General features: G+C 55.6%; 2 protein-coding genes across 6 annotated transcripts; both read right to left on the reverse strand.

Moving 5' to 3' along the window:
* Positions 1 to 905: 905 nt before the first annotated feature.
* Positions 906 to 17,899, reverse strand: TEX22 (testis expressed 22). The gene is made up of 3 exons (XM_004434325.3): positions 17,568 to 17,899; positions 2,105 to 2,233; positions 906 to 1,963 (listed from the first exon to the last, which is right to left on the reverse strand). Exons 1-3 carry the CDS (start codon positions 17,730 to 17,732, stop codon positions 1,784 to 1,786), a joined length of 474 nt encoding a protein of 157 aa, XP_004434382.1. The 5' UTR covers positions 17,733 to 17,899; the 3' UTR covers positions 906 to 1,783.
* A 1,358-nt stretch (positions 17,900 to 19,257) lies between these two features.
* PACS2 (phosphofurin acidic cluster sorting protein 2) lies at positions 19,258 to 89,322 on the reverse strand. 5 transcript variants are annotated; one of them, XM_087447796.1, is made up of 24 exons: positions 89,104 to 89,320; positions 53,217 to 53,304; positions 49,945 to 50,034; positions 48,773 to 48,898; positions 45,243 to 45,405; positions 44,552 to 44,625; positions 44,043 to 44,099; positions 42,527 to 42,586; positions 39,179 to 39,336; positions 37,209 to 37,299; positions 36,800 to 36,874; positions 36,105 to 36,247; positions 34,322 to 34,454; positions 33,907 to 34,011; positions 33,629 to 33,735; positions 32,985 to 33,139; positions 32,307 to 32,417; positions 31,731 to 31,839; positions 26,812 to 26,854; positions 25,260 to 25,302; positions 24,808 to 24,943; positions 23,678 to 23,904; positions 23,326 to 23,439; positions 19,258 to 22,593 (listed from the first exon to the last, which is right to left on the reverse strand). In XM_087447796.1, exons 1-24 carry the CDS (start codon positions 89,220 to 89,222, stop codon positions 22,475 to 22,477), a joined length of 2,646 nt encoding a protein of 881 aa, XP_087303922.1. In that variant the 5' UTR covers positions 89,223 to 89,320; the 3' UTR covers positions 19,258 to 22,474. The 5 variants fall into 5 exon arrangements, with proteins under 5 accessions (XP_087303922.1, XP_004434381.1, XP_087303923.1 ...); XM_004434324.3 differs by having other exon boundaries at positions 44,019 to 44,099; positions 89,104 to 89,319; XM_087447797.1 differs by lacking the exon at positions 49,945 to 50,034 and having other exon boundaries at positions 44,019 to 44,099.
* Positions 89,323 to 108,275: the final 18,953 nt, after the last annotated feature.

The following is a 108,275-nucleotide window of genomic DNA, read 5'->3' on the forward strand; positions in this document are numbered from 1 at the left end:
GTGCATCCCTGGATTTCCAGTGACAACATGGAATCCTTCAAGCCGCTCAGCAACAGAGAGCCCCACAGCACTGTCACCTCCATCCAAACTGTTGACACTGTAGCTCCCACTCTGGACTGCCCAGCATGGAGGGTGGCCCTTGACACCCCCCCCCCACTTCATCATCAGGGGTCTCTGGTGGGGCTTCGGGAAGGGGTCATGATGTCCCCCAGGGCCCTGCCTAAACCTCACCCTCCCTTTTCCCCCCGTTAGGACGCCTTCCCCAGTCCCTCCCACCACCCTACTGTCCCTGTGGCCCTCCACCCACGCTAGGGATCCTGAGAAATGCACAGGCCTGGAACAAAATTACATTCAGGGGACTCCAGAGAACTGAAGGGGGCTGCCCAGCTGTGTGATCTTAGGAGGCTTCCTGGAGGAAGAGGGACCTGCACTGAGTCTTACGGTAAGGCAGGGTGGGAGGCAGGAGTAGGGAATGCACTCTCGCTCCAGCTCCGTGTCGGGAGCAGGTTGGGAGCACAGTATCTCAGCAGTGGGCTCTGGGAGGGAGCAAGGGTGGGGGTGGCCTAGCCGGCTTGCTGGGGCATACAAGAGCCCAGGCGCTGCACAGGCCTGGCTCCTGCCCTCCCTAAGACCTGGGGTTGATCACCTCATCTTGCCCAAAGCCCCCTCCACCCAGCTCCCCCACACGGAAGCCCAGTCAGCCCCTAGCAGTCAGTCACTGAGTCCAGGGGATGGCACCCAGCCCCCCTGCTGACCTTCCACTGCCCTTGAGGGCTGGGAGCCTGTGATCACCTCCCTCCTTCCCCGCCTCCCAATTCCAGCCCCCCTCCAGCTTGGTCTCCCCAAAATGCAGCCCCTGCCTCGTCACCCCCAGCTCAGGCCCCTCCCACCCACCCACCCCTCAACCTCGAGACAAAAGCAAACACCACAGCAGGCCCAGGGCCCACTCCTGACAGCTACCGCAGGCCCTCTGCCCACACTGCCTACTCAGCCCCTGTCCACTAACAAGCTCACTGTGCAGAGGGGGAAGGCACCACCTTCTCCAGGAAGCCTCCCTCTGTGTTCAGCACCTCCCTGGCTCCCACAATCCCTGGGCTGCTCCCCATCACGGCATCTCCCCTGGGTTATATGTGCCCCTGTGGGCATCCCAAAGGCAGGGCCCAATGTGTGACCCAGCACCCCCGTCCCCCCAGGGCAGGCACCAGAACCTGGCAGTTCATAACATCAAACTCGCACCCTCCAGGGCTACCCCTGGTCCCACCCAATCCCACCGCCCACGCAGGCAGACGCCCAACTCCCCAAGGAGGCCAGGCTCCCCAGCCCAGACCCAGTGCACCCAGGCCAGCAAAGGAGCTGGTCATGAACCAGACCCGAAGGTGGGGCCTGTGAGGGCATCACGCCCCTTCCAGCCCACCCACAGCTGCTTGGCCCCAGAATGCTGGCCCATGGCAGATGTGGACAGCCTCTCCTGGCAGCCCAGAGGGCTCTCCTGGAAGTCCCCACTCTGCCCTGTCCACCAGGCCCCTCCAAGCGGCCTCTTGGAGGCTGGGCTGGGGTAAAGCACCCCTCCCAGAGTTGGTCTCCAAGGCCTGAGGCGCGTGTCCTGACAAGGAAGCAGCCAAACGGTCCTCCTGGGCCTGTTTTCTCATCCCTGGGCTGGTCATGATCCCCTGGTGGGATGTAAAGAGGGCGAAGAAGCCATGCGCCCCAGACCCGGCCGGCTACCTCCCCCAGGACCCCCGAGGAAAGGCGCTGGAAGACAGATACTGGGCTGAGTCAGCTCTTAGGAGGGCGGTGACCTCGAGCCCAAGGCCTCCAAAGTCACGTTCTGCCAGAAAGGCGCGCTCCGGGCCAGGAAGGCGTGGAAGGCGTTGGTGGACTCGGCAGACCTCGGCGGGTGGGGGAGGAGCACGTCCTTGTCCACGTCCTCGGACACCAGCTGGGCCACGATCCGCGTGATGTCCTGCGGGCGACGGCGGGGTCAGAGGGCGGGGCGGGGCCGGGAAGGGATGGGGGCGGAACCGGGGAGGGGGTGGGGCGAGCCGGGGCGAGGTGAGGCTGGGAAGGGGCCGGCCCCGCGCTCCCCTCCCGCCCCGCCGCGCACCCTGCAGCTGGGGGCGCCTCCCGCGACGCCCGGCCTCTCCCAGCCGCCCAGCACGGCCAGCCGCCGGCGCTCGTCGATGCTGACGCTCCAACGGCGGCTCGGGCGCTTGCTCTCCGGCGGCTCGCACACCTGCGGGGACAGGGCAGCGGTCTGCGCCGGCTCCCATGGCCGCCGGTCCCTGCACCCGCCGACCCTCTGCACCCTCCAAGTTAGCGGGGAGGGCTCTCTAAAGTGTAGCCTGCCGAGCCTCCCCAGGATGCAGCTCAGGCCCGCAGTGCGGCGGGCGGGGCCTCGAAGCCTCTAGTCCTGGACATCCCGGTCCCAGCACTGCCCCGCTTTACTGTACAAGGGTCGGCCCTCGACGCTGAAGTCCTTACAGCGGAGGCCAGGGCTCACCCGGGTGGTGGCAGGACCTGGTGGGGCAGAAGCGGCCCTCCAGAGGAGGCCGGCACTCCAGGGAGCACGGCGAAAGCAGGCCGCCAGACTGCTGCGGGCCTCAAGAAAGGCCGGACCCAAAGGTCAGCGGCTCCTCCCCAAGCCCCTCCAAAATGACCATAAAGAGAGGCAGGGACGGAACGCTCAGGAATCCATAAGGACAGAGGAACAGCGGTGAGGCGCCGGTAGAGGCGGCAGCCAGCACAAGGTAGAAGGCTGGAAAGGGGTTTCCGACTGGGAAAGGCCAGAAGCAGGCCGCACCCCTGCAGGCCACCCCCCCCAGGTAGAACTTCTCAGGTGGACTGTCTGTGAAAGACCCCCAGAGCCCCTCACTGACTCTGCCCAGCCATGGTGCCATCTTGCTATCGCCCTGGGGGAAGACAGGAGGTTACTCTCTGGAGTGCCATTGGGGAGGGGAGCATACTAAAAATAGAGGATTAAGACAAACTCAAAGTGAAGTCCCACTCCTCAAAAAATTAAAAACAGAACTATACTATATGATCCAGCAATCCTGCTTCTGGGTACATATCCAAAGGAATTGAAAGCGGGATATTTCAAAGATTTCTACACCCACATTCACGTTCACAATAGCCAAAAGTGTCCATCAACCGATGAATGGATGAGCCTAGTGTGGTAAATCCACATAATGGAATATTACCCAATCTTAAAAAGGAAGGAAATCCTGACACCTGCTACAACATGGGTGAACCTTGAGGACATCATGCTCAGTGAAATAAGCCAGTCACAAAAAGACAAATTCTGTGTGATTCCACTCATATGAGGTTCCTAGAGGAGTCAGATTCAAAGAGACAGAAAGCAGAATGGGGGGTGCCAGGGGCTGGAGGAGGGGGAATTAGTGTTTAATGGGGACAGAGTTTCAGATCTGCAAAAGCCAAGGAGAAAGGCCTGGAACAGATCCTTCCCCCCCTAGCCCTCAGAAGGAACCAACCCACGGGCCGGCCCCGTGGCTTGGCGGTTAAGTGCGTGCACTCCGCTGCCGGCGACCCGGGTTCGGATCCCGGGTGCGCACCGAGGCACCACTCCTCCAGCCATGCTGAGGCCGCGTCCCACATACAGCAACTAGAAGGATGTGTAGCTATGACAGACAACTATGTACTGGGGCTTTGGGGGAAAGATAAATAAATAAAATCTTTAAAAAAAAAAAAAAAAAAAAGAAGGAACCAACCCTGCTGACAATTTGGTTTTGAACTTCTAGTCTGGGAGAATAAATTTCTGTTGTTTAAGCCAAAAAAAAAGTGAAGTCCCCAGCTCCACTTTTCACTCTGCACCAAGAACCGAGGTAGCCTGGCTATTTCCCCCTCCCCCCAGGACAGGGTAGGGCTCTTTTCTGCAGACAATGACCAGCCCCAGAGAAGAGGCCACACCTCAGCACGCAGAGCCTAAAGCCAGCCCTGCACACCCCACTCTGCAGTACAGACCAAGAGCAGGCACCAACAACGTCTGAGAAAGCCTCTGCCATGAAAACAGAACCCCAAACAACCCAGCAGGGATGAAAGAAACTCAGAGGACAGAGAGCTACTGCTGGGAGACGAAAGCATGCCACCTCCCCCACTGTCATTGTTCTTCTGCCAGATATGGTGTATCCATGAAACAAGAAGAGGATGATGCAAAAAAGGGCAATTCAGAGAACAAAAATAAGCTCTTTAAACTGAAAATGTGATGTCGGAATTAAAAACTCCACAGAAGGTGTGGCAGATTGTTGCTCCTAATTCTTCACTCCCTTCCTGTAACAGAAGTCTACCCTCCCCTTTAATAAGTGCTGCCCACTGGAGTATATTTTCCTGCCCATTGATGTTGGGCAAGTCTGCATAATGTTAACAGAGCGCATGCTTTAAATATGCCTGTGTGGTATGAGTTGGCCTCCGGTGTTTCTGCCATCCGCCATGAGCACAGCATTCCTGGCAAGACCTCTGAGAGAAGATGCACAAACCCCACTGACCTCAGACCCGTGGGCAGAAAAACAAAAGTTTATTGCTGTGTATCATGGAAATTTTGGAGTGGCTTGTTACAGAGCATTATCACAGCAAATGCTGACTAATAGAGAAGACTTGGAAACAAAGCACAGAGAGCTGAGACAGAGAAAACAGGTGACAAACACGAGAGAATTGAGAATCAATCGTGTAAGACCAACGTCCAACCAATAAAGTTTTCAGAAAGAGAGAGCAGAGAAAACGAACACACATATTTCCCAGAGATGAAGGGCCCACGTGGGTAATGAAAGGAAACAGACGGGCACCAGCAGGCAGTGTGGTGATGTTTCAGAACACTGGCAGGAGGAGAAAGACCTTAAAAACTTGCAGAGATTGAGAAGCAGGGCAGGGAGAGGCTCGGGACCGAACAGTCTAGCAGGTCAAGCAGGAGCACCGGAAGCCGGGAGGTAATGGAGCCACACCTTAAAAATTGTGACAGAAAATGCTTTCCCACTCAGAATTTTCACCCAACCAGAGTATCATTCAAGTGTGGAAGCACAATAAAGATATTTCCATAACTTTAAAGTCTCAAGAACTTGAACATCCTCTGGACCCTTTGAGAAAGCCACCAGGTGAGATGCTCCACCGAAACAAGGGAGTAAACCAAGAAGTGCCAAGACCCAGGGCCGGCATGGGGCAGGCGAGCAGAGTGGCGGGGAGGGGGTTCCCGGGCCAGAGGGACAGAATGGGACCGCACTGTGCGGCTCTGAGAGCAGCCAGGCCAGGCCGCTGCCATGGGAACACAGGGCTCCAGCAGGAAGAGGAGCTCCTGGACTCCCTGACATGCTGGGTCGTTGCTGAGAGGAGGGTCACAGCTTTGTTGGAAAGTTTGGAAAAGATTAATAATCAGTGCACAGAAAACAAAGAAGTGTGGGGGTGGGGGGTGGGCGTGGGCAATGACTCCCCCCAGGGAAAACCAGGATGCTGTGCGACTAGGAAAACTTTGTCATTTTGAAGGGAACTTCTCCACGCTCAGCTGTGGACGATGCTCACCTGGTCACTGGAGAGCCAACATCAGAGGCAGGTTTAAGTAAAGAGTATAAAACGAAGCTAGTGGGAGGATGGGGAGGGGCGCCAAATCCTCAGTCCCTGCGGGAGGAGTGACAGAATCTGAAATGGAGGGGTCACAAAGGAGCGGCAACAGCACGTTCTTTTAAATTAGTCGCAGGAGCTACAAGGGCCGGAAGAGGTGGGCTCTGGGCAGCCGGACTTCGGACACAAGAGCTGGGACAGGGCTGCGTTCTAAATTATGCGCCCCATGTGTTGATAAAAGTAACACCAAATGTGAAAATGAAGATTTAAGTAATTGAGAAGAGTGATCTAACAGACATGGAACAAGCCCAGGCCTCTCTAACCCATGGAGACCCCATGTTCTCGCCAGACTAGCAGTGCATTCGCACACACTGGCCGTGCTTTAGCCGCCAACAGAACAGATCCGCCAGTGCAGGACCCACGGGGTCACATTATGCGGCTGCAAAGCAATACAATTAGAAACTAATAATAAAGGATGACAAGACACTCCTATTGCCATGGATATTCCAGAACACCCTTCTAATCAGCTCCCAAGTGAAAAGGAAAATCAAGACTGAACGCCAGTTCATTCAGAAATGAGCGACCGGGGCAGGACACACCACGAGCCGCGAGGTGGCCAAAGCCGGCCTCCAAAGACAGTTGACAGCTTTCAAGCATCATGAGCAAAAAGCCCAGAACAGTGACAAAGCAGATAATTCAAGAAGCTAAGAAAAGAAGAAAGTCACTGAAAGTTTAAAGACAGAATTAGGAAAGATTAATGAATAAATTAAAACGAAAAAAATAGTGGCCAATTATCACAAACTGGTTCTTTGAAAAACCAACAAAATAATTACAAGTGCCCTTTTCCTTGTGTCCTCACCAACTCCACGTACATCCATCTTTATCATTTTTGCCAATCTTTTCATGTTTCATGTCCATTTAGTTTCTTCTTTTATGAACTGTAAGCCCATAGACTTGATACACTTTCAACTCGGTCTTAAAAAACGTTTTCTCATCGCTTTTCAGCATCTCTTCACGGATTCTGGTTGGTAAACACTGAAATATTAGAAACATTACCAGTGTTTTCTTACAGACCATCTTATAACATTTTTGTGTCTTGGATTGTACCAAACTTGAGAAACTGCAGTCAGGTCTGTCAGGATTTTCCTTCTTGGTTTCTTGGCCTAAGACAGGCATTTCCCACTCTGAGATTTTAAATCCCGCTCTTCTGCCTTCTCCCAGTGTTTCTGTGGTTTGGGTTTGACGTTTGGTGTGTGTGTGTGTGTTTGATGAGAGGTAAGGGATCTACTTTACAATCTTCTAAATGGATAGCCAGTCGCCCCAAGACCATTCATGGAAAAGTCTATTTCCCACTGCCCTGCAACGCCACGCAAAGCACACATGAAATCCCCAGATTGAAACGAGGGTCCATTTCTGGACTATTTGTGCTATATTGTAGATCTACTTGCCAACTTCTGTCCCTATACCACACAATTTAATTGCTGGAGCTTAAAGCAGGCAAGCAAGGCTTTGCTCTTATATTTCAAAATTCTTGCAGGGTTTCTTTTCCAAAAAATTCCAGTAAGTTTTTTAAAAAGATCTTTACTTTTTCAAATTATCTTTTTATTATACAGTAATACATTGTTTACTTTTGCACGTTTCTGAACTCTGAATAAAGGGAGCCACTCTGTACAGATAATTCTGTCACTTGCTTCTTTCCCTCATGAGCATGTCCACGGACCACCACTGCTGCCGGCACCCCTGGCTCTAACTCCAGAGTTTGGCAGCAAAGTGCGATGTGAACAGATTCTAGGCTGTTCCTGGTCTGTCTTCATCCCACTTGGCTGGAATATCCCCGTTTCACTCCCTACACATTCACGTACGTAGCGAGGGACTGGGTTCCTTTCTGTCCGCTCTTACGACGTCTGCTGTTTAACGGGGGGGGGTCCGTCTCCATTACTGAATGAACTGACAGGGGTAATGGCACCTGCTGCCGTATCTCCTGCTTGGCTGGTCCTGCCTGTTTTACGGGCCTTTCTCTGGCCTTTCTTCTTTCTTCTGGATCGTCGATCGAGTATTGTTTCTAACCCATTTTCCCCTCCACTTGTTTGGAAGTGGTTCTCTTTCTATTCTTTTGGTGTAATCACGGTGTGTGTGCAAACTCCTCAGAGTCTAAAGTTGACACGCACCATCTTCTCTAACAACATAAGGCATTTAGAACACTTAGCCCCGCTCACAGGCACCTCCCCCCATACCTGAGCCACCGTGGGTGTGCATATCCATCCGCCCTGGGTTTCCACGTGTGAGTGATGTCTGATGACTGTGGTGCCCCTCACGTGAGTTTCACTTTGCCCACAGACTTCCTTCTGTGTGCTCCTCATTCCTCATCCATTGCAGACCTTCCATCTGAGGTCACTTTCCTGCTCTCTGGGGTCTGCTCTCAGAATTGAGGTGAGGGTCTGCTGGGGGCAAATTCTGGTTTTCGCTTATTTTATTTATTTATCTGTCTTGCCCTCCTCTTAAAAGATACTTTTGCTGGGCATAAACTCCCTGGTTGACAGTTATTTTCTCTCAGCACATGCCCCTGTCATTTGACCACACCGAGCTCCCGCGTTGCTAATGTCAGTCTCACGGTCGCTCCTTCGAATGTTCTCCATCTTTCCTCTTTGATTGCCTTTGAGATCGTCCCTCTGTCTCTGGCGTCCTGCAGTCTCACTATGATGGTTCTACATATCGATTCCTTGTATTTCTCCTGCTCAGATTTGTTGGGCCCGTGACTCCAGTCTAACTCACTGCCTGTGTTGGCCAGCCTCCACGATGGCATCCAGTGACTCTCACCACCCACGTGCCCTCGTAGTCATGCCCTGTCTTCCCTCCCACATTAAACAGATGACCGGTGTAACCAATAGGCTGTGGTAGAAATGATGGAGTGTGACTTCCAAGGCTAAGTCATAAAACACTGCAGCTTCTGCCTTGCTGCCTCTCGAATCCCCTGCTCTGGGGGGAGCCAGCCTCCACGATGGGAGGACACTCAAGCAGCCCGTGGAGTGGTCCACATGGTGAGGAGCGGAAGCCTCCTGCCTGCAGCTGGCACTCACTTGCCAGCCCTGTGAATGAGCCACCATGGCAGTGGCTTCTCCAGTTTTATTCAAATTTTTGGATGACTGCAGCTCTGACTGACATCTTGACAACAACCTCATGAGAGACCCTGAGCCGAAGCCACCCGGCTTAGCAGCTCCCAGATTCCTGACCCAGAGAAACTGAGTCAAAAATATTGATTATTGTTTTAAGCAGCTGAGTTTTGGGGAAATTTGTTATACAGCAAAAGATAACTAAGACACTGCCAGAAACACTATGTACATTTAGGATAAAATTTTCAAGATTCATGAAAAGTTTATTTTAAAAATTGGGATTGCATTGAATTAGTTATTTTGGGGAAATCTGTCAGGTTTAAAACACTAAGTCTTCCCATCCAATACTACGGTACAGCTCTCCTTTAGGTGTCCTGTAATTCAGTGACATTTACAGGGTTCTCCACACAGGGATCGAACACGAACAGATTTATTTCTAAGGCCTTCATAGTTTCTGTTGCTAAAGTGAATGGATCCTTTTTTCCATTACACTTTCTGGTTGGTTATTTTTAGTGTGTTGAAAACTATTAAGTTGGGAATGGTGATCAGATCATCTCCAACCTTCCTCTTTTATTAGTGGTCTTTTTTTTTAATTGGTTTGCGTGGATTTTCCACGTGCACAATATTTTAGCTGCACATGGTGACCATTTCACCTTTTCTTTTCAGGTATTTATAGCTCCTTCCGTTTCCTGGCTTCTGCACAGGCGCCAGTTCCCTGCGTGCTGTTTCATTGTCATGGTGATGTCTGCGTCCCCGCCTGCTGCTTGAATCTGCAAGAAACATTTCTGGTGACGTCCACGTGGGCACTCTCGACAGCTCCCCTTTATCCAGTTACGGAAATGTCTATCTCTTTCCACCTTATTAAGAATCAATATGATTTTGTATTTGTTTTGTCTTTAAGGAAAGATACTGGAATTGTTCACATTAATTTTCAACATCTATTGAGATAATCCTGTGGTTTTCCTCCTTTGTTAATGTAGAGAATTTTATTAATGGATTTCCAAATTCATTCGTCCTTGGGATACAATTTTGTTGTATTTATATGCAACTTCATTTATTCGATGTAAATTCATTGAGCACTTACTGTGTGCCAGGCACCATCCTAGGCACTGGCGACAGAGCTGTGAAGAACACAGGTGAAATCCCTCCTCTCCAGGAGGGCGGAAGCACGGGGGTTGGGTACATCATCACAGTTGTGAGGTTTAGTCTTTTAGATGCTGCTTGATTTGATTTACTTACTGCGTCTGTGCCACACTGAGACTGGCACATTTCTTTCTTTTTCTCTTTTTCCCTCCCCCCATCTTCCCCGGCACTGGTGTCAAGTTGATAGTGGCTCCCTAAATACAAGAAGTGGCTCTGGGTAGCTTAAACCTCATCCATGGGATGACATTTCTTAATTGCTTGGGAGTGCCTTCCCATAAATTCTTCATTTAGGGAAGATCTGGGACCACTTTAGAATTTACTTTGTTATGATTGGTCTCTTCAGCATTTTGAAGAATCGATTTTGGTAACACAAATTCAGACAATCACCTTTCAGAGGCTCTGCTTTACTCCCAACGTTGTGAGACTCCGCGGTGAAACGCCCTTGCTCCCCCGCCGAAACGTTGGTCTTTACTCGCCTCTCTGATAATCCACTCCCGCTGTCGTTTGCTTCTCTTTAGCTGCATGTTGGTCTTTCTGGATGGTTCCTCAAGGTCTCCCATCTTTTCTCACACTTCCCATTTCTTTGTCCTTCTTTTCCATTTTCCAGGCAGTTTCCTCAATTTTATATTCCAATCCTTCCACCACACATCTCAATCCTGTTCTGTTCTGTTTATTAAGAGCTCTTTTAGTTTCTGAATGTTCCTTTTTAAAAAATAGCATCCTTTCCATGTTGTGTGCAGGGGATGTTTTCCTTCCCATCTGAAGATTTCTTTCTGAGATTCTGGAGGTTTCCTGCTCCCTGTGCTCCCCGTTTCCTCTGTCCCAGAGCCCCTGCTCCATGTTCACATTAACAGAGAACCTGCCATACTGCTCGGAGCTCCATGGAATGGGTGAGGGCTCTGAATGCGGTCTCATGGGAGGGGGAGCTGTGATACCAGTCACCACAGGGCCACTTGCTTCCCACTCTCATACTCGGTTGCTCCCGCCTCTTCAGGGCTCCGTCCTGGGGGCGTCTGGTTCTCAAACACCTTTCTTGCCACATCTCAGAGTTTTAGGAGGGACAATGAGTGTGTTACTCATTGACGCCCTCAAATCCAACAGAAAGAAGAGGCAATTTTCTCTTGTTCGACATCGAAGCCTCCAGGAAATCAAGCTTGTTAGTAACTGTGCTCCTCAAATCGATCACGTCTTTTTTTCTTTACTCACTTTGTCACTCTGTCTTTTCCATCTTAGAAAGCTGTTAAATCCACTGGGCTCGTGAGTTTGGTTATTTCTCATGGGATTGCTATAAACTTATGCCTGAGTCATTTCCACAATCGATAGGTTTGTCAGGTGCCCCCAGGCCTCTGCCCTGCTGCACCCAGGCCACCGGTCTTGGACCTTTTTGGGGTACACCTAGGTCACTGCAGGCGAGGGCAGGGCTGTGCCAGCCACCCAGGGAGGGTCCCTGAAGCCGACGACAGGCACCTGGCTCCCAGACCTGCACCCCGCAGCCTGCCAGTGGAGGGTCTGCCCCACTCCAGCATAGGCTTAGGCACGTGCTTGGTTTACAATTGAGAACAATAACTACATGGGAAAAATGCAAAGGAAAATATATTTAAAAACTCAGGAATGCACTATCCAGCGAACAACACCATTTTGCTTCAGATTTTTTTCCCCAAGAAATAAAACATGGTTGATGAGATCTCATTGTCCCCAGTTCTTTCCTCTGCCTGCACGCTGAACACGGATAGGACGGGTTTCAGTTCATGCTTTCGGACGTGGTCCTAGATGGTATAAGGCACGTGCTGGTCTTAAAATGTAGGTAAACGGTACCATCGGGTGTAGAATGTTTTTCCACGTGCTCTTCACTTAACCCACTTTTGAGACATCTCCATGTGGACTCTCAGGGGCTAATTCACTTATTGTCACTGCTGTACAGCCTTCACCTGAGTGAACATTCCCCGATTATTTAACACCCCCAACTGACGGGACAACGGGGCTGTCCTCAGTGTCCACGTGTGGGCTCTCCCTGAACAGTGGGCCTTTCACCTTCTCCAGGTCCTGCCTCTCGGCCAGACACGTCACACTCCCACCAGCAGGAGGCACTGGTGCTGCTCCCCACACCTTTGCCAACACTTGTATGTTCTGGCCTTTCACATGTTTGCCAAAAGATTTCATTTATTTCCCCGACACCGAACACCTTTTACTTTCTTTCTTGCCAGTTGGGGTTCCCTCCCCGTGAAAGGCTGAGCATTCTGGGGACCATCTCTTTCTTGCCGACATGTGTGCTGTATATCCCACATGCCGATCTCCATCCCTCTGGGCCTTGCTCCTGGTGCCTTTGTCAGGTGCTGGGTGTCAGGGGCAGGAGGGGGCCTGGGGTCTCCTGCAGGAACACGGCTCCTGGTCATCTCCATTTTCAGTACAACCTGTTGGCCCCACTTGCCCCAGGGTGTCCAGTCTAGACTGGCCCAAGCCCTGCAGGGTCAGTGGGCAGAGTACCAGGGGCCCGGGGTGGCCTCACTCAGCCTCCCTCCTTTCCTTCTGGAACTTCTATTAGGCACACGTTGCTCTCAAGTTCCCCTCCATGCCTCGTGCTTTGCTTTCACAATCACCCACTATTTATTTAAGTCTCTTGGTGCCGTGTCCTCACTTAATTCCTCAGGACCAGACCCCACTCACCAGCCCTTCCTGCTGGGCCAAACCCCACTCATCACTGAAAGATCCACTTCTGGGCCTTGGAGGAGTTCATCTTGCTTTACCCCGTTCCTCACAGGCAGCTGTACGTCATCAAATGACATCTTGTTCCTTCTTTTTCTTCTTCCCTTTTTACGTTTTTTTTATTGTGATAAAACACACGTAACGTAAAATTTACCATTTTAATCATTTTTAAGTATGCAGTTCAGTGGCATTAAGTACATTCACATTGTTGTGCAACCATCACCACCATCCATCTCCAGAACTCTTTCATCTTCCCAATCTGAAACTCTGTCCCCAATAAGCACTGACTCCCCATCCCCCTCCCCCAACCCCTGGCACCCTCCATTCTGCTTTCTGTCTCTATGAATTTGACTCTTCTAGGTCCCCGATGAGTGGATCAAACAGTTTTTGTCCATTTGTGTCTGGATTATTTCACTCAGCACAATGTCCTCAAGGTGCACCCATGTTGTAACATATGTCAGAATGTCATTTCTTTTTAAGGCTGAATAATATTGCATTGGATGTATATATCACATTCATCTGTTAATGGATACTTGGGTTGCTTCCATCTTTTGGATATTGTGAATAATGCTACTGTAAACACAGATGTAAATTGTCTGTTTGTGTCCCTGCTGTCAGTTCTTTCAGATATATACCGAGAAGTAGAACTGCTGGATCATATGGTAATTCTATGCTTGATTTTTTTGAGGAATCTCCATACAGCTTTCTATAGGAAGCTGGATCATATGGTAATTCTATGCTTGATTTTTTTGAGGAACCTCCATACAACTACACCATTTTACATTCCCACCAGCAGTATACACGGGTTCCCATTTCTCCACATCCTTGCCAATATTTGTTCTTTATATAATTATAGCCATCCTAATGGGCGTGAGGTGGTATCTTACTGTGGTTTTGAGTCGCATTTCCCTATAACTAATGACATTGAGCATCTTTCCATATACTTGTTAACCATTTGTATATCTTCTTTGGAAAAATGTCTATTCAAGTCCTTTGCCCTTTTTTTTTTTTTTGGTGAGGAAGACCAGCCCTGAGCTAACATCTGATGCCAATTCTCCTCTTTTTTGCTGAGGAAGACTGGCCCTGGGCTAACATCTGTGCCCATCTTCCTCTACTTTATATGGGACGCCGCCACAGCACGGCTGCACGAGCAGTGCGTCGGTGCTCGCCTGGGATCCGAACCTGCGAACCCCGGGCCGCTGAAGCAGAGTGCACACACTTAACCGCTGTGCCACTGGCCGGCCCCGCCCCTTTGTGAATTGAGTTTTTTGTTGCTGTTGAGTTTTAGGAGTTCTCTATATATTCTGGATATTAATCCCTTATCAGATATATGATTTGCAAATATTTTCTCCTATTTTGTTGGGTGCCTTTCACTCTGGTGATTGTGTCCTTTGCGGCACAGAAGGTTTTAAGGTTGATGTCATCCCATTTGCCTATTTTTGCTTTTGTTGCCTGTGCCATTGGTGTCATATCCAAGAAATCATTGCCACGTCCAATGTCACAAAGCTCTTCCCCTGTGTTTTCTTCTAGGAGCTTTGTAGTTTTAGCTCTTACATTTATGTCTTTGATCCACTTTCAGTTAAGTTTCGTACAGGTATGAGGCAAAAGTCCAACTTCATTCTTTCGCATGTGGATCGCCAGCATTCTCAGCAACATTTGTCGGCAGGACTGTCCTTTCCCCATTGAAGAGCCTCAGTGCCCTCGTCAGTCATCTTTGACTTTGCTCAGTGTGTCTATTTTGCCTCCCTAGAAGTTTCTGTTTGTTTTTCACATGTGGTTAAATGCATCCATCTTTTCTTTTATGGCTTCTAAACTTGAGGCTTGGGTTAGAAAGGTCTCCCCTACTCTGTGGTCATAAAGAAATCTGCCCAAGGTTCCTTCTAGCCCTGTTATGGTTCTATTTTTCCACACTGAAACCTTGGATGAATTTCGAGTTTCTCCTGGTATTTGATGAGAGGCAATGGCTACAACTTCCTTTCTTATAGATGACTACACAGTTGCCCAGCATAATTTATTGAAAAGCCCATCTTTCCCCCACTGATCTGAGATGCCATCTTCATCCTATACTAAGTGTCTGTAGGCATTTGGGTCAATTTCCAGATTTTCTATTCGGTTCTGCTATTCATGCATCATACACCAGGACCCTATTGCTTTGATAACTGAAGCTTTGCAACAGGAATTCCTATCTGCTAGGGCTGAATTTATTCTTGATTTTTTTCCATTTGACCACTTTGCTGTACTGAAAAAGAGAAGACGAGCTTTTGGCGTTTTCATCGTTGATGACACTGACTGTGAACTGCCTGGGGAGAACCCTCTGTGCTGGTGAGTCTTTTTCCAAGAACACAGTGTCTCTTTCGTTGTTCAGTCTCTTGGTAATGCTTTGGGGGGTTTTAAAGTTTCTCTCAAATAGACAGGTTTGCGTATTTCAGATTTTATTTATTTTATTTTTTCCCCCCAAAGCCCCAGTGGATAGTTGTATGTCGTAGCTGCACATCCTTCTAGTTGCTGTATGTGGGACTCGGCCTCAGGATGAACGGAGAAGCGGTGCCTCGATGCCAGCACCCGGGATCCGAACCCGGGCCACCAGCATCGCAGCGCGCGCACTTAACCACCAAGCCACAGGGCCGGCCCGGTTTGCGTATTTCTTGTTAAGTTTATTCCTGTTGTCAGATGTGCCTTTTCATTTGTTTATTTTCTAGAGTCTGCTGTTGATATCTAAAGGCTACTGATTTCCGTGCGGTTGTCTGGACGCTCTTCCCAGACCCTCTGCTGTGGATGGATTCCAGCCTACTCCCCTGCACTCAAGTCACACGTCTCACCTGGCGCCGGCAGCACCTCCTCCCCGTGTTCACGTTCCCCTCCCTCTCGTTGGGCGGCATGGGCCGATTCTCCCAAGACGGCACAGGTCACCACAGGAATAGTGACACTCCAGCTCTGCTCTACTCTGCCCACACTGCTGTGGTTCTTCCAATTCCTTTTTTTTCTAGGTGTTTTGCTCTCCTTCACAACACAGCTTTTCTTTCAATGTCTGCTGCCCTCGGCTGTTATTTCATACTTGAAAGGAGGACTAGAGTGCATCAGCGCTGTGGGCAGATTGGGGCTGGCGGCTAGGGCAGCACTCTGCTTCTGCCACCTCCCACCATGCAGGGTGGCTGAGAGCTGACCCTCCCGCTCTGTCCAACCTGTGGCCGCCCACTGGAATGTGGTCGCCACCTCCTGCTGGCCAGCCCTCCCTTGGGTTCCTGCCTTCTTCAAAACCCTCTGTGGTCATTTTGGTGGGATTGTTAGGAAACAGAGGTGCACACACTTGCCCAACCCTCTGTGCAAGGCTGTTATGTCTGCAGACCCTCCATCGGAGAAGGTCTCTTTGGACCTCAATCTCAGCCAGAGATCACTGCACTTCGGTGAGCGTGTGTCCTCGCCATTCAGGGGACTGCAGACGAGGGCAGCTCTTGTGCACTCGGGCTGGGAAAGGACAGAGACAAAGGGAACGGTGGGGCTGACTTATGTCAGCCAGGCTCCCTGGACATGATGCCTGACAAGGGACCAGCCATGGGAAGATCCGGAGTAATAGCATTCCACGCTGAGGGCATGCCAAAGAGGAAGAGCACCACGCAGGATGGTCAAAGAGAGGGTAGCCCGGTGCACCCCTCAAGGCCGCAGCAAGCAGCTGACATTCCTCAGGGGCTAGGAGCAGTGGAGGGAAGAGATGGGATGACGTGGGAGGGTGGCCAGGTTGTGGGGGACACAGCAGGGATCCATGTCCCCAAACCAGAAGCCTGCGGAGACGGGTCTGTATCCCTTCCTAGCCTCCGCCCAAATCCCTGTCCTCTGTGCCACCTCCCCTGGTGCCCTTCTTTCCTGCTGTCCTGCCTCGTCCCCCACCCTCCAGTAAACCACAGCCGCGAGCCCACCTCTCAGAACTGCAAACACAGCAGGTCGCCACTGTCCAAGAGCCGCCAGGCCCCCCCATCCCTGCAAGAGAATGTGGATCTGACACTGCCGCTTCCCCATCCCTACCACCTGTCTAGGATGGAAGCCCCGGTCCCATCCCTCCTCCCGAGGAGCCTGCACCCTAACAGGTGACACGCTTGTGTGTTTATGGCCTGGACTGTTGATATGTCCTGAGATATCAGCCTCACAGAAGCCGAGGGGTCCGCGAGTTTGGTCTCCTCCAGCCGCTGGCAGGCATTCCGGCCATAGGACACAGCAGGGAGGCACACGGTGGCCACAGCAGGCAGCTCGGGGAGCCCGCTTTCTTTTTCCCATCACCTTTTTATGTAAACTATTGACCATAGCAAACACACATGCAGACACATCTAAGCACATGGCTCGACGGGCTCCCACACACAGAACTGGTTGCGTGCCCAGCACCGTGTGTGGCCAGCCTGTCACAGCCTTAACCCATCTGGCCTGGCTTTGACCTACACACACAGGGAACCATACAGAACTCCTGTGGGTCTGGCTTCCTTTGTTCATGAAGCGTCCCCTGGGGCTGGAGCCACTCTTTCCTGTCCACTCTCACGGTTGTGTGGGAACCCAGGAGCTGCTCCTCTATCTGGTAGGCGGTGGCCACAGACGAGTGCCTCCAGTTTCGGGTTGTCACAGCAGAGCATCTAAGAACATCTTAGTCACGACTTTCAGTGACAAGTCCTGCTGACTGCCTGCCTACCTGGTCAGTAGGCCACCGTCCCTGCTGTGGGGCAGAGCTCCCCCACTGGGCTCCCTCCACTTGGTGCCGGCATCTTAGCCCACGGGTGATGGGGTGCTGGGGAGGACTGAGGTGGGCCTCTCTTCCTGGCCTCACGTGGCCCCTCCAAGGTGCCCAGCAGAGGTGGATGGCCCACAGTTATGGGAAGCAGGAGGGGTGCCACCCAGGGCTCAGGGAAGAGAGCTGACATCCGATGTGTCCCCCACCCAGCAGCTGCTTCTCGTCAGGCGCCACTCAGCCCTCCCCGAGGCTGGCGGGGCCCCTTCTCCACGCACACCATGGCCAGCCCACCTCCAAAGCCAGTTCCTGGGGTTCCCAGAGAGGAGTCTTCACCTTACCCAGTCCTGAGTCTGCAGCATCTGCTGACCACTGCTCTGGGCACTGGCCTGGCCCCAGGCCACCACCAGGCTGGGTAGGGGAGAGGGCTGCCTGCACTCCTGAGACAGCTGCAATTCTGGCTTCTTCCCCAGGGTGGCCTTAGCCAAATGCTTCCTGCTGTCCATCTCAGCCTCACAGGCTGCGTGTCGGTGCCTCTGGGGCTCTGGGGGAGGTCCCCAAGGCCGCCTGTGTCCCTCAGGCAGATGGAGGCAGTGTCAGGCTCCGCTAGGCTCGCCTTCCAGCCACTGGCCAGACAGCGCTGGGTGGGCCTCAGGCCAGTGAGACCGAACGGTCGACCTCCTTGAGTGACCTGGGTCTCCCAGCTCCTGCTGCCACTTTCCCCAAATGGTCATCCCAAGCTGGATCAGCTGCAGCACCCCGCCCTGCCCCAGGCTCCCCCAGGGGCACCCCCTCTCCCCACGCCCTGGCCTCCTACCCTGGCTCTAGCTCTGGGGGTCTGTGCCCCCCTCTAGCTCTGAGGGTCCCTCGCGGGACCCTGCTGCCGATACACAAAGGCGGGAACGTGGGGACAGGCAGAGAATGAAGAACGCCCCAGCTCTCCCGCCTGCCTCCCTCCTCCAGACCCTGTAACCTCACCTTAATGCTACCAGGCCGAGGCCAAGGACGGTGAGGAGACCTCAGTGGATGCAGCCCTACTCTCCTCACTCGAGGGGCACGGAGCACAGGACAAGAGCACACACGGGGGAGGGTCGGGAGAGGGCACCACTCCGGGTGCGCGGTCAGTGGGGAGGGCTGGAGTACACTAGGAGTGTGGTGGGGGAACACTGAGAGTATGGAGGTGGGGGAGGGGTGGGGTACACTGGGGTATGGAGGTGGGGGAGGGGCGGGGTAAACTGGGGGTGGAGGCGGGAGAGGGGCGGATATACTGGGTTGTGGAGGTGGGGAGGGGCAGGGTACACGGGGTACTGTGGAGAAGTGGGGTACAGTGGGGTGTGGAGGCGGGGAAAGGGTGGGGTACACTGGGGTACTGTGGGGGAGGGTCGGGGTACACTGGGGTATTATGGGGCAGCAGCGGCGTACACAAGGGTGCGGCGTTGGGGGAAGGGCGGGATACACTGGGGTGCGGAGGCGGGGGAGGGGTGGGAGGGGCGGGCCTCTGCGGTAGGAGGGTCAAAGAGTAGGGGTGGGGCCCGAGGGGGCGGAGCCGAGTTCGGAGAACTGCCGCTCCGGCAAGCCCCGCCTCGCCGCCTCCGCTTCCGGCAGCCCCGCGCCTGCGCCCTGGTCTCCGGATGTCAGGGGGGGCCGTGGGTTCCGCTTTTCCCGCCGTGGGGGAACAGTCACGCAGACCCAGTCCGTTCCTGCGGTCTGTCGCCCGAGAGCTCCTCTCGGGGTCTCCCGGAGTCCAGGCCCCACGCCGCTCAGAGTTGCTCGCCTCGCAGACGCCCCCACCCATCCACGGCGCAGACCGGAACTTCGGATTCCTCGACCGGAGCCCTCCTGGGCCGTGCGCCCGCGGCTCCTCGTCCCCACGGTGCCCCGATCCCCTTCCCCGCGGCGCCGACGCCGTTTCCCCGTGGGGACCTCGGAGCGCCGCCCGCAGCGCGGACACAGGGCGGAGCTGGCGCCCGGACGGACGGAGGGTCAGGGTGGGGGCTGTGGCCGCCGCGAGGAATCACATAGCAGGCAAGGGAGGGCCCGGGGGAGTGCTCCCCAGGTTTATTAGTGTCGCATCAGCACCTTAAAATAGTCCACGTGGTCACATACGTGACAGATTAGAATCTGTTCCCCAAAAAGGTTATTTACATTAATCTTGTTTTCCATTAAAAAAAAAAAAAAAAACCCAAACTAGCAACACGTACATCCTAGAAACCAAACAATGCACAATGAACTGGATAGCGGGCTTCAGAAACGCACAGTGGCACCCTTTGGCCTGCAGGGGCAGACCCCCGGGGTGCCACCAAGCCCAGCCCTAAGGCTCCTGCAGGCCCTTGCCAGGGACAGGTTCTCCCTCCCCACTCCACAGAGGACAGGGCCGGCCTGGGGAGGGAGTCAAGAAACAGGTGTAGGTCAGGCAGCTGGCCCTCGGAAGCAAGCAGCTCGGGTCTTGTCCCGAGGAATCTGTTCCTGGACAAAGGCCAGACCCCAGAGGCCAGTCAGGTCTTCCCACTGGGAGCGAGGACAGTGCAGCAAAGCTAGCCTTGGCCACTCTGATCCCTCCAGCCTCTGCACAGAGACACTTGGCTCTGCGCCCAGGGGCCCTCTCCTCCCTGAGCTGCGGTTGGTGGTGACACTGACTCAGGACACTGGCCTGCATGCCCTGAGGAGACGGTGACCCAGGGGACCTGAGATGGTTGAGGGAGAAAGTGGTGGGCCAGGCTTCACAGCGAGGGCAGAGCCTGCCCACACCACGCTGGACAGTGGCAGCCAGGCCTCAAGGAGCCTGGTGTGGCCTGACCATGACCAGGACCTTAACCTTTGAGTCCTAGGTACCTCTGGTCACCCAATGGGCTGAGAACCCTTGCTCTGGGGGTCAGCTCCTGTCCTGTGCCCCCCCCCACCCCCCGCTCATGGCGCATGGCTCAGTTGTGGACGGCTTCAGCTTCTGGGTCATCCTCCTTTGAGTGACAAAGTGCTTTTATGTGTACCCTCAGAACAGCTCCACGAGGTAGGCAGAGGAGATGTGACCATCCCTAGTTAGCCAATGGGCAGACCAAGGCACAGGTGTGTGCAGCCCAGATCTCCAAGTGAGTTGTGTGGCTGGGGCCAGCTACATGACCTCTGGACCCAGGGATGGTGTGGCGGGTGGGCCCTATGGCACTCAGCAAGGGACCCGGGGGCAGAGGGTGGAGGCACTGGGTGTCCTCCTCTCTAGTGTACACACAGCCATGGAGGGATGTTGGGGAGGACAGCTCCAGGAAAGGGGCAGCCCATAGCTGGGATGGACGGGACAGGCCCCTTGGCCCTTCCTCTAAAACCAGCTCTGCAGCTAGAAAGCTAAGCCAAGGGTGTTTTGCCTGCACCTCTTTCCTGTTGAGTGTGACCTTTGGAAAGGAAACTTGAGGAGCAATGACCACAGCCCTGGAGCCCAGTGGCAGGAACGAGGGTAGGTAGGGAGGCTCCGGTCCCAAGGCTTGCTTCTGGGTGCAGCCGCAGGTGGATGCTGCACTGGTTGCCTGAGGGCCGTCGGCTCAGGGGCATGCACCCTCGCCACAGGTCCTTCCTAGGGAGGGAAGGCTACAAGCCAGGGTGTAGCCTCAGGCCCCTGGTCCCAGGAGCCCTCAGAGGAGGCATATTTCAGGGAGGAGGAGCTCTTGTGGGGAGGGGTGCCCCTGCGCAGCATTCTGCCTGCAGGCACCCGAGGTGAGGGCTGCATTGAAGGTCATGCCCAAGTTCTGTCCACCAACTAGCCCCAAGGCCCTTGGCCATGGACACTCGGACCCTGTACAGCCGCCTGGGGGAGGAGGTAAGCAGGTAGGTCACAGGTAAGAAAAACGGGCCATCTTCCACCCCCTGAGGATGGAACCCCTCTGTGCCGCAGGCTGTTGGTGAGGCCTGTCCTCGGGAGGAATGGGGCGGCCTGCAGCCTGTCCTGCCCTTGGTACTGTTTTCTGAGCACAGCCTGTGTGGCTCTCGGCCTTAGCAAACCAGGCCCACAGTCCCCTGGGAGGGCCGCCAGGGCCACAGCTGCCAAGAGGCAGGAGTGGTGGGCTCTTCCTGTGAAGACAGGGGGTGCAGGGGTCGGGGGGGAGCAGCAGGACTGGGGAGGCCCCTGGCTGTGGTTAGGATGCTGCATGGGAAGGCAGAGGGCGAGGCTGCCACCCAGCATGGGACCCAAACCCAGAACCTTGCTCTGAGGAGCTTGGCCTAGAGAAGCCAGGGCCCCCAGCCTCTGCGAGGTGGCCCCCGCTGCACCCAAGGCTTCAACAGTGCCTAGCCCCTGTGATCAGGCCGCCTCACCTAAGCATTCACTGGCCATTTTAGTGCTACAGGTGACACACACACACCTGGTCGGCTGGCCCAGATGCCCCACAGCTAGCAGGTGAGGCTGGAGGGGGCAGCAGCAGGAGGCTGAGTGGGCCAGGGCCTGCTGCAGGGGCCACTGTGCTTGCTGAGTTTGGGGCAGGGACAACTCGCAGAAGCATAGCAGTGTCTCAGGAACAGCCCGTGGGGGCAGGCAGGCGTTGGGGCTGGGACGTGGGCAGTGCTGGCTGGCTCTGCCCCAGCCCTGAGGGCCGCTGGGACTTCAGAAGAGCAGTCTGTTCGGCAGCTACATTGTAACATGTATTTAAAAGCATTAAAAATATCCGCTACTATAAAACCTCTGCCGCCCCTTGAGGCTGGGGCTTATTGGGAACCACGAGTGGCCGGTGCTGGGGCCCAGGGCTGGGCTGACCTGCTTCTGTGTTCTGTTCAGGACGCCCCCACCAGGAGGCCAGCCTTCAGCCTCTGGCCACCCAGCTCTGGACCTGGGCACGTGGCCTGGGCACACAGGCAGCCTGGGGGTCTGTGCGGCCGCCCGCCTGACCCTGGCTCCCTGAGGAAGCAGAGTCCTGGCTTTCAAGGACAGGACGCAAAGGCGAGAACCCTTCTTGCTGGGGGACTCGGGGTGTCCTGAGGCCAAAAAACACCTTCCACGATTCTCAAGCTCAACACTGTCCGCCTGACCTCCCACCCCTGTCAGAACATTCTGGTTAATAAGCAGAGCAGTTACGGGCTCCCAGTGGGGAGCCGCCCCATTAGTTTCCAGGTTGTGAGCACATTCATACTTAAGACTGTTTTTCTTTGTGTTTTTAAGGGTCTGTCTCTGTAGTAAACTGAAATGTTAACAGAAAAGCAGTTGGGCCCTCCCGGCTCAGCCATCGCAGGGCTCCAGGGTGGGGAGCTGGCAGCCCCACGGTGGGCCAGGCTAGAAGGTGGACTTGGAGTGTCCGAAGATGCAGATGGGGAAGTGCTTGACGTGGGAGGACCACTGGGCCGCCAGCTGGAAGAACTTGACGTCGTTCCACTCCACGCCGTCGATGAGGACTGCGGGGACAAGAGCACGTGACCAGGTGCCCGCCAGGCCAGCGAGCGTGCCATCCCTCCTCCCAGCCAGCGCAGAGGACAAGAAGGCTGGAGGGCCTGACATCCCCAGGGACCCCCACGCCAACCTGCTGGCCAGTCCTTTCTGCCGCCTGCCCTCCCCTGGCTCCGAGCTACCCGCTGGGGCCAGCCTCTCCCTGACTGCGGGGAGCTGCTCATCCACATGCCCCTCTGCCCCAGCACGGGTCTGCAAAGCGGGCTTTGAGCACCCTCCACGCAAACCAGAAGATCAAGGGAGGGAGACCGGGAGGTTCTCGACCACCGTGGTCATCAGACTCAAGCTCACAAGAAGACAAAAACCTCGAGAGCTCCATATTCTGAATCAGTTGGTTGCAGAATACTGTATAACAAGTCTGATATACATAAATCAATCTTAAAAAAGCAGAAAGGATTAAGAAATTATTGGCTAGAATTTGAAAAGCTGTTACATGCACACGGGGCCTTATCCAGATGTATTCCAAGCTGGAATTATGTAATAAGTGTTTCATAGCAAAACAAAAGCATTTCCTGTAGGCAATTTAAAAAGGCGGCCCACTTCGCCTCTGGTTTACGTGCATATTTTACAGAAGAACCCACAGGACCTTGGGTCAAAGACCCACCTCCCCAAGGGTTCCCCACTGAGGGAAGGACATCTGACAAGTGACCTCCCGTGAGTGCCGGGAGGCCCGCGCTCACCCCGCAGCATGTTCTGCTGGTGCTTGGCCGTGCAGATCAGGCGGCTGATGCCCTCGATGCACTGGCTTTTGGACTCCACGTCCTTGTCCTTGGTTTTCTTGGGCAAAAACATCACTAGGAGGGAAAGGGGCTGTGCTGTCCTGAGGCTCCTCAGGGCCCGGGGAGGGGGCTGCCGGGCTCAGCCCTTGGACCCCTGCTCGCCCGGGATGCCCACTTTCTGCTGTGACTGAGGCCACCTGCCCTCCCACCCGCCCATGTGGCCTCTGCTCGGGGCTCTGGTCCAAAGCGGCCCCCACACCTGCATGGCCGCCCCTCGAATGTCCCAGCAGTCAGCCCGCCACCCCCACCTCACCCTTCTTGTTCTTCTCCTTGGTGACCACGGTCATGGACATGGTGGGCGTGGCTGCGGCCTCGCCACTGCTGGGCAGCCTGCTGACCTGGAGAGACCGGAAGGTGCACTTGAGCGTGTTTTTGGTGGCAGGCAGGTCCTTCTTCTCTGCATCTCTCTTCCTGTCTGCGGGCGGGGCTGCCGTCCAGTAATCCACCTGCAGCCCCATCAGCTCAGCGCCGATGCCCTGGCTGTGAAAGCAGAGGGAGGCTCACCCTCTGTCCTGGTCGGTGACGGGGGTGTCCCTGTGGCTGGCACAGGTGAGGAGGTGCCAGCTGGTGCCTGTGCTGCCCGACTTAGGGGAATGCTACAGTGGCTGGCCAGCCGAGGGGAGCCTGGAGCCGGGAGCCCACTGTGGGGCCGTCCCTGGTCTCCTGAGACAGCCCAGTCTGTGCCTGTGGCCCTGGCATAGTCGCGATGCTGGGGTCACCCAGGAGCACCCAGGCCTGCTGCCCTCCTGCTCTCCCAAGCTGCCCCTTTGAGCTTGGAGGGCCCAGGTCAACCAGCCTGTCAGAGGTGCAGCCCATGGGAGTTAGGGGAGCCCTGCAACATGGCCCACGAGGGTGCACTGACCCCCCAGACCCCACAGCAGTGTTGTTGGGGGAGTTCTGGTCACAGAAGCAGCCAAGAGGGGCTGCTGACCAGCCACCCGTTGTCTTCTACACCTTCTCTCCATGTCTCAGTTTCCAAACCCCCGTCTATGTGCAGGGCACACCCACCTGTTTACTCTCTGTGGTTTCCGTCCCCAGGGCACTGGGGAGATACCAGGCCAGGATCTGGCCATCCCCCAAGTCTGCTGCGCCCACCACTCCCACTGGGCGTCCTTGTCCGAGTGGCCCGTGTCCTCTTGGTGCTCTGGTCAACACCGTGCCCTCCCCAAGACCACTCTGAGCACAGCCTTCAGCACGTCCCTCAGCTTCCTGGTACCCCAGGGATGTGGCCAGTGACCACGAGTAACTACCAGTGTTCTCTAACTCGAGTCCCTGCTGCGTTGGGGCATGGACGACATGAGTCAGGTGGGCAGCACGTCCAGGGAGTGGGGGTGGGGCGCCTGGACCAGTAAAGCAGGAGTCTGCCCCTCGTGGCTGCATTACCTGGGGGAGGACAGGCCCCCGCTCACCGACGGGGAGGAGGGCGGGGTGGGCGAGGCCTCCTTGGCCGCAGGAGACGTGGACGGTGGGGTGGATGAGAGCACACTGGAGCCCGAGGGGGCCGCGTCATCCGAGTCGCCTTCGGGAAGGAGTCAGGGTCAGCACTGAGCTCGCCTGCTGCTCTGCCCCTGGAGCAGCCCTGGGCCCTCCAGACCAGGACGCGGCAAGGAGGCTGGGCAGCCCGCAGGCTGGGGAGGAGGGGCCAGGCCTCTTGTGGCAGGGCCGCCCCATCCGCGTGAGCAGAAGCACTGCAGCGAGGTATGGACTGTGGGGCAGGGGCGTCCCCCCACCACCGAGACGTGGCCCTGCTCTCAGACCCCACAGAGGCCGGCATGCTGGGGGCCGCCCCTGCCCTCCCTGCGCCCTGGCCCTGAGGATGGGGAAGACAGGGTTACCTGACGTGGCGGAGGACGGTTCCACTATTCCAACCTTTACCACCTGGAAAGCAACGGGAGGCTGGCTGGCAGTGGCATGGGGTTACGACCAGCCCCACCATGCATGCCGGGGCTCCAGATCCAGGCAGCGCCCTGTCTTCCTGCTGCCCCCCGGCCGCCATGCCCCCTCCCACAGGAACTCCTGGGGGGGAGCTGGGTCCCAGCCCCTCCTGTCCGTGGGGCAGAGCTGAGCTCAGGGTGGCCACTGCCCAGGTGGTCAGCCATGGCACGGCCACGGCGAGGGACCCTCCCCTGCAAGGGGCATATTTGGGAGACTCCCTCGAGTTGCACAGCTTTGTGGCTTCCTGCACTCCCGGGAGGGAGGCACAGGCCCCACGGGGTCCACAGCTGCCAGCTGGCCCCTGGCCTGGCCCCGAGCTACAGCCAATACTCAGGATGCACATGGCCTCCAGCAGGAGGGATGTGCCTCTCCCAATGGCCGAGCCTCTCGGCCCCCTCAGCAAACTGTGAGCCTGCGTGACTGGTGAGACCCGGGCGTGGACAAGATTGGGGCACTGGTGTGAGGGAGCCCTGCCCAGCGAGGGACAGAGGTGCCCAGGGGTCTGCACCAGGCACGTGGCTCAGGCAGGTGCTGCTCGAGACCCCCGTGTGGGCTGATGGGGGTCCAGACCTGTGCTGACTGGTAGGGGAGCTATGAAAAGTTAAAGTGAATTACAACAGCTACTCATGCCTCAGTCATGTGGTGGCATTTCAAGTGTCCACGGGGGGCTTGTTGCTGTGGATCCATCAGCACAGGCCCTCCTGTCACTACAGAAGGTTCCACAGGACAGGCTGCTCCGGACTAATTCCCTCCCAGGAAGGCTGGCAGCTGCCCCACACACCTGACTAGGATAAACCGAGGCCTAGAGGCCCTGCTCTGCCAGATGGCCCCATCGGCCAGGTTGCCTATGGCTCTCACAGCAGGCGCCCCGGCTGGAGGCCTCGCAGTGGGATAACAGGCTGTGAAAACGCGGGTGGAAGAGGGACAGCCACCCAGCTGGCACAGAGCAGCCCTTAATCCTGGTGTGGGAGATGGAAAACCTCCCAATTTACAGGCAAAATCCCAGCTGAGCAAGCTGGATAGGAAGTACCCCTTCCTATCCTGTAGGTCCTAAGGGACAGAGACACCTCTACCCCACTGGGTGGGACCTGCCCTGAGGCCCTGCACCCCAGCCACCTGCCTGCAGAGCCGAGTCTGACATAACGGAACTCACTCCCCAGCGGGCAGTCTGCTTCCACGTGTCAGTACCCAAGCAGGGCTGGGGACACTGATATCCCCTGGGCCACCCCCCACTCAACACGGGAAAAAACAATGAGCTTTAAGATGGGAGGGATTTAGAGGCAAGTCCTCAGCTCAGACTGGTAAAGAAAGTTCTGGAATATATCAAATTAATGCAAAAACAGACTGATTATAACAGACGTTTGGGCAGGTTAATAGTTTCCCAAGCAGGTAAAGCCAGCCAAATGCAGGAATGCTTTCAGCAAGTCAGCCGCCCCTCAAAGAGGTACTCACCCCAACGAAGGGAATGAACTTCTGAGAGGACTCCTCGTCAGGGCTGAGAACAAGGACACAGACAGTTAGCCATTCCTTCAGGGGAGAGCATCGGGGCCAAGGGCCAGCTCTCCCCTGGCCTCCCAGCCCTGCCTGCCCCAGGCCACACCCATGCCATGCCCACGTGCATCCCGGCCTGGACCACCGGACCCGGATCCCTTCCAGCGTGACCGGAAGGGCAAACATTTCTCTGCGCTGGAGGTCAAGAGGCCAGTAGGGAGCGAGAGGCTGGTGGGGGCAGCTCAGAGAGGAAGGGTGGGAGTCGCAGCCTCCTGGAAGAATTTGCTTTTCCATCCCAGGTTGCTGGTGCACGAGGCACGAGCCCAGCCCCGACAGCCTTTCCGCTAGCCCTGCAAGCCAGCTCGTTCCCTAGAGAGAGGCTTGCTGTGTGTGCCTCCAGGCCCCCCCGGGAACAGTCTGGGCCTCCTCCAGTAAGTGGTGGTGACTGCCCCAAAGCCAGGACGTGGAGGTTTTCTCCCAGTCTGGGTAAAGTCAGTGGCAACTAGAGAGGCGAGGCGGGGAGGGCCCTTGGTGATGGGGTACACATGCCACGTTCTAAGAGAGCGACGCCCCCAGAGCAGCCCGAGGCAAGACGGAGGCTCTCCGGGCCGTGCTGCTGCAGTCAGCTGACCGCTGCATGATGAACAGCGGACATTGCGTCCGGACCTTGCTCTGCACAACGTCTGGCAGAACCGCGGCCTCCCTGGGATCGCCAGTCACAACGCATCCTGGGTGAAGGCATCGAGTGTCCGAGGGCTCTCGGTGGGGGCTGAGGGGACGCAAACCCCTCCTTGTCTTCCTCCTCCGAGGCACGTGGCCCAGGTGGGGTGGTTCCTGCAGCCCATCTCTGCAGCAGGCTGCCCACTGCCTGGTCTCCACCTTGGCCTAGGTTGTGGCTCAAGGGCTCTCCCGCAGGACTCGAACACGAGGCTCCATCGGCCACTGGAAGAGATCTCCTTCCCGGCCTCTGGGAAGGTCCACAGGACAGGGCCAGTCCTGAGCCTTCTGTCCCTCCCATAGCCTCAGGGGACGGAGGTGCCTCCTCGCTCCTACTTCCTTGGTTGGTGGCGTCCACCTGGCTGAGGGCCTACCTCTCTGGGCCATTCTCCCAGCTCCGCGTCCTCTGTGTCATTTCCCCAGCCGCAGAGCCCGAGGCCAGAGAACGACTGTTCTGCAGATGGCTCTGCACATGCACACTGTGCAGGGGAGCAGCTGCTGAGCCCATGTGCTGGCCTGAGGGGTATCACCAGGCACAGGGTCATTTGGGGAGAAGCCCCTGCAGCAAGCAGACCTGGGGGAAGGCGCCACGGGCCCAGCTCAGCCGCCCTCCCTGAGCACCAGCTCCTGGCCAGCAGCCTCGTCTCCCCAGAGCCCTGCAGGCCCCGCCTCTTTGCCCCTGGTGACAGAGGCCTGCACCTGGCCAGCACTCCCGACAAAGTGTGCCCATCACCTGGACAAGTGGCCTTCGCCCAGGGGCCAGCACAGAATGCAGTGTGTAGCTGCCTAAGGCTGGTCCTGGCAGGAGGTTCTGCCCTGTGCCCTGCGCCACAGCACCCATGTAAGGAGACAGCGGCTGGCAGGACTGGCCCTCCCCAGGTGCCACCTGGACCTGGGGACCCGCGGTCTCCACCCCAGCACCGCCCATCCCACCCTTGCAGAAGACTCAGCAAGTGTCTTTGGATGAAAGAACCTACAGATTCAGTCTGTCCCACTGAAAACAACCAAACTCCCAGCCTTTCCCTCCTTTCCCTGGGAAATACTATTGAAAACTTTCTCCTTTTTTCCATTTCAAATAATAAAGCAACTGAATCCTGTGCCCACATCTGCTTCTGCATGCGAGGTGGCACAAGGCAGGCGGTCCTCGTGGGGTCCCCGGCCCAAAGGGCCACCCACCCTCAGCGAGCCACTGCCCCCCGTGACCCTCCCCACGACCAGGACGCAAGGGGGCAGACAAGGGTCGACATTCAGAGACGCCACAAGGGATGCTGCTGGGACTCGAAGCTAAGCTGTGCCTCTGGGCCATGCAGACAACGCCAGCACTGGATAGGTGCCCAGCGTGACAGGGGTGACACCAGCTTGCTCCTGAGATCCCTTTACCTGATCCCTGGAGGCAGAGGGGCACACACGTGTTCTTGGCGGGGGCAGCAGTCAGAACTAAGGCTCACCCCGCGGCTCCAGGGCGAGGACCCCGAGTCTGGCTCATGAGACCTGAATATGGGGGCAACAGAAACTGCAGGGGCGTGATCCACATGGCCCGGACCTAGGGGCACTGAGTGTCCCTGTCAGAGCTGCCTGGGGGAGCTGCCGGGGCCGCACCCAGCAGGTGGGCAGGGACCAACAGCAGGATCTGACCTCAGGATCTGACCTCAGGGGTCTGACCTCAGGCCGGGCGCTGGGTGCCATGTAGACAGGACCCTCCCTGTAGATGCTCTCACAGAGGGGGCTGGGCTGGAGAGGGCAGGGGCCAAGAGGGCCGTGCCCACTGCCCACACTCTCCTGGGTCTCCTGAGCCCTCTGGGTGGACAGAAAGGCATTCTCTATCAGAGCAGGCAGAGGCTGACATGCTGACCTCCCAGCCCTAGGCTCCCAGGGTAGCCAACACGCTGGGCCTTCACAGGGCTCCATCCAGGGCATCAGAGCCCCCAACCAGGGCACTGGTGTCACCACTGTCACGTAGGAGTGGGGGCAGGAGGCACAGAGTCTCCTAAAGCCCCGGGTGCTGCTCAGACAGGCCGACGGCGGGAGAGACGAGAAGCTGCGGCCAGGCAGTGAAGCCTGCTGCGGGCTCCTTGAGCCCCAGCGGATGCACGGGGAGCAGACGCCACACGCCTGGAGGACGGCTGAGGTCAGCGGGCACACACGGCTGGTCTTTCTCTAGCTCGCTAAGGCTTGTTTAGCAGGACAGTCATAGGGGCTCAGACTCCTCCTCCTGGTCTGTCCCAGGGCCCAGCAAGAAGGCGCCCTGGGACCCAACAACCCTGCCCTGGGGGCCTCTCTCAGGAGGCTAAATAACCCAACACCAGGGTGGAACAGCACCCCGAGGGAGAGATCAATGGGCAGGACATCGGGGCAGGAAGGGGGGACCCCACGTGAAAGGCCAGCTCTGGGGGCGCCCAGGTTTGGCTCTCAACACACAGATTTTCAGAGAGCAGAGCCATCTCGGGGGTGAAAAGCCTTCACCCGCACGTGGGGGTCTCAGCAACCTGGCCACTGTCCAGGTCAGCCACGAAACTCGGCTGGGAAAAACCCTCTGTGCCTCTCTGCCACCCCAGGTGCAGGGGTGGGAGCTGGGCTCCAGGTGTAGCGGGCTCCAGCTGGCCGCTGACCGCTGCATCACCCCAGGCAAGCTCCCCATCCTCTCTTGCCTTGATGCCCCATGTGTAGAGTCAGCATTAATGCCGTCCTCCGAGGGCTGTTAGCATGTGAGCCGGGTTACTAAACACACCATGCTGGGAACAAAACCCGCACGACACAAGTGTGGCGTCAGCGGTCAGTGGTCGGCGCTCGTGGTGCGATCCCAGGCACCTGCTTCTAATTTAAGAGGTAGCGCCACCCGTGGCTTCAGAAACACAGACACTCATGGAGGGGCTAAATCTGGCCACTTACACCAAAACTCTGAACTCACACAGACAAGAGAGAGCCTGCCCGGCCTGACCTCCAGGTGCAGGGCTCTGGGGTCATCAAACACGGGTCGGGGCTGAGAGCGCTGGCCTGGCTCGGCACCAGCCTGGCTGTTGCTCTCCTGACTCGGTGGGAGCCTGACGGAGCGCCACCTCCCCTGACTCCCAGCAGGAAGCAGGCAGGAGGGACAGTGAATCTGAGGGTGGTGGCCCTTTGGGGACGCACCCACACCTGCTGACACTGCTAAACAGCCCTAAAGACCAGCCCGGGGACAGAAGGGGCGCAGACCCAGAGACAGCGGTACCTGAGGGTAAAGTCAAAGTGAAAGTTCTTTCTCCTATCAGAAAGCAAGCCAGCGAAAGAGAAAACAGACACATCATCACACGCTCCGAGCCACGACGCGCCTCGTGCCTGGCACCTCTGGCAGAGGCTCCGGCCCAGGGACGGCATGCCCCGGCGCGAGGAAGAATCGGGCTGTGAGCTGGTCCGGCTGCACTTCGCAGACGCTCTGACTTAATCTTGATCTCCTGCTCGAGGTGAGACTCATACATCCCCGAGACGGGAGCAGAGATGCTTCACTTTGTCTGACTGGCTACTGTCCGCCTCTTCCGGCCCTTCCACCTCACTCCCCTGCGCTGGCTGGCCTTTACCTACCCAGGACTCCCCAGAGGGGCTGCCATGTCCAAGGCCTGGCCAAGAAGGGGCCACAGCTCCATCCCCCCTGGGCCAGGCAGCTGGACCTCCCCCGACCTTGGCCCCCAGTCCAGGGCTCCCGACTGCCATCCTGCTCTGGGCAGAGGAAGACTGTGTCTCCTGGCCGGGAAGCCCAGAAAGCTGAGGGAGTGTGAGCCTGGGTTCCAGTGAGCAGGTCACTGCTAGGGGCTGGGCACCCTGACAACTGTTCCTGTAACTTTGTTACAGGCAATTCCAAATGTACAAAAACACAGAGAAAACACGACAGTTTACTCTAACTCTGCTTTGCGGTCAGTGAAGGGTCCTTTGTTGAAGAGGACCAGGAGCTGCCTGGCTCACCCAGCTTGGGCTCCATCCAGTGACCCACCAGGCTTGCCCACACCATCCCATGGCGCCCCCAACGTGCCACCCGAGGAGCTGGGACACAGGCCACCTGGGCTAAGACCAGCCGTGGGCAGGGAGGCCCACAGAGGGATGGCAGCTATGGGTGGCCTGCGTCTGCAGCACAGGCTGGGTGCCTTCTTGCCCCCCAGCACCCCTCCCAGGCCCGGGGCCCAACGAGGTACCTCTTCTGCTTGTAGGTCAGCATGGCCTCTGCAATAGGCAGCTGGTGGGCACAGTTGGCCCCCGAGATGTACTGCGTGATTCTCGACACGATGTCTGGCGTGTCCTGCACTGCATGAGGAGGAGGCCGGCTGGGGTCCGTGGGGCGCTGTGCTTGGCCCCACTCCACCTCTGCTTCCCTGAGGCTGCTCAGCACCCTGAGTCCAGGAGCAGCGGCCATGCTGGGGGCAGCTGAGGGCCCCTGTGCCCTCCACCCTCATGGGGTCCTGGGTGAGGGCAGCAAGGCCTCTTCAAACCCTGAAGAGCCCTTCCTCAGGGCCCGGGGCCCCGCCCCTCCCAGCCTAGCCCCCTGGCCACCAACAAGCTCTGTGGCTCGCAGTGGGCAGAGGGAAGTATCTGGGCAGAGGTCCCGCTGGCCCTGTCTGCTGACCCCCCCAGGCACTCAGGCACAGCCAGGGCCTGAGAAAGAGGCTAGCACATGGGGGTCTCGTCTCAGGGGGAAACGATCCTTCCTCTAATGGAGGTGTGGTGGTATGGACACAAGGGCGGCCCCCCAAGCCGTGTGCACTGGGCCTCACCGGCGCTCTGGGCCTCCAGCTTGTTGAACAGGTCTCTCCAGGCCAGGTCCTGGAAGAAGTTGTTGTAGCGGTAGTCAACGGAGCCCAGGTATCTGGCTACGGGGTGGGAGCCTGCGAGCCAGGGGAGAGCGTCAGGGCATGCAGACCCCACACCCACAGCTCTGCCTCCCTGACAACTCCAGCTCCGGTCCTGATGACAGCAGCTTTGCCGCAGCCTCGGCAGACAGCGGCCACGCTGTCCTGCAGACCACAGAGGGCGCGGGGACGCCAGTGCGTCTCGCGCTGTAGGGAATCTGCTCTAGGACTTCACTTTCTAGGTTGAGGCTTACAGATTCGTTTTACGTAAAATGAACTGTGTAAACCAAAAAATGAACAGGGTTCAAGGACACAGGATTTTGATAATTTTAAAGGACTAATAGCTACCCCTGCTTTGCATTTCTGACAACAGAAATCACAACTGGCACCGAGTCATACTGACAACTGACTGCACCGAGAGGGGACGCCCGGCACAGGCACCTCAGAGGGCGGGCGGCTTTGTTCTCCCACCAGCATGGCAGCTTTGGGACCACCACGCTGCTGCTTCTACAGTTAGACTCAGCACCCCTGCATGCACAAGGCCGCGGTGTCTGGTGTCTAAGGCCCGTGGTGTCTGGTGTCAGGATGCCGCCCAGGCCTCACCCAGGGGGATGACGAGGAAGCGCATGTAGCCCAGCCAGTCTGGGGTCTTGTGGGACAGCTGCTCCACGAAGAGCCGCAGGATGGCGCTGAGGTAATGCTGCGCACCCGCCACGGCGATCTTCACAGGCGTCGGGGGCTGCGAGTTGCAGTTGCAGCTGCGTCCGTGGCAGGATGGAGGGGACAGACGCCTCAGGGAACCATCCCCGCCGCGAGGACACCCTCCCCAAGCCGTGTGAGGCCCCAGAGCCCAGGGCGCACAGCTCAGGACAGCAGTGAGCGCTGCACTCCTGCTCCCCCCAACTCAGGCCTCTCCGCCTGGACGGAGCTGCAGCTGCTCACGGGTGGATGGAGCCGCCGAAACCCAAGCCTCTGACAGCAGAGCCCTAAGCCTCACCCGGGCAGCCACCAGAGGCTGCTTCTCCGCCAGCGGCCCCCAGTGCCGCGGGAACTCCGCCTGGGCCGCTGCTCCCCCGCCCACCCGGATCCGGATCCGGAGAAAAGAAAGGAGAGTGGTGCCTCTGGGTCGAGGCCTGGAATCCGCCATAGCCCCCAAGACGGAACCACAGGCCAGGCTGGAGTGCAGGGACCCTGACAAATACCCAGGCAGCGATGCCATTCGGCGGCCGGGAAGGCGCGGGACTCACTATCTCTGTATCCGCGAGACAATGGTGCTGAAGGCGGCCTGGACGTCCGCCGCGGAGCACGTGCACACCACGGGGAGCGTGTGCCGCTGCAGGACGTCCGAGAGGAACTGAAGGCAAGGGCAGCGGTGAGCACAGAGCCGCTACCACCCAGCCTCACTGGTGACCTTGTGGTGGACAGAGATCCACACCCACAGGCTGGCCGGACCCCACCCCACCACCCACCCCCTGCCATGTCCCCCCACTCCACCCTGCAGGGAGGAAGCCCCGCCCCTCCCCACCTGCCCCTGCCAGTCGGAGGTGTTGACGAGGATGATGTTTTCAGGGAGCTGGTCGTCGGAGATGAGGATGTGGTTTAACTGGTCATACACGGTCTTCCTGGGGATCTGGAGACACAGGGCCCGTCTACACAGGGTGGGAGGGGTACTGTGCCCGCCCCCCTTGCCTGCCCAGCTGGCCCCACGGCCCCAGCAGTCGCCCAGGAGTGGGCAGGAACTCGGCTTTGCTTGGGACAGAGGCCATCACAGCCCACGAGGCAGCAGGGCTGCCCGGGACCAGGGCGGCTGGCACATAGGCAGCGCATTGTCCGAAGAAGCCCTCCCAGTAACAGGCTGTCCTCACCCTTGAGCTGCCCAGCACTGGGTCGGTCCTGGGGTGACCACCCACCTCGACCCCCGCCCTCCCTGGCGCCCGCACCTGCAGCTGGCTCCGTGTGTCTGGGCAGCGCTCATTGTCCAGACTGTTTGCCCGCTCGTTCTGCGGCCGTGCTGGCTGCCGCTCCTTCAAGGATGTGCTCCGGCCCCGGCGGCCAGCCTGCTTCCCCTCGGACCTGTGGGGCACCAGAACAGGCTGGAGCAGGCCCACATGCTCACTGCCCTGGGGAAGGGGGCCACTCAGTGGTAGAGGCAGCCAAGGATGGTCACAGTGTCACCTGATGGGCATTGGGGCCACAAGCCACGCAGAGCCCACTGACCCCAGAGGGCGTGGCAATAGTGGCCCATGACCGAGCTTGCACCCCGGCCCCACAGTGTCCTGAATAAGACCCCACACATGGCTCCATTTCCTCGTCATCAAGCTGGGCGGACGACAGGAGGACCTCAGGGACACCTATGAGGACTGAGACCCCCACCCTGGGACAAGCCGGGTGCAGGCCAGTGCCCAGCAACCTGGCCCTCAGAGTGACCACTCCCAGCCCTGCCACAGACCCCTGTGCGCCCCCACCAGGTAAATGTCAGCACCCATATCCACTGCTTCCAGAAAAATCTTGACCATCACAGAAACAAAACCGAGACCCATGGAATCAGGTAGCTGATGTGCCTGTCCCGCTGGCTCTCACGGCCGGGGCGGGAGCTCCCACCAGGTGACAAGCTAGTATTGAGGGTTCAGTACGGAACGAGGGGTCAATGCTGGGTTTCGTTTCTCTTCTCTGTGAATGATTCGCACGGGGTGGCAGGGTGGCCAGTGGGCAGCGTGGGCTGATCCGTGGGGTGAAGGGCTGATGTGGAGGCCACACCCACACTTGGCACCCGTGCTTTAAAACGGGGGCGTAAGGCCTGATGCAACACGCAAGTGCCAGCTGCAGGGACCGCAGCCCCGGGAGAGTGGCAGGGGCGCCCACGCCACCTCTGCTGTTCCTCCAGGGGCTGGCCACCCCATGGAAGGTCACAGGCCAGCGAGCCCAGCAACGGGGTGGAAACCGCGGCCCTGGCACAGTGGTGGGCCAACCTCAGCAGGGAAGGGCAACCACACACGAGGGCACAGAGGGTGGCCAGGCAAAGGCGGGTGCCCAGGGAAGGCGCAGCAGAGCTGGGGCCAGAGGGCACCCCAAGCAGGGCTCTGAGACGGCCGGGGTCTGACCAAGACACCAGTGGGGTGGGGCCCCGTGAGAGGCTCTGAGGGAGCATGCTCCCCCAGGAAACCACCTGAGTCACTGCAGCTCAGACCCTCCCCTCTGATGCATCACTCACTCAACATCGTGACCTACTCTGGGAGGCAGGGGCCTTGGGACCCCCGGGCCACCCGGCAGAGCTCCTGTGTTGGACTCAGCACCACTCCTCGAGGGCTGCTGTGCTTGCCCTCACCAGGCACTGGCCCGGCTGCCCCCGGAGCCTTGCCCGTGGGCTCAGCAGGGCACACTCTACCTACACTGGTGCCTGGCGCCACTGGAGCAGACAGCGCCCAGCACATGCACTGGCCCATGGGGGTGCCAGTTGATGCTGCTGGGTCCAGAAAAATGCAAGACAGGGGCGACAGGGACCTTCCCTGCCCTGGGAGCAGGCAGCCACTCCCTGGCCCCGTCAGATCTGCCAGCAGCTACTTACAAATGGGGGTGTGGGGGTCCAGTGTGGACCTCCGGAGTGAGCCCTGAAAGATTCTCATCTGGCCAGATGGGCCCCGCCCCGACGGGGCGCGCAGACCTCGATTCACGGGTCCCTCCCTCTCACACCCCCTGGCCAATGGCCCCCCAGGCGGCCGTCACCTGGTGGAGGGGATGACGAGAGACTCCGTCTTGGTGATGCGCCCGCTGGGCGGCAGCTTCTCGGTGAACACGTCCAGGGTGGAGGTTTCCACCTCCGTGCTGTCCGAGGGCTGTGCAGGCTGCTCCCCCGGGGTGGGTGTGCTCTGATGGGCAGAGAAGGAAGCTCGTCAGGAACACACTCCCTGCCGGGGATTCCTCCCCGGTGCCCGAACTCTCATACCCCTGGGGCCCCTGGGCTGGTGGCTCCCTGCATGTGGACACACCACACGCTGCCCTGGGGAGCCAAGCTGACCTCGACCTCCAACCACAGGGCTCCAGGTCCTGGCCGCCGTGGGCAGACCAACACCAAACCTCCCCCAAATCTCCCTAAAACTTGCCCCATCGCCCAGGAAACTTTCCTTGAGAACCCCCACACGGGCAGCAGGAGCCAACCAGGTGTTCACCAGGCCTGTGCCTGACTGTGAAGCAGGGGGACACCTGCTGTCCCCCCAGGGCTGGGGTGAATCCAGGAGATCCTGACTGTCTGCCAGGGTGGGGGGAATCCCGGGGGTCTTGACTGTCCCCCCGGGTGGGGAATCCAGGGGGCCCTCATCGTGGCTCTGCGCGCAGTACTGGGTGTGTGATCAGGAGGACCTGCATGTTCAGCCTCGCCCTGCCGTGCTCGAACAAGGGAACGCAGCCCCATGCCTGCTTACAGGGGCCACCGTGTCGGAGACGCTGTCACTTGGCTGCTTGCCTCCCAGGGCCCGTGTCTTCTCAGGCACGTCGGCCTGTATGGATGAGACGGGAACCAGGCTGTGTTCAACAGGGGGCACTAAGGCTGGCTCACCTCTGGGCAGGGGGTCCTGGGCTCGGAGGCGGCCCAGGCAGACTGGCTGAGGTTTTCTAGCCCGTGGGCTCAGGGCCACCCCACCACCGTCACCTGGCAGCAGGCAGGGATTTGGACCACACCGCAAACCCAGGAGCACGCTGAGCTTTTGGTGTGTCCAGCACCGATGTGTAAGCCACCTGAGTGACTCCAACAGACAGAGGGATCAGGGCGGCCCACCCCTTGCCCGAGGACCCCATAGGGAGTACAGGGCTGCCAGGATGCGGGCTGCTCACCGGACTTGGCGGCTCCTTCTGGCTCCGGGCGCTGTGGATGCTCCCGATCTCCGTCTGTGAGCTGGAGTGTGACAGGCCTTCGAAGTACGGCCTGGGTGTTAGGGATGGACAGGGAGGTTATTCTCTAGGACCCTCCCCACACTGAAGGCACAGCCACTGTGCCTGCTAAAGAGGTGATAGCAGAGCAGGCAGGGTCCAGAGAAGTGGCATCGGAAGGCCCCCGTACCACTGCCTGCCCTTGAGAACCTCGGCATGGGAGAGAACACCATGCCGTGTGGCCTGCTGCCCCTCTCAGCTCCTCCACTCGCTCTGAGCTCAGCCGGAGAAGACTTTGTCCCAGAAACCCCATCCTCTCACGGCCTGACGCTGGCCGGCACAGCCAGTGCACACAGTGACGGCTCCACCCAACAGACCATCCAGATGGGGAACCTCGGGACCCACAGCCAGCTTGCAGGAACAGAGGAACACGCTGAACAGTGCCACAAGGGTGCCATCAGCAAGATCCAAGCGAACCCAGGCCAACCAGGCCAAACGTCTGTCCCCAGCAGAGAGAGATGGAAGAGGGGCTGGGGATTACAGATTCAAAGGGACTCGGAAGACGTTTCAAGCTAAGCTGATGGCAGGACTCATGCTGTGTCTGGTGACAGAGCCACGTGGGGATGTAGAAATGTGAGGGTGGGACCACTGTGTGTGGCAGGCAGGACCAGGGCCCTGAGATGCCCATGCCTCACCCCTAGAACTGTGAGCACTAACTGGCCAGGGACTCAGTCTAAATGTGTGGCCAACGTTATGGAGCTGCAGACGGGGATGCCGAGATAACCGTCTGAGTGGACAGAGCAGAGACTCTCCCTGAGTGAAGGCAGGAGGTCAGAGGGGTCCAAAGACTAGGGGGACTTGACCGTGGGGGCTCAGAGGATGGAGGGGCAGGTGAGGAGGGAGCGGAGCCTCTGTCCTGCAGTGGCCTGGCCGAGCCTGGAACGTCGCCCCAGAGCCCCCATGAGGGCATGTGGCCGACACCCTGACCTGAGCGCACGGAGGGACAGGAACAGGGCCGTTCAAGGGAACCGCGCAGGGAGGTTGGGCGGGGACTGGGCATGGGTCTCAGAGGCTGCAATGTGAGCTAGAGGCTGCGTGACGAGGCAGCAAGCACCCCTTTCTTGTGCATGCTCCTCTGTAGCACTTATTTACATTAAAACGCTAAAAACAGAACAAAAGGTGCACAAATCTTCCTGACTCTGACTGCATCTCCCCTCCTCCTCGGCAGCCACGCACTCCTGTCCTGTGGGCTATGCCCTCCAACAGACCGGGGCCTCCCGAGCATGCAGGGCCAAAGCTGCGCGCAGACCTGCGTCCTCTCCTGCCCCAGGCTAGGCCTCAGCATCCCCTGTCACCCTCTCCAGGGCTACCTGTCATCACCAGCCCTGCACACCCAGCTCCTGGGGAGAGGTGCCCGGCAGTGCGGGCTTACTCCTCCCACCTGTGTGACGGGGACGCCCTCTGAGGTTTCAGTGCAGCCCTGGTCTCCCCAGGGACAGAAGAGTCCCCTGGCCCCGCACTCACTGGTCACCCTCCTGTGACGGGTGCCCCACCCGCCCAGCCAGCGCCCTGGGAGAACCCGGTCCCAGCCCACGTCCCCCCCGCCCTGCGCCTGGAGCTCTGGCCTCCCACACACCTTCCTAGTCGCCCTCATCCCTGACACCACGGCCTCTGGCAGGGAAGACCCCAACTGCCTCCTAACTGGTCTCTCTTCGTGCTCCTGACAGATTCCAGAGAGATCTTTCCAGAATGCAAACTTGGTCCAGCCACTTCCCTACCCCTCACCCTCTACAAACCCTGCAGGCTGGACGCCTGTCAGCACCCACAACTCCCGATGTCCCCACCCAGAGCCCACGCCCCAAGGGCCTCCTCTCCCACAAACCTCGTTCCTTCCAGCCCCCACAAGCAGCTGGGCCGGCTGGCGGTGTGCTCACCTGAGCTTTGGCTTGGGGGTGCTGAGGACGCTGTCGTCGTCCTCCATGTCGGGGCCGCTGTCGCTGGGGTTCTCCATGTCCAGCGTGTCGTAAAGAAGGTCCAGGTCCTCCTCCACCTCGGGGACATGCTCCGCAGGGTCCTGCTCTGAGTCCAGGACCTATAGCGAGGTCAGATGTGTGAGGGCCAGCAGGCGGGTCCCCTCGGCAGGCCAGCTAAAGGCCCGGGAAGGGGCGTCTGCGAGACAGACACGAAGGGGCACAGAGCCACCAAGCACCCCTTCTCCAGCACACTCCACCAGTCCAGCTATTCCAGATGTAGGGTGGCCCCCCAGGGACCTCCCGTCGCCCGGGCACTGGGCACGGCTGGCCACTCTTCCCCTGGCCTCCGCTGGCCCTCTCGTGAGCCCGCTGTGGAGGCGTACCATAACACGCAAACGCACCCTTTAGAGTGCAAGGTAGCGCTGCAACAGGCATGGGCGATGTGTGGCCACTACCACAATCCTCCCCAGGGAGTCCTCCTGCCCTCTTGCAGTCCCCCTCCTCCCCAGGCAAGCACTGAAGTGACTTCTGTCCCCATGCGTCCGGCCTTTTCCAGAATGTCATATAAGTGGAACTGCACAGTGTACAGCCTTCTGTCGGGCTCCTCTCACTCAGCACGATGGATTTAAGAGTCATCTGTGGTGTGCTGCATTTGTCAACAGCTCACTCCTTTTCAGCCAGCCCTGGTGGTCTCGTGGTTAAGATTTGGCACTCAACACCTGCCTGTCGGTTGTCATACTGCAGTGGCTGTGTGTGCCTGTGATGCTGAAAGCTCTGCCACCGGGGTTTCCAATACCAGCGGGGTCACCCGTGGTGGCCAGGTTTCAGTGGAGCTTCCAGACTAGACAGACCAGGAAGAAGGACCTGGCCATCCACTTCTGAAAAAATTGGCCATGAAACCCTATGAACAGCAGCAGGGCCTTGTCTGATACAGCATCGGAGGGTGAGAGGATGGCATAAACAGACTGGGCAGCGTTCCCTCTGTTGTCCACAGGGGCGCTAGGAGTCGGGATCCACTTGACGGCAAGATGGACCACAGTGCATCTAACCAACCACCCGTGGACAACACTGGGCCTATTGCCAGTGTTTGCTGTAACAAATGAAGCTCTGTGAATATCTGTGTATCAGTCTTTGTATGGACATGTTTCCATCTCTCAGAGGTAAGCACCCAGGAACGGGATTGCTGGGTGTTCAGCAAGTGTCTAGTTTGTGTATTTAACTTTAGAGGGAGTGCTAGACTGTTTTCCAAAGTGGCTGCACACTTTCACATTCCCACGAGCAGTGTGGGAGGGTTCCAGCTGTTCATCCTCAGCAACACTTGTTATTTTCCATCTTCTCGATCATGGCCACCCTAGTGAATATTAAGTGGTGTCTCACGGTGGTTCTGGTTTGCATTTCCCTGACGACTAGTAATGCCAAGCTTCTTCTCAAAGGCTTACTGGCTGTTTCAGATCTTCTTTTGAGAAAAATGTCTCGTCAGATCATTTGTTCAAGTGTTAAACTAGACAATGAATTTCTTAATGGGGTTGTCTTTTTACTGTTGGGTTGTGTTTTTTTTTGTTTGTTTGTTTTTTGGTGAAGAAGATCAGCCCTGAGCTAACATCCATGCCAATCCTCTTCTTTTTGCTGAGGAAGACCAGCTCTAAGCTAACATCTATTGCCAATCCTCCTCCTTTTCTTCCCCAAAGCCCCAGTAGATAGTTGCATGTCATAGTTGTACATCCTTCTAGTTGCTGTATGTGGGACACCGCCTCAGCATGGCCAGAGAAGCAGTGCATCGGTGCACACCCGGGATCTGAACCTGGGCCGCCAGTAGCGGAGCGCACGCAGTTAACCGCTAAGCCACAGGGCCGGCCCCTGTAAGCGTTCTTTTTATGTTCTGGATACAAGTCCCTTATCAGATATATAATTTGCAAAAACGTTCTCCTGTCTTATGGCTGTTCCATTTTCTTGGTGGCATTACATGGAGCAGAGAAGTTTTAAACATTGATGTGACCCCACTTAGCGTGTTTTCTTTGCTTGCCTGCTCTTTTGGTGTCATATCTAAGAAGCCAACGCCTGACAGAGGTCAAGAAGATTTACTCCCATGTTTTCTCCTAAGAGTTTTATGGTTTTAGCTCTTACATTTAGTCTTTGATCCATTTTGAGTTAATTTTTGTACATGGTGTGAGGTAGGAGTCCAACTTCATTCTTTTGCATGTGGATCTCCAGTTGTCCCAGCACTATTTGCTGAAAAGGCCATTTTTTCCCCATTGAATGGGCCTGGCATCCTTGTTGAAAATCAATTGACTATAAATAGAGGATTTATTTCTGGATTCTAACTCTATTCCATTGATCTATCACACGGTCTTGATGATCGCAGCTTTGTAGTAAGTTTTGAAATTAGAAAGCATGAGTCCTCCAACTTTGTTCTTCTTTCTCAAGATGGTTTTGTTTATTCTGGGTGCCTGGCATCTCCACGTAAGTTTTAGGACTAGCTTGTTGATTTCTGCAGAAGGGGAGCTGGGGATTGGACAAGAATCATGCTGAATCGTAGGTGAATTTGGGGAGCACGGAGGCTGAGGTGCGCCTGTCTCAGCACCAGCATCTGAGAAGAGCAGCTGACCAGCCGCCGCCTCCAAGGGGACAGCCTTCGTGTGTGTGGACGTGTAGCCACCGTTTCCAGGCGGCTCCATGCACTTTGGGTGCTGTGTGATCATGTGTGATGACGACACCTGGGGCTCACATACTTGAACGCCACCTCTCCCAGGTGGGTCCAGAACCTGTAGGCTAATTTTCCTCTGACCCCACTAAAAAAAACCAAGGTATTCTTCTTCTGGTTATAAAAGTTATGCAAACTCATCACATAAAATGTGGAGACCAGAAAAAGCTAAAAGAAGAAATTTTAAAAACAAATGGCATGTTGACAGTGGGGGAGGCTATGCATGGTGACGGGGTATATGAGAACTCTGTACTTTCTGCTCAATTTTGCTATGAACCTAAAACTGCTCTAAAAATAAAGTCAATTTATAAAAAGACACGAAACACAAAAACCCTGGGTCACAACCCCTATAGATGATGACATGTGGCCTTCCTCCCAGTCTGCTCACTGGCACAGATGGCTATCTGAGGCCTCTGCTCGACCCTCAACGTGTCCCTGGGGGGTGGGCACCACCACTAGCCGCTCTTGAGGACAAAGAGGGCGATGCCCAGAAGGCCATGTGGACAGTAAGCGGTAGAGCCAGGACCTGGCCCAGAACTGGCCTCCAGAACCCCCAGCCTGGACGCTTCGCTGTGGGTGTGAGGGGAAGGGGCGGGGGGCCCACTCACCTCGTCTGACACTTTGAACCTCCGCAGCAGCGCCACGACTTTTTGCTTGAAGTTTTGTTGCTGCAAGACAAGCAGGGCAGAGTCACACCCATGGGAGCTGCTTCCCTTAGGAGGACACAGCGAGGCCAGCGCCCCGGGCCCGCGAGTGCGGCCTCGGCAGGAGGGCGGGCTCCACACGCTGTGCCACTTATGAACTCAAACGCAGCTCTCACACGTTGAACAACAGTAAGCATTTTCATGAGCATCTGAAGCCACGGCTGTGGGCAGCCTTAGGAACGGACCCAGGGAAGAGCCCAGAGTCCCAGACCCAGCGAAGGGGAATCAAACGGAGGGCGTGTGCCAACTCTATGGTTCTTCCAGAAACCTCCATGCAGATGAGGCTGCTGGCCCTTCCTGGGCTCAGTGGCCCCTTTCAGAGGCACCACCTCACTCCAGCAGGACGTGGGGGTGGGTAGGGGTGGGCAGAGGGATGGCGAGGGCTCAGTGGAGAGCCCGAGCTCCATCTGTTCCTGGTGCTGCCTGGGCCCACAGAGGCTCAGCTCTGGCCACTGAGCGAGGCGGCCACTCAGCCACCCTCAGGGGGGCCAACCCTATAAAGGGAGGCCCATGGTCCCTCCAGAGAAGCCGTGCACTCGGGCCTCAGAACTGAGGCTCAACCAGGTGCTGCCACGGCAGCGTGGCTGCCAAGTCGCAGCACACAAAGCGCGCTTCCCCAGATCTATCAGAACCAGCCCTGGCCTCCTGGCCCCACCAGAGGGTGCGGCAGTTTCTGGGGATGGGCTTGTGCCCCACAGCCCAACAGCACCACAGCTTCCCTGGCCACCCATGGCACTGGCCTGGCCTGGAGCCGCGGCCCGGCAGATGGAGAGCAGCTGTGAGCTGTGAGCTCTCCCAGGAGCTCCAGGCGCCCAGCGGTGGACATTCTATGACAGGCTGAGGCCTCTGCCCCAAACCTTCCTCCTGGAAGAGAAGCCTGACAGCCTTGCCAAACCCCCCAGGTGGGCCGGACACTGGCCCCCCACTAGACGTGGGGGACTGGCCTCACACAGGGCAGGTCTGGGCACAAGCAGGAAGGGAACAGCCCCCTGGCTCTGCCTGTAGAGTGACCTGGGCAGGAAGGCAGCCACCCTGTCTTGTCTGCTGCCCTCTGGGCCTGTGGCCACCAGCCCGGGGTGAGCCCAGGGATGCCCCATAACTGACAATGGCCGGGCGCCTCACAGCCCTCCCTCCCAGGACAAGACCGCGGCACGGGGTCTGCCCACCTTCACACTGTATCTAGGGGAAGAGACTGGACCTCAGGAGAAGCCCACAGAGCTGGACCGCAGCAGATGGCACGTGTGCCCACTGTGATCCCCTTGCTTCCCAACCCCGCCCTCCTGAGGGCTCAACCGGCCTACGCCCCCAAGGCTTGGGCTGACACCGCAGCCACGTGCCCGCCACCCGGCCCCGCCCTCCACCCTCCCCAGCATTAGTAAAACCAGTCTCCACCGACCCTGGTCATGGACGTCGTTCTTACTAGCGAGCGCCGCTGCTTCTTGGGCTTCCCCACATCGAAGTCATCCTCATCCAGGTCCTGCAAGGACACACATGGGGCCTACGGCCGGGGCCAGCCTGCACGGGGCCCCTGGGACCCCCAGTGCCCACCACGCGCCTGCTGGCTGGGCCTTTTCACGAGGACAGGCAGCCGCCCAGGCGGCTCGGCGGAGGCCAGTCTCCCAGGAGCTGACAGAGGGAGCGGCCTCCCCGGTGCCCCAGAGTGTCTACTGATGCACTCCAGGGCCCCCGGGATGGAAGAACGAGGCGCCGCACACGGCGGCCCGGCTCCCAGCCTCTCCTGCCCCTGCCACCCTCGTGATGGTGGCTCTGAAGGGTCCTGGGCCTGTCTGCAGGGGGCTGCACAGCTGCTGGGGCGTCTTGGCGGGAGCTGGGCACAGGGCGCTGGGAGCCCTGAAGCCGGCGTCTCCTTGCAGGCCCCACGGTCCCCATGTGGCTTGGGTGGCCCCGTCACACTCAGCCCCAGGTTACCTGCCCTTGCACGGCATCGTCGCTGGCCTCCTGTTCCGAGGAGAAGCTCTCGTACTCCTCCTCGGAGTAGTTATCTGTGGGACGAGCAAATGGAAGGGAGAGCACCACGAGATTCTGACCCGCATCCCAGCAATGGGCTGGCAATCGAAAGACAGGCCCCTAGACGCGTGGGGATCGCGAGGAGATGGCCCCGCGGGCAGCAAGTAAGGACACTGGGGAGCCCCGGCAGGTGGACAATAGGGGAGGGTGGAAGGGCCGCACTTCTCTACCATCACGTGCCCCACCCCCACAGTGGTCCACGCGGCCCTTCCTGCTCATCACGGATCTTAGCTGCACTGGAGTCCCCTGCCTGTCCTCCCTCACCTCAGGGGGGTCAGTGACCCCAACTGTGATGGTGGTGACAGCTGTGCCAGGCCCTGTGCCTAGACCCTGGCGGGCTCTGCCATCAACCCCATGACGTACTCAGTGGTCACTGACGTTGTCACAGCCGCCGAGGGCAGGGCGGGGACACTCCGCAGCCCAGGGTCCTGCACAGTACGCGCAACTCTGCTGTGAGGCTGGAGCCAAGAGAGCGGCCCGCAGAGCCCTGCCTCCCCTCCTCGACTTCTCACACCCGACGGGACGGTGGCCAGGAGGCGTTGTCTCTGTGGCAAGGATGCAAGGCAGTGGGTGCTCCTGCGGCTGCACTCACCTGTGGACTTGGCCTTGGGGCCAGCCTGCATGGCGCCATCCTCATGGTCGATGGGCTGGCTGGACAAGGAGAAGATCCAGATCTCAGCCACCTTGACCGGGGTCTCCTTGATGTTGCTGCAGAGGCTTAGCACTTGGCCACCCTCAGAAGGGTGCTGCATCACCTGGGGGCAGGACACGGTTCTAGAAAGTACCACAGAGCAGGGACCAGCCCCTGGCAGCTCCACCATCCAGTGCATGTGCTGGGTTATCTGATGGACTTTCTTCTCAGTGGTGACAGGAGGGGCCGGCACCTCAGCAGAGCAACCACGGGAGCAGGAGCACACCGTGGACAGAAAACAAGGCCGCAAGGCAGGAAGAGGGAAGGAGGACACAGGAGCCAGCGTACAGCCCACTAGAGGAGGACACGGGAGTGGGTGGATGGGTCATGAGAGGACATGGGAGCTGGTTGATGAGCCGCTAGAGGAGAACATGGGAGAGGGTAGATGGGTCATGAGAGGAAGACACAGGAGCCAGTGGATGGGCCACTAGAGGAGGACACAGAAGCAGGTGGACAGCCCGCTAGAGGAGGACACGGGAGCGGGTGGATGGGTCATGAGAGGAGGACACAGAAGCAGGTGGACAGCCCGCTAGAGGAGGACACGGGAGCGGGTGGATGGGTCATGAGAGGAGGACATGGGAGGGGGTGGACAGCCCACTAGAGGAGGACATGGGAGTAGGTGGACAGCCCACTAGAGGAGGACACGGGAGCGGGTGGATGGGTCACGAGAGGAGGACACAGGAGCCGGTGGAGGGACCACTAGAGGAGGACACGGGAGCGGGTGGACAGACCACTAGAGGAGGACACGGGAGTGGGTGGATGGCTCATGAGAGGATACAGGAGCAGGTGGACGGACCATTAGAGGAGGACACGGGAGCGGGTGGATGGGTCACAAAAGGCGGACATGGGAGCGGGTAGACGGACCACTAGAGAAGGACAAGGGAGCGGGTGGGTGGGTCAAGAGAGGAGGACACAGGAGCGGGTAGACAGACCACTAGAGGACGACATGGGAGTGGGTGGATGGGTCACGAGAGGAGGACACGGGAGCGGGTAGACGGACCACTAGAGGAGGACACGGGAGCAGGTGGACAGCCCACTAGAGGAGGACACGGGAGCAGGTGGACGGACCGGAGGACATGGGAGCGGGTGGATGGGTCACAAGAAGATAGGGGAGCAGGTGGACAGGCCAGGAGGGAGCAGACTGGGCCGAGCTGGGGAGGTCAGTGCCAGGCTCAGCTATTAGAGACTGAAGGTTGTGAGAGAGCAGTGTCTGCAGCCTGCCTGCCCAGTGGAGGACTACAACAGCAGCAAATAGTGAAGTCACAGCTGTGTGCCAGCCAATGGCTCCCAGAAATGGCCACTGACCCATGGGATATGATTCTAGGCACCAGTGTCTGTCAGGAACCAAGCAGGACCACCCACCAGTGCAGGCTGGGGGTCTCATGCTGTGGAGCCGACCCCCACCAGGATGGTGAGCCTCTGGGGCCGTTCTGGTTGTAAGAGATTTCAAACGAACCAGGGAGAGTGGCAGAGTGCCCCCATGTGTCCCCACACGCCCCTGCCCGGTGATGGCCTGGCACCCCACACCAACCCCAGATGTCCAACAATTCTCCTCGACATGAGAGTTGTAATGACAACTCTGAGAACACACAAAGACTGCAGCCTTTGCATTTTAGAAACTGCCTTTTGGGGTCATTTGATCCAATCCAGATGCTGGGATTTTATGGACAAGATTTTTTTTTTAATTTTTGGGGCCTGATTTGGGGTGCAAACTCTTCAGTAAGAAAATAAAGGTTACGCCAACACTCAGACCCACTCCCTACAGCTGCATGTGCATGTGTGTGCATGGAGACAGACACAAGCACACACGGGAGCACAGGCACTGTCAGGCACGGTCCGAGGCCACATCTCCCAGCACACCCCCATCACCCCCCCGAGGAGACACTGACTGCCGAGTCTCCACGTCACAGAGCTGGGTGAACACACTCAGCGCAGCTCAGAAACCACCTCAGGGAGGTGTCCCATACAAGGAAGCAGAGTGCACGCCACTCAGGCGCCACCGGACGAGCTGCTTTGCAAGGAGCCGGGCTCAGGCTCGGCTTGCAGGGCGCGTGTGAGGATTCAGCTTGGGCAGCGGGGCTCCGGGCGTGGGCGGGTGGGGCTGCTCTTAAAACCAACGCCGGAGACCTAAGGAAAACCTGCTCTGCTCCCTCCTTCACACAGGACAACAGGAGAGAAGCCGGGCCTCTCACAGACGGCCCACGCCGGTCTGGGGCGGGCTGGCAGTGTGCTGTGGGACACTGCTTGCGTCACTAGTGAGAAATAGAGTAGGGTACAGCATCGTTGCACAAATCAGAGCCCTCTGCTCAAGCAGAAGGACAAGGCAGCATCTTTGAGCCTCCTCTGAGCCCAGTAACCCAGCCTGGAGGCCGGGGGCCAGGATGACCAGAGGCTCTGGGCCAGAGGAGGAGCCCAGGCCCAGTCTGCCCGCACCGCTCCTGCAGTCTGAGGGCTGGGAGGCTCAGCTGAGGCCCAGTAGCAGCACAGAGAAGTGCAGCCCCCGCCCCACTTGGCTCTCTGCACCCCTCCTGCTCCGCGTCTCCCTGGGTGCGGGCAGCTGCGAGGGGCCAAGTGCTGAGTAGCACCTGTATTTGTCCTGGATGGGCGGGTGGGTAGGCAGCAGGGTCTGAGAAGACACAGGCGGCCTGCAGACTCGAGCAGATGCTGGGGGAGGGCCGGGGCAGGCACCACCACTGTCCGAGCCCCACACGGAGGTCTGGGCCAGACAAGGAGGGACAAGAGGCTCAGCGGGGCAGCACTGGCTCCCCATGTGGAGGGGGTAGAGCCAACCAGCCCATGACCCCTGCCCCGCCCTGCCCCGGCTGGGGAACAGCTCCACGTTCCTGAGCACCCCTGACGCCCAGCGGTTGCCTAGACACCCCTGAGCACAGCCCAGTGATGTTTACATAAAGGTGCGAAGCACAAGAGACACTCGGGCCCTGGGCTGCCTCTCCCCCAGGGCTCACCCTGCAGCTCCCAGAGGCCCCGTGAGACTTGGGGCCTCAGCCCGTGGGCCGTCTCCTCCTGTGCCCCCCACACCAACCACTCCCAGGATGCCAGGCCCTCCAGGACCAGGTGTCGGTTGGTTGGTCCCGTTCTGACGCACTTGTCTGTTCCCTCAACAGGGAACTTCCTCAACTTCACGCCACCCTCTGACCCACATGAGCACATGTGCCGCCTGCCCCTGGTAGTCCCCTGTGCTGACTGCAGCCCTGTCTTGCTGGCCAGGGTCAGTGCCAACTGAGCAACACACGGGCATCACAGGAGGACCAGTGGGGGTAGGGGCATGGCAGGGACACTTCCCAGGAGGGCACAGAACAGACCCACCCAAGGCCAAAATCTACCCTCAGCTAAAGGGCGGAGGTCACGGCAAAGCCGGCCTTGCAGGCCCTCTGGCCGTGGTACGAGAAGTGGCCGTGGGGCAGCCTCACCTCGGCCATGTTGATGGAGCCCGCCGCCAGCGTCTTGTAGCCCAGGATCGTGCGGTTTTTGTACCGCTTTCTCCGCTGCAGCATGATCTGAAGCTTGTTGCCTTCCCTCTTCAAGAAGTGCGGGTACTGCGGGAGAAGGGCGGGTCACGGCTGCGGTCCACACAGGCAGCCACGTCCACCCGACACCCTCGAGGTCTCGTGCGTGCCCGAGGTCATGGGGGTCACCATCGCCAACCCCCGGAGGCTCACTCCTGCTGGGTCACCTCACACCTCAGTCTACGTGAAAAGCCACTGCTGGAGGACATACACGGTTCGCCAGGGCCTTTGGGAGGGGCCCACCCATCTGTGGACGTCCAAGAATGGCCCAGCAGCTCATCTGGGTGATCAGTGGTGCCTGACCACCCAGCACAGGCTCCCCACAGGTGGCAGTGCAGAGGGCGTGCCTCCCATAAGTGGCGCTATGACTCCCGAGACACCCGGGGGCAGCTGTGCGCTGCTCCAGGTGGCCCGTGCATGGTACAGCACGGGCTTTACAACCACCTCCCCATCCCTTGAGCCAGGCAGGGTCGGGGTCTTACACACACAATGAGAAAAGTGTCTTATACACTTACAATGAGAGAAGAGGAGTTTCAGTGGGTTTGAAATGGATGGATAGTAACTAGAGTATTAATGTTTAAAGCAAGTGTGTTAGGCCAGAAGAAGTACGTGTGCTGATTTACACACATGGATCTTCAATAGTGACACAAACAGGAAGGAAGGTAGGACGAGCTGCCCTTAGGGTCAGTTTGGGACTGATCTGGGCTCCCCAACAGATCAGGGTCGGGACAGAGTCCAGGGAGAGTTCTGTTTCTACTGGGGTCTAAACGGAGCCCACGTTCTAGCCAGCACACCCCAAACACTTCAGAGGGGCCTGAGCCTCCAGTGCCAAGTTTCCACACACTCCTTCCATCTTTTCTAAACAGCAGAATGAAACAACCTTAACTTGGTGACTTGAGTTTCTGCCCTCACTACACCCTCTCTGTCATGGAAATGGGATGAAACAGTCAACCTGATAAACCAAAGCACGCTCTCTACTATTGAAGAGGAAATCCTGACAAGAGGCTCATCTGTGGTGATGTGGGGGCTGGTGACACTGACCAGGGTGGGTTCCCAGCCCCAGGGGCCAGGCCCACCTGCAGAGAGAACGTCAGCGCCAGGTCGGTCTCCACTTGTCCACTGGGGGGCAGCACAATCTCATGGGACCGCAGGATCCGTTTGGAGCCCTGGGACAGAACAGGACATCTGATTCAGAAGGCATCTTAAAATGAAGCCAGCCCAAGTCACTGTCCCGTCTGCTCTCTTTACACTCGGGATGAAGTGCCACAGGGTGGGGGGCGGGAGCACAGCTCATATGATTCCCGGGGGCATGGCAGAGATTTATCAAGAGCCTTGAAAACGCCCATGTCCTTTGAGCCACCAAGTCCTCTAGACATCTGTCCTAAGAAATGAGAGAGAAGATCAAGACACGCACAGGGGGCAGGTGACTGGCCACCTGGAGGAACAGGTGTGCGAGACGCCAGGTGTTTCTGAAAAGCAGAGCAGTGAGGGTGGCTGCCCCCGCAGAGCGCAAATGTGGTACGACAGTCAGGGGCTAAGACACAGCGGCACCATGGCTTGGGCAGGGATGGTAGAAGTCTACGGACAGGTCCAAAACATGTGGACACACTGAACAAAGTGAGTTATAACCAGCCTTCAGGTCGGCAGGAAGAGTCAGTCATGCAATGGCCATGAAAAGTGGATATAACTCATCGTCTGTATAAAACACACAGGCCCCAATCTCAAACCTGCCAACAGAATTCAAATGGATGAAAGACGGTCACCACAGTATTGTTTTAAAACAGCTGTCCCAATGTGGACGACCCTTGGAGACTGTGTGCTAAGTGCAGGAAGCCAGGCCCAGAAGGACATGTTTGTGACCCCACGTCTACAGGGCACCATGAGGGGTCAGATTCACAGAGCCAGAGACAAGAACAGGGGCGACCAGGTGGCTTCTGGGGTTGGGGGGAAACTCCTGAGGCGTTTGACCAAGATAAGGCGTGAGGAGAAACGGTGAGAGCAGGAGTAGGGTGTGGGTCCAGGACAAAGGCGCATGAGCTGATGCAAGCACTGGGGAGGGGTCCTGGGCTCAGGTGCGGGGCTGGCCCACGTGGCCACGCCACGAGTCTCCGCTTGGACGTCCTGCTGCAGGAGCCTGGTTGATAGCAGCCTGGCTGCTGCCCTCCAGGCCACATTGTGGCGCTGAGGCCTCACGCCCAGGCTGCTCCCAGCCCGACATAGCGATGGAGCGCAGCAGGACTGTGGAGGCGTCCCCCTCCCCCTGCCCTCCTGACTGCCCTCCGCTCTGCAGGGGGCTTTCTCGGCTCTTCCAGCTGTCTCCCTTTGGCCCTCACAGGCATATCCCCCAAATCTCTTGCACATCTGATCCCACTTTAGTGTCTGTTTCTCAGAGGACCTGAACTGACCAGCCTGTGCCAGGAGAAGGGAGGGTCCACGCACAGATCGGGAGGGCAGTGAGCACATGTGTGTAGACGCGGGTCAGTGAGGGAGACTACCACGTTTGCTTCCACTGGGAATTAGCACACAACGGCCTCAACTCGGGTGCGGGCTGAGGAGACAGGAGCAGGTCTGAAAGGGACGTCTCGGAGAAGGCCGTTTCCTCCAGCCCTGCCCAGCCCCCGGGATGCAGGTGCAGAGTGGGCAGAGAGCAGGTGCTCCAGGCACGAGAGGATGCCCGCAGAGAAGCAAGCAAGGAGCCTGCAGGGGAGGCCGGGGGTGCAGGGAGCAGGCAGCCAGTCAACGGGGTTCACTCAGGTCAGCTGGAGAGGTGGGATGGCTCCAAGGGTCCTGGGACCCTGAACCTGGAGGCTGAGTTCTCGGTAATGAGGGGGCCAGGGGCAGGACCCCGGAGGTGGGCAGCTGGGGGAAAGGGGTCAAGGAACAGGGCCAGTGTGTGGTGTGGGTCAGTCGTGTCAGAGGTCAACAGCGCCAGATTCAGAGGCCAGGGATGAGTCAACTCCACTGTGTTCCGAAGTCCTGGTAGACACTGACCACTCCCAGCCAGGAGGCCAGAGCACAGCCTATGGTGCCCGCACCTGGGGGAGCTGATTCTCGTGTGGGGTACATTCCTGTGGCCTGGCATGCAGCCGGGCACGGCTTGCTTTGTTGCTGAGAACTTATAACAGCATCTGTGGTGAGGAAAAGGATTTCAGATCTTTATCTAAAAATATAACATTTTTTGGCTGGTGGGATATTGACCAGAAAAATGTAGATGCTCCTCCTCGAACTCAAATCGGAACTCTCAGTTCGGAGGAGAGCCTGGCTTGACAGCCTGACTCACACTGGTCCCAGGGTCCACAGCTGCTTCTGGAGGTCCAGCCAAGAAGCCCTGGTGACCCTGCATCAGGAGCCATGGGCTGGGTCCTGAGCACCCTTGCAGGGCTGCGAACATGGGCTCCAGCAACCTGGGACTGAGAGTGCAGCAGGACCTCCGCCCTGTGGGGCTGATGGTCTAGGGGTCCTAATGGGACAGGCACCTGTATCTACTGTGGCTCAGCTGCAGGGCCACACCAAGGATGTTCCCACACTTTGAGGAGCTGGCACACACAGCCGCCTGTGAGCATAGGTGCTGGGAGATAGAGGGGCCTGCAGAGGTGGACCTTACACATGGGCCCACACCTGCAGGGGGACAGCTGCAAAGGGCCGCAGGGGGCACCATGTGGGCAGCCAAAGGCTGAGGGCCACCTCAAGTCCTGGGAGCCGACCTAGAACCTGGCGGCCCTGAAAAGGCCAAGGCAGCCCACACGGTTGGCGGAGCCCCTCGTCAGCAGACAGGGGCCCCTCCCCCCTGGCTGCTGGGTGAAGGCAGTGCTGAGGGCCAGGGCTGCTCTCCCCCAAGGAGAGGGCAAGGCAGCGGTGGCGGCAGAGGGGGGGAGGGTGCTCCTGAAACACTGTTTTTGTTCAAAGGTGGCAGAAAGACCAAATAGAGGAGCCTGTGCTGCCCGAGGGCCGTGGAGTATTACAGTGTGGGAGTGAGAGGTAAAGCGGCTGGCCGGGGACGGGCGAGCATGACCTGAGCACAGGGGGTTCTGCCCGCGCCTCTGCTCTGGGAAGGCCCATCTGCAGTGAGCTCAGCACACTCGCTTTCCTCCATGTTCCGGAATGCTGGGCTGCTGGCCCCTCACAGGGACAGGACTGCGCCCCAGGAGGGTTCCAACTGCCAGAGCATCACAACCGTCTTCCAGGCCAACCGCCCAGGCAGAGGCTCCCCCGGCTCCAAGATGGAATCGGGCCCTGGCCGCCTGCACAGGTGAGGGTCCAGCTGTGGTGGGGTGTGCCCACTCTCATCTCCTGGGCAGCATGGGCATCCTGCGCAGCTCCAGGACAGGCGCAGAGGGAGAACCCTCACCTGCATCTTGACGGCAATCACCACCGAGATGAGCTCCTTCTCCAGCTCCTTGAAGACTACCAGCTTCTTCAAGGTCAGGCTGCACAACCTGCAAAGCGCACAGAGCCAGCTCAGCAGTGATCACCCCTCCACGCCTCCTCGCCCCCCAAAAGGCCCCACCCCACTGCAGCCCCAGCTGGCCTGCACTGGACCACACGCCCTCAGCCCCTGACCTCCTGCACCACCGTTACTCCTAGAGACTGGCCATCACATCTCCCAGGACCCCTTGCCTACACCCAACCAGGCTGGGAGCCACCCTTGGGGTCCCTGCCACAAGTGGGTGCCTCAGCACCCCAGGCCGTCCAGTTAGGCGTCCCTCTCCAGAGGGTTCCTGAGGGCAGGTCTCCTCCACACCCCGAGTGAAGGTGTCTCAGTGTGGGGTTGTGGACAGGCAGGAGAAGGGACAGATAGGAAATCGGAGACTGTAGACCACAGAAGCCCCCAGGGACCAGGGTGCCAGCGCCCTGGGAACTCACTCCCAGATGTGAGAGCACAGGTCTTCCCGGACCCTGCAGGCCTCGCCCACTTCACAGGCCCCGACCACATGGCCCCTAGGACCTTCCACTCTGCCCTAACCCACCCCCCCACCCCCCGCCTCCTTGAACCTTCACACTGCCAACTTCACCTCCACCATTCTGTTCTGAGCCATACAAAGTCGTGGTGATGCATGCCAGCCCTGCCTAGGGAAGGCCTGGAGGACACCTGCACTGTGCCCACTGCTGTCCCTGGGGAACGGAGTGGGTGGGACCTGAAGCTCCTACTCTGCTGTAGCTGCAGTGTCTGCACTGCAGACCCGGCATGCATGACTGCTGTCCCCGCTCATCTTTCGGAAGGCAGCAGCCACCCAGGGTGGGTCCCAGAACAACAACACGAAGGCACCCAGGACCGAGGAGCCAGCGGGGGGTGGGGCAGGGATGCAGCCCCAGGACCTACGGGCAAGGTTCCATAGACTGGAGACCTCTCCATGGCTCCTTGAAGCCTGGGCCCATTTCCCCACTCAGATGCCAGTCTGCTTGTTCACAGGGGCAGTGACACAGCTACATGAGGGTGAGCACGTGACTATCCATGCTAAAATGTCCCTGCTGCCAGGACAGGTCACGTGCCCAGGCCATGTCCCCAATACCTGTGTTGGAGTCCCATTTGGGAAATCCAGACTTTCCATGCCCACCTGAGTTGTCACTTGGTCCCCAAAGTACGCATCTGAACCCGAAGCAGTAGGACAGACGCCAGACATAGGCAGGCCACAGAGCGTGGCCTGTCTGCCAGCATCAAAGTGACTCTTCACTCCTCTGTCTCTGTGCCTTTGAACGGAGCATGGTGGGCCAGAAGACAGACCCGGGCCCTTCCACTGCACATGTCTCCAGCCAGGCAGCAGGAGCACGGGGGAGGCAGGTGGGCTCAGGTGTGCACACAAGGCCTGGGCGTAATCAACTGCATGGCATTGGGCAGTCTCATGGGCTCCCTGAGCACCTGTCAACCACACACGGAACAGAGACCCCACCGCTGTCCTGGGCTTATAATGTAGACCCCACCCTTGTCCTGGGCATGAAACGAAGACCCCCCTATTCTATGTTTCCTTAGACTCTATATTTGTCTATTTGGCCTCCATTAATTATAGGGCCAAACTAAGGGCCAAAGTTGTTTCCATCTCCCCTGGATGCAGGGCCCATACTCGGAACCACCTCCTTATCCAACCCTCAACACCAAGCCAATACCCCTACCCTAAACACCCAGGGCGAGGGGGCAGACAACTAGGGACAGCCCCGGGGCTCCAAGGTCCACCGGGATTAGTCAACTGGGCAATCGTAAGCCATTTACCCCGCCACACCGTGCCTTTCCTGTGGAAACCCCAATAAAGGCTCTGGCCTGGGCCTTCCCCTCACTCCCTCTGCCTCCTGACGCACAGGGTGCTCCCCCAGGGCCCTGCATGGCGTGCTGAGCCTGTTGTTTCTAGGGGACTGTGAATAACATTAAGCTTTTTTTTTTGGTGGCGCTGACCTCTCCATGTTGTCACTCAGTCACCGTTACACACTAAGACCCGGCACAAAGCACCCACCCCATACCGGGCCTCATGGCAGCCTGTCAGGCCCTCAGGGGCCGCCTGGGGATGATGGTGACGCCGCCTGCACTCCACTGAGCCCAGAGGACCAGCAGACAGACTCAGGGGCCCCCAGGCAGTGATGCACCCTGATCTGCCAGCAGGGGCAGCCCCAGGTTGGAGGCAAACAGAGTGTGCCCCTTACAGGCCCTGACACCTGCGAGTGTGGCCCAGCAGGGACACCGAGCACGAAGGGCTGCCCTCGAAGCGCCCGGCCTAGCCCGCTCCACCCATCGAGCTGCGCGGACGGACGCTGCAGGGCTCTGCATCACCGAGAGAAAGAACTGCAAGGGGAAAGGAGATGCGTCAAAGGGGTTCATACTCACCAGGAGAGACTGCACGGTGGGCAGAAAACATCGCTTAACACGTTTAAAAGAACTGAATCAAATAAAGTATGTTCTCTGACCCAGATGGAGTTAACTAGAAATCAGCAATAGAGAGAGAGCTAGAGAACATCAAGCACTTGGGAAACTAAACGCACGCTCCTAAACCTACAGGCCAGAGAGGAGTCTCAAAGGAAACCAGAGAGATTTTGTGTAGAACAAAAGTGAAATACAACAAATCAAGATCTGTGGGACGCAGTGAAAGCAGTGCTGAGAGGAATTTCAGCATTAAATGCTTATACTAGAAAGAAGAAAGGTCTCAAACAAACAACGGAAGCTTCACCTTAAGACACTAGGAAAAGAAGAGCAAATTAAACCCAAAGTGAGCAGAAGGAAGGAAATAACGAGGATTAAAGCAGAAACAATGAAACTGCAAATAGAGAAAATAAAACCACAACTTGATTCTTTGGGAAGATCAATAAAATTGATAAAACCTCTAGCCAAAGAAAAAAACAAAGAGAAGACAACAACGAGCAACAGCAGGAATAAAAGAGAACACCACTACAGGCCTCACAGACACGACAACTGTGGTTAGGGAACATGGCAAACAGCTGCAGGCACGCAAATCTGAACACTTAGATAGAATGCACCAATTCCTTGACAGCCACAAACTGCCCAAACTCACCAGGATGAACAGACCACGTGAATAGCGTAATCTATTAAAGAAACTGAATTAATAGTTAAAGACTTTCTGAAACAGAAAACTCCAAGTGAATTTAACCAGATATTAAAGGAAGAAATAACACCAATTCTACAGGATATATTCCAGAAAACTAGAGAGGAAGGAATACTTGTCAACTCATTTTATGAGGTTAGCAATTACTCTGATACCAATACCAGATCAACATCCCTTTATGAAAACAGATGCAAAAATCTTCAACAAAACATTAGCAAATTGAATTCAGCCATATATAAAAGGAATAACGAATAACACACCATGACCAAGTGAGGTTTGTTCCAGGAATGCAAGGCTGGTTCAACATTTGAAAATCAATGTAATTCACCACATCAACAGGCTAAATAAGAAAAAACACAAAATGTCAACTGATTCAAAAAAACTTTTGACAAAATTCAATATCCATTTGTGATTAAAAACTCTCAATGAACTAGGAATAGAAGGGAACTTCCTCAGCCTGACAAAGAGCACGTCCAAAAGGCCCACAGCTAACAATGGACATGAGAGACTTGTACTGTCCCCCTGAGATCGGGAACAAGGCAAAGCCGCACCCTCTCACCACTGCCAGCCAGCGCAGCGCTGAAGGCCCGCCCCGTGCAATAAGGCAAGAAAAGGAAATAAAAGGGGGAAGGATTGGAAAGGAAAAGATAAAGCTCTTCTTATTTGCAGATATGATCGTTTATACAGAAAATCCCAAGGAATGCAGAAATGTACAAACAAGCTCCAAGAACAAATGAGCTTAGCAAGGCCACACGATACAGGTTCAACATACAAAAGCAATCGCATTTCTACACACTAGCAATGGACAACTGGAAGTCAGTTTTTAAAGCTCCAAAATGAAATAAATCTAAACAATAAAGAGACAAATCTAACAAAACAAATGCAGGATCTGCGTGCTGAAAACTTCCAACTGCTGAGGCAAGGAGTCAAGAAGACCCAAATACAGCATCCCCCCTTATCCACGGTTTCACTTTCCTCGGTTTCAGTTACCCATGGTCACCCGTGGTCTGAAAATATTAAATGGAAAATTCCAAAAATAAGCAATTCATAACTTTTAAATTGCGTGCCGTTCTGAGTAGTGTGATAAAATCTCCCGCCTTCCTGCTCTGTCCTGCTTGGGACGTGACTCATCCCTTTGTCCAGCACGTCCACGCTGTATAGGCTCCCCGTCCGGGAGTCACTTAGGAGCCGTCTAGGTTGTCAGATCAACGGTCGCGGTATTGCAGTGCTTGTGCTCCAGGAACCCTTATTTTACTTAACAATCACCCTAAAGCGCAAGAGTACAGATGCTGGCAATTCCCATATGCCAAAGAGAAGCCATAAAGTGCTTCCTTTAAGTGAAAAGGTGAAAGTTCTTGACTTAATAAGGAAAGAAAAAAAATCTACGTTGACCTTGCTAAGATCTACAGTGACTTTTATTACGGTATTGTTGTAACTGTTCTATTTTATCATTAGTTATTGTTGTTACTTACTGTTCCTAATCTATAAATTAAACTTCATCACAGGTCTGTATGTATACGGAACAACATAGTATACACAGAGTTCTGTACTGTCTGTAGCTTCAGGCATCCACTGGGGGTCTTGGAACGTACCCCCTGCAGATGAGGGGGACAACTGTAAATGCAGGAACACGCCATAATATCGGACACGCTCACCGATATTAATTCTCCCCAAACTAGATCTACAGGTTTAATGCAATTCCAATGCAATCCCAGCAAGACGTTTTTGTGGATATCAATAAGTTGATTTTTAAATTGATAAGGAAAGGCAAAGGAACCAGAATAATCAAAATAACATTGACAAAGGAGAATGAAGTCAGTTGGGGCCTCTCAATACCTGCCATCAGACTCGCTATGAACCTGCAGTCATCATGACAGTGTTGTGGTGACAAAAGGAAAGGCACACAGATTAACAGGACAGAAAAAGAAAGTTTGATAAATCAGACTTCATCAAAATTTAAAACTTTGATCTGTGAAAAACACTGTTGAGAGAATGAAAAACCAAGCTTAGTGGGGGGGGAATATTTGCAAATCACATATTTGAAAAAGGATTTTATCCAGATATATAAAGAGCTCTTAAAACTCAACAAAATGAAAATAAACAACCCGGGCCAGCCCCGTGGCTTAGCAGTTAAGTGCACGCGCTCCGCTGCTGGCGGCCTGGCTTCGGACCCCGAGCGCGCACCGACGCACCGCTTCTCCGGCCATGCTGAGGCCGCGTCCCACATACAGCAACTAGAAGGATGTGCAGCTATGACGTACAACTATCTACTGGGGCTTTGGGGGGAAAAAATAAATAAATAAATAAAATTATGGAAAAAAAAAAAAAAAGAAAAGAAACAACCCAATAAAAATGGGCAAAAGATTTGAACAGACACCTTACCAAAGAAGACTTGTGGGCAGTGAACAGGCACGTGGACAGAGGCTCACATGATCAGTGATTGGGGAAATGCAAATCAAAACCACAACGAGATACCAGCACACACTCATTACAACGGCTGAAACAAAATCCTACGCCTAACACCCAGCACTGGCAAGGCGGCAGAGCGCCTGAGCTCTGCACCTGCTGGTGGGAACGCCAAACGGGGTCAAACGTGCAGCTCTCCACCCAGTAATCTGGCTCCTGGGGATTCCCCCCAGGAAATGGAGGCTATGTCCACACGGGAACCAGGACAGGAATCTTCATAGCAGCTGTGTTCATAGTCGCCCCAACTGGAAATACCCTAGAGGCCCTCAAAAAAAGACACAGAAACTGGTCCATCCGCACCAGGAGTGCTGCTGGGCAACGGGACCGAAGCATCCACACACGTGCACGTGCACAGGCACACAGGCGCATGCCGTGGCCCCCAGAGTAGGGAGGTCATGCCCTGATGTGGCTTTCTGGAAAGGGTAGAGCTGAAGGGCGGAGGGCAGATCAGCGGAGAGTGGGGTGAAGGCCGAGGGGCGGCAAGAGGGAGCTGGACAGGGGCAACTGTCCAGTGTTCTGAGCCTGGTGGAGGGGGTGACGGGCATCTCAGTGCTGTGGACGAAAACCAGCCTACTGAATGTTACAGCATATAAAATTTAAAAAGTAACTTTTCAAAAGTTAAAAAAACCTACAAGACCTAAGGGATATTATCAACCAACTGCAAACAAGGCCTTATTTGGATCCTTCTTCAAATAAACAAAAATACATCCACGGAACTTAGTTGGGGTGGGAGTCTCAAGGTCTTACTCTCTTACTTCTCAGGGCCTTCATAACTCCTATTTCGAGACGTTTCTGTTCCTTACAACTGGACTCGGGGGAGGGGGTGAGTCTAGAGTTCGCTGTCCACAGCATGGGGACGACTCTCTCTAGGAAGCACAGGGCACCCACTCTGATGTTTCCTCCTTACAGGAACAACTCAACAGGCTGCACGCAGGGCCACTGGCTTTCAGTTTGGAAGGAGGGGCCTGCCTCCTTGCATCCTCCTAGGAGCAGGCTCAGGGCTCTGCAGAGAACCCACCTCCCCCGGGGGGGATGCCCTGCCTCTTCAGAGGCACATCTCCCAGGACTGTGAACACCTATAGCCATTTGGGTGTTCCTTTTTTTTTTTTTTGTATTCTAAGATATGTGCAAACTGATACTATTTGTGCAAACAGCATTAAAAGCATAAAAAGAATCATTTGCATACAGAAACTGAGCTAGATGAAACAACCAACGCTACTTGTTTTTTATCCAAGTTGGTTCTGAGAGGAAGGCCCGAGGGTCCGATTATAGACAGCCAAGGATGAGGTTTATTGCATAATACACTAAAAACCCCCAACAATGATTCATCACTACCCTGGGATGTTACTCCGTAAACACCCTGCAATCGTAGCAGACTCAGCAGTAACAAAAAGGAAGCAAAGGGTATTTTAAACACACTGCCAGTATCAAATATAATCCCCTTGATAGGCAAAAACCCACTATTTCCATGGGAAGGAGACTTGCTCCACGCCTTGTGTTCTGTCTATCCCTCTGATTGTGTCGGCTCAAATAAGAGAGCAGAAACAGCCAACTTCGTACCTAATCCTAGAGAAACAGCATCCTAGTTTGTTTTCTGAAATAGGGAAGTGTGAGGCATACAGAAAAATTACAAAGAATAATGCCACAAAACCCCACATATCCGCCAACAAGAATTAACAAATGTTCTCGGCACTAACTTCAGATCTTTTTAAAGAAATAAGGTGACAAGAACCACAGAAACCCACTGCGTGCTCTCTCCACCACCCTCCCTTCTTTCCCTCCAAAGGAACCAGGATCTCAAGGGGGTCTCCTTCCACGAGACTGACAGCTGTCCCCAACACTGGTCTCCCCCATGTTAGCTGAGTGTGTTTCCTGGCCAAAGGCCTTGGTCCTGACTCTCGGGCAGCTGGGTGAGGCTACTGAGTAGCCCAGGTGGTGGCTCCCGAGCAGAGGTGATGTGCCTCATGTCCTGGGAGGCAAGCCCCTTGCTTGCTCCCTTCCCCCTGGCTGCAATGGCAGGATCTAGGCAGCCCTGCGGGACGCAGAAGTGGAAGCCATGTGCTGAGGACAGCAGAGCCCCCGGCCAGCCCTGGACCACTGATACCTGCACCGTGACACAAGGCAGCAATCAGCACCAGCAGTAGCTCTGCGTTTCCGGCTCCCTGTTACAGAGATGTCACTGTACCCTTGACTGCTGGGCACGTCATGCTCTTACTAAAGGTACACGTACAGGGAAGAGTGTACTGTTCTGTTTCTTAAACCACATGGCTAACACCACTCTGCTGATGCTTTTGCAACTTGCTCTATTCACCCAACATCTCGCTCCTTTCAGAGAGCTGTCTACACTGCTCATAGAACAAACGTGCATACCCCCTGCCACCTGTATACTTCCTCACTGTGTGAGCACAGGATTTCTCCATCCCCTACTGATGGCCACTTGGGCTGTTCCCAACAACCTGATACTACAAACACGCTCTGGTCTGAGTCTTCATGGATCCAGGTGGGAGCCGCGCCGAGATGTCATCTACCTGAGTGGGGTGGCTGGGTCAGGGCTCTGCACACTTGGAACCTGTCCAAGGATACTGTCAGGCTGTCCTCCCCAGCTGTGGGACTCACGTGCACTCCTACCGGCCCCGAGAGCGTGCCGACTCCCACACTCGCTGTGTTAGTGTCCTTGGCGCTGTAACAGACAGCGCAGCCTGGGCGACTCCAACAGCAGACATCTACTATCTCACACCTCTGGAGGCTGCACGTCCCACAGCAGGGTGCTGGCGGGGCGGGTTTCCTCCGGGGGTCATAAGGGAAGGAGCTGTTCCAGGCCTCTCTCCTTGGTTTGCAGACGGCCACCCTCGCACTGCCTCCTTGCACGGCCTTTCCCCTGTGTGCACACCTCTGGTGTCTGTGTCCAAATCTCCTCTTCTTGTAAGGACACCAGTCATAGCAGAATACGGCCCACCCCAACGGCCTCATTTAACTGCATCAGCTCTTCAAAGGCTCCATCGCCAAACACAGTCACAGGCCAAGATGCTGGGAGAGTTAGGAATTCAACATGTAAATCCAGGGGGGCATGGTTCAGCCCTAACACTCACCCACACTCCAAATGAACAGACTCATTAGACGCGGGGTCTGACATGGGAGACTCTCGCTGTGGTTTTATTTTGTGCTATATCACCCTGACGACTGGGGAGGCTGTGCAGCTGCCAGGTGTTCACTGGCCATAAGCGTCCCTGGACACCGCCTGTCCACAACGTCTATTTTCTGCTGCCCTGACATTTCCTTACTGTAGAGGAATTCTTCGTTTACTCTAGGTGTAATCACTGGCTTATGTACATCGCATATATCATCTCTTAGCTGTAGGCTGTCATTCGAACGGGTTTCTAAAAATGCTTACATAATTGAATAAATGTCTTTTTTGATTTATGCCTCCCCGATACTACGTTTTTTAATTCCACACCCCATTCCCAATTTTTTCACTTCCTCTTTTCAAATTGAGGTCATTCATCCACTTGAAGTTGTTTTGTGTATGGGGTGAGGTAGCGACCTGGTTTCATTGTTTCCTATAGGGATGCCCAACTGTCCCCAAACCACTTGTTCAAGTGCACATCCCTTCCTTGCTCATGAATACAGCCGTCTCTGAAGGACACGGACGCGGTCCTGTGTTTCTGTGCTACGGTCCATAGATCAATTTGTCTATTCTTCTGCCAATTTCATATTGTTTTAATTAATATAGCTTATTTTTAAATACATATATGCTAAGGAAAATACCCCCTGACACCAACACACTTATTTTTCTTTAAAGTTGCTTGTCTGTCTCATAAACGTTAGAATTAGCTCGCCAAGTTCTATTGCTATGTGGAGTTTTATGAAATTGAACTGCATTTAGGGGGAACTGACACCTTTAGGTCACTGACTGAGTCTCCGCATCTCCTTACTCAAGTGTCTTACGTCCCTGAGTAAGTGGTTGGATGTTTCTCCTGTGAAAGTCTTTAATACCCTCTGTTCAATTTACTCCTAGATAGCTGCTTTTATGAATGACACTGTTTTTCTTATTTTCAAGTTGGTTATTGCAGGTGTGTGAGCACTACTGATGCTGTGTGTTGATCTTGTTATCAACCAACCTTCCAGAACTCTTACTGGTTCTAATATCTTGTACACTCTGTTATTGTCCATTTGAACAATTATTCTGTCTGAAAATGGCACCTGTTCCTTTCAGCCCAGTCCTATTTATTTTTCCCGTCTTGCTGCACTGGCCAGCAATTCAAGAATCACATTAAAGCGTTACATTTCTTCTTCTTGACTTTAAAGGTACTAGTTCTAATGTTTAAGAATGATGTGTATGTAGCAGCACTGGCCAGTGGAACTTTCTGCAATGATGGAAATGTTCTATAGCTGCAGTAACACGGTAGCCAGGAGCCAGCACTTGAAGTGTGGCTAGTGCAACCGCAGAAGTGAATTACACATTTTAATGAATGAATGGATTAATTCATTAGAGCCAAATGTGGGCAACCACATTGGATAGTGCAGGTCTGTAGATTTTTAGTCAGTACCCTATAACAGGTTAAAGTTCCTTTTTATTTCTATATTTCTAAGAATGTAACATGTAATTTCATCAAATGCTTTTTCTAGATATACTCTACAATTTTTTCTTTCAATCTGTGAATGTGATAAATTAAAATAATAAATATTCTAAAGTTAAATCACCCACACATCTCTGAGATAATTCCTATTTCATGGCATACTTCCCCTTTTTTATACCCTGTAGGGATTTTTTTGGTCAACATTTTATTTAGGACTTTCACCTACTCTCTTCTCTTGTGCTGCCCTTATAAAGATGGGCAGCTTCACATCTTTTATAACCTCTTCTCAATCTCTGGAACACTGCATATGAGACAAAGCTCATTTCTTAAAGATTTGGTAAAATTCACCAATAAAACCATCTGGTATTCTCTGCAGAAGAGAAGAGGTTTTAATGTAACTGGTCTCTTCACGTTTTCTATTTTGCTAAGTCAATTACTAAGTAACTCATATTTTTCTCTAGAAAATTATCCTCCTCCTCAAGTTTTCATATTTATTGACAACATTGTTTATAGTGTTCTTCAACTTTATTTGTAGCATTCCATTCCTAAAATTGTTTAGATGTATGCTTGCTTTGTCTCTTGATCACTTCTGCCAAAGGTCTGCTACTAGTCTTTCCAAGCAGTCGACTTCTGGCTTCTGTTAATATTCAGTATTGCTTTCTATTTCATTACATTTTGCTCTTTATCATCTCCATTCCTCTATTTTTTTTTCTTTTTTTGTGAGGAAGATCAGCCCCGAGCTAACATCCATGCCACTCCTCCTCTTTTTGCTGTGGAAGACTGGCCCTGGGCTAAACATCTGCGCCCATCTTCCTCCACTTTTATATGGGATGCCGCCACAGCACGGCCTGCCAAGCAGTGTTCGGTGCGTGCCCGGGATCCAAACCCGGGCCGCCAGCAGCGGAGCATGCGCACTTAACCGCTACGCCACAGGGCCGGCCCCTCCATTCCATTTTACTCTGTTCTTTATATAACTTGAGTTGGATGCTCCCGTGATGGAACGCTCACTCTCTCATTCTCCAATATTTGCAGTTAAAATGAGTTTCAGTGTTCAGAATCGACAGCTGCAGGTGACACCAGCATGGGAGTTTTGACCTCACCTAGCGGTCCACCACCCTACTCCTAGAGCAGCCTCCTTGCCACTCCGGTTCTCCAGCCCCCTTCAGGAAGGGCAGCCCCCAAGCCCCAGCTTAGCGTTCCCTGTTTCACAAGAGCTCCCCCACAAACATGTTTCTGGGGCCCAATAGCCATGACCGGCCACCTTCCCGGCTCCAGCCTGGCCCAGGGTCCCTCTTCATCCAAATCAATCCCACCTAGGGATTTCCCGTGCATTTCTTCAAGAGTGGGTGTGCGTCTAAGAACTGTTTCTACTCTGTCTCTCCTGGCGTTTCTGCGTCTGATGGTCTTTTCAAAGCAGCGGTCTTGGTCTGTGTAAGTGGCGGTGGGACAGTACAACCTCCCCTTCCCACAGCATCTGATTAAGCTGTCTGCTGGCATGTCATCCTTGGTGGGGGAGGGAGGAGATGCTATATTAGGGGGTCATCTTAAAGACGGATGTGGAAAATGCCTCTGCTCTTGGGAAGGGAATGAATGCCTATCTCTGGGCATGAGGGGGCCCCTGAACACACACTCCAATCCTTAGGGTCTCTGGTGCTTGCCGTGCAGGAAGAACTGGGCCTATGGGACCACTGCCAACATTGAGGGACACAAGGGGACAGCCGCATGTCCCCAAGAACGTGCAAAACAGAGACTGAGGAGTGCCTGTGGGAAGTCAGCAGAGCTGCAGAGGTGCCCATGGCCCAGGACAACCAGACACCCCAGGCTGGGCTGCAATCAGGCTGAAGGCAGGTGCAACTACCTCAGAGTCACCTTCTGCCAGCAGGCGGGCTCCCAGGAGACCAGGCCAGCCCAGCCGGTGCCAAGGCCCCTGCTCGTGGGTCTCTCTCTCTCCATATTCACAGCTGGTGCTGTGGCTTCCATGTGTTCTCAGGTCAGTGGGCCTTGCAGAGTGTGGAGCTCTGCCAGGATGAGCTCCCGGGACACGAGCTGAGGCCCTGCACCGCTTGGTGCCCGCCCCCACCCAGAGGGAAGGGAAACCTCCTGGGGGTAGGTCCTCACCCAGCCCAGGGCTGCTGGGGGAAGCCAACCACGCCGAGGCCACGGACAGGAGAAAGGCTGGCCTGAGCGCTGGACAGAGGCTGAAAGATTGGGCTGTGAGGGCCAATCTGGAGGAAGAGGGAGGTGCCCGCAGGGTCAGAGAGGAGAGCAGCTGCGGGGAACGGTGGAAGGAGGGAGAGGAAGAGGAGTGGGAGGGAGGGGGGAGATGGCCCCACAGGGAAGAGGAATTTCCAGGGTCGGCCATGTCCACTCTGGAGTAGACCTGTGCTGGTGGACTTGCAGGGGGACCAGGTAGCATGGGGTGCTGCTGGGCCTGGACCCTGGAGGGCAGAGGTCAAGGTGAGCACGGGGTCAGGGTCAGGGGTGGATGGACACCGAGCCCTGGGACTCTGGGACAGAAGCCAGGGGGGTTGGGGGCAGTAAGAAGAGAGAGCAGAACGCCATGGGAATGAAAGTGGGGGCAGCAGAGACCTCCCCTCGGGGTCACTCAACAAGCCCACGCAGGTGGAACACGCACAGCCCAGGGAAGCAGGGACAAGCTCTACTGTGGGGTCAGGCTCTGGCGGGGGCCCGAGGTCAGAGAAGGCATCCTGGGGAGGGGCAGGGGAGGGCAGTGACATCCAGACAGGGGGTGCCATATCCTGACACCTCCTGGTTTTTGTGAGTTGCAGAACAAGTGACATTTTAAAAAGTTCATCAAAACCTGGTTTTGCAAAAATTTTTATATACGCAAGGCCTACAGGCATTTCCACTTCAACAGGCACGTCTCTCGGTTAATACCGTCCAGGGGAGGAAGGGAGGCCAGCTCCATCCAGTGCTCCGTGTCCCATGTCTGGAGCCTGCGTGCACTAAGACCCCGCAGAGTCCCCCACAGCCCTGCTCCCCTCCAGCACCCGTGCCCGTCCCAGGACAAAGCCCCCAGCCCACCCACCTTCAGAACGGAGATTCCAAGTGGGGGGAGGGCAGGACCTACGATGGGGGACAGGAGGCTGGAAACAGCACACAGCAGTTTTCTCTTTGGAGGACTGACCCCCCACATCCCCGTGTGTGTGATGCAAACCAGCAATGGGGAGCCCAGCTTTACTCTGTGGGGAGCCTGGCTTTACTCTGCGGGAGGGCACTTGCTGATGACTGGGTTGCCACAGGCTGTCCAAGGGAGGGTCTGGGCAGAATACCACTGGGGTCTCTGGGGCTCCAGAAGGGCGAGGTGTGGAGGACCCCACCCAGGGGCTCAGGCTGGTCTGGGGGTCTGGAGACCAGGCCCCACTCTGAGCAGGAACCCAGGCAGACCAGCTGCCTGAGCCCGTCCTGGGTCTCACCTAGAGCCCAGCCAGGCCAGGCACTGTGAGGTCAGCACTGGTTGACACCGGGATTCTTGGTTTTAACCTTTCCCCTCTGGTGGGAGTGTTAATGCCACAGCCTGATTTTGGGGAGCAGGTTAGCAATGTTTGTCTTTTTTTATTCTGGTAAAATATACATAATATAAAACCACTTTAACCATTTTTAAGCGTGCAGTTCAGGGGCGCTAAGCACATTCACATTGTTGTGCAGCCACCACCACCATCTATCTCAAGAACTTTTCGTCTTCTCCAACTGAAACTCTGTCCCCATTAAACACTCCCCAACCCCCTCCCCCAGCCCCTGGCACCCACCATCCTACTCTCTGTCTCTACGAATCTGACTCCTCTAGGGACCTCATATGAGTGGAATCACACAGAATTTGTTCTTTGTGACTGATTATCTCACTCAGCATGATGTCCTCCAGGTTCATCCATGTTGTAACACGTGTCAGAATTTCCTTCCTTTTTAAGGCTGAATAATACTCCATTGTGTGGATGGACTACATTTTGTTTATCCATTTGTATCATCCACTTGTACCATCCATCTGTGGACACTTGCGTTGCTTCCACATTTTAGCTATTATGAATAATGCTGCTGTAAACATGGGGGTGCAAATATCTACTTAAGTCCTTGCTTTCAGTTCTTCTGGGTCCACACTCAGAAGTGGAATTGCTGGATCACACGAGAATCATCTGCTTAGTTTTCTGAGGCACCTCCACAGCGGCTGCCCCATTTTACATTCCCACCAACAGCGCACAAGAGTTTGGTTTTAACTTTTGATAAAAAACTTTTGCAAAGAGGGGTTCTCCCACAAACAGGGCCCACATCCCTAAGAGGAAAGCAGGGCTGTCTCACCCAGCTGCGCCCCCAGGCTGGCCCGGAGCATGGGGGAAGGTACATGTGCCAACCCTAGGCAGAAAGCAAGCAGAGAACACACCCCTCCCTCAGACGTGAAGCAACATGACACGTCAGGAAGAGGGACGTCTGGAGGAGGGGGGACGCACCTCTGCCTGGGCCTGAGAAGAGGCGAGGGGACCCCGCCCAGAGCGGAAGTGAGGGGAGTGGAAGGCAGTGAGCTGCAGCCAAGCCATGGTCAGGCTCGGGCGGGCGCTCTGGACAGAGCAGTGACATTCCTGGGTGGCCTGGGGAGGGGAACTCTTGCCCACCTGTGGAAATGGACAGAGCGCAGGGCCAAGGGCAGTGGGAGGACGGGCGGCAGGTTGGGGCCCGGGTGATGGATCCTCCCTGAAGTAGCACCAAGACGCCCCATCTTCTCCACGTGTAGCAGCTGTTACTGAGATATTGGGGCTCCCTCAAGGCCCCAGTGCTCTCGCCTTTTCTGTCTGTTTCCATCTGTTTCTGCTCCATCCTCTGGGAGAGCTTCTCAGCTTGTACTGAGCTCCCATGCTGAGCTTTCCATGTTTGCCATCAAGTTCTGGCTCCCACTAATTCTCATTGTTCTGGAATTTTCTTTCACCAGGGCCTCTCGTTCCCGTTCCATGGATGCAGGGCTGCGCCATTTTGGAGTTCCACTCTCTGGTCACCTGCTTTCTGTCACTCTGCTGGACCTGGACTCCAGGGTCTGCTCAGGTCCAGAGCAGGGATGAGGAGGCCACCAGTCTCCTCCCTCTGCCCCAAGCGTCTGTGCCTCAGTTCCTTCAGAGAGTCTGGGGGCCGGGCCTGTCCTCAGCTTTCCCTACTGCTAATCTACCCCAGTGGTCCTAGGCTCCTCCAAAATGCAGTCCCTCATCAATGCGTGGCCAGTGTCCTCCTGACCACCCAGGGGCCGATGCCAGGCCTTCCTGCCCTTGGCTTTCCCCATCTCCTGGAAGCCCTCTGGCCTCTCCTCCTCTCCACCTGACCAGCCCCGCAGGAGGACCCCAGGCCCCTCGAGCTCTGCACTGGCTGCCTGTGACTCTGTGCTGTCCTGCCGGGTGCCAGCTGGTGTGGAGATGCTCGCAGGCAGAGCCCACTGACTGCCTCTGTCCAGTGTCCAGGCAGGCCCTCGGATGCAGAGCACCCACCAGACCTCCTGCACTCCCAGCACAGGATCCAAGCTGGCCCCTCAGGGCCCGGCCCCACCCCACTGACCACGCTTAGCCACGTGGGCCTCCATGCTGTCGCCCCCCAGTGATCAGGTCCGTGCTGCATGCAATGTTGCCGCCTCGCTCCCTCCTCAGTGATGGTGCTCAGGGCTGGGAATTGTGTGCTCTAGTCCACTGTCTGTCTCCTAAAGCAGAATGGGACAGGTCCCGGGGCCTAGAACAGTGCTGGGGCCCAGGTCCTCACCGGGGAAGAGGGGCGGGCAGGCTCTAGACCCCAGCACAGCGGCTTCCCCGCTCCGCGAAACACTAACTCTTCCTAAGATCAGAAACATGGACGTTACCGCAAGCAAAGTCAGAGGCGGACAATGGAGGCAGGAAGACAGCCGCGGTGCCGACGGCAGACAGAGGCCCAGTGTCCCCCAGAACAAAGGCTCTTACAGACGCACAACAAAAGGACAACGATCCACAGAAACGTGGGCGACGCCGCAAGCAGGCGAATCACAGAAGTGCAGACCCACAACACACAGCAAACTCGGGCTCCAGAACCTTCCAGAACCTTCCAGGGCCGGGGCTGCTTCACTCCCTGCCGCCCGGAGCCCCTCACTTTCTATTTTGAGAAGGTCCAGCTCTGGAGAAAGGTTACAACAGCTCAGTGAGCAACAGCTACAACAGTGAGCACCCCCAACAGCCAGGGTCCCACCCCGTGTGCACCTGGACTTCTGCCGACTGGCTGAGAGTGAGTGGGGCATCAAGCCCCGAAGCCCCCACATCCCCCACGAGTGAGGGACCATCTCCTAAGGCGTCTTCCACACGCCTGCCACCCAGCTGACGCCGGAGCCGTCATCCCAGGTGCCTTCCTTGCTGTTGGGAGACAGGGTCCAGGGGGGCCGCGCGTCACAGCTGCTCCCTGCCTGGCTGGTCTCCTCGATTCGAGAACCATTCCTGCCCCCTTTCTTACAACTTTATTTTATTGTGGTAAAACACACATAATGTAAAATTGACCACTTTAACCATTTAAAGTGTACAAATCGGTGGCATTTAATACCTTCACAATGTTAAGCAACCATCACCTCTAATTCCAGGACATTTCCATCACCCCAGAAAGAAAGCCCCTGCCCTGGGCTGTCACCCCCTCCCACTCCCCAGCCCCTGGCAGCCTCCAGTCCACTTTCTCTCTGTGGATTCACCTGCTCTGGACATTTCCTATAGAGGGAATCACACAGTACGTGGCCCCTTGTGCCCGGCTTCCTTCACTGACCATCATGCTGTCCAGATTCATTCACACTGAGGCATGTGTCAAGATTTCCTTCCTTTCTAAGATGGGCACGGATGTTAGCCCAGGGCCAGTCTTCCTCGGCAAAAACAGGAGGATTGGCATCGGATGTTAGCCCAGGGCCGATCTTACTCACCAAAAAAAAAAAAAAAAAAAGACTTCCTTCCGTGTTAAGGCCGAATACTATTTCCTTCTCTGGGCAGACCAGATTCTGTTCACACCCTCACCTGCTGATGGACTTCCAGGAGGCTGACAGAGCCTCTGTGAACAGAGCTGCTGTGAACATCTATGGATGGTCTTCTAGTCCCTGCTCCAATGCTTTGGAAAGAGGGATTTGTTGGGCCACATGGTGACCCTACGTTTAACCTTTTGAGGGACTGCAGACTGTTTCCCAGGGCAGCTGCCCCACTGCACGTTCCCACCAGCCACGCTCAGCCCGAGCCTGACACAGACCAGACCACCTGGGCCCAGAAGCAGCCCTGGCCGGGTTAAAACCACAGCCACGCGTGGGGCTTGCCTCCACGGCTCAAATGTGCTGCCTGTGTGTTCGGTGGGAGGGAACACTAAGGGGCCATTTGTTTCCAGGAGCTGACCTGGTCTGCGCAGTCGCGTATCTGCCCAGTGGGAGTTGGGGCTCAGTGGTGGCAGGCAGCCCCCACTCCCTGTCCTCTCCCAGGGATCGGCCGGCCCAGGAGCAGGCCCAGGGCGGGGGCAGACGAAGGCCCACACACAGTGCCCTGCAGGGCCCAGGGGTGATGGAGGTCCAAGCAGCGGGGCCATGGCACAGTCGCGGGGGCCTGGAGAGCAGCAGGCAGCCCTGCACACTTCCTTTACAGACGGCCCAGCGTGGTGAACCGCAGCCCCGACGGTGCTCAGGAGCTGGCTGTGAAGAGGCTGACGGCTCAAGTTTGCCCACATCCCGAGAGCTGAGCAGCTTGCTCCGACAGCCCAGGGGGGCTGCCAGCTCTCACTGGCCCAGCTCAGCTTTCTCCAGTGTCCAAGCCTTATCTGGACACGGCTGCTTCCTGCTAATTAGAAGAGAAGGTCAGAGGTTCCTTCTCAGTGTCTCTCTGTGTGGGGCCAGCATGGCTCCTGCAGGAGGCGGGAGACAGTCAGGGCTTCCTCACGGAGGGCCAAGACCCCCTGGCAGGGATGAAGCAGGAGGAGCAGCTGGGTCACTGTGAGCCCACCTTCCTGCCCCGGCAGAGGCCAGCCCTGCCGCAGGCAGACAGGGCATCGGGAGGAGAGGCTGAGGAGCCAGGTAGTGGTGGGCGCTGGAGTCAGAGGCCAGCATGGCCACGCGCATGGAGGAGCCAAGGGCCCACTAGAGGCCACGTCAGCCCAGGCCCCTGCAGAGAGCGCTACATGTCTAGTAGCTCCGAGGGGGCCGTGCAGGCAACACAGGAAAACACACCCACAACCTCAGCACAGGCCCCGGGACCCGACGAGCTCCAACCAGTCAGCAACGAGGCCATTACACACAGGAGCCATGGGCCATTCGCTGTTCTGGGCCCAGCCTTCAGGACACCCCAGTCCTCAGGCCTGCTGGGCCTGCATCCTCCACCTCGGTGACCCGGAGGCCCCAGAGGTCACTCCTTGCCCCTCCACCTCCAACCCCCCAGCCCCAGGCATGCAGGCATACCTCATCAGTCCCTGGAGGGGGACCCCACATTGTCCCCACAGGCGAGGGCTGACACGGGTCTCCTGGCAAGAAAGGGCCCCTGCCCAGTGCCTTCCTGTGAGCAAGGCTCCTCCCCAGCAAGGGGCTTTATTTTAGCAGAGGAGCATAGGCGGTGCTGGGAAGCTCGGTGCAGAAGGGGATGGCAGCCAGCTGCAGGGGCAGGGACAGCAGGCGGGGGGAGCCCCGAGAGCACCTCGGTCGGGCCACGTGTCCCTCCTGCATGGCCTATGGCCTGGACCTCACCACAGCAGACTTTAGGGACTCAGCGATGGTCCCAGGTGGCCCTGCTCCAGGCGGGAAGCTGTGGTTCAGGTGACTCTCAGCCAGGGGAGCGAGGGCCTGGCTGGCCACCAGCCTTGGGGTCTGCCTGGACAGGGTACAGGCGACAGCCTTCCTCTGGCTTCTTTGCCAAAATCCACCCATGGGGCAGGACAAGGGTGAGGGGGTGCGGGCACAGTCAGGGATGGGCCTGGAACGAGGTAGCCCGTTTCCAAGCTCCTGCAACATTCAGCTTTCCCAGGGGCTCAGAGAGCACACCCTGGCCTCTCCCCAAGTGCAGCCTGTCCCAGGCATGTCCCCAGACCGCACCAGCAAGAAGCCAGAACCTTCTCTCTGGGGACACTGAGTCCCACAGCCTGGGCAGCACAGTCCTCAGTGATGGGCTTCCATGAGGGCTGGGAGGAGGGGGGCCCACGGCTGACAGCAGAGCACCTGAGCCGTGTGTGGCTAACAACCTACAACGGGGCAGCCTCCTGGTGTACCCCCTCCTCATGGGCAGGATCAGAGGAGGAACAGAACTGGCCCTGTGGGTGTGGGCCCTGGCCAACTGGGGGGCGTTAGGTGACTCCAGGCTGTCAGATACTGACAATGAGCATATGGGCACCCCAATGCCTGGGTTAGGGGAGGCGTGGGAGCCCCGAGGGGCAGCAGGGCAGTGGGAGCAGATGGAGCCGGCAGGGAGCAGGGGTGGGGGTCCACACATCCCTCTGACATCCTACACCAGTTGCTCTGGGTCCCAGGCTCGGCGGGGACCCACGTCCGGAGCTCCACTCCCAGCACACACCACTGCAGGCCCACTGTGCGCCGGGCTCTGCTGGGCACAGGGTCCACACAGATGAGAAACCACGATGCTGCCGCAGGCACTGGGCCTGGCAGGGGGCAGGGAGGGGGGCGGCAGTTACGTGCAACCTTGAAGTACCTGTTGGGGGAGCAGAAGAGTGTGCACTGCTCTGGGCATCCCCCCAAAACAGTGGGAAACAGTGGGTGCTACAGACTGAACCGTTTCCCCCAAAATTCATGTTGAAACCTAGTCCCCAGTGTGCTGGTGTTAGGAGATGGGGCCTTTAGGAGGTGATTAGGTGGTGAGGGTGGAGCCCTAACGAATGGGATCGGCGCCCTTATAAAAGGGACCCCCACAGAGCTCCCTCACCCCTTCCGCCCTCCAAAGACACAGCAAGAAGGCGCCATCTGTGTACCGGGAAGCGGGCCCCGCCAGACACTGATTCCACCGGCACCTTGATCTGGGGCTGCCAGCCCTCAGGACTCTGAGGAGAAAGTGTTTGCTGTTTAAGCCGCTGTCTGCAGGGCTTCGCCACGGCTGCCCAGCTGCCCGAGCTGACAGACAGTGGGGTGGGTGCAAGCCCATATCAGGTTTCTTCTCTGCCCCGCAACAGACAGATGCCTCTGGGACCAAACTTCTCGCTTAGGAATCCAGACCCCTCTCCTCTGGGGGGCTGCAGGGGTGGCAGAGGGACAGGCGGATGGGGTCCCTCTCTAGTAGGGAGACAGCCCTTGAAATCCTGCTCCCAGGGTCTGGGGGCCAGCCTGAGGAGGGACCCTGGGCTGCTGGACCAAGATTTCTGCCAGCACCAAGTCCCGTGTGTGCCACGCGATGTCTTGCAGAGAAGCCTCCCTCCGAGGAAGACTGGGTGGCCCTGGAGGCCAACAGGTGACAGCAATCTCACCGTCAGAGGGTCGGGCACAGAGCCCACCGAGGCACCGTGGCTGCCTCGCTCCCACCCGCAGCTGCCAAGGCCAGGAGAAGGGTGGCACACGAACTGCCTCCTGTGTGCCCAGGGGGCCCGCTGCACACGTCACCACCAAACTGCCCACCTGCTCCCTCACTGCCCCGACACCCACGCACACTTGGCGTCAAGGGTTCTTGGAGCAGTCGTGGCACTCTGTGTGGTCCCACACGGTGGGGCAGGGGACCAACCACAGAGCTCCGAGGGTGGCCCTCGTGGGTTGGCACCTCACAGAGAGACGCAGGGCATGGGCTCCCACCAGGAAGGCCAACTGGGAGGGAGAGAAAGAGCGTCTGACCGGACCTGGATGAGAAGTCTTCCAAAACGAGCAAAGACACAGATGCTTATATTCGGCAAACAGAGTCCCAGGAGGACAAAATAGTGATGATAAATTCACGCCCACACACACCAAGCCCAAAGAAAAACCCTTCCAAGCAACCAGAGAGAACACACATTACCCACAAAGGAACCACGAGCAGGCTTATCGCAAACTTCTCAAAACCACGGCAGAGGCCACAGACAGAACCGCCCAAGTATCAAGGGCAGGAAATCGCCCACCCAGACTCTGCTACCCCAGGGCGCGGGGCGGGTGCCGTCTCCAGGCATCGAAGACTGAGAGCCCCCACCCAGCCCTGACGAGGAACTACTGAAGGCTGTACTGCGGGGAAGCTGGCTGTCGCGGGAGCCGGGACACGGACGCTGATCCCTCTGTGAGGAGGGGTCTGAAATCAGGATGCGCCCGGGACAGGGGTGCAGAGACCTGCCTTCTAAGGTCCTCAGTGCGTTTGGGGGGCGGGAGGGATGGTGGTTTCCCTTCAATGTCAGTAAATCTCACTTTTTAAGCAAATCAGTAACAGATAAATGGACTATGAAACAGATTTCTAGGAGGGCGTAATAAAGAAAACTCCATCAGTCTTCATCAATTTCCAAGGAAGAAACGACCAAAAATAGCAACGGAAAAGCATGAAAAGAGAAGACGACAGAAGCAAGTGCCCATCCATCAGTCATCACAGAAATAGAAACCTGCCAGTGAAAAACCACTCCGGGTGGCTGACAGCTGCTCCTGGGGCCAGGAGGGCTGATGTCACAGGACACAGCTGCACCGAGATGTCAGGACACGCTTAAAGCAGAAAGCGGGATTCGAGCAAAGATGACAGACATGATAAAAGGGCGCATCACCAGGCAGCTGGATGAAGGCCAGCCCTGGCAACCTGTGGAATCGCCAGGGAAAGAGGGGAATGCCGTGGGTCTCAGGCGGGCCCAGGACTCTGGTGTCCCTGCTGGGGCAGGTGGCCGCGGCATCGGTGGTGACCTGGAAAGTACAGCTGCTGCCCTGGGGCCCAGGTCCACGGAGAGATGCTGCTGGCCCAGGGGCAAGTCACCAGGGGCCTGCACAGTACAGGGCCTGCAGGAAAACAACGCAGCACGGCTGTCCTCCATCTACGTGGCCTCAGCTGGGAAAGGACCTGACACCAAAGCAAAATTTCCATAAACCCCTGGCCTTCCTCCTTCCCACAAACAGAACTTGGGCTTCTTGGAGTGCTGCCATTTTTCTGCCCCAGTTTTCTGCTGAAACCATGCTGCAGGCGCCCCTGCCCCACCTGGGCCTGCGTCCTGTTTCTAGGAGATGCCACACTCAGACCACCACTCAGACCACTTCCCACCTTCCGGCCCACCTCCTCTAGCACCTGACCACCGTCCATCACCCCTCACCAGCCCCAGCCCAGTGCCCCCTCTCCCTTCCTCCTGGTTCCACCTGGCAACAACCAGTTCACCAGCTACTCTGCACCTGAAATGCTGGACACAGCCGCAAAGAACGCCCAGTGCCAACTGTCCATCCTGGGGTCTCCCCCTCCACTCTCTGGGCCGCTGCCTCATACCCCTCTCCCACCCCCTGCTCCATCGCTCGCCCTGCTAGAAACAGAGGTGATCTGAGGAGAACTGCTTCTCGCACCAGCAAGCACACGGCCACACACGGCCCACCTGTTCCTCCTGGTGTGCGCCCCCATCACGGCACACACACTGACCCCAAGCCCCCTCCAGCTACCACTGCTCCCCACCAGGCTCTGCCCGCCAACCAGAGAAACTCCTGGGGCAGTACCAACATCGGGGTCTGTGCTCACCTCACACCTCAGTCCTAGCAGCTGTCTCTCCCTCTGGAAACACCGTGTCTCGGACCCCTGGCTGTCTGGGGCCTTCTCTCCTTATGACTGCTGCGTGCCGTGGAGCCCCAGGGCCCAGCGCTCAGCCCCTCTTTGCAGCCACACCACCGCCCTCAGGGCCAGTCCACCTGTACCAGGTGGGTGCTCAGGTATACCAGGACTGTCCCCCAGTTAGGGGCAGGGTCACACTGAGGTTGTGCCAGAGGTCAGGCGCACTGGCCCCCAGGATCAGCCATTTCCCACTACCCACCGTGGGCACGGCACCGCAGTCACCTCTTGCGGCCCCCAGCTCCCCCGGCACAAGGCCAGAATTGTGACCTGGTGCTGCCCACGGCATACCGGGCAGCTGAAGGGCTGAGGGAGCCGTGAAGGCACCACTGCTTCCGTCTAGGGGGTCCTGCTTCGCAGTCCTGTCCTCTCTGGAAGGACAAGAGACCTTGAGAGGTGACGGGGGCAGTCAGTGCTAGCTGGAGCCTCCTCTGTGGGGATGCCAAATGGACATGCAGATGGAGGTGGGCACTCGCCTCCTCCATGCCCAGCCCCAAGTTCCAGGGGTGCCATTTTCCAGCTGCAGAGGCTCCTGCCCCATGCGGTGGAGCCCACAGTCTCCTTGCCCAAGATAAGGCTCCAGGTGCGCTCATTGTCGGGAACGAGTCTGCTGTGGACCTGCAGGCTCGCTTTCAACGAGCGCATACAGCGGCCCACCAGTCTCCCAGAGCCGCGGTCTGGGGAGAACGCCGCTGCCGTGCGTCCCAGCTGTGCCCCACACAGCCTCAAAGAAAGGGCTGCCAGGACCTCACCCAGCCGTTGTGAGAAGCCCTCTGAGTGATTACAAGCTCTCAGGAGACCAGAAAGTTCCAGTCACTTGGCTACCACCACAGTGACCCCCCCAAAGGATGACTGAGACCATGGACCCTGGATCTACGGCACTGCAGAGCCCGGGGCCCCAAGCACCCTAGACTCTCTAGACCTCCTGAAGGCCCCAAGTCCCCTCCTCGACCATCAGTCCAGTCCTTAGGATGGAGCTGGGGGACCAGGGGCAACAGCAGGCGACAGTACGCAGGACCTGGTTCTGGGGGCTTCTCATCCAGGCAGGAAAGGTGACAGCTGCCAGGTAGTAAATTTTGAATGATGATGGAAATGCCAAGCCAGGTGCCCAGGGCATGAGAGAGGCGAGGAGAGGGTCAGGATGGGGGCCACGTGGGGAAGGCTGCAGCTGGAGCTCAGGGCCCTTACAAACCACAAGCACCCCTCCCCCAGGCCTTCGCCAAGCCAGCGGGAAAACAGCTGCACCTCGCTCAGCAGACTCCCCCTTTGCAGACCAAGCATGCTGCGTGTCACGGCCCCTCGCCTGGGGAAGTGCGGGCCAGCCTTGAGGAAAGGCCTCCCCGGGGAGCAGTGGAGCAGACAGCTGCTCTACATCCCGGATTCACCGAATCCAAACATGAGGTTAAGTACAAGTCCTGAATCTAGTGAGCCCCACAGCCAGGGGAGAAGATTAACTAAAGCCAATGTTCTATTACTACGCACGGCCCTACTGTGTGACCCCGGTGCTGGAGAAGTCTGACACCCTCTCTGGAAGTCAGTAACGTGCAAAACAGCACTCCTTTTTCACTGAGAAGGACTCTCATGTTGATTCTCCTCTTAAAGGTAATTGAAAGATACCCAAGTAGGAGGAAAGCCACTAGCAACTCTCTCCAAATGCGCCTAATCAAACCAGCTTTCTTTTTATTCCACATAAGCAGCTTAACTGGACATTCCACTTGCACTGGTGCCCACTGTGCTCTCACCCACAGGAGCTGGTCTTCAACAGAAAGGGGCTGGGGGCTGACCACAGCACACCTGAGGTCTGTGCAGCCATCTGCTCTCCCACGCGGCAGAGCCCGTCCACCCGCTCACCCTGGAGCCCTCTCTGCTTAAAGACAGCAGCACCGGGCTCCTATTTGAGGCACAGAGCACGCGCAGACATCCCGGCTTTCAAGTGACCGTGAGCTCAGTGCAGAGCAGCTTCCCAAGAGCGGGAAGTGTCCCCGAGAGAGGCTGGTGGTGGCAGCTGTCCCCTCCCCCACAGGCCCCTGTGCAGTGGTGGCAGGCGGATGGAATGTCGCTAAGCCAGGAGCAGCTGGCCAAGGACCCTGGGGGAGGGCGCTGCTTTCTCCCAGGTCATTATCGCCTTTTGAGGGAACCATTCTCCAGGAGGCAAAATATCACAGAGCGAAAACAGAGGCGTGGACATTCTCTCACTCAGGTTGCAGGAAAGAAGAAAGGGCTGAGCCACTGGCTGGGCTGTGGTGGGTCTCCCTCCAGACACCTCTTCCCACCTGGAGAGGCTGGGAGTCTCCCTGTCCACGAGCTTCTCCAGACAACCACCTCCATAATCGCCCCGAAGCCAGTCCGCCTCGCACACGAGGCACTTTTCTGCCCAGGATCAAGACTGCAGCAACCCCAGCACAGCCTCGGGGGCTCAGTTGTCAGTGGTCCTGCTCTCGACCCAGGTTACTAACAAACGTCTGAAACCTTCGATGACCCCCCCAGAGCCAGGGCGGTGTTCTGGAACCCACAGGCAGGTCCCACAGGCAGGTCCTCCTTGGCAGGTGCGGGGGAGCAGGGGGCAGGGACATTAGATGCCCCAGCCCAGACCCCGAGGCCTCGGCCTCACGTCCCCCATGGGGACCTGCAGCAGGGCACTTCCCTCAGCTGTGCCAGGCTGGCACCATGCTGCTCGGCACAAAACCAGGAGGCCAGCCTGTGAGGCAAGCACAAGGCTCTGTGTTCACGGCACTACTAGCCCAGGGCCTGAAAAGTGAGTGGCTGGTGGGGGAGCTAGGACCCCGCACCCCTCAGCATCTGAGCATAGCCTCACGGCCCACCAGGCCCCCATGGGGCAGTCCTGGGTCAGTGCTGACCAGGCTTAGACACACACCTCCTGCCACCTCAGCTGTCACCACCACCAGACCCTCGGCCTTTGCTGCGCCCTCTCCTCTGGGAAGCCCCCTCCATTGCCCTCCCTCCCAGGGGCTCCTCTGAGTAGGGCAGTGCTAAGCACCAGAGCATCGCCTGTGCCCAGCCCCACCTGCCCTCCAGCTGCAGCTCAGACCCCACTCTGTCCTCGCTCCTCTCTCGGGGGGCCCTCCAGGCCTGCCCCACGGCCCCAAGGCTGATTTTCACTTGCAAAGAAATGTCACCCACAAATGAGTTCAACGTGCAGCCCCTGGACGCTCCATGGGACAAGTGCTGTTTGTAAACACATGCCACGCTCAGCTCATCTCCCACCAGAGCCTGGCCAGAGAGGGGCAAGTGCCCATTTGGGGTGAGGCAACCGTGTCATTCTCCGTCAACTTTCCAAAGTGTGACAACTTTAAGTTATGCTGCAACTGGTTACAGCAGAAAGCCTAGAGCCCAAGCTGGAATCCAGCGAGTATTGGGGGCTGCCCAGGACTCCCACAGGGACCCCAAGCAGGAACAGACGGCAGAATCCTGGCCACAGGGTCGGTCGTGAGAGCCCAGAACCTGGGACAGGTCTTCACAGCCAAAGCTTGCCCTGACCTCCCCAGAGCGCAGCCCAGCCTAGGGAAGGCGGGCCCCACATGGAGCATCTGCAGGCGACCAGCCCCTCAGTGGTGCTCAGGGGAAGAAACCGGAACACTGCACACCAAGGGAGCAGCTGGTGCGGCAGCTCATTGCCCAGGATGCCCATCGCCAGCTCCACACCTGCCTGAGGCGCTTTCGGGCACCCAGACAGGCAGGGATGAGCCCCGTATGAGCTGTGACGCCACCGAGCTGAGGAGAGCCCCACTCCTGCCGAGGTCAGAAGCAGGGACGGAGGCAGTGGTCGCCAGGAGCCCCAAGCATGGTGACGCCCATCCTCCTGGGGCCTGGACACAGAGCCGAGCCCACGCTGCATGCAGCACCTGAGGCCCGGGAATGCAAATTGTGCTGGAAAAGCTCATCCAATTCTTTTGCATCTAAAAATAGGGAAGTCCTGACTGGCCGTGCCACAACAAAAGAAGAAGCATCCTCAGTGCCTCCTGCAGGTCAGCTGCAGAGTTATCCTGGAAAAGGAGGCTCAAATTCAGCAGAAGATGCCAGCAGCCCCAGGTGTCAACCGGCTGAGGCTCCGTCTCACACAGAGCTCACCCCAGCGACCTCACTTGAAGGTCTGTCTACAGGGGCCCCACTGCTGTCCCGATAGGGATGACATACACCCCACAAAGTAAAGTGAGCAAGATGAAGGAGCCCAGCGCCAACTGCAGGAGGCTTGTGGCCCGGGCACTCGACGCTGGGCATACGCAGCTGAAACCCAGGCTGGCCCTTCGGTGAAGGTCACTCCGTCTGAGCAAAGGGAAGTGCCTCCAAGGGCTTGCCCGCCGCAGGTCTGCGCCCTGGCCTGGCCAGGGGAGGAGGCATGTGGGCCCCCTGCCAACGGCGTTCTGCCTTCTTGGAGGGCAGAGAGTGAAGGCGCGACAGATGCCCGAGCCCGTGCTGCTCACCTCGGACCTCACAGTATGCGCAGGGCTGCACGCGCTGGAGGGGCGGGATCGCCACACGCACACGCACACGGAGCCAGTTGACAGCCAGGACGTGAGATAGGCAAGGTCCTCCCCTTCTGCCAAGAGCAAGACGCAGTGCACCCACACGAGGAGGAGAGGCCGGGCCAGGCTCCCAGCCCACCCCACTCTGTCCTGGCAACGGGCGGGAGGCAGAACCTCACTGCCACAGCCACTGCCTGTCCTGGCCCCTCCGCCATCCAATCCCATCCCCTCCCGCCATTGGGACAACGATGCCCTCAGGGCTAGACCTTCACGTGGCTAGGGGTTGCCTGCATGCCAGGGAGGGACCATGGTCCTTTCTTCGGTGAGGAAAGGCCGGCAGGGGCAGCAGGGATAGGACGGCTGCCCGCGAGCAGGGCAGCAGGAAAGGCAGACGCGCCCATTCCCCGGCGTCTCCACCACCCACTCGGCCCCCTCAAGGTTCCAGAAGGCTCCGTTTACCAGGCACCCCCCAGGGGACCCATCCTGGCCTGACCAGGCAGGAGGCCCGGGGCCTTGAACTCCCCAGGGAGAGAACCACCAGGCTGGCAGCAGCTTGGCGCTGTTTCGACTGCTGTGGAGAGGCAACTCCTGAACAGCATTTGCTTCTCAACCCAGAAAGCACGGAACACGGGGTGCTGCCTCCTCCAGGGCTGGACTGAGGGTCAGCGCAGGCTGGAGACACTTAACAATACAAAGTGCTCTTACTAGAGACTCAGTCCTTCAAGACAGTGACATTCTCACCACGCATCACAACACTCTGCAAAGACCGCCTTGACTGAGGACATAACCCCGACAACCCACCTCCAGGGCAGAAGGGACCCTGTCTTCTGAACACGTTCACATGCTGTTTTTCAGGACAACCTTCAGTGCCACTGTCCACTAAATAAGCAGGGAGAAGCAACGGGCCCCCACCTAGTTCACAGGTCATTAAACACCAGATGAGACCACACACTTGCCCCAGCAAAGCACCAGGAACAGCCCCTGAGGCAGCTGCTTCCTTCCACACATAAGCCAGTCCAGGAAGACAAGATGTTTACGACACTGAGCCCCATGGAGAGCTACCGCCCACTCTGCTGCCAACAGAGAAGCAGACCTCTGCCCAGGTGTGGCCAGGGGCTCAGCACTGTCCAGGCTCCGCAGGGTTGGGCAACATGGAGCTGCTGACTGCAGCAAGGTGCCAGGCCCTCCACTGAACACCAACCCACGGCTATAGACTGCCCAAGTCAGCCTCCTCAGTCTCTCCCTCGGAGCAGCCCTCATCCTTCACAGGCTGCAAAGACCCCAAGCCCCCTCTCAAACTCCCGCACGGCCCCCGCCCACCTCCACCCATGTATACATCCAGTCCAACCTCAGCCACCAGCTAAACTTGCGTCTAACGCCACCCACCACCAGCCAGCACCATCTCCCAAACACACGCCCACAAAAGAGATCAGTGACTTCCCCAAACTCAAAACAAAACCCACATTCCTGAGTGCGGCATCTTCATTCAACCACAGGAATGTTCACCAAGGAGCTACTCCGTGCCAGGCTCCGGGCAGGTCTGGGAGACAGCTGGATCCACGCCTGCCACAGAGCACCCGGCCTGCTGCAGCAGCTCTCGTGCAGGCTGGGCCCAACAGACAGACATGGACAGAAGCAGAAAAAAGCTGGGAACCGGCCACTACTCCAGGGATGTGCAAAGTCTGCCAAGCCGGCCACTCTCCATTAACGCCCAGTGGAAGGACTAATGCACGTCCAGTCAGTGTTCCGGAGGTAAAAAGAGAGAATGTGGCAGAGGCAACAACTGAAAAGAAAGAGAGGCAACAAACTGAAGAGTTCCGGCTGAGAATGCGGCAGAATGAATGAAAGTTACCAATCCACAAGGTCAATAAGTCTAGTACCCGACTCGGGCAGAAAAAAGAGAAACCCACACCTGACACAACAGACAGGCAATCCCAAACACAACAGGAGGAAGGACAGACATTTAAATGAGTCAGATCCCACTGACAGTTGACTGTTCAATAGCAAAACCGAAGCAAAGTCAGGGAAGATGCACCTTCTACATGCAGAGAGAGGCGATGACCCCTGGAACTCCACGCCCAGAGAACTCCCTCCACCTGCAGAGGGGAGATGCCCCCTGGAACTCCACGCCCAGAGAACTCCCTCCACGTGCAGAGGGGAGATGCCCCCTGGAACTCCACGCCCAGAGAACTCCCTCCACGTGCAGAGGGGGGATGCCCCCTGGAACTCCACGCCCAGAGAACTCCCTCCACGTGCAGAGAGAAGAGACGCCCCTGGAACTCCAGAACCAGAGAACTCCCTCCAGGCAGGAGGGTAAATGTCGTCAGATACACAGAAAGAGTAGTAGTTACCAGCAGATCCCCATTAAACGAAACCCTCAAGATGCATTTTCAGACAGAAAGAGGAGAAAAATGATTCCACATTGTGAGATGCAAGAAGAATGAAGAAAAGAAAGTGGTGAATTTTGAGGTGAATCAAGTTTTAACAGTATGAAGCAATAGTAACCTCTCATGGTCTTAAAAAGAAGACAATTAAATTACAGTAAACAAGAGCATAGAAATGAGAAATTTGGGTAGGAATACCATGCTCCCCCTGTTGTTCAGGAAGAGAATAAATATGCATTAACTTTAAAATATAACAGCAGGTATGTAAATTACAATTGACGCAGTAACCACTAATGAAATAGAAATCGAGGTAAACTCAAACTCACAGAGGGGAAAGAGACTAAGAAGAAAACAGAGGCGAATAAGGTAAGACAGAAGGAAAACAAACAGAGAAGGCAGGGCATTCATAAGCACAAAAATACAACGGTAGATATACCAGTAATTTAGATAAATGACCAGTAATTTAGATAAATGACAGCTGGCTGAATGTTCTAGTTGAAAAATAAAGATTGTCAGATTGAATGAAAACAAAATCTAGATATATGCCAAATAACCAAAGACACATCTGACACGTAAGGATACAGAAAAGTTCAGAGAAACAAGGTGGGAAAAACATAACAGGCAAATACCACCCAAAAGAAAGCTTCCAGAGCTGTCCAGTCTCCAAGCCCAGGTGCAGACAAAGAGCATTACCAGACAGAGAGGCAAATCCCGGGGAGGTATTACAACCTGAAATCATGTGTGTACCTCATAGCCTGGTCTCAACATCACGGAACTCCAAGAGGAAGAGATAAACCCACGACCAGGTTAGGAGATTTTAACACGTGTCCCAAGTAGATGAAAAGAGAAACAGATTTGAAGACCACAATGAAGGCAGCTTCATCTAACGGACAGGTATCCAATAGCACCATCAACCGCCCCACACATTCCTTTTCAGTACAAACAGAACACGGAGAGAGACTGACCTCACACTGAGCCATAAAGCAAGCTCCAAAACATTTTAAGGACTTGGTGTCATATTAACCACCTTCTCTGACTACAGTGTAACTAAGTTAGAAATGAATAATGGAAAAAAGAGAAGAAACAAATTCGACAATGGAAAAATAAGTAGGAAAAAAACCCCATATATTTGGATATTAAGAAACTCTGAGGGGCCGGCCAGGTGGCATAGCGGTTAAGTTTGCGTGCTCTGTTTCAACAGCCTGGAGTTCACAGGTTTGGATCCTGGGCATGGACCTACACACCGCTCATCAAGCCATGCTGTGGCAGAGTCCCATATACAAAGTAGAGGAAGATGGGCACAGATGTTAGCTCAGGGACAATCTTCCTCACAAAAATAAACAAATAAATAAAGTCATTCAAGAAACTTGGAAAAAAAAAAAAAGAAACTTTGAAAGATGAAAGAAAGGTTAAAGAAAGAATAACAGAAAATTTTAAAACCATTGTAAACTGAACAATTCCACATATAACAGCTTGTGAGAAGCAGCTAGGGCATCATTTATTTTGTAGCTTTAAATGCTTATGTGAAAGGAAAGGAGGAGGAAAAATAACGAGCTAGGTATTTATCTTAAGCAATCAGAACAAAAACAGCAAAATAAACGTAAGGAGCGTAAATGGCAGGAAATAAAGAACTAATATTCATTTAAAAAACTGCTGAACCTCTGGTGAGAGAGATCAGAGTGTGCATGTCCACCTGCACAAATGGTCAAGAGAAGGAATTAAAAGGGGACAGCTCTACAGATCCTGCACACAGTAAAAAAGTAAAAGAATGTTATGAACAACGAATGCCAATAAACTTGAAAATCTGGACAAAATAGACAAATTCTCAGAGAAATATATTTCCAAAACTAACTCAAAGAGGGGAAAAAAGTGTCCTACAACCATGAGAGAAGTTGAATCAGGAGTTATACTTCCCACAAAGGAACTCCAAGCTCAGGTCATCTTACAGATGATTTCTCCCACCATCCAGGGAACACAACCCCAGTTTTACACAACCTCACTGTGGCCCAGCAAAAGAGGAGACTCTCCAGCTCATTCTACAAGTTGTCTTGGCACCAAAACCTGATGGGGGCAGCAGACGAGAGGGAGATTATAGACCCCAGACAGGGGCACAGGAGTCCTAAACCAATTTTAATAATCTAAATCCACCAATGAACAAGAAGGGCGATACGCATGACCACGGTGGAATTTTTCCAAGGATGGAAGGTTAGTTTAATAGAAAATCCACTCACGTAATTACCACAACAGCAATTAAAGGAGAAAAACCACATGATGCTCTTAATAAAAGAAAAGTGTTTGATTATATTCAACATGCACTCACAATAAACACAGAATAAAACCCTGGGGAGAAACCATCACACAGCCATTAGAATAGCTAAAATTCCAAATACACGCTGATGTACAAACACAACGACGTGGAACAGAACACAGAACAGCCGGTGGCAGTGGAGGCTGGTGCCACCACCTTAGAAAACTGGTGGTTTCTTATGAAGCTGACACACACCCACCTCCCTTGTGGCCAGTTATTACCGAAGAGAAGTGAAAACACACGTTCCCCCCAAGCGCTGTGGTCACAGCAGCTTTGAACAGATAGCCCCAAACTGGAAACAACCCCAACACCCACCAAGAGGAGCAGGTTTAAACAGTGCAGTTTATTCCTACAATGGAACACCATGCAACAACAAAGCAGAGACCTCCGAAGTTGCAGGAGGGGTGGGTCCCTACAGCAAACGCAGAGCGAGAAGCCGGGCCCAAGAGCTACATGCTGCCTGATACCTTCACGGGGAGCCCCAGAGCAGCCTGGGGCCCTGAGATGGCCGTCTCACTGGGGCGAAGGTGCCCGGCGCACAGCTCCCAAAACTCACACTTCCCGCTAAGACCCTTCCACCTCCGCCGTGTGTCAACTCAACCTGAACATCCTTCAAATGGGCAAGGACCTGAACAAGGAGTTTGTGGAGGTGAAAATGTGAATGAACAATAAGCATGTGAAAAGATGTCCAGCCTCATGAAATTTAAAAATTAATTAACAAACCTTAACAGGAAAAAAAATTAAGTGGGAAGTACAGGGGTCTAAAGTGACCCAGCCCCTACTGAAGCCCTGGGGGACACAGGAGTCCGCTTCAGGAACTCTAGCATTCGGCACAGGCAGGAGAAGGCAGGGAGGATGGACACCACTGGACACCATGGCTCCGCGGTCACTGGGGAGGAGCACTGTCTGGACCGGTTACCTCGAGGAAATCCAAGAAACCGAGTCCTCCCCGAGTTACAGTCCCAGAGCCTGGCACGAGCTCCCGGGGAAGAGCAGAGCTCTCCCACCACCACCGGGAAGGGAAGAGCATGAAACAAGACCAAGGCCAAAGCCAGGTGGCCCCTGGGAGGCAGCACAGACGGTGCGAAGACAGCTGAGAAACACGCACCAATTGGAAGAGGGCGGTTTCAACACATCTAGCCAAAAAAGGGTTACTATCCCCCAAAGAAACTGCTGAGACTCAAGTATGGGGAAAAAAGGAGAAAGAAAAATTGGCAAAAGAAATGAACAGGAATTTCGCTGACGAGGAAGTACAAATGGCCTACATTAGTAATCAGAGAAATTCAAATTAAAACCACAATACCATTTCACACCCACCAGACTGGCAAAAATTAAAAGTCAGGCAAGTGCTGGCAAGAATGCAGAGCAGCGGGGACTCTTGTCCCCGCCGATGGGGGCCGGAGCTGGCACACCGCTCTAGGAAGCCGCCTGGTAGTAACGCTGAGCACACCCCCCAAAACCCACTATGGGCACATGCTTATGACAGGCCTGCCCGCCCACAGGAGGCACGCACGCAGAGGACAGGTGCGAGAACCCAACACCTGGAAACAAGCCAAAGGCCCCCTGACACAGCAGAGACACATGCTGTTGTCTTACAGGGTCACCCCGAGGCATCGACAGCCATCAGTTCAGCCGCCAAACAAAAAGCAAGTGAGAATAAACAGAGAAAGTATGACCCCTTTTACATAAAGTCTCAAAGGAGACTTTGAGGACCAGCCTGTCCAAGAATGCATGCTCAGGAGGTACAAGCAGGGGACCAGCACGAGCTCACAGGGGTAGAGGCCGCACCGGGACAGGTAGGGGGCTTCACTATAACCACGTTCTGTATGTTCCACCCATAAACCCTGTGCCAGCCCTTGCTGATGGCTGCCCCACTCACCCCACGGCCCATTGACTCCACACCCACAGAACGCAACCTGCTGTCCCACCTTACTCTTCCCCCTACATCCCCTCAAGGCAGAGCCAGGGAGCCCCCAACACCTAATGCTGTCCAGCCCGGGCCCCTACATCCCGCCCCACGCTCTCCCTGCACACACACCAGGGTGGGCTTCCTAGACCAGCTCCAAGGGGGACTAATAAGGCACCTCAACACAGCCCCTGCCCTCCCGGCCTCTCCTGCCACCTGCCCCACCTCTCTCAGGTGAAAACCTCAGTAGTCCTTCAGGGAGCCCTGGGAAGCCACCGAAGAGGCACAGCAAAGGCAGGCTACTCTGTGCTCTGTCGGGGAGCCAGGCACTCTGCCAGGAGGGGGCAAGCGTGGACTCAGAGAGCGCTGACAGAAGGAGCCAGCGCAAGAGATCCAGGGAGTGGTGACACTGCAGATGGGGACAGACAGGAGAAACATGGGGGAGAAGGAGGGCCCAGGATGACTCGTGGTTATGGGGTCCAACGCTGGGGCAATTGCCAAGACGGGAAAGGGAGAGGAGGCCAGGCTTGGGGAGATGCTCCTGAGCTTGGCTTTGAGGCCCAGAGATTCCCAGAGGAGAGGCAAGCAGGTGGTTCTGGAGTCGGCCCCAAATGCTAGCTAACGCTGACCCTCAGGTCTCCCACGGACACGGCATCCTGCGGGAGGCCCCACACAGGTCTGGGAGTCATGCTGAGCACCCATCCCTTCCACTCAGCACAGCCAATACCCTGGGCTCCCAGCCCTGCGCTCCGGGAGGGCAAACCCCGGTGTCCGGCCCCTCCGCAACCCCAATACCTCACTCAGCAACATCTGTTGAAGGAGCCGTGGCAGATGCGTGGCCCCCTTGGTGCACACCAGCCACTTCCTGTATCTGATGGCACTCCTGAGGTCCCACCAGGTCTCCCCAGGGAAAGCTCTTCCCCGCTGCCCACCTGCAGCCTTCATGGCCTGGTGTCTATCCCAGAATAGACTGGGTGCCAGAGTTTGTCTCTCCCCCTCAGCGAGCTTGGTAAGCAGGGACCACTGAGGGTGGAAGAACCCAGCAGAGCCTCAAGCTGACAGGAGAAACAGGGAAGTTGTGAGTCTGAGTGGAGTTGGGCTGGTGACAGCGCTGGCCTGTGGGTAAACCTCCTCCAGCTGCTACCACTGGCCAAGGGAGTGCTTCCCCACCAAGCGGCGAGGGGAGCGTCTTTTGCGACGGCAAAATTAAAAGCATGATGCAAAGAACAGTGTTTATGTACAAAGAAGTATCTCTAAATTATCAGCCAGACTGCAAACACGTAAAAGGCGGATGACCACCGGGCAGCAGGACAGAGAGGGTAGCGCCAGACCCCCAAGAAGATGAATAAAGGCGTGTGCTGGATGAAGGAGCACAATCGTGGTCCCAGGTTTGTGTGTCCTCTGGACGCTGCGCGCCCTGAGAGTCACTCCCAGGCGGCAGAGGCTTGACAGTGTGGTAGACGCAAAAGGAAATCTGTGATACCCAGTGGAGAGAGGAGACGCCGTAAGTCAACTCCACCAACACCGCATCAGGAGGCGGATGCGACGATGCTGGCTGAGAACTAACCAGGTGAGCGCCCGGGAGAGCCTCTGGAGACGGCGGGGCCTGAGAAACCCGCGCCGCTCCCTCCCTGGCGGGGACCGAGACCTCGGGGACCCTCCGCGCGTCAGGGGTTGCTCGCAGGGAACGAGCGTGCCGGAGGAGGGGCGCAAACGCGACGGCCTGGGGTGGGGGGCCCTGGTGGAGGTCCCGGGTGGACGGTCCGGGGTGCGGAGATCCCGGGTGGACGGTCCCGGGCAGGGATCCCGGATGGACGGCCCCGGGCGGCCGGCAGGTGCGCGCGGGAACAAAGCACCGGGCGGCGGCGGCGTACCTGGGCACGCAGCTGGGGCTGGAGCCGTCCACCTCCCAGGTGGCGAACAGGTTCATGGGCACCGGCGTGTTGAGCGCGGCGGGCGCGCCGGCCAGGCCCAGGCGGCCCCGCTCGGCCATGGCGCCGGCCCCGCCGCTCCCTCGGGCCTGGGGCTGCGGCCGGGCCGCGGACGCGCGGCGGGCAGGCGGGCCGGGCGCGCGGAGGGCGGCGGCGCGGTCACATGGCTGCCGGGCGGCGGGGACGGCCGGGCGGGCGGCAGACAGGCCCGCGGGCGGCGACCAGGCTGCGGCCGCCCCGCCCCACCCCGCCCGCCGCGCGCCCCCGCCGCCCGCCCCCGCCCCCGGCCGCGCCGCCGCCACCGATTGGCTGGACGGGCGCGCGCTCACCGCCCCAGGCCCAGTCACAGCCCGCGGAGCGCTCGCCGGAAGTGAGATACGCCCCCTCCCCCGCCGGTGCCTCGCGAGGCGTCCCCAGCCCGCGGGAGCGCGCGTCCGCGCCTGCGCATAGGCCCCGCCCAGCGCGCCCCGCCCCGCCCCCCGGGAGGGGCCGGGGGAGACCTGGGTCTGTGCGCTCCGTGTGTCAACTCATCCCCTCCCGTGTCCCGCACCCCGTGTCCGCCCGGCGCGCCACGCCTCAAGCACCCCCGCAGTCCCCCCAGGAGCACTCATTGTCCCCCTGCGTCTTCTGTGTCCCCACGCTCCAAGCCCCGGGCCTCCGCGCGTCCCCGCCCCCCCAGTCCTGCGTATCCTCCGAGTCTCCCCGCCCCCCCTCGCGCACTCCCCGTGTCTCCCAGCGCGTTTCTATCCCGTGCCGTCCCCTGTGTCCCCCGCACCGAGCCCTAGACCACCGAGCCCGCGCCCCTCCAGTCCTCCTGCGCACCCTCATCGTCTCCTTGTTCTCCCCTGCCCCGATTCCCCGGGCCCCTGTGTCCCCCGCAGGCCCTGGCTGGTGGCCGCTGTTCCTGCCTGCGGGGGCCTGGGGCGTCCCACGTGCTCCGTGTGTAGAAGTGATCCTCCATGAATCCCTCTGGAGTGTCCTCTTTCTCCCCAAGCCCCCTTAGTAACCAGCAGTGCCGTTTCTGCGTGTTTTGCATAAGACAATGGAGAACAAATGTCTAAGGGCAGGGGCGGCTGCTGGCCCTGTGGCTCACAGTGAACTTGGGGGCCCAGGCCAGTAGCAGGCAAAGACCAGAGCTGCCCACTGGGACCACGGGGCAGGGAAGGTGGGAAAAGGCCCTGGGAAAGGACATCCAGGTTTGGGGGCCCAAGGAGGAGTCCCCTCCCCCATCCTTTTGGCGGCGGTTCTGGTCACCAGATCCTGCGCTGAGATTTAGGAAAAGCTTTTCTGGCGTCTCTTCCGTTTCTTTGTATCCAGTGTTACACAGCTGCTGTTACCTCCCGGTTCCTGTGTGTCTTGCTGTCGACAAGTAGGTTTATTGAAACAAGTCCAACCCAGGCAAACTGACTTTCTTCCCTTGCCCTTGGGGTTTACCATCCCAGGGCCCCTTGGCTCTTTCTCCTGCACAGTACTCCAGCCGGCTCCCTCCTTTGTAAGAGCTCGGCCTTCTCCGGCTGTAACTCCCGGATCCGGAGCTGCAAACAGCTGTGACTGCTTAAAGCCAGAGTTGCACTTTGGGGAGAACAACAGAATCTGTGTTTCCCACATGGTCCCGCTCCTTTGGGGTGGTACAACTGAGAGCCGTGAGGGTCCCTGTGTCCTCATCCAGCTGACTGGTGTTGTCTTACACTGCTGCTCCTGTCAGGCAGAGTGCCTGCCCGTCTCATACCTATGAGATGGGGTGTGGGGGAGAGAAGGGGGATATGACCATGTTCAGAGGGTGGGTAGCAGTCCCCTGTGAGGACAGGCTGCCTTTGGTGGCAGGGCAGAAGACAGACATCCATTGACCTCAGCATTTGGCGTGCTGCACTGCGGGACAGCGAGGTACAGTTGCAGTCAGATGAATGGGCCGCCTGACACTTGGTGTCTGTGTGCGCCAGCATCTCGCTGGGCAAGGAGTGCAAGTGGGGGTCAAGTGAGGAAATGTAGGGTGACCAAGCTGTGCACAAGGGGGCTTGACACCAGCTGCCCACCACAGTGGAGCTGTGCCTCTCTTCTGTGCCAGCCACCATCGTGAGCCCTTCATGGGCATCACAGCCCTGTCCCATCCCCATTTACAGCGAGGAAACTGAGGCACACGAGGTTATGCAGCTACTAAGGGGAGGAGCCAGGGTGTGGGCCCCTCAGGTACCCACTATGGTGGAAACACTTAAATACTCCTGCAAGACGGGGAGGCAGAGACTGGAAACACACTGTGTGCACTGTACCTGTGACTCTATGCATGTTTCTTTGTTAAGGTGGGACCACTATGGACACAAAAATGTTAGTGGTGCTGAGATGGTGGCCTTCTGTATTTTCCGAATTTTCTGCAGTGGACAGATATCACTTTGGTGATCAGAGTTAAGTTTTTGGCCAGAACCTGTTATTTGCATTGTCATTCTCTGTATTTAAAAATGACACTGTGTTCATCTTCCTCGTTTGGACTGTGGGTACCAGGATGAGTGCCCTGAAAGCTGGGAGGATGCCCCATCAAATGAGCCCCCTGCCCCAATGTTTGGAGCAGATCTGCTCTAATGGCTGTTTCTTTAAAGAAGGAACTTAGTTCAAGAGGAACCTCTCTGGACAGCTGGAGAGCCTGGGTGTCGTTGGGGAGGGAGGCCCCAGGAAAGGGTTGTCTAGAGCCCTGGGACCCCAGCACGGCACCCTGAAAACCTTTGCTGAGGACCTGACCTGCCTGCCAAGTTTGTAAAATAAATTAAAGCCTCGGATTCCCAAATGGTTGTTTCCCAATAGGGCTCCCGCTATGTGGAAGCCCCAAGCCTGGAAGACTGGACGAGATGGAGGCTCTGAGCCCCTTTCCTGCGGTCCTGCCCATCATCACTGGAGGTCCCTCTGCCTGCCTGCATTTCTGGGCTCTGGCATTTCTAGTTGGGTGGTCTGGACCTCTGGCTCTTTGGACACTCATTCATCTGAGTTAAGATGATACACCCCATGTGTGGGGATGTGATGTGGCACCAGGCAGGCACAGGCCCCTGCTGGCGCAGGGAGGAGGCTGTCTCCAGCGTGCAGACACCGCGGGGGCTCCCCTCAGACTAGGAACCATGGTATACGTCTTCACACACCTGGAGCACTGCAGGCTCCTGCTCCTGGAGTTAGCCAGAGACAGTGTGCTGGCTCTGGCCTTCTGCCATGCTCACGTCAGGGAGACTGGTGCGCTCCTATGCGCTGTCACCTCTGGAGCAGCTTCAGCCAGTCAGGTGAGTGGCCAGGGCCTCTGATAGGGCCCAGGCATGGGTCAGCTGGATGGTTCCAGCTTGCTCCAGCCCACAGCTCTGCAGTGCCTTCTCTTACTTCCAGGAGCAGAGCTGAGGAAGCTGCCCCAGGTGAAACAAGTCCCCATCCAGTCCGTGCTCCTGGCAGAGGGACAGATCTGTGGATACCCCCGCATGTAGCTTATGTCACATCCACTCCCGTGGGTGGAACACGTCATGTGGCTGAGCCACCATCATTGAGGTAAGGACAGAAACCCTTTGCATGGAAGGCACAGCAGATCACAAGGAGTGGCCAGGGGGGTAGTCCTCTCACAGGGAAAGGAACAGTTGTGACCAGGAATTCAGGTAACCTGGTACAGGGCAGGTGCACAAGGAATGACAAGCAGGAAGTGTGGCTGCAGAGCGCCAGACCCCAGGGCATGTCTGAGATGCTCCGTGAAGGTGGAACAGGAATGTGGGCTTTGGTACATGGGATGGGTAGACTCACCTTGAGGGCACCACCAATAATCCATCTACTGATATTCAACATAAGGTTAGAGATTCAGACACCTAGGAGTGCCTGCCTGTCTTATTTCTCTGCCACCCCTGATGAGAGCCTGTACTTCATAAGTCAGGATGTCTCATGTGGCATCTCCCTGGGATGCCCTGCTAAGCGCCTGGCATGGAGCAGGTGCCCCATTAACCACTGCTGCTGACTGACTGCTGTAAAAGCTAGAAGTTCTATCAGGAGCTGCCCAAGAAAACATCCCAGGCGACCCTTACTGAGTTGAGTTGGAAGGTTCAAACATTTGTTCATTTAATAAATGATCATCAAGCCAGTTTCAAACCCTGGGGACACAGGACAGAAAAAACAGGACATGGTTCTTGCCCTCATGAAGCCTACATTCTCCTGGAGAGAGAATATGAATAGGTCAACCAACACACAAAAACAGTGCACTTTCAGAGAATGGAAGTATAATCCTGGGTGTTGTGACTGAGACAGGGTGGGCAGGGAAGATGTCCGAGCTGAGGACTGAAGGACAGTGAGGAGCCAGCCACAGAAAGGGCAGCGCTGGCCCAGGAGCCCCCAGGAAATGTGTCTGCTTGGCTCAGGCTCTGGAGGGGTAGAGTATTCCCCAAGAGTTGAGATTGAGTCTGCCCTTAGCCTGGTTTGCACTAAAAATTCATACTCCCTGTGTTGTCTGGGAGACCCTAAGCCAAGACATTATCCCAGAGTTCCAGGTTAGGAGGGTTCCTAGGCAGCTGGTGGGAGAATCACAAATCCTCCCAGGTGGGACCCCCTTCACCCCAGACTGCAGGATTGCCAAAGAAAAAGGCACCCAGGCAGGATAGGACAACACTGAAGGAAACAAGCCACCACGGGATAGAGTTAGAAGAATCAACCATGAAGGACCTCAGATACTGGAGTTATTGCCTGTACATGAAAAAACAAGTGGGTTTAAGATAAACATGTGGAGGAATAAGTTAATATAAAAACAAAGACCAGGCAGTTTTCAAAAACAAAAAACAGAGAGAACGTCTATAAATAAAAAAAATCAAAGTTTGTAAATTCAGTGAATGCAGATTAGATGCAGCTGAAGACAGAATCAATGAAGTGGAAGACAAATCTGGAGAAATTAATCAGATTGCAGCATTAATAAAAAATGCAAAAGAGAGATCAAAAATGTGGAGACAGGTGTGAAGGTCCATAACATGCATTTTCTCAGAGTTCCAGAACAATGGGGGGGCCCTTTTGCCAATGGAAACTCCCAGAGTCATGCAGCTTTAGGGCAGAGCATTCTGAGCAAGTGAGCAGAGTGAACAGCAAGTGTGGAGTCCCACAGCTGGAACTGGAGCTGCCCTGGCAGCAGCAGGACCAGCAGGAACGAGAACTGTGGGACAGGCAGAAAGTGGGCCAGGGAGGCTCGGCCACACTCGAGCCTGTACTCCTATTCTAAGTGTGCCACGGGAAACCACTGGAAGGTTTTCCACAGTGGGGAGACACAATCTGCTTCCTGCTTCAAAAGCCCCCCTGGTTGTTCTGGGAGAATCGATGATGGGGGCAAAGTGGATGCAGGAGACCCTTGGAGGCCTGGACGGAGGTGGAGGCAGGGAAGGGGGTGGACCGTGATTGCAGATAGGATGGATTTTGGAGGAACAGTCACCAGGACTGGGAAATGGACTGGAGGAGGAGGATGAAGATGTGAGATGGAGATGGTGGTCACTGTGCCTTCACTGCAGGGACTACCAGGGAGGCGAAAGTGAGAGGACAAATAAGAGTAAGGCATGCCACACCCAGTGGGCCGGTGACAATGCTGTTAGTGGGCATATCAACAACGTAATAGCGATAGATAAAGACAGTAGTGTATCAGAAAAGCCCTTCCAGCAAACAGGTGGCACCCTCCCACTGGGGGTGGGTGTAAGGGAACCCTGGACAGTGCAGGGCCCCGTGAGTAGGAGCTGAAAGGAGTGGGAAAGGGAGAGTCATAGGAACCTGGAAGGAGGGAGCGGTGTGGAGGGGCCTCCTCCAGAGGGTGTGACTTTCAGAAAGGGGCCCCAGCCAGCACACAGAGGCTAACCCACCTGGAAGCCCGGAGACAAGGGAGCTTGTTCACTGAGAGGCCCCACTAGGTAGCAGGAGTGGCTCCATGCAGGTCTGCTGAATGACTGGATGAATGAGGAAGAGCTCACAAAGGAGATGGTGAGCACTCCCTCACTCCAACCCCCAGCAGGTAGGAAACACCACGGAGATGAGATCCTGCTTAGAACATCAAAAGAAACATAAAATACCCGGGGACAAACCTGGTAAGAAGTTAGAAAGTGTTAAAATTCTACTTCAGGAGATAAAAGAGGTTTACTCACTCCTTTAGCCTGTACCTGAACTGTGATCTTCATCAAAATGCCAATTTGGAAATAGTTAAATTAATTCTCACATGTTTACGGAAAACTGAACACGAGCATATTGCCAGGACATTTTTGCAAAAGAAGAGTGAGGAGGGACCATATCTGTTACAAGGATGAGATGATCGATGCCACTAAGTACCGATTGACAGAATGAAGTTGAGAGCCTAGAAAAGGCCCTGAATCATGTGGGAAGTTAGGACATTGTGGAAGCTGTGTATCAGTCATTAGGGAGAAAATGGATTATCCAAAAATGATATTGAGACAACTGGCTAGACTTAAAAAAAAAAACCTGAATCTTTATCTTACTCCTTACACCAAAATAAATTCCAGATGGAGCAAGAATTTAATCATGAAATATGAATCTATAAAAGCTCTAGAGAAATTGGAAAAAATAGTTTATGATCTTGGAGTGAGGAGGGCTTTTATAAGCAAACCACACAACTCCAAAGGGCAAGATTAATAATTTTGTCTATGTTCTTAAAAAAAAAATTGGTGGTCCTCTGACCACAAACTGGGAAAAAAATCACAACAGATATATCAAAAGATGATTTTTTTAACACATAAAGAGCTCTTGCAAATCAGTAAGGAAAAAAAGAACCTAATAGAAAAATCTGCAAAAGATCAGACCCTCACCTGCCCAGTGGCGTAGCGGTTAAGTTCACACGCTCTGCTTCGGCAGCTCAGGGTTTGCAGGTTTGCATCCTGGGCTTGGATCGATGCACTGCTTGTCAAGCCATGCTTGTGGCGGCATCCCATACAAAGTGGAGGAAGATGGGCACAGATGTTAGCCCAGGGCCAATCTTCCTCAGCCAAAAGAGGAGGATTCACATTGGGTGTTAGCTCAGGGCTAATCTTCCTCACAAAACAAAAAGAAAAAAAGATAAGCCCCCATTTCACATCCACTATTAAAAATTAAATTATATCAATGTATAATCAAATTAATTTTATGAAAAATAAAGGTAATAAAGACATAGCAAGCTCCTAATAATTTTGATGCGTTTTACCATTATCTATGCCCTTGAGGTGTTTATGTCTTTTCTATCTAGATGGTGGAAACATCTCTTCCCCATTGCACATTTAGTGACATCATACTGGCAGCTTGAAGTTGGCTGTGGTGGGAATATTTATATCACGGAAATTGGCAGACAAAGCGGGGATTGACCTATTGTTTGTTTGTTGCCAAACTTCTCAAAGGCCATGCCCAGGGGGCTCATCTCACAAGAACTTTGCTCTGGAGACTCCTCACCAACTGCCATCCATTCTGCAGTGCTTGTGGGTGTCATAGCTTCTGGAGGTTTATCCCTCCAAATGAATCCTTTCAGGGTGAAGAAAATGATATTTTAAAAAAGCATTAAACATCGTTGCAGATACTCCATTTCCTGGAACAAAAGATGAAGGTTCGGAAACAAAGACAGACAGGTAGCAGGCATTGTTCTTCCTGAATGAGCTTGTGGGAAAGAGCTCATTCCCCCTCCCTCCTGCTCTGAGCACCCTCCCTGAGCTAGGACTGCATCCAAACCCATAACTTCAGATGCACCACCAGATCCAGGATTCGGTCAGCACCTCAGCCCTGCCACTAACACCTACTACAACTCGTGCAAAGGTCACCCCCTGCATTTCACAGGGAAAAGGCGTGGATGGCGGTAGTCTTGGCCGGGAGTGAGGGACATGGACAGGGCGCCCTGGATGGGGAGCCCGTGGAGCCAGGGGGGCAACCCCTTGGCTCTGCCACCCAGACTCCCATCAAATACGGCAAAATGGGATACTGGCCTCAAGGGGACTTTCTGAGAACAGAAACACTGCAGGAAATTGGTGGCTGATAGCCAGGCTGGAGATGTCAGATGTCTCTGCAGCCCCAAATCTACCAGCAGCAGAATTAAAAGGCAAACGGGAGAAAAATATCTGTAACATATATTGTAGGCCAAGGGTTGATGCCCTTGGTACAAGAAAGCCTCCTGCAAAGGGATGGGAACAGAGGCAGGGAAACACGTTCCACAGAAGACAGCAGACGGAGACGGATTGGCTGGAAATCACGAGGACGGCCTGCCTGAGTACAGAGATGCCCGTTTGGCCCGTCAGATTATTAAGGACTGAACCCCAGGATCCCTGTGTTGGTGCTCGGCGGGAAATGGGTGCCGCACTGGAGGGGCTCCACCAGGCCCCTTTGGGGAAGCCACTGGAGGATGGTCAGGAGCCCTAAGTCACCCTCAGACCAGTGGGGAGCAATGTGTGCCCGGAGACCCAGCCAGCTTAGCCTCTGAGAGTGAAAGCCTGGAATCAGCTCCAGGGTTGTAGAGCAGCATGTGGTTAGATCAGCCATGGCACAGCCACCCCACGGAACATTCTAGAGCTGTGAGAAATGGTGAGTTCAAAAATGGCTAAAAATAGAATATATAATAGATCCTATTTGGTTAACAAAACGTGTGTAAATGCATGTGCACGTGAAATATGTGTTTACATGTGAGTGATTATACATGTAAATGACCTTTTTCTGGGGATGGAAAAATACCAAAAGGTTAAAAATGAATCTAAAGTGTCAAGAAATTATCTCTGTGGTGGGAATTCAGTTGATTTTGTTTTTCCTTTTTGCTTATTTTTGTTTCATACTTTCTTTGCAATGAACATGTATGAATTTTGTAATAAAAATTGGGGCCAGCCTGGTGACATAGTGGTTAAGTTCTGCAAAGCAGACTGGGTTTGCAGGTTCGGATCCTGGGCACGGAACTACACCACTCATCAAGCCATGCCGTGGTGGCGACCCACACAGAAAATAGAGGGAGGTGGGCACAGATGTTAGCTCAGGGCCACCCTTCCTCAAGCAGAAAGAGGAAGATTGGCAACAGGTGTTAGCTCAGGGCCAATCTTCCTCACCAAAAACAAACAAACGAACAAACAAACAAACAAAAAAAAAATAGAGGAAAAGAATACAAGCTTCTGTAGTCAAACCCCATCCGAACAAGCAGGCTGCTGACTGGATGTCGGGTGCCATCTGGCTGGAGCTTTGCCCAACCCTGGAAAAACCAAAGGAACCAAGGCCCCCACCCCACACCCTGGGCCCACAACACACTGCTGCCATCTTTGTAAGATGCTGTCTCTTAGGTAACATCCCTAATATCAAAGAAATCGTGCACATCTATAAGGTGGTGAAAAGGTCCCAGCAGAAATGGTTAGAGAACTAACAGAAGATTCACAGAAGTAAGGACTCTAGACTGTCTGTGCGTTGTCACCAGTATCGGGAATTGGGAGTGAAAACATGATGCATGCTTTACGGTCTCCTTGACATAGGCTAACACAGACTTAGCACGGGCCTCAGGTCACCCTGGCGTCTCAGTTTACTCACAGCTGGAGTCCACTCGCTCATTCTCAGTGCAGGTGAGGCTCAGATGTGGCACCTCCAGGGCTGGGACCCGGAGCATCCCTCGGCCCGGTGGCCTGGCAGCGGATCTCAGGCTCACAAATGTCCCGTGGCATCCTGCACAAATGTCAACAGGGATGTGGGAACAGGTGTGTGCGACATTTCGGATAGCAGAACTTAGGGAAAGGAATGTCTAACAACAGAAGAAATGGCAGAATCAGCTGTGGCACACCCACCTCGTGGAGCAGATGGAATGCAGTTCTAACAACGTGGGGAAATGCTCACAGTACATTACTGTGTGAGAAATCAGGATGGAGAGCTGCAGATGCAGTGTGCCCTGGGGTAGGAATAACGCACAGAAGCACCCGCAGGCAGCCCTCCCGCCTCTTCCCTGGGGTTATTCTGGGCCCTGAGCATAAGGGGCACCTTTGTGTTTAAATTTTAATACTTCTCTGTGTTTCCCACAGTGGAAATAGTGTCTCAATAAGCCAGTACATGAGTTAAGTGTTGGAAGAGAAAGGAAAACAGGAGGGCCTATTAGAGAAATCGGCAAAGGACGTTCACGGATAATTCACAAAAGGGGAGCTCCAGGGACGCAATGCCTGTAAACCATGTTCAATCTCAGTGCCACTCAGATTAATGCAGGAATGATTTCTGGTTTTCCTTATTTTTCTAATGTTTTACAATTAGCAAAACTGATTTTGGTAGCCTGAAAGCAATATTATTTCTTAAGTCAAAGAAATAAAGTCAGACTGGATGGAGATGGGCCCCGAATGCTGGGGTTTGTGCTGTAACAAGTGCAGAGGTAGGAGGGATGGCGCAGTTTTCAGCAAAAAGAGACCCGAGTGACGAGGCACTTTTCAAAGATTTGTGTCATCGTCGGCAGTGTGGCCCCAGGAGAGAGGGATATCTGGGAGCACCTGCTGGCTGCAGGTGCAAAGGCCGCAGGAGCCTGGGGGTACACTGCCCAGGGCTGGCCTTGCTGGCGCTGTGGGCGAGAGCCACTGGAAAGACGGCCTGGGTGTGACTTGTGACCGCTTGGGTTTGGGGCAGAGGGGAGAGGAGGTTTGGAGACTGACAGTCCCGCAGGAGAAAGAGAAACTTCAGGAGGGGAGATGCAGTACAGAAAGCAAAACCAGCACCAAGCCAAAAAGGCAGAGGTGTGTGTGATGCAGAACGACGGACTGGGAGCCAGATTCTATGTCATACAACTGCAAGGGGCACTGAATCACACAGACCCAGAGCACCTCCCAGGAAACTTCCAGACACTGCGCACCAGTGGGACTCAGCCTGACATGTTCATGAGGGTGGGAGGGAATAAATGGAGGCACGGGGAGGGCAGATTCGCCCAAGGGCTGCCTGCACGGGGTGGAGGGACAGGTGCTTCGCATGACCGGGGAGCCTAGAGGAGAGCAGGTGTGGGATGCCCTCGTCCAGGAGGAAGACTTACCCATCCGGATAATAACTAGTGGGCATCATCCCCTTTGGACCAGGAGATTATGTGTTTGTGCATAAGATTAAACTTTGCAGTAGGCTAGGAGTTTGCAAAAATAGGTCCAGCTATTCTACTGACTAATACTGATTTGTTTAATCCAGGATGACCCTGGTGCAGGGGCTGTGCCACCGCTGCAATGTCCCCTCCCCAGGTCCTTCCCTTCTTGGGACATGTACTGGGGTCATTGGGGTCAGCCAAGGCTTGGAGACATCAGGACATCCAGAGGGCCCTGGTGCTTAACTTCGAGGTCCACTCCTCAAGGATGCCCAGCTCAGAGGAACCAGGCGCTCCTGCAGGTGCCTCCCTCGGATCTTCTAGACGAGCTGATCGGGGCCCTCAGTGTGGCCCCAGGGACGGTCAGGGGAGGTGACACTTTGACTGTAGGCGGCCTCAGAGCTTGGCGACTGTGTAGCACCCAGGGACCCCTCAGACTCTTCATTTGTCGTCTGATCCTTACAGGATTGTAGCAGAATTGCATACGTATTAATTTGGCCTTAAAGGTTTTTTGCACTGGTAAATGATGCGGTGATTCCTAGCTTGCTAAACCGTGAACTGCCAGCTTTTATCCTCCCTTGCCTGCCTTAGCACATCCCCCAGTGAATTTCTTCCCACCAATCAAGGAGGTGTCTTCTCTGAGCAGATGGAACTAGGAAAAGTGTCCGTCCCCAAAGAGCAGTAGCTGCAGCCACGCACCTACTCCCAAAAGGATGCTCCCTGTATCTCAAGACATTCTAGAAGTCTTGACTTTGGGAACTTTCCAGTGGGCTGCAGAATTCAGGCTTTGAAGGAGCTATAGAAAGAGGTCAGGCCTCCTTCCACTCTGTCCAGGGACGGGACCAGAGAGATGCTGGCCAGGCAGACAACACTGACCAGTTGACCCGCCGAACAAGGGACTCCTCCTGCCTCTTGTGGAGGGGGGAGAACGTGACTGACTGTGCAGAGGTCATGTGGCTGTGCTGGGCCAGGATGTGGGACCCGAGGGCTCTGGCCCTTGGCTTCTGTGGTGGAAGATGGACTGACCCCCACCAAGTCACACAATGAGGGTGGGTGGATTTGCATTCTGAGCAGTCTGCAAATGTAACTATGTGCATGGAACATAGGTTATTTCCCCTACTGCTCCCTACAATGCTAGGCTGGAGGTGCCATCAGCCCCATCAGGCAGACGAGGAGATACCAACTTGGAGAACTTGCCCACGGCCACACAGCAGGTGATTTTCAGGCGAGGTACTGGGAGCCTGTGCACCTGGCCTTGGTCCTTTCTGGACTGACAGCTGCCTATGGGAAAATGTTTTAAAATGTACCTGGGTTTCATTTTAATTAATATGGTAAGGTGACAGACACAAGACAACTGTCTTTGAAAGAAGCCTTTATTACTTATAGTTCCCAAAAGGAGGGGCACGGCATGCCATGCAGGGCCATGAGGGAAGCATCCATGTTGGTCAGGAGGCAGAGGGAGCAAGGGGAAGTCATGGGCAGAGCTTTTATTGGGGTTTCCAGAGGAAAGAAGGGGTGAGGCAGGGTGGGCGTGCTGAGCAGGCTTAGGAGTGGCCTCTGGGCTAGAGGGGTGGGCTCTAGTTGTCCAGAGCCTGGCCCTGGGGGGATTTAGGGCGGGAGGACAGTATCCTGGACTTGGGGAGTCCATAAAAGGAGGGAGTTGGGGGTCTGGAATCAGGATTGGTCAGTTTGCATATCAAAGGAGCGCCCCCCCCCCCCGCCTTGTTTGCTATGTCTAGGAATTATCTAATCCAGGTCTGCAAGGCCCCAGGATGTCAAAACATCATAAAGTATACAAAATAAAAAACATGCTTAATACAGAAAGCGACCAGGAATGGGCAGCTCGCGGGCGCCTAGTCTTTCCCCTGAAACTGTAATTCGGCTGGCAGGTCATTTTTCTTGGGCCCTTAAGGAATGGAAATCCTTCCTGGTTTGTGTTTCAGGAAACCTCCGGTTTAGATTAAAGCTGCTCTCTCTCCATCCCGACACCACGGTGCTTCCAGCTTGCTGTGGCCCCCTCTAAGAAATGATCGTGCCCCGGCACCCAGCTGGGCCGCACCTGTCTGCTCTCATGTTCCTGGAGTCTGAGAGGTCAGAAGACGATCCAAGGCCCTTGTCTACTGTTGAATGGAGATCATGGCTTAGCCTCCCTGTGCCCCGGCTTCCTCTTCTGTGCAGGGCAGGAAAGGTCCGAACTGCTCATGCTGGGTGCCCACATGGGTGCTCGGGGTGTAGTGTCCTCCGTCTCCCCATGCTTGGCCCTTTTGAGCTTGTCAATCCAGGCTAGTGCCTGTCAGCCAGTCCTAAATGTTTATTGAGTGTCCCCTGTGTGCTAGCTGTTGGGGGTCCCCGGAGGAACCCAAGAGACGTTCCTCTTGGGTTCATAGATGCCCTCTTGCTCAGAGGGAGGCAGCTGCCCTGTGTTCTCACTCCAAGCTGGCTCCATTCTGTATAACCCCACACCACCTTGGGGTGCCTCACTCCCACTCTGTGGTCCATTCTGAGCAAAGGCTTCTTAGTCCAGGTAGCAGCCACCTTCTGGCCATTACTCAGTTGAACCACACTCTTTAAACTTCTTGTCTTTGTGGGTGTTGTTACCTCCACACCGCCGCTCCTTTGGCCCACGAAACCCCAGTCCTGCCCTGCCCGACTCAAATGCTGTGCCTGGGAGGCCCCGGCTCCTCTGCACATACCTCCACCAGCGAACTCACCCGGGAGCCCTCTAGTGCATCAGGTGAGAGCAGGATTCAGTGACCACGTGGGGCCAGGTTGAATTCTGGCTTTGTCACCTACTGGCTGTGTGATGTGGGGCTGTCACCCGTTAAATCCTCAGGGCATTCTTCTATAAAATGGGATAGCAGTATCTGCAACATACTGTCACCATGAGGATTAAATGTATTGTGCACAGAGAGAACATTTTCCATAGATAATCAATTACAAAAAGATATTTGAGAAATCTCCAAATATTTGGAAATTAAACAACATACTTCCAAATAGCCCTTGGGTCCAAAAAGAAATCAAAAGGGAAATGAGAAAGAATTTTGAACTGAATGAAAATGAAAACTCAACATATCAAAGTCTTTGGGATTCAGCTAAAGTAGTAATTCTAATTTAGTAACACTATTTAGTAACATATGGCGGTAAAATGCCTATATTATAAAAGAAAGGAGATCTTAAATTGATAATCTCATCTTACTCCTTACAAAACTAGAAAAAAAGGAAATTAAACCCCAATTAAGCAGAAGGAAGGATATAATAAGAATCAGAGTAGAAATGAATGAAATAGAAAACAGAAAAACAATAGAGAAAATGAATAAACCAAATGTGGTCCTTTGAGAAGGTCAGTACAACTGGTAAACCTCTAGACTGATCTGGAAAAAAAGGACAGAAGACAGAAATGACCAGGATTGGGGACCTGGACGTGAGAGGGATGGGAGGAGACGTTTGCTCATTGTCTTGATTATGGTGATGGTTTCATGGGTGTAAATGCCAATTAAACTTATCAAATAACCCTTGGGTCCAAGAATAAACCAAAAGGGAAGCTTATCAAATTATAAATTTTAATATGTGTGGCGATTATGTGTCACTTATATCTCAATGAAGCTGTTAAAACCACAAAAGCATTATTGGGAGAAATTTTTAAAAAACCTAAATAAAAGGCGAGAAAAAAAAGCCAAGCAAAGATATCAGAAGTCTTACAAAGGCTGGAGTTCAAAGCTTGGCCAGGGGGGTCCCTGGGAATCCCTTAGACTCTTGGTTTGACCCCTGAAGGGCATTGCCCTAGAAGCAGGAAGACCGGGAGCCCCACAAAGCCTGAAATAAAGCCTGGAATCCTAGCAAAGCCGGATTATACCAAGATATGGGCCCCTGCACTGTTTGATTGACGGAAGAAAAATAAATTCTCTCTGAATAACAAACACATCTCCCAGAGCCTCACAGTTTTTCTTCACAATGGTCATCATTTATTCCAAAATTACCAGTTGTGCCAGGACACAGGCTCGCATAAACCAAGAACAAACAGACATAAATCTATAGGTCACTAGACATTGGAATTATTAGAATGAACCTTAAAATGTGATTAATATGTTCAAGAAAATAAATGAAAAAATGGAGAATCTCATCAGAGAAAGAAAAAGAATCAAATGGAAATTCTAGAAGAGAAATATAAAATAACTGAACTCAACAATTGAATAGATGGTTTTAAAAGCAGATTACACACAGCAGAAGAGAGGATTAGGGAAAGGGAAACTAGGTAAACAGAAAATCCCCAGATGGAAGCATGAAGGGAAAAGGGAGTAAAAATACAGAGCAGAGTATGAAGCATACAGGACCTAGTCAAAATCCAACAGAGCTGTAATTGGAATCCCAGAAAGAAAGGCATGAGAGAGCACTGCCCAGAAGCAATATTTGAACAATTTTGGCCAAGAATTAAAAAAAAAACCGAGGGTAAGGTGTTATTCAGTCAGTGGACTCAGGACATAAGGAAATTTTGTACATGTACATGTACACGTACATAGAGACAAAAAGACATGGATTCAAGAAGCTCATGAATTTTAATTAGCATAAATACAAAGAAAATACACCTAGGAACATCGTAGTAAAACTGCTGACAATAAGAATTTTAAAGGCATCCAGGAAAAAAAATGGTACATTATCTTTAAAGTGCAACACAAAGATTCAAAGCAGACTTTTTCAACAGAAATGATGGGAGCAAGAAGACAGTAGAACGACCTGGAATGTGCTGAAGGAAAATGACCGCCTGCCTAGAACTCTGTATCTGCGTCCCGCAGTGCTCCGCTCCTGCCGGCCCCTCCCGTCTCCAGCCGCCCGCTGCTCCCCCAGCGCCCCCACCTCCCAGGGCAGCGGCCAGGCTGCAGTGTCCCTTGTGCGCCCCACGCTGGGCCGCATGTCCAGCTCCCCACGCCCTCTCTCACCGCCCTCACCCCGAGGGCAGCACCTCTCGGCCCTGTGGGTGTCCGCAGAGCGGTCAGCCCCTGGCCAGGCTGAGAGGGAGGCCCCCTCCTCCGCGCCCCATCTCCAGGCCCCCGGCCCCCGCCCCCGGCGCTCCCCGTCACAGGCGCCAGCTGGACGATGCCCACTCCCCTCCCGCGGGACGGGGAGAACAGCCTTCTGCTCCCAGAACGCCCTGCAAGGAGGCCGCCGGGGTCCAGCCCCGTCCCGCCTGGACTGCGGGGGTCTTGGAGAGCGGGCAGCTGTCCTAGAGTGTGGGGGCTGAACGCCCACAGCTCTTACTCTGGGTGGGAGCCCCATTGCACACCTGGTCAGCCTCCCCTTTCTCTACATCCATGGCAGGTGGCAGGGAGAGAGCCACAGTGCTCGTCTCTTCGCGGCCGCCTGGTTCTCTGACCATTTACCCTCTGTGGCGGTGACACACTCTCGGGGCTGCATCTCCAGCATCTGTCCCCGTGGCGTGGGGCCTGCGCTGGTCTGCTCTGGCCTGAGGCCGCTCTCCTGGTCTGAGCGCCTGCCCCAGATGGACGTCCAGCGTGTGCACTCGTGTGTGCGGTGCATGTGCTTTCAGCACGTGTTTCCAGTCTTCCTCCTCCAAGAAGTGGGTTCACCCCACCCCCACCCAAGTGTGCCTGGACTTACACATGGAGCTGGAGGAGTGAGTGGTCATCATCAAAGCCCATCTGCCTGGCTCTTGCTCATTGCTGTGGGGCAGCCTGCCACCAGGCAGGGAGGACAGTCCCGCAGCGCAGTGGGAGGCCCACTGCTGGGGAGTCCAGGCCACACCACAGCCATTCAACCCTCCAGGTCCACTCAGGTCTTCAGAGGACTGCAGCCCTGGCCCATGAATTGCACCTCCCAGAGACCGTGAGTCAGAACCATCCCTAAGCCTCTCCCACATCCTGACACTCAGAAACTGCAGAATCATACATGCGAAATTAATAAAAGAAACCTCAACAAAACTAGATTCCAACGGCCTGTGGGGGGGCGGGGGGGCTCTCACAGCGGATCACATGACGTCAATTACACCAAACAGAAAGAGACTGAGGCTTGCATCTCAGACAGGTTGTAAAACTGCTCTACTACTGAAGGAAGATTTCTCTCCTCACCTGGCAACACACCAGCCAATGAGAACCACTGCAGCTCAGGCAATGAGAAACACTGCAGCTCCCCCAATGAGAAACCCCACAGCTCAGCCAATGAGAAGCCACTGCTGCCCTAAACTGCTACTTTCCCCCAATGGACTTTCCTCTACAGGCCCCTCCCTGCTCCCCCTTTTTCTCTATAAAAGCAGCTCCCCTACTTTGCTGGATTTGCCTATGGCTTGCCATAGCACACACATCCCAAATTGTGATTGTTTTGGCTATTCTAAAATAAACTCATTTTGAGGTAAAATAACAGGCTAGTTGACATAAATCTAGTTGACATAAATATTTGTCATTTTAAGCTAAGTTTTGTGGTAATTTGTTATGCACCAAAAGTTGGCCAAAATATGGCGCAATATTGGACTGTAGGACTGTAACTTCATAGAATAATTTTGGAGATCAATTTGTCAATATGCAGTTATGTTGAGGGTACGCCATGCTCGGCACCGCAGGGATGCCCCCAGAGTCTTCCCCAGGGAACATCGACATGTGCAGGGCGTGTGGAGAGTGAGGAGTAGGGGCGCACAGACAGGGATTGTCACTGCAGCAACCTCGATTTCCTCAGCACGAGACTGATAAAAAAAATTCTGCTCTGTTCTCCCAAGGAAAGACTATATAGCAGCGAAAAGGAATGTCTCAATGTAAATAGGTCTCAGAAACATTGATGAGAAAGGAAAGCAAGTTGCGGAAAGTTAGGTATGAGGTCATTTATGTACAATTTTAAAACGTGTGAAACCATAGTGTCCATTGTTCATGGATAGTATAAAAACTTGCTTGGCATTGATGATGACCCAGGGCTGGGTAGTGGTTACCTTTGAGCAGCAAGGGAGGGGAATGGACTCTGGGGGACTCAGGGGCTGTGTTCTTCACAACCCAGACCTAACAAATCAAAACAAGGCAAAGAAAACAAAGAGAAATGAACCAAACAGCAAATATGTGAAAATGCTAAATTTGGTGTGGCTGAGTGATTGCTCCTTAAGTCTTTTCCCATTTTCTCTCTACTCTTAGGTATGCTTGAAATTTTATTAAAAAATTGAAAAGCCACTAGTTTAGGCTTTTCAAAGCAGACAGGTCCTTCTGCTTTGCATGTCATCATGACCCATCCATGCACTGTTTTCCAGCTTCACTGGCTTGCTTGCCCCCACCCTGTGGTGAGGGAGGCTGGACAAGGCACTGGTGCTGGAGAGGATGGAGGATGCACACTGAGGAAGGGGCTCAGATGCCAGCCGCCCTCCCACTCATGACAGCTTTCTACTGGAGATTTACCACGTCCTCTTGTATTCGATTCCAGGAGTCTTGCAGTTTTGTTTTTACTTTTAGCTGTTAATGCCACTTGGAATTTATTTTTAGAACAGCGTGACATTGGGATTCAATTTACCCTTTTCCTCCTCTAAATGGAAATCCCAACACCATTGGAGAGTCTATCTTTTCTTCAATGATTTGAGGCCCCTAAATTTCCACGTATACTTGGGTTTGTTTCTGGACTCCTGGTTTTATTCCATTTGTCCATTTGTCTGTCCCTGTCAAATACCACGTGGTTTTAATGGCTGTAATTTGATATAACATTTTTATGTACAGAAGGGCAATTTTCCTCTCCTTGAGTTTTTTCTTGTAGAATTTTCTTGACTGTTCTTGTGGATTATCTTTTCCAGATGACTTTAGGATCAGCTTATCAAGTTATTTGAAAATCTCGTTGACGTTTTGATTGGGATTAAATCGATTTAACAAACTGACTCGTGAAGAGTATTTACAACTTTGCTTCTAAGCGGGAATGGGACGTTTTCTGATTTAGTTTGAGCTCCTGTTACGTCCTACAGTTAAGGTTTAGAGTTTTAAAAAAATGTAGTCTTGCCCATTTCTTTTTAGTCTTATTCTCAGGGATGTCATGGGTGTTGTGGCTGTGAATGGCAACTGCAGATACTTGAGGGTGCGCGTGGCTGGGGGGACACAGAAACGTGACTGTCACGGGTAACCACAGGTGGCACAAGTAACTGTCAGGA

The sequence above is a fragment of the Ceratotherium simum genome, chromosome 24 (genome assembly GCF_057802395.1).
Source record: "Ceratotherium simum simum isolate JZ-2026a chromosome 24, ASM5780239v1, whole genome shotgun sequence".
In the NCBI taxonomy this organism is placed as follows: domain Eukaryota; kingdom Metazoa; phylum Chordata; class Mammalia; order Perissodactyla; family Rhinocerotidae; genus Ceratotherium; species Ceratotherium simum.

Coding starts and splice junctions, on each gene's coding strand:
- TEX22 (XM_004434325.3), bottom strand. CDS start 17,732: ATGGACAGCAGGAAGCATTTGGCTAAGGCCACCCTGGGGAAGAAGCCA. Junction 2,234..17,567: donor TGCTGCAGACTCAGGACTGG/GTAAGGTGAAGA, acceptor CTGTCCCCGCAG/GTGTGCGAGCCGCCGGAGAG. Junction 1,964..2,104: donor GAGGCGCCCCCAGCTGCAGG/GTGCGCGGCGGG, acceptor CGTCGCCCGCAG/GACATCACGCGGATCGTGGC.
- PACS2 (XM_004434324.3), bottom strand. CDS start 89,222: ATGGCCGAGCGGGGCCGCCTGGGCCTGGCCGGCGCGCCCGCCGCGCTC. Junction 44,100..44,551: donor ACGATGCCGTGCAAGGGCAG/GTAACCTGGGGC, acceptor GTGTCCTTGCAG/GACCTGGATGAGGATGACTT. Junction 23,905..24,807: donor GGGGGCCTGTCCTCCCCCAG/GTAATGCAGCCA, acceptor CTGCTTTCACAG/CCAGGGCATCGGCGCTGAGC.